Genomic DNA, 118,462 nt, shown 5'->3' on the forward strand with positions numbered 1-118,462 from the left:
TTCTGACTGAACATACGCTTGTATACTTGCAATGGCGGTACATAACAAAACAAAGCAAAATTAGTAAAGTTGGCTTTGTTTGAGGTCGTTTCATGTATCTTTATCTTCAAGCAAACTTGAATCCTTGATTCTGATTGGTCGATCCATGGCAACAACAGTCTGATATTATACTGTATGGCATGGTCTATATCGCACCCTGCGTATTGCGCCATTCCAAGTTACTAGCGACATTCCAACTGCTAAAAAGCTTCGCGTCAAGCATGCTAGTTCCATCTGAACTGTGCGTCAAGTTTGCTTGAAGATAAATTCGTTATCGCACTCGCGCTCGTGAAACATGGATAATGTAGTGCGTCTGTGTCCCACATACCACTTGGCCTTCAGCCTTGGCCAAGTTTGCGCAAGGACTATAGTAGACCAATGGTTAACTAACGTTTGCCCGAACTCTGTCTAGTCAACGGTGGTTGACTACGCTAGTCGACTATTTGGAACCAGCCTACTGGGGTTGGTTGCATCGCTGGTAACCAATAGCCGCGCGCATTCATAACGCTAGCAGAGAGCCAGGATCCAGAAGTTTTGCGATGACATTTTGACCAGCGTTTGACTAGAGACGTTCGCATGTTGCTATCAGTGCGCAGGCGTAAGGTACGTCACAAATCAACCACTAGTCGACTAATAATGGTCCTTGCCCGAACTTGGCCCTTGTGGTATGTGGGACACAGACGCACTACTTTATTCCGTGTTCTACTCGCTTTCGCACGATAACTTATAGTGTACATAATGGGCAGAAACCCATTCATTGGTGCTACAGGGTAATCCTATACAATAGCACTGCCCAGCTCACAAGTAACAGTTAGTCGGTGAGGTACACGATGGACTACGGACTGGCCCTCTATCGAACAAAATTGTCCATGTTTTACAAAGCCATAATTTATGGCTTTGGCTAGTATATGGGTTACAGTTTGTACAAGTTGTTTCAAGTGTCGTCCTCTGCCACACATTTCTCAACGAGTTCCTTCAGGTTAGGGTTCTCCATGGCTGCGGCTATCCTCTCCTTGTCGTTGATTTGTTTATTAACTACAGAAAAAAAGTGAAATTGCGTTAAAGCCAGAGTCCATCATTTACAGCTATCCAAAAAGTAACTGGCGTAATTATTGTTGAAAAACATACTTGGTTGAACGATAGTAAGTGGATTAAACTCCCTGTGAAATTATTCTTTCTGGCAAGCTGTCATTTTGAAGAAATCAACAAAAGCAGGCCTTTCCAACGGTGCTTCTTAGCACCGTAGGAAATTCAAATTAGTTGTTATTCGGCGAAGCGCGCGCAAGCATTGGCACGACGCACATGCACGCGCAGTTGCTATAATTCGTCGGATCAGTGCGCGACATCGCGTAGCTGCAATTGGCTCAGTGAGAACGTGTCTCGGATGATGAATTCAGGCCCAATTCAAAACATGATTTAGCAACTTTTGATTTGAAATCGAGATCCTAGAATGTTGTTTTTCTCGAAATATACAGCTAAAGCTGAGCTGAAACTTCATCAGGTTAGTTGTTCAGCACCCTTCTTTAGATCTTGAGCACTTTTGTTGCTTCAAATGAACAAAATGCACAAATTACAAATGATGGACTCTACCTTTAACCAAATTTTCTTACACGTAAAAGGAGCAGGCTTGATTCCAGTTGAAATATGGAGTGAAATAATATTTTCACATTGTTATTCATATTCTTTTTTTAAAGTGAAGATACAACATTTGCAAACTTACAAAAACGAAATGATCACATTATCACAAAATACTTAACTGGACTATTAGGGAACGACAGTCAAAAGCATCCTGTAAAATCGTAGCTCCTGGTGTGCTGACATTTTGTATTTTATATAACTTGTATTTTTCCAACGCTGGTCGGCCGACCAGTGCTGGAGAAAACTGGCTTTTTTACAAAAACTGCTTCTAATTTTTCAAATTTAGTTATTTCGCATTTTCTTTGCAATTGATCACACAACTGTGAAGGAGTACAAAGCCTGCTAGACTGATTCTCTGACCTTACAATTCCCCAAAGTCTATAAATTGCTCTGTTTCATCGTAAGTGGGGTCAGGGAACCAGACTACAAGAACATGATTGGTTTTCTTGGATTTTCAAGCATCTACAAACCCAAAACATGAAACAAGTCAGTTCAACAATATTTGCTGTAACATACTAATCCTCCAAATCCATTTATTTCTGAAAATTGCAGCAAAAGCAAATGTTGTACATTCCTTTTTAAGAATTTTTAAAGGTCCAAATTTTTTGAGCAATTAAAATAAACATTATTCTTTGATGAGCTATAAATGATAAAAATAATGGCCTGTTGATTTCACAAAATACTTGTACTTACTTTCATTTTCTGTCGCATGTGTTCCCTTGGTGATAAAAATGTCAACCTGATGCAAGAGAAAGACAAAAATGGAGGTGACCATTCTTAAAGCTATAGTCCATCATTTGCAGCTATCCAAAAAGTAACTGACGTAATTATTGTTGAAAAACGTACTTGGTAGAAAGATAGTAAGGGGACTAAACTCCCTGTGAAATTGTTCTTTCTGGCAAGCTGTCATTTTGAAGAAATCAACGAAAGAAGGCCTTTCCAACGATGCGTCCTTAGACGCACCGTTGGAAATTTCCGTTAGCAGTTCGTTTTTTTTATTCGGTGAAGTGCGCGCAAGCGTTGACACGACGCACACATGCGCGCGGTAGCTATAATTCGTCAGACCGGTGCACGACATAGCGTAGCAGCAATCGGCTCAGTGAGAACGTGTCTCGGACGCTGAATTCAGGTCCAATTCAACACATGATTCAGCAACTTTTGATTTGAAATCGAGATCCTAGAGTGCTGTTTTCTCGGAATATACAGCTGAAGCTGAGCTGAAACTTCATCAGGTTAGTTGTTCAGCACCCTTCTTTAGATCTTGAGCACGTTTGTTGCCTCAAATGAACAAAATGCACAAATTACAAATGATGGACTATACCTTTCATCTTTTTGATCATGTTGATCAAGTAAAGAACAGACGATCCCCACCCCACCCCCAAAAGGAGAATCTTTTGGACTGAAATCTTTGAAAAAACTGAAGACCTTTTTACAGTATTATTATAAAACATTACCTTTTGTTTCTGTGGAAGACTCCGATCCAGTTTTACCCTAATACACAAACCTGAAACAAAGGATAAACCATGAAAGAATTCAATAGTAGATGAATAGGGGTTTTTGAAATTAACTATATACAAGGCATTTGCAAACAGATAAGAAATACTGAGAAACTTTTTAAGGTTATACAACATTTGCTTTTGCTGTAATTTTCAGAAATGGATGGATTTGGGGTTAGTATTTTCTAGCAAATATTGTTACACTGACCTGTTTAATGTTTTGTGAAAAACTGCTGTACTTGTAGTCTGGTTCTCTGACCCTACCTCAGGCAAAACAAGGCAATTTATAGACGCCGGGGAATTGACAGGTCAGGGAACCAGACTAGCTGGCTTGCACCTGTTCACGGATGTGTAACCGATTGCAAACAAAATGTGGACTAACTAAATTTGGTAAACTGGGGACAGTATTTTTTCCAACGATGGTTGGCAGACCATCGTTGGAAATTGATACAAAGTTTCCACTAAGTTTCTTGAAAATGACAGCACACCAGGTGCCATGATTTCACAGGATGCGTGAGACTATTATTCACTAACAGTCAAGTAAGGTATATCATAATAATTTGATAGTTTTGTTTTGTGATGTTTGTATGTTACCTAAGTTAACCTAACAATGTATATAAACTGTTTACAAAATATTTACCAGCAGAAAAGAAACAGCAGCAGAAGACATTCCAAAACAGAAAAGACGAAGTCTCAGATTGTGTCTAAGGCCAAAAAAAAAAATACTCGGTCTCTGGTCAGCGCGCGCGTCGATTTTAATCATGCGTGTCAACCTTTTTTTTCTTCAAATTAACACAGAAGCTACAACCCTCTATTGCTGCGCCTCCTCAAATTTTTGTACCAAGGAGCACCAAGGAATGTTCGCTCGTACCCCTGCCCTGCAAACAGGACGCTGGTAAGGGCTGACAGCATTTGAGCTCTCGTTGGATAGATTTACGTGACCTGTGACGTAGAACGCGTCACACAAACTAGCTTCCGGTGCCCATCATGCGTAGCGCGCGCTAGCTGCATGCGAAGGTCAATCTGTACTTCCTTCACAAGATTCTGTGAAACTCATCAGCCCTTACCAGCGCCCTGTTTGCAGGGCAGGGGGTACGAGCAAACAAGGAATGGGGAAATTGCACCGAGGCAAATGATAAAGGGCACCAAGTCAAATTATGGAGGACACCAATGTATAATGAGGACACAAAAAAGCAAAATAGTACCCACCTTGTCTGTACAATACAAGCTTGAAACCCCCCCCCAAAAAAAAAACGCGTCGCCGCATCAATTCCGGAACTTCGGTCTGACCAGAGACCGACTTTTTTTTTTTTGGCCTAACACATAACTGTTCCAATCTTTATAAGCAGGTATAAAATAGGATGAAATTCAAACTACATAATCTCTTACTTGACATGGACAGTGCTGAGCCTGTTACAAATTGATGGGCCTGCTAGAAAAATTAAACTGAAACCGAAGTTAGTTTGTTATCAAATGTGGCTTACCGATCAACGTTGCAAGTGAACAATGCGGGACCGTTGGCTTGAACTCTACACGGATGATGTACCTATCGGACTGACCCTTGACTGGGTGAACTTTGACCCCTTCCTCAAAGACGACCTCCAGTTCTTCCAAGGTGTTGGGTTTCTCTGGGTCTCGGATGTCCTTGATCAAATCTGACGACAAAAAGAAGACGATAAGTGATATACGGATAGGGATATTGGGTTCATTGGAAAGGACATTAAAGCTATAGTCCATCATTTGCAGCTATCCGAAAAAGTAACTGGCGTATTATTGTTGAAAAACATACTGGTTGAAAGATAGTAAGGGGACTAAACTCGCTGTGAAATTAATCTTTCTGGCAAGCTATCATTTTGAAGTAATCAACAAAAGAAGGCCTTTCCAACGGTGCGTCTTAAGACACACCACAGTGCAACAGTATGTCTTAAGACGCACCTCACTCCTCCAAAATCCTCCTGGCGGTTTTGGAGGATTCTAGAGGATTGAGGATGAGTGGTGATTGAATCAAATGAGGATTCTGGAGGATTGAGGATGAATGGTGATTGAAGCACATGAGGTTTTTGGAGGATTGAGGATGAATGGTGATTGAAGCACAAGAGGAGTTTGGAGGATTGAGGATGAATGCATTTTGAGGCAGGACTGTCTGATGATTTTGAAGGATTTGGCGTGGGTTATCCTTCATTTAAACACGAGTGCAAAATTTTGGGATGAGGAGGATTTTGGAGGATTTTGGAGGATTGAGGATGAATGCATTTAGAGGCAGGACTGTCTGACAATTTTTAAAAATTTAGGCGGAGTTGCAAAATTTTGGAGGATTTTGGAGGATTGAGGATGGTTGTAAGCAACAAGGGCCTAGGGGGTTAGGGTCTTTACAACGATGTATGAAATATGGGAATCGGACAAAATCTGATGGAGGTACAGTATTTCAATTCCCAATTTTTGGGCCTCGGAAAGTAAAACATCTGTCCTTAAAATTTCCCCAAAAGAAGTACACATTAAAAGAAGTTAACCAGTTTTTCAACCCCCCCCCTTTTTCCCCATGCCATTCTGCTTTTTTGTTTTTTAATTCATACGTTTGCAATATTTCTTGCAAATTATGTTGTCAATTTATTATCTTTTCATTTGTTTCCAACAAAATTGTACATAAAGCTAGCTTGAGAAACTCCAGCTCCAATGCTTATCAGGAATTTGACATGTAGCGCTGAAGGTCAATGCACGTTGTTGCCAGCGGTCTCAAAATTGCAGAGGCCGTGAAATTTGGCCTAAACACAGCTGCCGATATCATCAAATTTTGTTTATATTTTAGTCAGTTTTGTTCTGTTTTAAGTCGATCCTTTAATTCGTGAATCATTCAATGTCAAATTCCCGATGAGCAAAGGAGTTGGAGTTTCTCTAGCTTGAGTAATGGATACGCACTGAACGTGCGCAGTTACTGTTTTTTTTTAATTAGACATTTTCCGGTGACAAATTTTAGTCTGGTTCCATGCCAACATTATCGTCGTACCTTCGTATTCACATTATGGGAATCAGACCATTTCACAAATTTGGGACTTTATTTCCCTTTAAAAAAAATCCTCCAGAGCCACAAATCTGAAAAAGAAAATGTAATACTCAGCAATAAAATGTTTGAGACATATTAAAATAATAAAAGAAGAATATTCTTATTTTTGGGGGATGAGAAAAATAAACTTTAAAATGTGGTGCGGTCGGAATCGAACGCGAGTTATCCCGCTTACTAGAGCCTTTGCTTAACCATTACACCAAACGTGCTACACAACTTTTGGTGGGAATTTAATACATCTTATAATTCAGCCCTATTTTAAAGAGTACAGCGCCCTCTGTTGATATGGATTACCATCGGCAAACCTTTAGTAATCGTTAGTTTGCCGTCATTACCTCCGGCAAAATATCCACTATCTTAAAAAAATCCTCCAGAGCCACAAATCTGAAAAAGAAAATGTAATAGGGCCTAGTACTCAGCAATAAAATGTTTGAGACATGTTAAAATAATAAAAGAAGAATATTCTTATTTTTGGGGGATGGGGAAAAAAAAACCCTTGTCGCCAGCAGGGATCGAACTTGGGTCTTCCCGCTCATGAGATCCGTTATTTATCCACTAGACCACAGGTGCTACACAACCGTTGGTGGTAATTTAATATATCTTATAATTCAACCCTATCTTAGAGAGTACAGCGCCCTCTGTTGATAGGGATTGCCGCCGGCAAACCTTTAGTAAACGTTAGCTTGCCGGGATTACCGCCGGCAATATATCCACTGTCTAATTTTTCTAACTCGGCCTTATACCATAGATGTCCGCAGCTACGTCCTCCAAATTTTCGCCCTCTTCATCATCCGGCCCTCGGCTAGTGCCTGGCTCCGCCTCCCCACTCTGCTGAGTCTGCTCACTGTCAGCTTCTGATGATGGGCCATTAGTCGCTGACGACATCATGAACAGCTGAAACAACCCTAGAAACGTCAGAAACATCGGGGCAGAATCATCTAGTTCTTGCGAATCTTGGATCTGTAAAATCAGAAATGACAAGTAAAATTATCACTGCCACTGCCTAAGTCAATCAGCCTGACAGAGCATTCTTAAGAAAGAAGGGAGAACACTCAAATAAGTTAACATTAATTTCTCATATTTAGAAAATTAGTACGAAGATAACACCCCCCCCCCCCCCGGCATCTTGCTATCCCCGCCCATCTTCCTGTCAATATTCTATCATGTCGCATTGTCGGTGCAATGTGTTTCGGTTTCAACTTTAGTTCACATTTAAACTCTTCATTTGTAATATCACAATGCACATTATAACTTCGAAACTTATGGCAGACCTTTATCACATCATATGACATTATATGATCAACTTATAACTCCCAGTAATGAAGTAGAAATCGTCGGGAAATCGACTGTTTTCGCTTACCTTCCGTCGCAAAACGAACCAATGTGATGTGTATTGTGTGATGTCTCTACTGCACCTATGGAGGGCGCTCTTCACAAACACCGTTAACTTTTAGAACAATGCGCGTTTACAGTGAGTGTTGGCCCGGGTGTTTTTTGTGGTGGCCGCTGACTTGAGAAGTCGTCTTCTTGTCAAATTTTTTTGTGCATGGAGGAGGTGATTTAATGTTGATCTTGTACTTGTAGGAATCTGTGTATAAGAAAATTTGAATGAGGGTTAGTTATACCCATGGACGTCTAATTCTACCGGGTGTGTGTGTTGGAAATCGGCATGGTCGGTCGGCATGGAGCCCGGGGAGGGGGGGGGGGGGGGGGGGGGGGGGTGCGAAGGGGGGGGGGGGGGGTTTGCAGGAGTCATGGACATGGGCGGGGGAGTTTTGTGGGGGGGTGGGTGGTGCAAGTTTAATACCCTGATCGCCCCGCACAGAACATTTTCAGATTCAATGTCCATGTATCGTCCGTGTACATGTTCCTAGTTATCGAGGCATTAAGTTTTCGAGGTTTGACCTCGTAGGCCTAGCGACACACTCCCACAGGCCACAGATTCGTACCACACAACCAGTTCATTTTTTGTGTGTGCAGTAAGTGTTCCACCGCCAGCCCAAAAAATTGGAAACTGAAGACTATGTCGGTGTTTTTCTCTTGCTTGAAATGAATCCTTACACCCTTGAAAACCGGTACATCAAGGAATGACCAGGATATTTTACAATTTTATCATGCTTATGTTGTGCCTAGTAGTAGTAACAAGCAGAGATCTACATGTAGGCTATTTGGAGGATTATTATTCTTTCAGTTAGGAAGAGATTATTGATGTTAATATTACACATGCACTGCAGTATCTAAATCTAACTTTCATTATATTTGACAGTTGATTTCAGAATGAGTTGGAGACGACCACACCATGTTGTCCGTTTGCTTCGTGGACCTATGTGTTTCAGTAAACCAACATTTGCCCGGAGTAGAACGCTATCGGCTTTACACACGAGAAAAAGCTGGTTTTGCAGTGATACACAACACTTGGTAGTTGCGACCAGCGACTGCAGGCTTACAAGCAGTAAACTTGCTGATTCACGGCGTGAAGAACAATTTCAGCCCGGGTTATTTCACGTCGACATTTCTTCCTTTAGAACCGATGAGCAAGGGGACAACCGAAACAACGCAAACTCTAATAGTGAACAATTCAGGAAGCGTTCTTATATCAATTACGGGACACACTTAGATCCAGTCGTCTTCCGACAATTGGGAGAAGGATGGGTGCTGGGGGACGACGGAGCCAGGAAGGAGGTATTCCATCCGAAACTGACGCCCAGACTTTTTTACAGGGAGGCTGATGAATACAGCGACACTGCTGTTATCTCCCCACAAGTTGCAAGGGAAGAAATCGGTTCCGAAAGCCGGTCAAAGCAAGTTGGAATCTTCTTGGAACAGTTTAAGCTTGAAACTGGAATCGGCGAGCTAGACTTGCGACAACTCTTAGAAACTTTCCTCCAGTGTAGCGATGAGTTTCTCTTAGGATTAGCGAGCGACACCAGATTCATTGAGTTCACTGAGTTTCTCAGCCAGCGCTGTCCTCAACTTCCCACCGACGAATTTGTGAAAGTTCTGGTGCTATTTGCAAGGGTTCAAGTTCGGGCCAAGATTTCGGCCGTCCCGATATTTTTGTCAGAATGCGAGAGCCGATTCGCAAATTGGGACGTCCCGACCTCCTTGTTGGTTTGCGACGCGTGGAGGCTTATCGGTCTCAAAGTCAAATCGTTAAATACCAATATTTTCAGTCAGATTGAGCCAAGGGCGGACCAACTGACCAAACACCAAGTCGTCCAGTTGATGTATTTGATCGGAGAAAACCGATTTTGCCAGGAAAGCTTACGTGACAATCTCCAAGATCTCGTCCTGAAGCACTTGGACTCGTTCACTTTGACGGAGCTTGGGACTGTCTGCCAAGGTTTCTTCAAATCCAAGACTAACTTGAAACCCTCGGTTGTCAGTGCTCTGGCTATGAAGATACAATCTCAGCCGGTGGATTGCATTCACAGTTTTTATCTTGTTGGCATGTTAAAGGTAGGCGTCCTCAATGTATTGTAAAGTAGTTGAGGACATCACGAGTCCATCACAAGTCCAGTCACAAGTATCAGGAGATGAACAGTTACAAAGGAATGCCTTTGTAACAAACATTCCCAAATCCTCCAAAATTCTCTTTGCGAAATGAAGGATTTTGCAGGATTGAGGCTATATGGCCAAAACGTGTTGCTGATTTTGAAGGATGCTCTATGGCCAGATTACACTTGAAATCCTCCGCACTGCTCCAGGATGTCACTGGCTCTGCCTCACTATTGACAGTGATTAATGGAGGATTGAGGCAGTGGTCACCCCTCCAAGGACCACATTCAAGAAATAACGGATAATTTTGGAGGATTGAGGTTGTATGCTGTTTTAACATTTTGTAGGATTGAGGTTGCATCCTTGCAAAAATGCCTAGGGAATTAGGGTTTCTAGCTTGTGATTGACTTGGAACTGAGTCTTGTAGTGGATTTGTGATTGACTTGTGATTGACTTGTGATTGACTTGTGATGGACTTGTGATGGACTTGTGATGGACTTGTGATGACTTGTGATGACTTGTGATGACTTGTGATGGACTTGTGATGACTTGTGATGGACTTGTGATGACTTGTGATGGACTTGTGATGGACTTGTGATGGACTTGTGATGACTTGTGATGACTTGTGATGAACTTGTGATGAACTTGTGATGACTTGTGATGGACTTGTAATGACTTGTGATGACTTGTGACTGACTTGTGATGACTTGTGATGACTTGTGATGACTTGTGATGACTTGTGATGACTTGTGATGACTTGTGATGAACTTGTGATGACATGTGATGACTTGTGATGACTTGTGATGACTTGTGATGGCTTGTGATGACTTGTGATGACTTGTGATGACTTGTGATGACTTGTGATGGCTTGTGATGGACTTGTGATGACTTGTGATGGCTTGTGATGACTTGTGATGGACTTGTGATGACTTGTGATGACTTGTGATGAACTTGTGATGAACTTGTGATGACTTGTGATGGACTTGTAATGACTTGTGATGACTTGTGACTGACTTGTGATGACTTGTGATGACTTGTGATGACTTGTGATGACTTGTGATGACTTGTGATGGATTTGTGACTGACTTGTCAATGACTTGTGATGGACTTGTGATGGATTTGTGATTGACTTGTGATTGACTTGTGATGGACTTGTGATGGACTTGTGATGGATTTGTGGTGGATTTGTGATGACTTATGATGTCTTGTGATGACTTGTGATGACTTGTGATGGATTCGTGACTGACTTGTGATTGACTTGTGATGGACTTGTGATGGACTTGTGACTGACTTGTGATGACTTGTGATGACTTGTGATGACTTGTGATGACTTGTGATGGATTTGTGACTGACTTGTCAATGACTTGTGATGGACTTGTGATGGACTTGTGATGACTTGTGATGACTTGTGATGCACTTGTAATGACTTGTGATGACTTGTGATAACTTGTGATGACTTGTGATGACTTGTGATGACTTGTGATGGCTTGTGATGACGTGTGATGACGTGTGATGACTTGTGATGACTTGTGATGACTTGTGATGACTTGTGATGACTTGTGATGACTTGTGATGACTTGTGATGAACTTGTGATGACATGTGATGACTTGTGATGACTTGTGATGACTTGTGATGGCTTGTGATGACTTGTGATGACTTGTGATGACTTGTGATGACTTGTGATGGCTTGTGATGGACTTGTGATGACTTGTGATGGCTTGTGATGACTTGTGATGACGTGTGATGACTTGTGATGACTTGTGATGACTTGTGACGGATTTGTGACTGACTTGTGATTGACTTGTGATGACTTCTGATGACCAGTGATTACATGTGATGACTTGTGATGACTTGTAATGACTTGTGATAACTTGTGATGACTTGTGATGACTTCTGATGACTTGTGATTGACTTGTGACGACTTGTGATTGATTTGTGATTGACTTGTGATTGACTTGTGATTGATTTGTGATGACTTGTGATCGACTTGTGATGACTTGATTTCTGTGTACCTTCTTCTTTCAAGGTCTTCCGCCAAGCCTACTTTGGTCACAGAGACCTTTTCAACCACGTCGCAGACTCCGTCAGCCCGCACCTCCACACCTACCCCATCACCTCCATCATGCACATACTCCTAACCTACGCCACACTGCACATCCACAACGATGCCCTGTTGGGGGCGGGGTCACACGCCCTCCTCAAGCGATCCCACGAGTGCCGATGCAAAGACCTCTCCAAATTCCTCTGGTCCTTCGCCACCCTCAACTACCACCCCGAGAACTCGGAGAAGTTCTTCAAGACGATGATTGGTCGGCTGGTAGAGCTCCTGGATGAGTTTGAAGACTTCCCGGTGTTTCTCGTCTCTGGGCTTCTGTCGTTGGCTTACCTCAACATTTATCCAGCCGAGCTGCTGAATTTAGTCTTCAGTCGGAGGTTTTTACTGAAGATAGATGGTTAGAACACAAACAATTCAACGTTAGGGTTCCCCGGCTGTTTCAAGTGGGAACAACGCAAGTTCCCAATTAGAACAGGCGATGTTCCCCGGTGGAACATTTCAAACGTTCAGACTTTCGAGAAGTTCCCTTACAACTGAGAATATTTCTGTTCCCCTGAGTAGGGTAAAGTGGCTTGCCACAGGACACAACATATGACCAGGAGACGGGATATTTCTACTCCCCATGGATGGGATGCCAGTCCATCGCAGGTTACTCCCCAGCTAATGCTGGTACCCATTTATACTCCTGGGTGGAGAGGGGCAAGTTGGGGTAAAGTGGCTTTCCCAAGGACACAACATATGGCCAGGAGACTGAATATTTCTATTCCCCCTGGATGGGATGCTAGTCCATCGCAGGCTACTCCCCAGCTAATGCCGGTACCCATTTATGCTCCTGGGTGGAGAGAGGCAAGTTGGGGTAAAGTGGCTTTCCCAAGGACACAACATATGGCCAGGAGACTGAATATTTCTACTCCCCCTGGATGGGATGCTAGTCCATCGCAGGCTACTCCCCAGCTAATGCCGGTACCCATTTATGCTCCTGGGTGGAGAGAGGCAAGTTGGGGTAAAGTGGCTTTCCCAAGGACACAACATATGGCCAGGAGACTGAATATTTCTACTCCCCCTGGATGGGATGCTAGTCCATCACAGGTTACTCCCAGCTAATGTCGGTACCCATTTATACTCCTGGGTGGAGAGAGGCAAGTCGGGGTAAAGTGGCTTTCCCAAGGACACAACATATGGCCAGGAGACTGAATATTTCTATTCCCCCTGGATGGGATGCTAGTCCATCGCAGGTTACTCCCCAGCTAATGCTGGTACCCATTTATACTCCTGGGTGGAGAAAGGCAAGTGGGGTAAAGTGGCTTGTCCAAGGACACAACATATGGCTAGGATGCCAGTCCATCACAGGTTACTCCCCAGCTAATGCCAGTACCCATTTATACTCCTGGGTGGAGAAAGGCAAGTGGGGTGAAGTGGCTTGCCCAAGGACACAACATATGACCAGCAGCTGGATTCGAACCCTGACCCTCTGATCGTGAGTCACGAAACCCTAACCACTAGGCCAAGTTTTAATGATTTGTTTTTGTTTCCCATATAGAGTATGCCGAGCAGTCCAACATTGATCCGATGAGGGACATGTTCTTGTTGCATTGCGCGGTCACAATTGAATGCCCGGATTACCATGGCAACCAACTCGGAAAGGTATAAAGGTCAAAGGTTAACCCAACCCCTTGAGCACTTTTACTAGAAAGTATCCTGAATCCGCCAAAATCCACCGATTGTTTCATGCACAAAAATGTTGGTGTTGGTGACTGCTCAGTATGCAGGTATCCTGAATCCATCAAAATCCTTCAGTGCCACTAGGCTTACAATCCTCAATCCATCAAAATCCCTGGTTTTCAATATGGAGGTATCCTCAATCCATCAAAATCCTGCAGTACTGCTAGGCTTACAATCCTGAATCCATCAAAATCCCCCTGTTTTCAATGTGGAGGTATCCTGAATCCGCCGAAATACTCCAAAACAGGGTATGGATTTTGATGGATTCAGGTACTCTAGGGTAAAGAATAACACTGCAAAGTTCACGTCATATACCACTTTTCAGTAATTGAGGTATGTAGGCATACGCTCAGATCTACCCATAACTTTTGCAACTTCAAGCTAAAAGTAAATGCATGGCCAAAAAAACTCCCAAATTTCTAGCAATGTTGACAGACGTGAACTAACCCACTTTTCATCTTTGTATTTTGTTAGAATTTTTTCTTGAGAAAACCGTTCTCCCCGAGAATGTTTGGCAGCCTTCCCTACGAGTTGTCGCGGCGCCCTCTGTTGGGACAGGTGGCCTCGTCCGTTGCGTCAGTCCTCGGCGGGGAGAAATACATCAAACTTGGCTTCACTCTGCCGCACATGAAAACCGCCGGTAAATGAACAACTTTCCGATTTCATTTTATAACCATTGTTCCTGAAAAGCGTAACCCCTTGTACATATTGACTATTCTATGTTTGCCATAGTTGCCAGAAATCTTATAAAAAAATCAATATTTTTGTGTTTCTGCTTCTCCATAGATATTGAAATTCGTTTGGATCCTCATAACAGTCCAATCCCAATCAGTGATCTCAGGAGTTCTTCAACGTCGTCTTCGCAGTTTTTGAGGGACAAAGTTGTGCATCTTGACCCTTCCCTGATAACCAACTTATCTGGAAAAAACGACGGGAGGTTAGCAAACCCCACTGGAAATAGAACAGCATCCAGTGACCCCACTGGAAACACAACAGCATCCAGTTACCTCAATGGAAACAGAACTGCATCCAGTAACCCCACTGGAAATAGAACTGCATCCAGCAACCCCACTGTAAATAAAACTGCATCGAGTAACATTGGAAATAGAACTGCATCCAGTGACCCCACTGGAAACAGAACTGCATCCCATAACCCCACTGGAAATAGAACTGCATCCGATAACCCCACTGGAAATAAAACTGCATCCAGTAACCCCACTGGAAATAAAAATGCCTCCAGTTACCCCACGGGAAATAGAATTGCATCTAGCAACCCCGCTGGAGATAGAACTGCATCTAGCACTTCCACTGGGACAAGAATAGCAGATGAACCAGAAACTACTGGAGAAGCACGTATGGTTGAAAGTAGACACTTGAATGCCAGAGAACCGCAAACGCCGTCGGACAAGACACTGGCAGTTGACAAGTTGGTGTTCGACAGAGCGGCTTTGTTCGCTCGGAAGAACGCCGCGTCTGGTTGGTCGTCAAGATTCGATGTCCCGGAGCCTTTATGTACAGCACACCTAGGAGGAAACAGGTCTGTCATACTTAACCAAGTTGACAAATTCTCTACAAAAATTCTTGTTTTGAAATTGAAGAAAGTCCAAGTGGGATATTTTGTTCAGGAATTAAAAAAAGAGTAGTAGACAAATTCTGTCTACAAGAATTTTTAAATAAAAAACCTAATTGCACTGCGTGTACTATATACTACACATTACTTTCTTTATTGCTTAGAATAGCTAAAGTAATCTTAAATTTCAACTTTGTTTTACAGATCTTATTTTAACAGTGTTTTTCGCTTGGAAAAAAAATTATGCATGAATTTTGTATACGGTATTGCTCAATATAAAATTCTTTGCGATTTTCATATTACACACAGGATAGCTGTATTAGTCTGGTCCCGTAATCACTTCCACTTCAATGGCAAGAAGTTACTGGGTCTCCATTCTATGAAGAGGCGGCAACTTCAGAAGCTGGGGTACAAGACAGTCGAAGTAAGTACAACAATTGGCGCGAGTCTCAAAAGTGATATTTCATGTTGTACAGAGATTTTGCGTATCCAGTATTTCCTCAAATTCCAGAATTTTGAAATGTATGTTATGCAAGTACCTTCAGTGTATGTTATTGACGGTTATGTTTCAAAATGATTTTCAAAATGATATTTAACCAGTTCGCGCCGGAGGCTGAAAAGTTGTTCGAAAGTCAGATCGGATGACTGAAAAAAAAACAGACAAAGACAGAGGCCGGAAAATATCTGTTGGCAAGCCACCGACCGAGGCCGGAAATATGACTCTGTAGCCCCAGGCTGATGGCTTTGACCCGCCTGGCATTGTGGTCGAGTGAATATTAAACCTGTGCCTCAGTCCGTTCTTGTCAAAATAAACCCGGCCTCAACTGGTTAAAGGGAAAATACAACATTTGCAAACATCAAAAATAAAACTACCAAATCATTTTGAAATACCTTGCTGGGCTGTTAGTGAATGACAGTGTAAAGCATCCTGTAAAATCGTGGCACCTAGTATATACTGTCATTTTCAAGAAAAGTGGTATTTTTGTATCAATTTCCAACGCTGATCGGCCGATCAGCGTTGGAAAAAACTGGCTTTTTTTCAAATACTGGCCCCAGTTGACCATCGCACTTGTTTGCAATCGATTACACACCTATGGACGGGTACAAGCCAGCTAGACTGGTTCCCTTACCTTACAATTCCCCAATATATGTAAACTGCTCTGTTTCTTCTTAAATGGAGTCAGGGAACCAGACTACAGGAAAATGATTGTTTTTCTTGGTTTTTATAGCATTTTTGAACCCAAAACCTCAAAAAAGTCAGTGTAACTATATTTGCTATATATTTCCAACCCCCCAATTCCATCCATTTCTGAAAATCACAGCAAAAGCAAATGATGTATATTCCCTTTAAGGAAATAAAGATTATTAAAGTAAAAAAAATTATTTGGTGATAGAATATTTGAAAAATGTGGGGATTTATACAAATCTAAATATTAAAGGTATAGTCCATCATTTGTAATTTGGGAGTTATGTTCGTTTGGAGCAACAAAAGTGCTCAAAATCTAAAGAAGGGTGCTGAACAACTAACCTGATGAAGGTTTAGTTCATCGAATGCTGTATACTCTGAGAAAAACAATATTCTAGGATCTCAATTTGAAATCAAAATTTGCAGAGTCATGTTTTGAATTGCGCCCGAATTCAGTGTCCGGGACACGTCGTCATTCAGCCGATTGCAGCTACGTGATGTCACGCACATGGGCGTCGCGAGGGGGGGGGGGCCAAGGGGGGGCACTTGCCCCCCCCCCTGGAAAAACAAAAAACAAAAAAACAAAAAAAAGGAAGAAGAAAAGAAACAAAAAGAAAAGAAAAAGAGGCGCGAAGAAATCCTGGCGACGCCCATGGTCACGCACTTGACAGACAAATTATAGCAACTGCGCGTGCATGTCGTGTCAATGCTTGCGCACGCTTCGTCGAATTAATAAACAAACTACTAACGGAAATTTCCAAGAATGTGCCTTCAGACGCATCGTTGGAAATGGCCTTCTTTCGTTGTTTTCTTCAAAACGACAGCTTGCCAGAAAGAATAACTTCACAGGGAGTTTAGTGCCATTACTATCTTTAAACCAAGTAAACTTTTCAACAGTAATTTGGTCAGTTACTTTTTGGACAGGTGCAAATGATGGACTGTACCTTTAACGCCCATACTTTTGCTGGACACAGAGAGCTATGTTTGGTTTTCCTTTATTTTAACTCTATATTGAAATCATTTTTTCTTGCATTTATTTTTAGATTCCTTTCTTCGAATGGGACCAATTGACTGGATCGGAGGAAAGAGAGAACTACATTAGACTGAAGCTTTTCCCCGACAATTAGGACAACAAACTTTTTGAAATTAAAAAAAGATGTCACACACAAGTATATCAGTTCACTCACTTTACATATCAGAATTTTAATAAATTTTAATAAATGCCCCATTTATGATAAATTATTTAAAACTGGTCAACTTATAATGACCTTTCCACATTGAAAGAAATATAGTTTGTTCGCCTTTGCATTGTAACATGACAACCCTTTCGTCTTTGGTGCAGTCTCCGTTCGAATCTTTATGTGTTCATCCTTTTACGAGGATGTTGAAAAATTTGTTGAAATTTGACATTTTCTTAAGTATGGAAATTGTATTCTCAGGATGACTCTTGAGCCATCTCGTGATAATATTCTCAGCTGGATGGCAGTTGGTGCAATCATTTTCACACTGAGTTTTCAAAAAATATAAAATACTTTATACATAATGAATAAACAAACTTTATGATATTTCATAATAAAAGTTTTAATTTAAACAAAAATGGATATTTGAGCCTGGCTTAGCCCAATAAAACAAACATTATAAACGGAAGGTTTTATGCAATCATTTTGTTTACATAAGTAAATGTATAAGTTTCAGTTTATAGTTGCAGTTTAAAATTATTTATACAATTTATAAAATTATTTATACAAAAATCCTGGAGGGTACAAAACTCGGAACAAGTTTTTTAATTAAAAAAAATTGATTTATCCACAACCAATCCTTTAGCCAGTTTTAAATGTACTTGTGTAACACGACCAAGCACATATTTATTCCCATTCATAAATACCTTTTTCAGTCAAAAGTAAAAAACTGACAAAACTCCCATGATTTTGTTCAACAATTGAACTTCACGTTTTGTGAAACCCCCTCTGGCCATGTCCATGGTATGTGCCTCGCACACGTAGTGCTAAAATGTCCTTATATGGAGATTAGCGCGTGAACAGTGCATACTGCGTGCAGTGGCGCAGAACACAGCTGTGTTTTACCGGCACCGAGTTCAAAACCACCCATGTGACGGGCTCTCAACCAATAGGAAAGGCTAAACTGTCATGGGTATTTTTGCATGAAATTTTTTTTATTAAGGAGCCCAAAATGAGATTTAAATATCAGATATTGGCTATTTCAAATAAAACTTTTAAAAATTGGAAGTCAAAGCCTCATTTTGTTATATCAAATTGGCTTTTATTTTAGTAAGTCACAATAATATACCAACTCATATTAGGCCAAAAAAAAAATAAGTCTGTCTCTGGTCAGCGGGCGCGTCGATTTTAATCATGCGCGTCGATCTTTTTTTTTTCCAAAATGTTCCGCGGTAGCTCCAACAGCGCCCTCTATTTCCGCACCTCATTTTTTTTTACCAAAGAGCACCAAGTAATGGGAAATTGCACCAAGGCAAATGATCGAAAGCACCAAGGCAAATTATGGAGGACACTAATGTACATGTTCAATTCCGGAACTTTGGTCTGACCAGAGACCGAATATTTTTTTTTTTGGCCTTACATCAATTTTTTCAACCATATTCAGCACGAACACTTTAAAAAAAGAGATACATGAAAAATGGTCTTAAACAAAAATTAAATTATTTGACTTCATGTCCTTTAGAAAAAAATTTCTGTCCACGTTTGTTTCACATGATTGCACATCGCTTGCTTCCTTTCTTGCCTTTCCATCTCATACTTCGCCTGATTCTTGATCCCGTCTGGTTGTTGAGCTGGGCGGAGCCAGCAGCTGCAAGGGAACCAATCAGAACACACCGCATTAGGAATACTGAATAAATTACAGATATGCAAATGAACCATGGAACATTAAAGACTGAATGGACAATATCATTGGTGTACGATATTCAGTTGCCTAATTTGTTTTCCAAATTGACCATTAGAAACAAATTGCATACAGGTACATACAGTCATGTTTTACTATACTCTCGAGGACAATGCTTTGTGTTTCCCTTTGTTCCTGTAATATAACACTCTCCCATAGCACATAACCGTACGATAGAGGACCGTTTTCAACAAAGGACCTAACTCCCTGGCGGCACCAGGCCCACATGAGTTGCGCTCAAGGGTAGTACGCACGCACTCTGGGCTTCTTCAACAATAGGGCTATCAAAATGTGTGCGCACGTTGTCTTTAAGAACGCATGCAAGCATGGCACTTCTACTTTTGTTCAGTGAATTTCACAATACCTTAAAATATAATATTATATAGCACTATATAAGCACCACACATCATTATGAAACGATTATGATTGCGGTCACATGACTGCAGTCACATGACTACACAACCTCCAATCACATGACATTACCTGGTGTGGAGAAAGACGTGCCAAAACGTGTCCAGCAGTCCTCTTCTAGTGAGTAGGTGTAGACGGGCTGTCCGTGGTCCAACTCGGGGTCCCACCATGGTTCTTGCACATACCTAGGGCCCTGAATGATTGAAATACAGCACATGCGGCAATGAAAAATCAGTTCAAGTGCAACTTTTTGCACAACTAATGTATATTGTCTAGAAATCTTTAGTGGTGGGATTAATATCTGCTGTGGTCTAATTGTTATGGTGTTCGACTCGTGTGCCGTGGTACATGGGTTCGAATCCTGACCGTGGGAACATGGTGCTTGTGCTCTTGAGCAAGGCACTTTACCACTATTGCTCCGTCCTTCGGATGGGACGTAAAGCCGTAGGTCCCCAGTGTTGTGTGATGCACGTTAAAGAATCCAGTAACACCCTTCGCTAACAGAAGGGGTTTGCCCCGGTGTTTCTGGCAGTGGCTGCAATATGCACCACAGCACCTTGTAGGTGCTACATAATGGGTCTCACATTTCTCATAAACTTCATTTACCTGTCTTTAAAAATAGACATAATTTCCAGCGCCTTGTGTACCTCATTGTTGGTAGATACGTGCGCTATATAAGACTCCGGTATTATTATTAACTCTTGATAAAGTGCATGCTGAATGTAAGTGAACAATTTTCTTGCATGTATAGCGACGGCCATTTTTGGAAGAATATCGGGGGCGAACTGGTCAAAATGCAAATTCAACTATGTGACTGGTGTATGGTCATCTGCTATCCAGTCTTTATACTTGGGATAAGGCAAAAAAAATAAAGTCTCCGGTTTTTGGTATGGAGCTTGCACAAAAAGTGGTGTGGCGACGCGTTTTTTTTTTTTTTTTTACTTTTTTTCTTTTCTTCAAATGTCGGCTGATGACTGCAAATGGTGCCCGACTAAACTTACTGCAAATATATGGGAGTCCAGAGAGGCCACATAAAGCTTATTCTCAATCGTAACCCCATCAAAAAACACGTTAAAAGTGTGCAGCAGCAGGATTCCAGTCAAACCAGTGAGTTTGGCGGTTTTGAGACATCATCTTTCATTGAAAAAAAACCTTTTTCATGGCCACGACGACGCGTGCGCATACCAGAAACCGGAGACTTTTTTTGGCCTAAGTAGCACGAATGGTCCACAATTGACGAGAAACCTTCAAGCTACTCACATCATCCTCTTTGTTTTCCTCTGTGTCGTCTTCGCTTTTCTCCATTGCCGATTTCGTTGGGTTTTCCTCCAGCTGCGTGAACATGTCTGTCAGTTCCTCGGTCATCCTGCCTTCCTGTTTCACCTCCTCAGCATACTGCTGGAGTTGCTCCTCCCCTGCTTCACGATAACAAACTGTGCGGGAGAGAAAACGATAAACATCCAAATAAAAAATTCTGCCAAGACATTTCAGTACTGATAGGCCATCAGCTTCGGTTCCAAAATTGGGCCACCGGTATCAAATGATCGAAACGAGCAATGCTCAGTGATTTTTGGCAAGGTACATGTATGCACATCTAGAGTTGGAAAATGTGTGATAGCTTTGCAGTGTGAGCGGTGCCAGTTTTTTGGGGTGTTATCAATTTTAAGTTGTTTTTTTTCTAAATGGCCTGTGCACAAGGCAATGCCCTCCGACGAAACAACCCAACAATCTTGAGTAACTTACCAGCGAGGAACATGTCCGTCAGATAGTTGAAATGTTGGAACTTGATGTAAGCTCCGTTTGACCTTGCAGCCATTTCCTTGTAGAAGTACTTGTCAGAGCCGTAGTTCGTAACTTGGACTCCGTAGATCTTCACATGCGAACAAAAAAAGAAAAGAATACAAATTGGATCTTATTCGGGATATTTGTAAGTGTGGTATGGTTCTACAAAAGGGGGCATTATCTTGTCTGAAAAGTCTCCAAATGTGATGCGATCAAGCTACATGAGTCGTTTGTCGGGAATTTTCATTTGGAGATACAGGCCAAAATAGGGCCACTTCATCACATAACTTCATCACATCTCTTAGTGTTCCGACTTCCATAATTTTTTAACTAAAGATGGTATCAGCATATGATTTTCACAGCAGTAACACTAAGATTGTGCTCTTTTCAAATCTGTTACAAAAAAATGTTGACCGGGGTCGACAAACGACTCATTAAGCTTGATCGCATCACAAATTTTCTCAAATTCCCAGAAAATGTCCCCCCCCCCTTCCCGGCAACATGTTCCCAATATACTTGTTACAAGGGTGGCAGCACCTACCCCCCTCCCCCCCCCCCCCCCCGCCCCCTTTCTAACCATTTTTGCTTCCAAAAACATATTGGGCGACTTGTTCTGAAATAAGTTATCCGTTCCCCTCCCGGACCCAAACCTGGATAAATCAGTTTTTTAAAATTTCAATCAAACCTCTAAGTTTTAAATGAACATACCTTGACGTCCATTTTGCAGAGTTTGTCCAGCTCTTCGTGCCAATTAATCCGCTGGTCTGTGTGGCTGACGGCGTGGGGTTTAACATCTCCGATGATGACGAGTGCCTTCGCCGCGTCTTCACTCCACGACAGTTCCTGGGCCTTATGCAACACCCACTCATAGCACTGGAAAACAGAAACGACAAAGAAACAATCACACGTTTTTGTTACCGATCATGTTTTTGAGTTGTGAAGACAAAGAGCATTAGGCCGGTTCAAGCGCCATGTAAATGAAATTATGTAAAGGGAATTATACATCCAACACTTGTGGTGAAAACAACGCACTGAATAATTATGAATTACATGTGTAACCTGGAATATTCAAGTTGAAATTTCAATGAAGATACAGTCCACTGAGAGCTTGTCTCCTTTAAAACTGCATCACAAGTCCGCCATTTTGTTTTACATTTTAAAAACTGACAAAAACTGAGATCTGATAAGTCTTTGCTGAATATCAGACGACTATTTACTGTACAAGTACGTACAACAGTCACCGTGTTGTTCTATACATACATCTAGGATGCGTCGCACTCACGACGTGTCTTGTGAAATGGATCGCAGGACGCGTTGCAGCTGCGACGCGTCGTAGGGATACGACGTGTCGCAGCACTAATATGCGTCATGAAATTGGGTGCTGCTGTTACAAACTTGCAATTCATGTTAACTGTTGCGTCCAGTACCAACTGCATTTGATGAGAACACTGACTCGCAAATGAAGGGTCACGGGTTCGAATCCACTGGCTGAACTTACTGCATAAGGGCCCTCGCCCCCGGTCCGCGGGACGTTGTTGATGTAACCTAGCAGGTCGTCCGTGTTGGAGGTCAGGTCGATAGAGCGAATCACGTAGATGTTCTGATCGCAGTAGTCGCCGTGCGACATGATGCCGATCCGTATGCTTGGAATATCCCTCAGCAGGCGGGAAACAGTGGTATCAAGCTTATTTCTCACCTAAGAAGTAGACAAAAATTCTAATTATTTACAGTTATCAATAATTTAGTATGTGTATGAAATTGGTTAACCCTCGGAGCAGCTTTTAAAAAAAAATCACACAGTGGATCCACGTGGAGACTTTTATCACCACATGTGTTTATAGGTCAATAACCCTGGCATGCCTGTACATGCACAAAATATAGGTCATTCACATGGCCAGGGATTGTTTACAACCTGTTTGAGCTCTGGGCGGCAGGAGGGGCTGACACAAAGAGATCGGCAGCACTTACGGGTTGGCCACTAGATCTCCAATTACTGCACAAAGGCATTAGGTGCCATCTTGGCTTCTGTCTTTCAACACTCCTTACTCTAGAGTGGCTAGGGTCTTGCCATTGGGAGTCTACAGGCTTGTGGTGTATAGTAGGGGTGAGGATTATATGGAAACTTGGCCTAATTGGCCCATTGAAAAAAATGTATGCCCATAATTGGAAAATGTGGACTATTATTAAACTACGTTCTCGCTGCTCGGCACAAGCAACCATTTTCTTACTATTTTCTGACACATCAATTCATCTTGTATAGTTTTGCGAGACTGACCAACCTGACCTGACCTGACTGTCACCTGGTTGTTGGCTGGTGAACAGAGCCGGGCAGTGCTATTGTATAGGATTACCCCATAATGGGCTAAATCTGGCCCACTGTGTATGTGTACACCACAGTCAGTCTGACTCAGTCAGTCAGGTACTTTGTCTCAGCAATGAAGTTAGAAATATAGCGTTTCTCTCAAAAAATGTAGTAGTCAAAACAACATTTTTTTTCTGAGGAAAATCAGGTTTTTTTTGTTTCGTGTAAAAAATTACCATGAGATGATAGAGTGTTTCTTTACCCTTGAAAGGATTTTTTGTTCTGTGTGATTAGGACCTTTTGCTTAAAAATTATACGGCAAAGCTTGTAAAGACGGTCAAAATCTGTTTGAGTTAACTCCTCAGATCATCTGGTATCTAATGAAAGCATTCTCACACCATGTTGTTGAATGCCTTTCATTAGATACCGGATAATCCGAAAAATGGCCCAACTTGGAATTCAAGTCCTTTCATTTTATGTATCTTTGGACCGGGGTATCAAAATGAGATGGGATAAAGACCATTGTGTAGAGTATTTACTACATCTTCAGACTCTATAGATAAGTTTAACAAAAACAGAGTGCTAGTATTCCAGCCCTGCCGTGGCCATGCGTGTTGTGCCCTTGAGCAAGGTGCTTTACCTCAATTACTCCTCTCAACCCAGGTGTGAAATGGGTACCGGCATTATTCAATGCTGGGAAGGTAACAGACTCGCTGTGGAGGTGTGGCGATCCCCCCACAGCAGCATTTCATGGACTCGAGTCTGGCCCAATCGCTTCGAAAGAGAGAGGGGCACTCCGATCCTGTGAACACAGGTTCGTCCCCTTTACCTTTACTAGTTAGGTCTTATGCCCAGTTCAAACAAGAGAACCCCAGTCAGAAAGATTATGTAGTATTTTGCCATACAGGATGAAACACGGACAAAATCCATCACGATTTCACATGGTTATATACCCTACCTCACTAAGAGATCCATACATGCTACCAGTTGTGTCGAAGGAGAAGACGACTTCAACTTTACGGTTCTTGTCCAAACCATCGGCAAAATTGGCCAGCAACTCCTTCAAAAATAAACACAAAAAAATCGGGTTATTTTGTACCAAAGTAATTATTATCATTTATTTGTATAATGTACATCCCAATTACACTTTTCCTACATATTCTGAGCTGGTTGGTGTTACATGTTGTGCTTTTTAAAATTCTTTTTTTTTTTCTGACAAAATTTCAACTACTTCGGGCATATGCGTCAACTTCCAGAAAAACAAATTAGGTTTTGCCCTTCAACGACATTCAAACACCGTATACTCAGTGTGTCACCTCCCGAGTGAAAGTTTGAAAAAATCACTTGGGTGGGACTCGAACCCACGACCTCCTGCTTTCTAGTGCAGATGTCTTACCACTTGACAACCGAGCTAACGGGATTTATATCACCACGACGCAATATTCCATCTTATGATAACTTCCAGAAAAGGCACGTATTTTTTGGTTGCTTTTGTGCATAAAAAGATCCGCCCTTCAAGCAAATTGGTTCCTGGTCCCTACAGCATTGATCCTCATAGGAGTCTGGAACCAGTCTAGCCTACATTGTAAGACAACTGAATTTATTGTAAGGCAACAAATAATTCAATCTTGTATTTTTGTAGGGCCCCTGTTTTGTTTCGATCAAATTAGAATCAAGAATTTTTTTATTACTAAAAATGACATTGTCAACCTAAAACAGACTTTTCTCTATGTAATGCCACCTTTTTGGTAATTTTTGAACAGTTTCTTGGGGTAAAAATGATGATTTTCCTACGCGGTTTACAGGCCTGTTGGTGCCGTGCAGCATGACGTGCGTGCTCACGATACATTGCGCGGCGATCGCCATCTTTATTTTCGTGTTGCGTTTTGTAGTTGTCATCGTCATTTTACCCCCAAAGTTCCCTCAAAAATTCAAAACCCTGCCCTTTATCTATGACATACCTGTATGTTATAAGAGGTTGTGGAATGCTGGTGTGATGAAATAAAAACGACTATTGTTTCTGTCATGAAATGAGTACAAAGGTTACTTTTGAGAGCTATTTTTCAGGTCCTGTTTCGACCCGAACGTGCAATTTGTGTAAAAGTCGTCGTTGCGGGCAGCAAACAAAACACACTAAATCGTGACGTAATAAACAGGACTCGTTTATGCTACTCTGCATCGGGAGTCCTGTTTATTACGTCACGATTTACTGTGTTTTGTTTGCTGCCCACAACGACGACTTTTACACAAATTGCACGTTCGGGTCGAAACAGGCTTGACAGGACTTGAAAAACAGCTCTCAAAAGTACCTTTTGTACTCTTCTTATGACAGAAACAATAGTCGTTTTTATTTCATCACACCTTAGGCTACATATACCCGAAAAATGACAGAAATGTCTTCGAGCATTCCACAACCTCTTTAATGTCGCCAACTAGTTTGGTAGGTCAAATAATTTAAAGTGGATTTTGATCCCTTATAGAAACCGGGCCCGTAGATACACGATCGCCAAACTTTGTGAAAAAAAAAGTGTTCAATGTTTCATTCAAGAGTGAATAACATAAGCGTTGCTCGACAAATGTCAATTTAAAAATTACACTATTTCCGGTTTGAAACTCAAACAAATAGGACATCATAAACAAGTTCTTACATCGAGAGTTGCTTGATCCAACTCTTCTTCGACAACTTCTTCCTCGTTGTAGGTTGCTGCAGCAGCTTGCTCCACGAGCTCCAACACCCCTTCATCTTCGATCCCAAGGTCCTCAGCGAGAGTTCTATCTCCGGACAAGAACTTGCCTTTCAGCTGCAAAAAAAAAAAATATTTGAAAGTCATCGTCATACATTTTTATTTCTAGTTTGCAGTATAATTCAGGTACCAGTACAGTTTAGGCCGGCTAGACTCACAACAGACTGAGACCTTAACCCTAAAGGGGCCGGGTTATTTTGACCATCTCTCAGCCGGGTGGGGGGGGGGCGGATTCCGTCCCCCCCCTAAGATCTCGGCCATCGAGTGACGAAAAATTTTGAAACTCGGCACATGCATAGAGCAACTCTTCCTAAACATACCCAAGAAATTTCATGACTATAGGTCAAAGGGTTTTGGAATTATGGCTAATTAATTATTCATATGTACGAATGGCAATTCTGCTCTGTGTACACGACGTATATGCGAAAATTCAGTTTTCACGGCGCATAGCGCCGGAAAATTTTTCGCTACGCGGCAACCAGTGGTCCGATTTTTTATGTTTTTGGTATCAAAAGATGCGCAAAGCTCGAAGCTAAAAAGTCATAACAGCTCGGGTCGCGGAAAAAATTTTTTTAGAGGCTATCACGGAAAATGTTGAGGGTTAAGTTCTCAAAACGATGCAAAAGAAGATCAGGCCAAATTTACTCACTCTTTAGCCAGTAAACGTCTCTAAAACTTTCATTGGGCAAAGAAAAGGTCCTCAGTATTTCACCAACCAAGTTTGAAGAATCAAATCAATTTTTAAAGGGAACTTTTCTTCAATATTTGGCAGTGGCTTGTACATGAGAGGGAAGTCAAGTGATTTCAAAATGAGGCTAAAGACTAGACTGGTACATGTCCATCCATGGTCCAACTGTTTGACAAGACTGAATTCTTCATTCATTGTCATTAGTCTGGTACCTGACTATGGAGAAATGTGTAGAAATAGTGACCTAGTACCCGACATCCTAGATATTTCTTTTGGCACAGTCAGCTGACAGTTGAGTGACGCAGTACTGAAGAGTTGTTGGACGGGTTGTTTCATGTGCCAGTCTAGTTTCTTGTATTGCATGTTTTCAGTACCTTAACTTTTGGGACTCTAATGTTGAGAGTCCCAAATATTTGGACGAGACTCACTATAGGGACAAACATGTGGTTCTTGTCAGAGGGCTGGGGTTTGGCTAAGACTTTTAGGGTAGTTTGACCCAGGCTAAAGGGGCTCTCACCACTTTATTTGGCTGTGTTTGATTGAGGAACTCATGAAATAAGAATTCTTATTTCCTGACAATGTCAGAGTATTAAAATATAATAACTTAGCTGTCACACATAATTAAGCACAATCAAAGACGAAAGGGGAAAATTTAGAAATAGTGAAATTTGTAGAAAAAAAATTAAAATTTGCAGAAATTGGGAGACTTGATTTCAACTCCGCTCACATTTTCACATTTTAAATGTATCAGGAAATGGCTATAATTTCATTGCAGTATTTGAAAACTGACTTACTTTCAGTTTGTAGATTTTGCTGTCGGTTGGTCCCTGCTTGTTTTGCTTGTCTTTGATTCTTGCGATGATTTCGGACAGCGTGGTGATGTTTTGGATCGTGAGGGGAATCGTCTCACCGGTGGGGCATTTGATGAGGATCGTCAGAGACTTTGTTTGTATGATCTGCAGGAGAAAAAAAAAGAAATAAATCCTTCAGAATGTCACTTTAAGACTTTTGCCTGAACTCAGCAAGTTCAAATATGCATGGAGTGGAATTTTGTTTGGGGGGGGGGGATGGTGGCATGCCCCCCCCCCCCCCCCCCCCCCCCCCCCCCCCCCCCGAAAGAGTCACCCCACCAAAAAAAAAGGCGGTTTCAAATATTTGGGTTTTTTTGAATGCCACTTATTGTCAGTCCACCTATTGTATTTAAAAAATTTCATTCTAAAATATTCATCAATTATTTGTCAAAACACCTGAACACAGAAGGTTAAAAATAAGTAGAATTACAAATGTAGGCCAAGTTTCTCTAAAGTCCCTTTCACTTCCTTTTTCCCGCCCGCCTCCATTTTCCCCCTTTTTTTCTCTCTTCAATTTATACATTTGCAATACATTTTGCACATAATTGTCAATATATTGTCTTTTTATTTGTTTCCAATGAATTTGTAGCTGGCATGTAGAAAGGACTACGGCTTCTTAGGACACAATTTTGTAGATCAGCAAAAGAGTCGAGAAAAATAGAAGAATCCATCTACCATCTTGGAAAATCCGCCATCTTTTGGGGGACAAAAAGAAGACGAAAAAAACGCCGGCTTCCTTCATTTTTTCCGACCTTATTTTCTTCCGCTGGTTTTGTTTAACTTCTAACAATGAAGGATCTTTTATGTTGGATTCCTTAGTGACCCACACTAAGGATGTGACTTTGCGTTTAAATTTGTTAACGTTTAGAAAAAAATTTAAGAACCGTTTTTCAACGTTTTAAACGTTTAGCCATTCACAAAGGCTAATGCATGTTCATTATGTTTGCAGACCAGCGTCATTGACATGATAAAAAAGCAGTGGTAGTCATTGAAAAAGTAAAAACTTAACCGTGTGCCCCAAATGTAATCAAGTTAAGTAATAAAGTACTTTGAAGGTTTTGTAAATTAAAAAGGTGCTATGCAGGTTTAAAGGGAATATACATCATTTGCTTTTGCTGTAATTTTCAGAAATGGATGGAATTGGGGGGTTGGAAATATATAAGAAATATAGTTACACTGACTTTTTTGAGGTTTTGAGTTCGAAAATGCTATAAAACCAAGAAAAACAATCATTTTCCTGTAGCCTGGTTCCCTGACTCCATATAAGAAGAAACAGAGCAGTTTAAATACATTGGGGAATTGTTAGGTCAGGGAACCAGTCTAGCTGGCTTGTACCCGTTCATAGGTGTGTAATCGATTGCAAACAAGTGCGATGGTCAATTGGGGCCAGTATTTGAAAAAAAACCAGTTTTTTCCAACGCTGATCGGCTGATCAGCATTGGAAATTGATACAAAAATAGCACTTTTCTTGAAAATGACAGTATACCAGGTGCCATGATTTTACAGGATGCTTTACACTGTCATTCACTAACAGTCCAGCAAGGTATTTCAAAATGATTTGGTAGTTTTATTTTTTGATGTTTGCAAATGTTGTATTTTCCCTTTAAATCAAAGGAAGACTGGGTGAACATACAGGGTAGGTCCCTTCTTTATAATTCGGGTTTTCGTTTAAACATTTTTTGAAAATTTGTAAATGAATTTAGAATTGTTTTTGTTTAAATGTTTAAACGTCACATCCGTTAACACACACATCCAAGTTTGAGTTCAAAACCTTTCAAGGCCTGGGCCCAATTTTCCGGCGCTGCTTAACAGTTAGCAGAAAAGTTGTGTTTAGCATAGCAGAAAATTTGCTAACCTTAAGCACTATTTCACGGCGTGGACGTGCTAACGGTCGCGCGTGCATGGAGATTTCTATTGTTACGTCACTAAGTTAAGCAAATTTTTCCTCTGAAGTAAGCGTGCCTTTTGCTGTGCTTATGCTTACAGTCTCCGTGAAATAGACGAAGGCTCTGTTAGCAGAAAATCGTGTGCTTAGCAGCGCCGTGAAATTGGGCCCTGATGGCCTTCGCCCTTGTTACTGGACTTCCTCTTCAACTTCCTGTGAAGCATGCGTAAATCTACAGGATATCCTTGCTGACAAACTATAGGAAATGAACTACGTGTACGTGCGATTTGACACAAATCTGAGTCACTGCACACACGAACACCATGTCCAAACTCTTGTCGATATTTTCTGAATTTAAATATCTTAAATAAAAAAGGACAGAATGTTGCAACATGACGCCACTTTTTTCCTTACATCTAGACAAAAGTCAGTCATTGTAAAAAATATTGCAAATGAAAAGACATGAATCTGGGACAGAGAAACATTTCCAATTTTGTTAGAAAATACTTTCTTGACTCTCCATCATGTCCACAGACTTTGTACGCAACAGCTGAGGTAGCACTGGATACTACACTCTTTCCAATGAAAAGACCAAAATATATACGGGAAAATTATAGGCCTATAAATATAATAAAATGAATAAATCAAGGGGCCTAACACTAAATGTAACAGTTTTAGCATTTTCAGGATATTTTGGTAGCGTTTGTTTCCATTTGACACCAGTGCAACAAATAAACATATCGTCAAAAACTGAAAAATGACAGTCTTCAGACTAGTAGTATTAGAAAACACAATTACAAACATTTTTTTTTATAACTTAAAACTCTTTAGAAGTTGCACTTAAAGTTTAATATTTCTGACAAATAAATGAAATGATGCTCGGGAAAGAATGTTGCATCCTAACACGACATTATTTTGTAAAAATGTTGTCCGACCAGCGTTGGAAATAGATACAAAAATAGCACTTTTCGTGAAACTGACAGCACACCAATGCCATGATTTGACAGGATGCTTTGGACTGTCGTACCAGTGTCTATCAAATATCAAATCATAGTCCAGTAGTACTACAGGTAACTTCGTGATAATTTGGAAGCCTAGTTTTGTTTTTGGATGTTTGCAAATATTCCCTTGAAAATTGAAAACCGTGGAGACATAGACCAACAATTATCAGATTAGTAACAAAATATGTATAACTTAATCTTCCTCTTTCATGTCTTTATCCAACATGTTTACAATAAAAAAAAACCTCAATCATAAGGCAAAATAAAAAAAAAAACATGTTTAGCGTCCTGCCTCTTTGACAAAAAGGAAAGAGGAGGCCCTTTTTTTTTTTTTTTTTTTTCTTCAAAATGGCCGCCCGACACATTTTTCAAGACAACGCGGCCGGGCTATTTTTCAAGATGGTTACCAGCTTTTTCCAAAATGGCCGCCACTTGGACTCATTGACTATTTCCACAGCTTTATACACGGTATAAAAGTCTAAAAATACGATTTCTTTCGTCAGAGATCGTTAAAATTTATCAATTTTTGTCTTTTAAAAAAAAAAAAAAAAAAAAAAAAAAAAGGAGGCGGCCTCTAAAAAGGAAGCGGGCGGGGACGCTAAACATGTTTTTTTTTTTTACTTCGCCTAAAATAGTCATGAATGCATACCAAGTAATAAAGTTAAGTTTCTGACATATTACTCAAATGAAATTCGCCAATCAACAGACTTACGTCAGCTTTTAGAATAGTCTCCGGTCGAACTCCGAGATAGTCCATGGTGTGATCTTTGTTGAGCACCTTGCCCGTGTATTTCAGCCGTAAACAGCTCGCAGACACCCCTTCCTCCGTCGCGACCTTCTCGCACACGGCTCGTACCGTCTCGTAGGCCGACACGGGCATGTGGAAAACACGACCCGAAGTCAACTTAATGTACACATCGAGCAACATTTTTGTAGCCTCAAGTTACGCCAAAGGTGTTAGTGATGTTTTCGAACTGGTTGCACTTCCAGATTCTGAAGGGAAGCGGCCAAAATCCGTGTTTTTGTAGACGGATGTGTTGGAAGTGTTGCTCCATTTTGGGAACCTCCAGTTTTAAAGTGGAAGCCCTGTGCTATATTTAGCAGCCAATCAGAAACGTCGATAGGATAGATGATGTCATTCCCAAAATAGACATACACCTCAAACTGTTGTTGTGGGTGGGGCTACTTCGTGATGTTGTGACGATTTTGAGGGTTAAAATTGACCAACGAAGTATTTATTTTCTCTACTTTATCAGTAGTGATAAATAAAAATAATTAAATAGCACTTCCTCCATGATTCAACGTGCAATTAAATTGCCAGCCCGATCCCCGCCCCCGCCCCACCCCCCAAAAAAACAAATTCGGCCACCAAAATATACAGCACTAGGGTATTTTTTCTCTCTGGGTTGTTTAATATCACTAAATTTTAATATCTACGTTTTCCAATTCTGTTTCGACATAATTTTTCGACTTCTTATAAGTTTTGACAGTAATGCATGGTCACCTAGTCTGACATTTAAACCCGCTGGAAAAAGAATGGCACTCTTGCGACCGCACTTGCCAAATATCATCGATAGAGGGCGCAAGTTAGGGAAAATGGACGCCGACACGAGATGAAGCCCGCGGTCTGATCGCCTACTTTCAGCTACATTTCACGACGAATCGCTCGCAATTTCATGATTTTTACCGCCATGGAGGAAGCAAAGAAATCAAAACTGTTCATCGCTTCAGCCATTGAGCTGAGAGATGACCTTGAGGAGGTATTATTTTCGATATTGGTCTCGTGTTGGTCAAGCATGATAATGGGCAATTCGGTCGCCATAAACTTTGTGTATGCTGGCATCAGGCTGTTGAGTTTTGTGTTGTTACCCATTTATAAACAGCTGCGCGCTGCGCGGCCTGTGTGGTGAATTTTGCGAGCAACTTTTTTTTTACATTTTGCGAAAACAAAAGGTTAAACCAGGAAACAAGTTTGTAATTTTAGAGTATGATATTGATATGGATACAAATTTTAATGACTAAAATTATTTGGCTATTTCCTAGCCCATTTTGGCATGTTTGGGAAATTTCGGTTTGACCCTTTTTTGTTGTTGTTGAGGGAGATTGGTTTGTTTATTTTCTTTGGTTTATTCTTGAGAATTGGTTGAGCCCTACCTTTCAGAACAAGATTTTGGTTGCTGTTTTCACTATCACATCATTTAAATTATAATATTAATACTATTAAATCGTCATGACTGTAATTGTAAACCTAAGAAAAAGCTGTCAAATTTTATCTTGTTAAAAGTGCCAGATCTGTGAACATGGTGAAAGTTTGCTTTTTAAATTTTAATTGGGGGGGGGGGTGGGGTGGGGACTAGTACTTGTAATAGGTGTGTAGGTTGACTTTATTTGTCCAAAATATTTTTAAAAGAATGACATTCAGTTTTTAAGGAGCCTGGGAAAGTAAAACCTGCTCAGGCCAAATTAAAAAAAAATCTTGTCCAGCCTTTAAAAAAAAGGAGGCAGGCGCTTTTTTTCCTTCCTCTTTTTTTCCCCCAGATTTTTTCCAAGATGGCGGATGGATTCTTCCATTTTTTTTTACTCTTGTGCCGATACAAAATTGTGTCCAAAGGAGCCGTAACCCTTTCTACATTAGCATCTATTTTGTCAGAAACAATAAGAAGACACTTTGTTGGCAATATATTAAAATGTATTGCAAATGTACAAATTAAAAAATAAATATAAAGGAGGCGGTTGTGAAAGTAGAAGTGGGCGGGGACAAGAAATTGGTTAATTTTTTTCTACATTTCCTTAAATGTTTTAGTGGATGATTTTACTATCATTTACTAGAATTGATTTAATGAGTTTACATATGTATTCCCCCTTGTTTTCTGTTTCGTGTTTTTTTTTTAGAAAATGGAGAAAGGTTACGAGTTTGTTACCAAGGTGATGGGAAGCTCATCTGAGAGGGAGGCTCACGATTCCTTAAATGCGGTGGTGAGTACGAACAAAAATCCATCCAATAATTCAACCTAGGCTTTATTTTTTTTCTCACTGAGACAAAAAGTTGGTAGAAAACTTAAGTTAAAATTTGACTTGAGAGCTAACATGATCGCTTATACTCAGAATTGCATTTTTGAATCGTGGAAGTTTTGCAAGTTTTATATTCTGCTAGCTGCTGGCTTCAAATGAAACGAAAGCTGGATGCCTTTGACACAAAGGCCCTCTGCCGTATCAAAGGTATTAATTGGCAGGATTTTGTGAGTAACAGAGATCTCCGTCTTCTCACCAATCAACCTCCGGTCTCGTATCTCATCTTCGCTTCACGTCTTCGGCTGTTTGTGCATGTTGCTCGAACCGATCAACGGATGGAGCCTGCCCTTCTGCTGAAGGAGCATGCCCTTAACTGGCCCCATCCAAGAGGTCGCCCCATTTGCGTTGGACGGACAACTTAGAGGAAGACCTTAGGGCACTGGGGCTGAATCTGTCAGCCGGTTGGAGACTTGCCCAGAACCGGCTGGACTGGAAACTGCATTGTCGAGACGCTACGCTCTTCCCGAGCATGCGGAATTGATGATGATGATGATGGCTTAAAATGCCAATTGTGGAGTTTAGGACACCTCAGTCTTTTCATTCTTATAAAGATTTTGTCGCTCCAAAATGGCATTTACAACCTCAGGCAAAACGTGTATTTTAAAAAAATTCTGAACGGTCTTTTGGGAGAAAACGCGACTTCTTTAACCTGATATTCCAGTTGCGACCGTGCGTATCGACATACTCATGATACACACACGGCTGTCGCCATGTTTGTTTTCAGTGTTCTCCTTTGTCGCCATCGTCGTTTTTGCCTCTTAATTTCCCTCGAAAATCAAAACCCTGCCCTCCTTCCACAAAATTAATCTTTCAGTTAGGCCAAGTAAACAAAAACAGTTGATTGTCCCCACCCGCATCCTATTTTTTATTTGTTATTTTTTTTCCTCACCTCCTTGTATTTCGCTTGACTAAAATACATAGAACATGTTTAACATGAGTATTTTGACTCTACTTACTATTAGGATAGCTAATTAAAAGCTGGCGGTAATTTTGAACTGAAGTTGGCACCATTTTTAATTAATACTTGGCGGCCATCTTGGAAACAAAATAAAAAAAAAAAAAACCAAAAGGCCCTCATCCTCCTCATTTTGCAAAAACCCGGGAGATCAACTGGTTTTTTTTTTACTTGGCCTTATTCAACATGGTTCATTGTCATATAGGTAAGTCCCAAAAGTTAAAGAGTAGATTTTCGGTCTCTTGTTTTAATGGGGTTGTAACTCCACAATCTCCCTTAAAACAGGAGATTTTTTTGGGGGGGTTACTATTAGTATTTTGTTTCTGGATGCCTGTTTTAATTCTCTGTCACAGAGTCGGTCTCATAATTGTAAACCTAAAAGTGTTTTGGTTTAAAAAAATTTACATTATTTTTTCGTCAACAGGTTTGTAAAGGGATGAAAGAACACGAAGATATCACATTAGGACTCCTGTACAGTATCTTGACTAGCCCGACCACTGCTCCAAAGGTAGAAACAGATTCTTATTTGTATTTATTTATTTTTTATTTAAATCCATCGTTATCCCTACCCTTCCCAAATCTTTCAAAATCCTCTTTGCAAAATGGAGGATTTTGCAGGATTGAGGCTATATGGCAAAAACGTGTGGCAGATTTTGGAGGATGCACTGTGTCAAGGTCTTGGGCCGGGCCTTGTGTTGTTTATGCTCAGCCGTGCATGAATATTTAGGCCTAGATTATACCTGAAATCCTCCGCACTGCTCCAGGATGTCACTGGCTCTGCCTTAACATATTGACAGTGATTGCTGGAGGATTTTGCAGGATTGAGGCAGTGGTCACCCCACCATGGACCGCACTCAAGAAATAACGGGGGATTTTGCAGGATTGAGGTTGCATCCTAGCAAAAATGTCCAGGGAGTTAGGGTTAAATTTGGTTCCTTTTTGATATCATAATGTTGTAATGTCGAGACTTAGCATGCAGTGCCTATACATTTTATTTCAAGTAATTGCAAAAACCTCGTTGCCTTTTTTACATGGAGGCAGTTGGAGGATTTTACAAGATTGAGGTTGCATCCTAGCAAAAATGCCTAGGGAGTTAGAGTTAAATTTTGTTCCTTTTTACCATCATAATGTTGTAATGTCGAGACTTACATGCAGTGCCTATAAATTTTATTTTAATGAATTGCCAAAACCTTGTATTAAACCATTTGTTTTCATCTTTTCTGTTGTAGACTTATCGAGACTTGGCACTTATATCCAGAGATGGGTTGTCCGTTGCTTGGACCAAACTGAATCAGATCGTCGTCGATAAATACACAAAGCTTCAAGATGGCGTCCGGACGCAGGTAGGCAAACTATGTTTCTCTATTCAGTCGCAACCATCATAAGTCCATCCCAAGTCCATCCCAAGTCCATCCCAAGTCCATCACAAGTCCAACACAAGCCCATCACAAGTCCATCACAAGCCTATCACAAGTCCATTCCAAGTCCATCACAAGCCCATCACAAGCCCATCAGAAGCCCATCCAAAGTCCATCCCAAGTCCATCATCAGAAATCCATTACAAGCCCGTCACAAGTCCAATCACAAGCCCGTCACAAGTCCATCACAAGTCCATCACAAGTCCATCACAAGCCCATCACAAGCCCATCACAAGCCCATCACAAGTCCATCACAAGCCCATCACATGTCCATCACAAATCCATCACAAGCCCATCACAAGTCCATCACAAGCCCATCACAAGCCCATCACAAACCCATCACAAGCCCATCACAAATCCACCAAAGCCCATCACAAGTCCACCAAACCCCATCACAAGTCCATCACAAGTCCATCACAAGCCCATCACAAGCCCATCACAAGCCAATCACAAACCCATCACAAGTCCATCACAAGTCCATCACAAGCCCATCCCAAGTCCATCACAAGCCCATCACAAGTCCATCACAAGCCCATCACAAGCCCATCACAAGTCCATCACAAGCCCATCACAAGCCCATCACAAGTCCACACAGTTAAAAAATACAGCAAAACACTCCATATTGATCTGTGCTCGTAAATTTTAACTGGCGCACTCTGCATGCAACTTTTGAACGGTGCTGCACACAGTTGCAGCTGGCAGGTTCGAATATCCAAATATTCAGTCAAACACAGTACGAGTAATCGCATACAAAATTATTAGAAAATAACAGCCCTACAATTATTATATTTGACAATTCCAAATTGCAATATTCGGCTAAATATATTTGTCCTATTTTGGTTCATTGATCGATCTGTTCTTTGATTTGATTGGTCGCAGCTTGTATGGGTAACCAAGGAGATGGTGAAGAATTCAGTCACAGGTGTGGTCAACGTCTGCTCCTCGCTAATAAAACAGATCGCTGGTAAGGTTCTATCCGTAACTTTGGCGGAAGTTTTCCTTTTTGGCCTACCCCATGTGATAACGTTAGCCGATGTACTTTCGTTGAGATTAAAGGGAAAATACAACATTTGCAAACATCAAAAAATAAAACTATTAAATCATTTTGAAATACCTTGCTGGACTGTTAGTGAATGACAGTGTAAAGCATCCTGTAAAATCATGGCACCTGGTATACTGTCATTTTCAAGAAAAGTGGTATTTTTGTATCAATTTCCAACGCTGATCGGCCGATCAGCGTTGGAAAAAACTGGCTTTTTTTCAAATACTGGCCCCAATTGACCATCGCACTTGTTTGCAATCGATTACAAACCTATGAACGGGTACGAGCCAGCTAGACTGGTTCCCTGACCTTACAATTCCCCAATGTATGTAAACTGCTCTGTTTCTTCTTATATGGAGTCAGGGAACCAGACTAAAGGAAAACGATTGTTTTTCTTGGTTTTTATAGCATTTTCGAACCCAAAACCTCAAAAAAGTCAGTGTAACTATATTTGCTATATATTTCCAACCCCCCAATTCCATCAATTTCTGAAAATTACAGCAAAAGCAAATGATGTATATTCCCTTTAACCCTACTAGTGGAAAGTCAATATTCAGAGCAATGTGTAAAACCCTTTAAAACCTTGCAGGCCAGTTTCAGTTAAGGAGAATACACAAGAAAGTGTGGATTCGTAAGTCCGAGTGAATTCGTAAATTAGGAATCCACACTTGCGAGTGTATTCTCCGACTTAAACCATTGCGTCAAAAGAAGTATTGTCATTAACAGTCCAGTGAGTGGAGATGAAAAGATTTGCATATCTCGTGTCGAGTCGTGGCCATTAGGCCAAAAAAAAAATAAGTCGGTCTCTGGTCAGCGCGCGCGTCGATTTTCATCATGCGCATCGATCTTTTTTTTTCTTCAAAACGTTCCGCGGTAGCTCCAACAGCGCCCTCTATTTCTGCACCTCCTCAATTTTTTTTACCAAAGAGCACCAAGGAATGGGAAATTGCACCAAGGCAAATGATCGAAAGCACCAAGGCAAATTATGGAGGACACCAATGTACATGAGGACACCAAAAAAGCAAAATAGTACCCACCTTGTCTGTACAATCCAAGCTTGAAGAAAAAAAAGAAAAAAGCAAAAAAAAGAAAAAAAAGCCACGTGGCCGCGTCAATTCCGGAACTTTGGTCTGACCAGAGACCGAATATTTTTTTTTTGGCCTTAGGGTGATTTACAAGGGAGTTTTTCGAGGCTCTTATATGTAATGAAGCATTGTGGCGTGTTTAGCATGTGTATCGCCACACCCGTACAACCAAGTCATTTTGTGTGTAGGCTCCTTACGTCAACATGGATAGTTCAGACGACGATTTCTTTCTGAATCAAAGTAGTTTTTGCAGTGACGGCGGAGAATCTGACAGTGAAGATGCATTGGTCATTTCGGAAGGAAAGTTTTGATGCGGACGGTCCTATTAATGCTCATTATGGAGAACAATGGTCCGACGTGTTCAAAGTGTGGATTCGTAATTCCGAATCCACACTTTACTAAAGATTCGTCGTTCCGAATCCACACTTTGTGACCAGTGTAACAGATTCGTAGTTCCAAATCCACACTTTTAACAATAGTGTGACGTCATAGCAGTGGTTTAAAGAGGTTGTGGAATGCTCGAAGACATTTCCGTCATTTTTCGGGTATATGTAGCCTAAGGTGTGATGAAATAAAAACGACTATTGTTTCTGTCATGAAATGAGTACAAAAGGTACTTTTGAGAGCTGTTTTTCAAGTCCTGTCATGCCTGTTTCGACCCGAACGTGCAATTTGTGTAAAAGTCGTCATTGCGGGCAGCAAACAAAACACAGTAAATCGTGACGTAATAAACAGGACTCCCGATGCAGAGTAGCATAAACGAGTCCTGTTTATTACGTCACGATTTACTGTGTTTTGTTTGCTGCCCGCAACGATGACTTTTACACAAATTGCACGTTCGGGTCGAAACAGGACTTGAAAAATAGCTCTCAAAAGTACCCTTTGTACTCATTTCATGACAGAAACAATAGTCGTTTTTATTTCATCACACCTTAGGCTACATATACCCAAAAAATGACGGAAATGTTTTCGAGCATTCCACAACCTCTTTAAGAGTTTAGTTCGGAACTGCAATGAAATGTTTTGAATGCGCGCTGCATATATTAGGCCAAACAGGTGTTACGCAACCAATACCTGATTCCCTAGGCGTTGTTCCTGACGGGTTCGTGGGTGATATTGGTTGGTCGTGATAACGCCCTCTCGCGGCGGCAGGTTATTGCGTATCAAACCGTAACAGCGTCTAAGGCCAAAAAAAAAAGTCTCCGGTTTCTGGTATGGAGCTTGCCCAAAAAGTGGTGCGGCGACGCGGCCTTTTTTTTTTTTTTACCTGTTTTTTTTGCTTCAAATGTCGGCTGATGACTGCAAATGGTGCCCGACTAAACTTAGTGCAAATATTATGGGAGACCAGAGAGGCCACATAAAGCTTATTCTCGATCATAACCCCATCTAAAAACACGTTAAAATTGTGCAGCAGCAGGATTCCAGTCAAACCAGTGAGTTTGGCTGGTTTGAGACATCATCTTACATTGAAAAAAAAACTTTTTCATTTTGCCGACGCGCATGGCTACGGCGACGCGCGCGCATACCAGAAACCAGAGATTTTTTTTTTTGGCCTAATCCCTTGACTAAGGAATTTGAAGTGTGGGTGCCATTGTCTATGGGCAAAAGTGGTTTTGCAAAACTTGAAAGGGGGGGGGGGGGGGGGGTGAAGTGCAGAAGACTAGAAATAAAATAGCGTACAGTACCCCTAAACTGATGGTCTAGAAATTACGCTATTTTATTGTTCTTAAGTACTTTTCTCATGTAACACAATTTAATAATCTTTCCCACAGGCGGTGACATCCATCCAAAGAACGTCTGGCTTGCTGAAGCTATGCTGGATCTTTTCACAGAAAACAAGTAAGCTCCACTTTTTACAAAGAAATCTACAAGTATTTCTTCATTTGTCTGAATGGCCTCTTCAAATTTTGTTTTGATAATTTATTTGTATGTGAGCTGGCTGAGTAAGCATAGTTTCCAAACATTGTTTTCAGTCAGAAACAGAAATTTGCAATGTTTCCAAGGTAAAGATTTTAAACTCGCAGTCAGTAATTACAAAGCCAGCGGGAAAAAAATACTGTTGTTATATTTTACTTTAAAGGGAAAATACAACATTTGCAAACATCAAAAAATAAAACTACCAAATCATTTTGAAATACCTTGCTGGACTGTTAGTGAATGACAGTGTAAAGCATCCTGTAAAATTATGGCACCTGGTATACTGCCATTTTCAAGAAAAGTGGTATTTCTGTATCAATTTCCAACGCTGATCGGCCGACCAGCGTTGGAAAAAACTGGCTTTTTTTCAAATACTGGCCCCAGTTGACCATCGCACTTGTTTGCAATCGATTACACACCTATGAACGGGTACAAGCCAGCTAGACTGGTTCCCTGACCTTACAATTCCCCAATGTATGTAAACTGCTCTGTTTCTTCTTAAATGGAGTCAGGGAACCAGACTACAGGAAAATGATTGTTTTTCGTGGTTTTTATAGCATTTTCGAACCCAAAACCCCATAAAAGTCAGTGAAACTATATTTGCTATATATTTCCAATCCCCCAATTCCATCCATTTCTGAAAATTACAGCAAAAGCAAATGATGTATATTCCCTTTAAATTCTGACAAAAAGGAATTTTTTCCTGTATTGTTTTTCCTGTTCCAGTTTTCAGCTTTTCAGTGACAAAATTGTGGTTTTCTTCTTCAAAAATTATTGATCCTCTTCGTTTGTTTGTTTTTTGGGTTTTTTTTTATATAATTTTTTTTCTTTTTGGTGACAGAGCGTGGTTGGACAAGTACCCGGTCTTAATGGCCATGGTCTTGTACACATATCTACGGGTCATTGAGGACCACAGCTCACAAATGCTGGCTAGCCTGCGTCAGAGAGAGGTGGATTTCTGCATCGGACTGCTTAGGTCAAAGGTCAGCATCATGAATAATAAATACATCTGAGAGAGGGCGCTGTTTATTTTGAGATTAGATAAAACCAAATTTACCATAACTTTAGTAAAAACTAAGATGTTGGAGATTTTGGATTCTAGATGCTCTGTGGTGCGATCTGAGGCAATTTCTGACCACTTTAACCAATGTTTTTTTTGAGGAAAAGATGGTGGTGTACTCATTGCCTGCCTTTATTGCGATGTCACATAAAAAAAAAAAATTGGTTTCGTTTTGGGGGGGGGGGGGGGCCATGGCCCCCTTTGGCCCCCCCCCCCCTGGATCCGCCCTTGATTACAATCAGGCTAACTGCTTATTACAATCCGGCTAACTGCTTATTACAATCAGGCTAACTGCTTATTACAATCAGGCTAACTGCTTATTACAATCAGGCTAACTGTTTATTACAATCAATAGAACAAGTTACATGAATATCCATGATGAATTGTGATGAAAAATGAGATATGTAAATTATTTTGGAAAGAACTAAAGATTTTTTTTTATTTTTAATGTCACCATAGTTTATGGAATGCTGCAGAATAGGCCGTGACTTGTTAAGATTACTCCAGAACGTCGCTAGGATACCAGAATTTGAGAAACTCTGGAAGGACATGATCCACAGGCCGCAGTCGTTAAATCCACAGTTCACAGGTGAGGTCCATAACCAAAAATTATGATATTTTCAATTTCATTGTCAAAAACTACAGTCATTTTTTTTTATTTCAGTCCATAATTTTGCTCTTAAAGGGGCACTGCGTCCTGAAATCCCCGAAAATGTCATGTTTTGGATTGTTTACTTATCCTATTTCAAACATCTGGTTGAAAGGAAACCAACCTTATTTATGTCTTACCGTTCCCGAGAAAAGATGAAAAAAAAACCTGACTGTTTACATCAGGCCCGACGGAGTATGATACGTAAATCCTGTCATTTTAATTCAATGTACAATATACGTTGTGTGTCTAGTATTACACATGTACACAGCACTGTGCTCACGAACAGCATTGACCAATCACAAATGCACAAAATGTGGTTTCTTACACGTCCGCAAAAGGCGAACCCTTACGGCTGGAATCACAACTAGCACGAACAGCCCGACTTTTTGGGGTTGCAAAAATGGCCCCCAAAAGTCGTTCTCGCACAAATAACACAAGAATACTACAAAAGCACCTAGTTTTTAAAGGATAGTTGTGTGGATGTTTATATCCTACTTTTAAATGTGCTTCCTGATTAACATCATTTCATTCAGAATGCGTTTCGTAGCCCAATTGGGCGTATTCAGGACGTAGTGTCCCTTTAAGGGTCATTCCGTGTCGAATCAACACGATTTTTTCACCCAACCCTCACGGATCGAAAATCATGGTTTTTTTTACCAAAAATAATCCCGCTGTCAAGTTGTTAAGCAAGACCTTTCTCTAAAGGCAAAGAAAGGTCTCGCTTAAGACGAAAACTTTAGGCCAGCACGTTGAATTCATTTTCTGGTTATATTTTGGTCTCATATTTTCAGGAGTGGCTCAGCTTATGAGCCAGAGAACGTCTCCCAAATACCTGGCCTGCCGACTCACGCCAGAGATGGAGAAGAAGATTATATTCCTCACGTCCAAGGTACGTAGACTGTAAAATCTCTTCCCCAAATCAGCTCAGGTTTTCCCGGTAAATTTCCTAAAATGTTCATTCACTTGTGAAAATCGGTCATACATTTTCGTCTGATTTTGAGAAACGCTCTGAACTCCCGTTTCATTTTCGCTACCATTTCAGTTCAATCAATTAAGTGATTGAGCAGCACATTTCATTTATGTTAATTCCGATTCGTTAATACAAGACCTCTTTTTCGCTTTTAGAGGGCGATTTCAAACATTGACCATTCTATTCACTTTTAGTTTAATATTCTGTGACATAATCTGCTTCTTTGAATGAGAAAAACGTACTTTTGTTTGCACATTCACGAAATTGTATTCCAGAACTCTGCGCGAAAATGTATGCTTGCGTAAATGAATGCACAGGTAACGTTTTTGGCCGTCTGTTTCTTAAAATTGAATGTACGGGCAATGAAAACGATTGAACTTTCGTTGAATTGAAATGGGATTAAAGACGTGCATTCATATTCAGACAAAAGTGAATGACCAATTTTCAGAAGTGAATGAACATTTCAAGAAAATGGCCTGGAAAACCTGTAATATATGCATCGTACGTCTGAGATAAAATGTTAAGTTATGTACCCTACCCTTCTGTCAGATTGACAGAAGGCCCTGACAAAAAAAAGTCAAAATCTAATATTTTACATTTTTCAAGCTCTTGCAGGAGCTTCTATAGTCACTTGGTGGTCGGTCGGTCTGTCCCCAGAAAATTGACCAAAAGAAGCCCCTAAGTTTTCCACTAAATATAACTACCAAATTTTATTTTTTAAACACAAGCAAACAAAAAAAAGTAAATACAGGTTTTCCTGGCCAATTTCTTGAAATGTTCATTCACTTCCAAAAGTCAGTCATTTTTGTCTGAATTTGAAGGCACACCTTTAATCCCATCTCAATTCAACGAAAGTTCAGTCGTTTTCATTGTCCGTGCATTCGGTTTTGAGAAACAGACGGCCAATTACGTTACCTGTGCATTCATTTACGCAAGCATACCTTTTCTAAATTGATTTCAGGTACAGCTAATTTGATTGATGGTTAATGGAAAAGAAAGCCCTAATTGTATCTGGTGCTGATGGCATTAAACTAAAAGTGAAATAGAATGGTGAACGTTTGAAATCGCCCTCTAGTAGCGTTCATTTACGCAAGCATACCTTTTCTAAATTGATTTCAGGTACAGCTAATTTGATTGATGGTTAATGAAAAAGAAAGCCCTAATTGTATCTGGTGCTGATGGCATTAAACTAAAAGTGAAATAGAATGGTGAACGTTTGAAATCGCCCTCTAGTAGCGAAAAAGAAGTCTTGTAAACGAATCTGAATGGACATAAACGAAAGGTGCTGCTCAATCACTTAATTGATTGAACTGAAATGGAATTGAATGCTCTGGTAGCGAAAATGAAACGCGTGTTCAGAGCGATTCTCAAATTCAGACGGAAATGAATGACCGATTTTCAGCAGTGAATGAACATTTTAGGAAATTGGCCGGGAAAACCTGTACTTAAACAAAATGTTTTTGTAACAATTGGGAAAGATTTTACGAACATTTGTAAATGGAGGCAAAAGATGTGCAGTAAGTTATAGTCACATGGTTTTTATCACAAATCGCTATATATAAATCTAAAGTATGGTGTTTCATGTGTGCCATCGACATCGCATTTTTGGGCATCGCTTTTTTTCAGCTCTGGCAGGGATTTTTTTGGATAGATTTTATGTAAGACTTTCATGCAAAACGGCCAGAGCTTATTGTGCACTCGCACTCGTTTTCCGCCATTTTTGTTTTAAAGGTTCGGTTTGGTCAACAGAAGAGATATCAAGATTGGTTCCAGAAGCAAGTAAGTTGTTTAATAAGTTTTAAAAAAGAAGTTATCCGTAAGACGGAATTTGTGTCGGGGTGATGTAAATCAATATTAGGTTTTGACTTTCACAGACGTATAAACACTGTATACTCAGTGTGTTACCTCCTAAGTGAAAGTTGGAAAAAATCACTCGGGTGGGACTCGAACCCACGACCTCCTGCTTTCTAGTGCAGACGTCTTACCACTCGACCACCAAGCTTGCCAGGATTGGTTGGCTGGTTCGAATCTGATGTAGCATCGGGTACCGCATTAAATATTTATAAGATGGAATTTGTGTCAGGGTGATGTAAATTCAATATTTGGTTTTGACTTTCACCGACGTATAAACACTGTATACTCAGTGAAGGGCAAAACCTTATATGGAATTAAAAAAAACCAAAAAAACAAAAAAAAAAACTTGTAACTTTTAACAAATGAGAATTACAATTCGTCCTGGAAGAACGTCCTGGAAGAAAAACATGCAGGTTTATAAATTATAGAAACGATGCATGGATGTCTGCACGTGTAAATGATTGGTTGCGGTTCGATTTCTGCTAAAGTATGTTTGAAGGTTTCTAGCAAGGTTTCCAGAAAATTTCTGAAATGCAGTGATCCATTTTACATAGTAATTACCAAATTTCAGTTATTTTTCTTTCAATTTTTTCTCTTCATTTTTTTTGCGTTCAGTTTCTCTCGACGCCGGAGAGCCAGTCGTTACGCTGCGATCTGATTCGCTACATCTGCTGCACGGTCCACCCGTCCAATGAGGTGCTGTGCTCGGAAATCATCCAACGCTGGGCTGTGATTGGCTGGCTGCTCACCACATGCTCAGTAAGCATCTTGAGGTTTTCATAATACATTCGTGTGTGTCTGGTAACTTGACTTGTGTGGAGAATGTGTACTAATGAAGGCTTGGTACTAGATTTCCTTGTGACACACTTTATTGTACAAGGGAATAAATGTGTGCTTGGCGGGTTTTAAACAAGTACGTTTAAAACAAGCTAGGAGCCTTCGGCTTATATATAATATTTATTCCCATTCATAAATACCTTTCAGTCACAAAGTCAAAACAAGTCATAAATCCTCAAATTTCCAACGATTTTGTTCAACAATTTTACTTCATGTTTTGTGAAACACCACTCTGGCCATGTCTATGATATGTGCCTCGTGCGCGTAGTACTAAAAATCTCCTTATATGGAGATTGGCGTGTGCGTGGTGCGTACTGTATGATGTGGTGCAGAATGCAGCGGTGTTTTACCGGCGGTTTAAAACCACACACGTGACGGGCACTTGACCAAAAGGAATGGGTAAACTATCTCAGGTCTTTATGAATACATTTTAAAACGCTAGTGTTAAAATTTCCATTAAGTGTTATGAATGCCGTGAACGAACTATAGAGGACGCTTCCTGACCACTTTATGCACTCCGTGAAGGAACAATAGGGGGCGCTTCCTGACCACTTTATGCACTCTGTGAAGGAACAATAGAGGACGCTTTCTGACCACTTTATGCACTCCGTGAAGGAACAATAGAGGGCGCTTCCTGACCACTTTATGCACTCCGTGAAGGAACAATGAGGGAGCTTCCTGACCACTTTTGAGAGTCGGGGGGGGGGGGGGGGGGGAGGGGGAGGGAGGGGGAACACAACGTTTGTGTGTACTGGTTTGTGCATATACAGCGCGAAGTGCACACGACAAATGTTATCCTAAATGTGCATGATCATCTAACGTCTTCATGTGAGCGTCAGATGCGGTCAGCAATACGTTTGAATGTCTCTCCCAGTGGTCTCCCCAACTCTCCCTTTCTTACCGTTGAGGGGGTACTTGTGCACGGAAGTTATTTTGGACCAGATTGAGAGTCTTGTCCGTATTTCTTTTTTCTAGTCCAATGCTGCAGCATCATGTGCCAAGCTAGCTCTGTTTTATGATTGGCTACTCTTCAATCCAACGAGAGGCAACATCATGGATATCGGTGAGTGTACAGTATTCAAAAACAGTATAGACTCTTTTTTTTTTGTCGCCTAGACGAAGTTTTTGAGACACTAATACAGTCCTAAATTCTGTATGGGGTCATTCCGTGTCGAATCACCCAAAGGGTTAAACCCTCAAATTTGCTCATGTTTAGGCTGAAAAAGGTGAAAATTTTAAGTTTTTGTGCCATAGGACAAACGGTTTTTCGCGCTTCCGTCCGCAATTGTTTGGCAATTTTGGTCAAAATGGGCCTGGCCACCAATTTTCAAATCACCATATCTCCATAACCTTTCGGCCAAATTTGTTGATCTTGGTTGCTTTGGAAAGGTAACATCATAAGGAATCCAAATTTACCATTATTTTTCATGTCCGAGTAATTTGAAGTATGATGACCTTTTGACCTTTACTTTGAACTTGAATTTGACCTTGTGGATCATGGGACCTTAAGACGAACTTTGATGAAAAGTATACCTATGTTTTCTACGAAATATCCAAAAATTTGGGGTATAATAATTTTTGTTTGGTTTCTAGCTCATGTCAAAGTTGGCATATGTTTTGCAAAATGTGATATCGCCACCTCACCAAAACAGTGACGATAGGAATTCTAGCAAATGAATAGTGGCACGATGTGTTGTGAATCCCTTCTGTTAATGGTGGTTCTCATTCTTGTCTCTTCGTTTCAGAGCCAGCTATTCTTGTCATGCATCATTCTATGCGATCGCATCCTGCCATCACGGCAACTCTACTGGACTTCCTCTGCAGAGTAAGTCAATCACGCTCGGAAATATCATCAGGAAAAAGGACAATGAAAAACGGACAATGAAAAACGTTAATTAACTCCCTTGGCATTTTACAGTGGGGTGCTGTGGTCCAATGGTTGGGGTGTTCGACTCGTGTGCCGTGGTACATGGGTTCCAAGGCCGTGGGAACATGATGCTTGTGCTCTTGAGCAAGGCGCTTTACCATTATTGCTTCGTCCTTCGGATTGGACGTAAAGCCGTAGGTCCCGTGTGTTGTGTACTGCACGTTAAACAACCCAGAGCCAGTGACATCCTGGAGCAGTGTGGCGGATTTTAAGTATATTAAACACAGGCCGATATATTTATGCACGGCTGAGCATAAACAACACAAGGTCCGGCCCAAGACCTTGACACAGTGCATCCCTCGAAATCAACCATACTGTTTTGCCATGTAGCCTCTATCCTGCAAAATCCTCCTGCAAAATCCTCCATTTTGCAAAGAGGATTTTGGAGGATTTGGGATGGTTAGGGTTAATATCTGGACGATGGTTGTTTTTGTTTTGCAGATAATTCCCAATCTTCATCCACCGTTGGAGCAGCAGATCAAGCAAGGCGTCATGTCCGCCCTCAGATTCCTCCTGGAGAAGAGAGTCTTACCGTAAGTCCATCACAAGCCCATCACAAGTCCATCACAAGTCCATCACTAGTCCATCACAAGACAATCACAAGTCCATCAAAATCCATAAACAAGTCCATCACAAGTCCATCACAAGTCCATACACAAGTCCATCACAAGTCCATCACAAGTCCATCACAAGTCCATCACAAGTCCATCACAAGTCCATCACAAATCCATCACAAGTCATCACAAGTCCATCACAAGCCCATCACAAGCCCATCACAAGTCCATTACAAGTCCATCACAAGTCCATCACAAGTCATCACAAGTCCATCACTAGTCAATCACAAGTCCATCACAAGTCACCACAAGCCCATCACAAGCCCATCACAAGTCCATCACAAGTTCATCACAAGTCCATCACAAGTCCATCACAAGTCCATCACAAGTCCATAAACAAGTCCATCACAAGTCCATCACAAGTCCATCACAAGTCCATCACAAGTTCATCACAAGTCCATCACAAGTCCATCACAAGTCCATCACAAGTCCATCACAAGTCCATCACAAGTCCATCACAAGTCCATCACAAGTCCATCACAAGTCCATCACAAGTCCATCACAAGTCCATCACAAGTCCATCACAAGTCCATCACCTGTCAATCTCGAGTCATTACAAGTCCGTTACAAGTCCATCACAAGTCATAACAAGTCATCACAAGTCATCACAAGTCATCACAAGTCCATCACAAGTCCATCACAAGTCCATCACAAGTCCATCACAAGTCCATCACAAGTCCATCACCTGTCAATCTCGAGTCATTACAAGTCCATTACAAGTCCATTACAAGTCCATCACAAGTCATCACAAGTCCATCACAAGTCCATCACAAGTCCATCACAAGTCCATCACAAGTCCATCACAAGTCCATCACAAGTCCATCACAAGTCCATCACAAGTCCATCACAAGTCCATCACAAGTCCATCACAAGTCCATCACAAGTCCATCACAAGTCCATCACAAGTCCATCACAAGTCATCACAAGTCCTCACAAGTCCATCACAAATCCATCACAAGTCATGTCCCGAATGCTGATTTTGGGATTGTGTCACTAGAGGGCGCAATTCAAAATATGAATCGGCCAATTTTGGATTGGAGTCGAGATCCAGAATATTGTGTTTATGTTTGTTCTGTTTTCTTGGAATATACAGCATTCACAGAGCTAAAACTTCATCAGGTTCGTTATATTAAAGGATCTGTCTTTAGATTTTGGGCAGTTTTGTTGGTTCAAACAAAATAAATGCACAAATTGCAAATAATCTACTCTACCTTTAACTGCCTATTGAAACAAGCCCATGGTTCGTATTCTCCAGCATTTTGCACTTTTTGACAATTTCCACAAAAATGTGACGCCACTAATGTCATTTTTTTCCCCATGATTTTTAGGTCCCTTGCTCAACTTTTTGACAACCCTAAACTAGATCGGGAGCTGAGGGCGATGACGAGAGACATGTTTGCTGAGTTCTGTACGACGACGCCCACCACACCCACCGCCCCTGCCACGCCCATGTTAGCACTTCCGCCCGAAGGTATTTGGATAAAGTCTCCGGTTCAAGATTAAGATCATATCGTGGGGTTTTTTTTGGGGGGGGGGTGGTCTAGAGCTAGTGTTTTTGTGTTTTCTATGTTCATGTATACACTAGATGTCGTGGAGTGCCATTGGTTGTTGTCTGGAGCGTTGAACTCAAGATCTTTGGGTATTTCTGCAGGTTGTGGGTTCGAGTCCAGCCTGCGGCTATGGTGCGTGTGCCCTTGGGCAAGGCACTTTGTCACTCATTGCTTCTCCCCACCCACGAGTAAATGGGTACCTGTGAGTGCAGAGATGGTTATTGTGGTTGATTTTCGCTGCTTTGCGCCGAAATGGCAGCATTGAGCTGTATGCTCCCCAGGGAGTTGAGATGGTCTTTGGAATGGTTCATTGGCCCAATGAGCAGGGTAATAATGATGTAGCGCCTTGAGCACCAATACTGGTGGATACGTGCGCTTTATAAATACACACCGTTATTACTTATTTAAGCAAGGTTGTTTTGTTTTTAAATTTATGGACTTGTATTTTGTATTAATTTTTTTTTTTTAATTAGATGGAAAGACGGAACCAGAGTCAGCCAACAACGATCATGGCCCGATACAGAGATTACCGTCGGAAGATGCAACATTCAGCGACGAAGAGGAGGAAGATAGATGTAAGTACAAGCATCCCAAATAAATTTATGTTCTTATTGGGAATATACCTCGCATACATTTTGTTTTTTAGGCAAACATTATGTATTACAATGGAACGTCGCTATACCGAACACCGCTATACTGAACATTCGGCTATACTGAGCAACATCCTTGGCTCCCGATTTAAGTGTACAAAACATTCCAAACATTGTTGTTGAAAAATGTCAACAGAAGAGCGACAAGTGGCTATTATTTCCCCAAGGAATAGAGGGGGAAGCTACCCATTGCTGTAGGTAGATGTACATTGTAGTAAGCTCAAACACTGTGTAATTACATGAGTCAATAGTCGGCACGTGTTCGCAGTCGTCTTTCAGTAACTACCAGGGCATGCAGGGTGAAGTTATGAAGGACGCTATTTATTGAAAAGCGAGTACCGTAGCACCAGCAGCTTAAAATCGCTATACTGAGTGATTGCTATTATGAACAATTTCTGTGGATCCCGCGATGTTTGTTATAGCAGCGTTCCACTGTACTTGTAGTACCTTCAGCACAAAATAAGTCTGAGGTCTTACAGCCATTTTTTTTGAGATACAGCCCATAATATATTGAACAGGGAAAAATTTTACATGTAGATGCAGGCATTTGAAGCTAGAACAATGAATATATCTCACATTTAACCCTTACTCTCTGAGGGTAGTTTACTGCATGTCAGTTGGTTATGCCAATGCCCTCCAGCTGCAGTTTATTGGCAGATAGTTTGTCTTAACAGTGAAGGCTCCAATTGGCAGGAGTTGGAGGCCCTGGAGGGTGCCTGATACTGACCAGCTGGGGGCACTCACTTTGTTATCAGAGGACTCTCATTGTTCTCTGTGGCATGTATTGGAGTGCCTGTCCAGTTACCCTTGAAATGACATGGCAGATATTGGAGGGCCATGCAAAAAACATAGGAGATTTTCTTGAGGCACATATTGGCACATATTGGCATGCGTTGGAGGGTCTAGTAGGGTAAGGGTTATTGAAGTTAATTTCCCTAAGGAATTCAATTGGGAAACTGTAACAACAAGTTTCTCGAATTGTTTTAATTTTCCGAGGCCCGAGAGTTGGGAACCAAAAATACCTATAACTCCATCAGATTTTGTCTGATTCCCATATTCTTCACATCATTAGAAAGCTTACTCAATGTTCTTTTCAATGAACCCAAAATCCCAGTTTTCAAACATTGGTCCGAGCGCAGGAGGGCCACAATTTTCCATTGATTAGTCTGTGTTGTCGTTCCGAAGACTGCAATAATTTATCTTTTGGCGTTGTGGCACGTGTTTCAGTTGTCCAACTCTTCACGTACTTCATTCAAATCTTTGGACCGACAGTCTGAAATGACTATAGCTCCATGCGCAGACAACAGAGGGCGCTTTTACCACTGTTACAGTAGACGGAACACACTGTGTGCGCGTGTACTGGTGTTTATGGTGTAAATTGAGGACACACACGTGCAACATCATCGATGAATCGAGGACAGGAACCAAATCGAGGACAACCTTGATTAGAAAACGTGTACAAAACCAATGAGAGCTGTTGCAAAAAGTTAGAGTAAAAACAGAGGAAAAGGGAAGAGGAACAATAGAAAATCCTTGTTAACACCATTAAAAACAAACCTGCTAGTTCGCACACAGTTTACTATTATTATTATTAATCATTTCTGGTAATGAAACCAAGGATTCCTCAAAAGCGCCCTAGGCACTGTAGCTCACAAGCCTAAAGAAACCTGTGGAGAGAAGACAATGAGAAGAAATTACAGCTTTAGAGGTGGGAGGAAAAGCCCAGAGGAATATTCTGGGGAAAACCCACGGAATCAGGCAGGGACTGAAAACCCAATCCACATATTGGCCCAGGCGGGATTCGAACCCGGGTCACAGCGGTGGAAGGCGAGGAAAGAACCACCACGCCAACCTGACTCCCCAACGCCAACCTGACTCCCCAAATTGACCTGAGATACCGCAAAGTATGCCCGACTACTTGTTTTCTGAACGTGCACAAAACCATAGCATCTTTCGAAACCATCGGACGTCGTTGGCGATGCATTCAAACGTCCCTGTCTCCCCAACTCTCCCTTTCTTACCGTTGAGGGCGTACTTATTCACGATAGCCATGTTCTCTCCTTGTAGCCTTGAGGCAACGAAATCAAGACTCTGCCGTCTTCAGACCCATCAAGCAAGAAGAGGAGGTAGACCTAGACATGTACCTGGATCAACTAGACGGTGAAATCAAGGAGATGTGCTCCATCTTACAGAGCCAGAGGTCAGAGTTCATCCTCATATTCAAACGAACATAAGGCCAAAAAAAAAAATAAGTCGGTCTCTGGTCAGCGCGCGCGTCGATTTTAATCATGCGCGTCGATCTTTTTTTTTTCTCCAAAATGTTCCGCGGTAGCTCCAACAGCGCCCTCTATTGCCGCACCTCCTCAATTTGTTTTACCAAAGAGCACCAAGGAATGGGAAATTGCACCAAGGCAAATGATCGAGAGCACCAAGGCAAATTATGGAGGACACCAATGTACATGAGGACACCAAAAAAGCAAAATAGTACCCCACCTTGTCTGTACAATCCAAGCTTGAAAAAAAAAAAAAAAAATTCCGGAACTTTGGTCTGACCAGAGACCGAATATTTTTTTGGGGGGCCTAATATCAACAACCATGTTTCCATGGGTACAATCTTGCTGCTCCATGTTGTTTCCCATAATGCCTTGCGTGATTTTAACCCCTGGATTTGTCTAATATAAATTAAGATTGCAGTGGATGAATATGGCGCGCACGCCATCTTTAATATGTTGAAAGTTGTGTTTTTGAAGAATCAATCCTTTCAAACATAAAGTTTTTTAGTAAGGATTTTATTAAATGTACGTAGTACCTCTTTCATCCCTTTACAACCGAAGATACAGGATTTTTAGGGGTGAAAAACGAGGCTGCCATTATCCATATCATACAGGCATCGCGCAGCTTGAAGAGAAAAAAGATTTTTTTTTACGTGACGTGACGTGCAAAGTTCGCGAGCGCATTAGGGGCGTGCAGTCTCCAAAATGCGCGCGCAGTACGCTCTGAAGAGCAAGTCGGTGTCGTTTATGTGTTCATCAGGCCAGGGGTTAGTGAAGGAACGCGAACGTGCCCATGGAGTCGAGGCGGATATATCAAGGCATATGGGTCATTCCATATGGGTTGGGACAAAGTGCATTTAACATCCATATATGTGACCTGTTCTGTCAAAAGCAGACGCTTCTGGGCAGAGGTTGAAATGAAGATAAGGCCAAAAAACGCTGTGGGGCGATTTTTTTCGATTCTCAAATGTTTGCATATTTGTAATCCTGAACATGTCTAAAATATACTATAAACGTTTGAAACCCTAATTTGAGCTCTAAATATAGTATTTTTGATGATTTGTTAAGGCGTATCAGTTAAAGATATTACTGTTTTGTGACGTTCGTGGCCATTTTCTCCGTTTTCTACTTTTCGACACAATGAACTTCAAAATAGCATAACTCTGCCCAGGAATGACTGGTTTCAAAAATTGAACCACCTATTAAAAGGAAACAGAACATATTTTAACAATATGCAAAAATCTCATTTTTGACCTTATGCCCAGAAGAGTCTGATTTTGACAGAACAGGTCACATATTTGGTGATATTATTAACAGTATCAATGCATTCTAAACAATTGCTCAAAATAATATTTTTCTTACGGTGTTTCAATACTTGAGTTTGAAATTTGGTGCTGTTGTCCAATGGTAATACAGTGTTCGACTCGTGTGCCGTGGTACATGGGTTCGAATCCTTACCATGGGAACATGGTGCTTGTGCTCTTGAGCAAGGCACTTTACCATCATTGCTTCGTCCTTATTCGGATGGGAGGTAAAGCCGTATATCCTACAAATTTTGTTCTGAAAAAAATTAGAATTTTTAATCACAGTTTTGTAGAGATAAATTCTGGTAATTCATGTTCTCAGTAATTTTTGAATTGTCTTTACAATACAGGGATTCAGATATTGAGACCCAATGTGAGACGATGGAGAACCTGTGTAGCGTTATATTAGAAATGGTAAGTGCCAATCATATCAGGCGAAATCTCGTCCCAAGGTGACCTTTGCTAATCTGACCTTTGGCATACGACCCAAGGCATTTAGAGAAATCTGTCTTTTTTTTAATGTTCCAACAAGAATGCCTTTCGCTAATTTGTGTCTCGCCTGAACTTTGTTCAAGAAAGAGATTATGCATCACTATGTCTGTACATAATGTACAAATGTATGTAGTATGTTTGTTCTATTTTGGTTAAACTTTCGTAAAATTGGTCTCATTTAAAAAGTTCAAGTCCAATTGGAACCCAACTCGGGTCATAGACACAACATGCTAACCTTCATATGATAACATGCCAAGGTCAAAGGTCATCTGAGGTCAAGTTGTAAAATAGGCTGAAAATGTCAAATTGGTCTCATTTGAAAAGTTGGAGTCCAATTGGAACCAAACTTGAATCATAGATGCAACATAGCAACCTTCATATGCTTATGATGTCAAAGGTCACACATCAAGGTCAAAGGTCATCTGAGGTCAAGTTGTAAAATAGGCTGAAAATGTTAAATGGGTTTCATTTGAAAAGTTCAAGTCCAATTGGAACCAAACTTGAATCATAGATGCAACATGGGAACCTTCATATGATAATGATGTCAAAGGTCACATACCAAGGTCAAAGGTCATCTGAGATCAAGTTGTAAAATAGGCTGAAATGTAAAATTGGTCTCATTTGAAAAGTTGAAGTCCAATTGGAACCAAACTTGGGTCATAGCTGCAACATGGAAACCTTCATATGATAATGATGTCAAAGGTCACTACCAAGGTTAAAGGTCATCTGAGGTCAAGTTGTAAAATAGACTGAACATGTAAAACACATGCAACTGACTTGTAACTAGAAGTAAGACAAGCTATATTTGTAGAATTAAGATGTGTTTCCCCAGCATTGGAATTGCCTGGTAAACGACAGGGTTAGTCTAAAAGAAAAAGAAACCCAAATTGCAACTCCTATTTTTAAAAGAAATTCTGCATGTAGTGGGTTCAAGATTTAGGATATGAAAGCCCAATTAATAAGCATTCTTTTATTACAAGAATCATTCAGAACATCAGAACACCCTAATTACCATGATAACTGGCACTTATAACAGTTTTTTAACTGCATCCAATGTTAAAAAAGCATGCTTTATAATGTCAAAAGTTTTTAGGTTAAAGAGTTTATATTCTTGCCCTGCCTTCTACTTGGCTACCCCAGAGATTTATGGGAATATTTTGATGTCATTTTCAGGATACGACATGGTTTCATATCGCTGAAATATCACTAACCAATAATGTGATCCGTGGACAAGGTTAAAAAAATGGTGTTTGTGTTCAAAATTCCTTAACTGGAAAAGTACAGGGGCGATTTAAATGATTCTTTCACTAAAAGAAAGCTTAATAATTGGGCTTTGATATCCTAGATCTGGAATGCGCTACCTGCAGAACTTCTTTTAAAAAAAATAGAGGGTTTCCTTTTTTTTTACTCACACTGTATTTCTGAACTAATCCTGATGGATTGCGTTTTGTTGTTGTATTTCAGGATGATTTTGACAGCGACATAGCGGGGCCTTTAGCCACGTTCCTCTGTAGTTTGTACAAACGTGACATCACGGGTGAAACATTGCCGGATGAAATCACAGATGAGTAAGTTGTACTTGGGGGGGGGAGGGGGGCTAATCATCCTTACTTGCAGCAGAACCTGTAAATCATATTCAATTCAGCCCTTAGCTGCAAGTCATGATTGATTCAATAAACCATTTAATGAATGAGTGAATGAAAAGCAGAATTGCGAAGGACGCGGAGCTACAACATGGTTGAGCCGATCGAAAGGTGCCTTAGTCACTGCCGGTCCGAAAGAAACAATTGGGCTAGCAGTAGCAGTCGGGCTACTCGAAAGCCAGGATTGCTGCGGTTACGGGCTGGTTATTGTGTGTAGTCTGATCACAGTGGCAGCGTGCGCACAGTATCCAAACGTTGGGCAGAAATGACTCACGTAAAAAGTTTCATAATCTTTTTTACACTTGTTTCAACGGTGGTTTCTTTTGGATTGGCCGAACAAAACTTGAGGGGGGTATTCATGTACATTCTCTTGACTTCAAAATAAGCGGGGATTCCAGTTATCTGACTTTGATCTCGTGGTGCGATTTGTGGCAATTTCTGACCACTTTGACCAATCTTTTTTGGAGGAAAAGATGGTGGTGTATGCAGTGCCTGCCTTTAAAGCGACGTCACTAAAAAAAAAAAATTTGATTCGCCCTTGTTTCTACTGTAGTTTTCTGTAGTTTTAACACTTTCATTTTTGCCAGATCTTTGTTACGAAAAGTCTTCTTTTTTTTATCTCTACAGAACAATGGAAGATTCACTTGGTAAACCCATCTGTGTAATATTCAGGCAAGTACAGATGACAATTTTCGGTCATTGAACCGTTCGCTGTCAATTTTGTTCGCCACTTTTTTAATGCAAATAATCCCAACACAGGTAATTAAATTCAACGAAAGTATTTTCTGATGAAAGCAGAGGGCGTGGAACTGAAGGTGTTTTTTTTAAGAATTGGATTAAGTTTTGCAGATTTCATAATGCCGGATGTATTTTGTCTGGTCTTGCGGTGGGTGGCCACATTATCGGTCCCAATTAAAGACAGGGGTGTAATTGACGGCGCGAGACAGCTGACAGGAATGATCCGATTATTGAGAGGGTCGGGACGCGAAGAGGATTTGACGCCTTAAAATGAGACATGGAAGGAGGAGGGGAGGGAAGGGGGTTGGAAAAAGGAAACAATTGATTTGAAGTCACATTTTGGTGTCTATTGTGGTTTTCTGTTTTGAACATGATACAGGAAATGTTAGGAAGTGCAAGTTTATTTTCTTCAATTTCTAAAAACAAAGGACTGTTATAAGATTTGAGGCTTTGCATGGTGGAGTATCGGTATCGTTTCGGTTTGCGGTAACACCATGTGGTAAATAACTACTGCTTAGAAGATATTTAGTTCTGAAAAGAACTTGTCCTGCTTTTTATCAACTTTCCCTAAGTAGTTTTTGTTCTGATAAGAACAGTCCTGCTTTAAGTTCTAAACCAAAAAGACAAGTTCTTTTGGAACTTAAAGCAGGACTGTTCTTATCAGAACAAAAACTACTTAGCAAAAGTTGATAATAAGCAGGACAAGTTCTTTTCAGAACTAAATATCTTCTAAGCAGTAGTTATTACCACATGGTGTTACCGCAAACCGAAATGATACCAAAGGACTGTTGTAGAGCGATGTGGTCCAATGGTTACGGTGTTTAACTCATGTGCCGTGGTACGTGGGTTCGAACCTTGACAGGGAACATGGTGCTAGTGTTCTTGGGCAAGACACTTGACCACAATTGCCTTTTTTCACCCACGAGTATATATTCACCATCGCCGAGCATATCTCTGTGGTGGCTAAGATGCTGTACTTGTAGTCAGGTGGTCCATGGTACGAGTCCCACCTATTCACCGCTCGCCATGTTGTTCTTTCGACAGGAATCTGAGCGCAGACGCTGAGCAGGATTCGTGTCCGTTACAGCTCCTAACGTTAGTCTGCATGATGTACGAGAAACAAATCCAGATCGGCTATAACCTACTCTATTTCTTACATGCAAGGTAATTATTTATTCTCTAGAATTTTTGTTTTTGCTAGTCAAGAAACGGTAATCCTGTGCTTAGGCGGTATTAAACCCTATGTCTAAGACTGGTTGGAGTCTGGAATGCTGATAATTACCCGAGACGAATATTCCCATTTATAAATACCATTTCGGTCAAAATATCAAAACTTTTCAGTCCAAAAGTCAAAAAAAGTCAAAATAAAAAAAAAAATCAATGATGTTCAACAATTTTACTGTTTTGTTTTTTTGAAACACCCCTCTATATAATGGAGTGTCCAGCTCGCGAAGAAGAGGTAAACAACTCCTTTTATGGAGATTGGCGCGTGCGTCGTGCGTACTGCATGATGTCGCGCAGAATGCGCCTGGGGCATTGCGTTGTGAATTTAGGACTATGCAATACTGACTCACTGGTAGTATTGCGCATGCCTACGTGAGGATTGTGAACGTTCAACCAATAAAACGGTAAAGGCACTGGATTTCATATGAGTCCAAATTTCATGTGACGCTGGAAAAGTGTTTAAGACCAGCTGGCCATGTCTTTATCATCCGTTTAAGACCGACAACGTGATGGGTTGTCGACCAATAGGAATGGGTAAACTGTCTTATTTATGAATGGGCATTAAAAACCTGTCAATGAATTAGATACATTTTTTTCGTAACACCAGCAGCAGCAAACAGGGAGAAAGGCGGCTACATATGTACGAAGAAGTCTGCAGAAACACCGGCATCGGTGACCTCACGTCCTGTCTAGTCCGAGACTTCAAGGTAAGATTACTCAAGCATTTAACCCTGACCTCAGTGACACACTACGAAGTGCAGCAGCATCGTGGTCTGTGGGTAATTCTGCAGGTTGTGGGTTCGAGTCCAGCCTGGGGTTATGGTGCATGTGCCCTTGGGCAAGGCACTTTGTCACTCATTGCCTCTCCCCACCTAGGAGTAAATGGGTACCTGTGAGTGCAGAGATGGTTGTTGTGATTGATTTTAGCTGCTTTGCGCCGAAATGGCAGCATCGAGCTGTATACTCCCCAGGGAGCCGAGATGGTCTTTGGAATGTTTCATCGGCCCAATGAGCAGGGTATTAATGATGTAGCGCCTTGAACACCAATACTGGTGGATACGTGCCACCGGCGGCGGAATGATTTTGAAAGTGGGGGGGCCAGTTGCGATCCAGGGTAATTTGGTTGGAGGACTACTGCGAGCGCGCAGTGCGAAGCCCTTACGGCGTGGGGTTCGGGGCCCGCTTAAGGGCCCCGAAAATTTTTTGATTCCAGATGCTTTGCGGTGCAATCTGAGGCGATGCCTGGTCACTTTCCCCTGTTTTTTTTAGCAGAAGTTTTAGAATTATAAGAAGAATTTTTTTTCCAAATACATTACTCCTGCTCTTATAAACTACTGCGAGCGCGCAGTGCGAAGCCCCTACGGTGTAGGGTCCGGGGCCCGCTTAAGGGCCCCGGAAAAATTTTGATTCCAGATGCTCTATGGTGCAATCTGAGGCGATGCTTGGTCACTTTCCCCTGATTTTTTTTGAACAGAAGTATTTATAAGAAGAAAGTTTGTTTTGTTTCAAATACATACTCCTGCTCTTGTAAAGTTTCTTCTGTTTTCAAATTTAGAACATGTATTTAATGTATAAATTGTTCCAAGATTGATGCTTTCTGATGTTTAACATTTTGAACAGTTCCTAAATGTCTTTATCAAAAGTTAAAATTTAGTATTAAGTGCGAGAACAAATTGCATTCATTTCATATGCATGTTACTATTCATTTAATTCAAGTTTGAATTCAGCGTAATTTAACCAATCTAAGACTAAAACAGGGAGTAATTAGCCTACATGTACATTGCACTCAACCCTCTGCCCAGTACCATTTAGGGACGGGGTTCCTGTACCCTACAGTTGCAAGCAGTGGATAATTGACAATTAACTCTATGCAGCTAGAGTAGTACACAAGATTTTCTTTTGTTGGTGTTTGGCCGAGTGTACATAACCAGACTACTATGTATGGTTGTATTTTTTTTTTGTGACCCGATAAAAGTTGGGGGGGGGGGCCATGCCCCCCCAGTGGAAAAAGTGGGGGGGGGGGCCAATGACCCCCCTGGCCCCCCTGTTCCGCTGCCGGTGATACGTGCGCTTTATAAATACTCATATTATTATTATTTAAGTTGGTTTATCACACTCATAGGGAAAACATACGCATATATGGCTCATTTTATAAATTTGGGGTCCACTTTTTTTTCTGTCCCTGTTACATCTGACGTATGTGATTTTATAATTCTGATGCACTCCTTAATGCAGTCGTCCTCCAAGAGTGATTATGAATAGCCAACTACCTACCCAACAAAAAAAAAATATGTGAAGTCATTCTTAATGATACATGAATGGCAAACAACAAAGTATTGACAGGAACAAATTGTCGCATTTTGGACGCAAAATTTTCTGGATGACCACCCATATCACATCTTAAAAAAAATAATGTTCAATTGTGTCTTTTTTGACAAACAGGCTTGTGCTGAAGAAGATGTTAGATTGATGTGTTATCTTGTTTCCCCGGTCTACACAATGGTAAGTCTTGTCAGACCCCTCCCCCCCCCCCCCCCACCCCAAGCCCCGGAAACAATCAAACTCTCTAACAGCGGATTTAGTGTCTGATAACGGCCAGCGTGTTGATAACCAATTGATCTGTGATGTACAGGCCAACTTAGTTTTAGTATCCACGCGGGGACAAAAATGGGCACTACATGTTCGTTGTAGTTGGCCAATCAGGCGACAGGAAAGCTGCATCATCAAGCACATAGCAACCAATCAGATTTCAGAATCACAGAAGATGTTGCCTCCCCTCATATACACGTGTGATATAAGGACAGGTCCCCAGTCTACCCAAAGCCATATATTCCCTTCGGTGAAACAAAAATTTGAATTTTCTCAGTAAAATCTAGAATTGAAGTGAATGCTGTAAAAGACAGCAAGATTATTTAGTCTGTTTCTTGCATTCTTACATTTCTTCCAAATTTTGACATTGAAGTTTTTGATCCTTTTTCTTTTTCTTCTTGTCAGTTTTGTGATGCAACTACGGAGAGTACCGATTTACTACACACGATAGTTTCATGCGTGGACTCGGCTCAGGTAATTAGTCTCCTGCAATTACTTGTCCGATGTAGACTTAGAAATTCTGACTTTCTTGTTTCCACATCTCAAAATCTACCTTTGTTTGAAATAGACTCATTTGGCAAACAACATGAGCTGGAAGCACGCTTAAATGCATGTCGGATGCGCTCTTCAAGTTGTGGCTAGCACGTGTTTAGTGCGCACATAGTTGCATGGGTGGCCAGTGCGTAAAGCACTTGCCTCTTGCCACTGTGGCCCGGGTTCGATTCCCTGCTCAGACGATATGTGAGTAGAGTTGTGCGTTGGTTCTCTCCTGTGCCACGAGGGTTTTTCTCCGGGCCCTCCGGTTTTTCTCCCTCCAGAAAAATCAAACACTTTCGATCTCAGGCTGTGCTCCGTGGTCAGACATGGGTCGCATGGCGGCTGCTTAAGACGCCTTTACATGCCTTTGTCCCGACCACGTTGTAGCCGCGTCCTTCGCAATTCAGCTTCTCAGCTGCGAGTGATTAGCCCCAAATCATTATTGTACCACTGCGCGAATACCAGCTGCGTACAAACGTGGTTCCGTTTCAGTGACGGCTGCTGCTTGAGGTCCCCAAATGAGTCTATAACTTTATTTAATTCTCTCGGTTCTTAAAAGTTCTGTTGTTTTTATTCTACCTTGATTACTTTGGATCTTGAGTTTTGTCTTGACCTTTTTCTTCTCATCGCAGTTGCAAGATCTGATCTGTGATGTCATGCAAGGCAACCTCATGATGTTCAAGAAGGAAAACATCGCAAAAGTCTTAGGTAAAACAAAATCTGAAAAAAAATCTGCTTGTTTCGAGTTGGTATACTTTCATTCTTTTTGTAACCTTTGCTCACACAGAAAATTCAGAAAATCCAACAGATTTGTTACTGACATCACAAACTGGCACCTGGTGGCCCCTGAGTTTATTTCTAGAGGGGGCAAAGCACATTTTCCCCTGAAATCCCTGTACTTTTCCAGCATATTCTCGATTTATCATTTTTCAAGGGTGGGCAGGGACATTTGCCCCTCCCACCCCATTAAATTAACAGCAATATGACTTTTTTGTATTCCTTTTTTTCCTCATTTTTTTTTCTTCTGCTTTTCCAAGGGCGGGAGCAATCCCCCCGCCCCCCCCCTTGCCCCCTCCTCCCCCCCTCGCGATGCCCATTGTACCATTAGCAACGAGTCATTTTGGTTTTCATGAAGTGACATAGAAGTCAAGAGTCGTTTCTTTTGTTTTCACAAACTGAAACTGTCGTAATTATTGGTTTTCCAATTAACTAAGCATCTGTTAAAGTCAAGATTGCATTTCACAAGTTAAAGGTATAGTCCATCATTTGTAATTTGTGCATTTTGTTCATTTGAAGCAACAAATGTGCTCAAAATCTAAAGAAGGGTGCTGAACAACTAACCTGATGAAGTTTCAGCTCAGCTTCAGCTGTATATTTTGAGAAAAACAACATTCTAGGATCTCGATTTCAAATCAAAAGTTGCTGAATCATGTTTTGAATTGGGCCATGAATTCAGCATCCGAGACACGTTCTCACTGAGCCGATTGCAGCTACGCGATGTCGCGCACCGATCCGAAGAATTATAGCAACCGCGTGTGCGTTTGCGTCGTGTCAACGCTTGCACGCACTTCGCCGAATAAAAAAAACGAACTAACGGAAATTTCCAACGGTGCTTCTTAAGACGCACTGTTGGAAAGGCCTTCTTTCGTTGATTTCTTCAAACTGACAGCTTGCCAGAAAGAATAATTTCACAGGGAGTTTAGTCCCCTTACTATCTTTCAACCAAGTATGTTTCTCAACAATAATTACGCCAGTTACTTTGGGGATAGCTGCAAATGATGGACTCTGGCTTTAACAGGTTTTTACGTTAAATGATCCTATTTCCCACAAGTACATGGATGGAGTGAACTCATTTTTTTATTTAATTTTCAGAAGCGACGTTAGAGTGGGAAACGTTTGAGCAGTACTGTGTGTGGCAGATTCTCCTAGCGCACGATCTTGACGTGGATCAATTCGTGGCGGTCATTCCAAAACTCACATACAAAGGTTTGTTTTAAATTTTTCTGTCTTAATCCTTATAGGCCCAGTGAGGGCCCTCGAGCTGAGGTAATAATATCGTACCGCGCCATGACATCCTGATTTGCAAATAGGGGGCCTAATTAAGGGACAAAGAAGCGACGAAGAAGCGACCAGAAACTGGAAAGCGCCCAGAAAGCAACCAGTACAAAACCAAAATGGCACTTCTTACACAGCTAAATCAAAGTGATCCTTACTCAACAGACCGTGAAGGCAAATATCAGTTCAGTTTGTGGCCTCAAACAACTAGAGTTCTCCCAAAATGAAGTGATTTCTTACAATAATTCTTCACAAACTATTAACAAGTGACATGTCTCGTTTCACTTCCGTCCGTTGCCTGGTTACTGAAAACAGCGCCCTCCATCGGCACTTGCAAAAATGTAAACAAACGTTCATTCATAAATTTTTCTGTCCAAAACAGCGGCCATCACCCAACCCGGTCAATACCACGCAGTGAAGACCAGGTCATCACGCTGTTATTCCCCTAATTAATATAAAAGTGATTTCTTAATAATAATGGGCATTGCACATTTGCCTCAATTTGTTATGGGAATCTTATTAGGGCAGTGATATATTTCTTCTTGTCCATTAAATTGAATTTTGAGTATTTTCAATACGCTACAATATAGAAATTATGATTTTTTATTCTACAGAACACCCTGAAGCCATGGCGAGCTTACTTCTCATGTTGAAACTAGAAAGGTCAGTGAAGATTTCTTGAAAAATAAAAGCATTTGTAGCTGTCTACCACAGCAGCAATTTTTCAGCAAAGAATTTTGACTCAGGGCTTCAGAAGTTGTCTAGCTACCAGAAACTTGCTACGAATTTGGGACACATTCAAATCGTTGGAAGGGTCCTGTAAGGCAACCTTGTCCCCAGTGCTTCTATATTTTCAACCTTGTTTCCAATAGTAAGCCCTGGATAGGAAACTTTCTTCCTGTATCCTGATTCGATACCGTGCATATACCTTATATCGTGCACTTGATGTTGTTTTTCCAATGTGCATTACATGTTTTCATGATCATTGCAATAATAACGTCCACGCCTGCTCAAAAATACTCCTTTCCTTTCCAATTTGCTCATATTAATATGAAATGTGATACTGCATATTGGCGGGATAAGATTGTACCATTTTAACTTTGAAAACAATCGTGTTTTTGTAACTCACGGCACAACAAATTGATGTGGGTTTTACCCCAGATACTGCATGTAGAAACAAACGCTGATGTAACGCACATGCAGGCACTAGCCTATTCCTCATTTGCATACGTGTTCAAAATGTTTGCACATGCAAATGATCCAATACCAGGGTGAGAGAGCAGGTAGTGGTGGGTGCGTACTGATTGACACCCTGGGGACGAGGTTGCTTAATCAAGGTTTTAGGGTGTGGCTGTCGAGACTGGGTGTGGCATATCGGGCGGGGCATAATGGGCAGGCTCCGATCTTTGTCCCGTGGGCATATTTGAGTCTAATTGAGCCATCGATCATCTACCTCATATTGCGTCTCACGTCATGTCACACACAACTTTTGTCCGTCGTTATGATGTAAAGCAGTTCTTCGTCTTTTGTGCATGCTTAATGTATGAATGATTTTTTTTCAGAAAAAAAGTGCTCAAATTTGTGTTCAAAGGGAACATACAACATTTGCAAACATCAAAATACAAAACTACCAGATTATTATGAAATACCTTACTGGACGAATCCTGTAAAATCGTGGCATCTGGTGTGTTGTCATATTCAAGAAAAGTGGTATTTTTGTATTAACTTCAACGCTGGTCGGCCGACCAGCGTTGGAAAAAACTGGCTTTTTTCAAATACTGCCCCCAGTATACCATATTTAGTTAGTCAGCATTTTGTTTTTCATCGATTACATACCTACATGTACAAACGGGTACAAGCTAGCTAGACTGGTTCCCTGACCTTACAATTCCCCGACGTCTATCAATTGCTCCGTTCATCATAAGTGGGGTCAGGGAACCAGACCACAGAAACATTATTGTTTTCTTGGTTTTTCTACGAACACAAAACTTCCAAGAAGTCAGTGTTACAATATTTCCTTTGCAATAATAACTCCCAAAATCCATTCATTTTTGAAAATTACAGCAAAAGCAAATGTTGTATAATTACCTTTAAAAAAGTGGCAAGAAGTGTTGATGAAATACCAGAAACAAATTAATTTTCCCCTTCCCTTTATGTTGACAACCCTAAAATATACAGTATGTGTTAGGAGGGTAGTATAAAGAGAACTAATGACAACATACAATCTTATTTTTCTGTATCGAGGTTAAATTTCTCGACAAAAATTGTGGTTTTGTTATGTTTTTATTTCTACATTCAACATGTGGAAATGGTCCTTGCACATTGAAATCTAATCAAATTTATCGTCCTAAAAGCTGATTTTGGATAAGAGTTTCAATTTTGGGTGTAATTAGTTTAATCTTGGGTATCGGCCTTTTCTGATGTAATAGTGATATAGTGTTGTTGCTCAGTTATGTCCGAGAGTGAGTTAGAAAAACTTTACAGCCTCAGAATTTAGAAACTTCTGCTTATTATAATGCAAACAACATTTTTATGCCCCGCGGCGAAGCCGAAGGGGCATACTGTTTCCGCCTCGTCCTTCCGTGGGTGGGTGGGTGGGTGTGTGGGTGTGTGTGTGGGTGGGTGGGTGTGTGTGTCCGGACAAATCTTGTCAGCGCGATAACTTGAGAAATACTTAACATATGAACTTCAAATTTGGTTTGTGGATTGTTCTTGGTAATCCTAAGAAGCCTTTTGCATTTGGGGCCAAAAGGCCAAAGGTCAAGTTCACAGTTGCTAAAACAATAGAAATCTTGTCAGCGCGATAACTTGAGAAATACTTAACATATGAACTTCAAATTTGGTTTGTGGATTGTTCTTGGTAATCCTAAGAAGCCTTTTGCATTTGGTGCCAAAAGGCCAAAGGTCAAGTTCACAGTGGCTAAAACAATAGAAATCTTGTCAGCGCGATAACTTGAGAAATACTTAACATATGAACTTCAAATTTGGTTGTGGATTGTTCTTGGTAATCCTAAGAAGCCTTTTGCATTTGGGGCCAAAAGGCCAAAGGTCAAGTTCACAGTGGCTAAAACAATAGAAATCATGTCAGCGCGATAACTTGAGAAATACTTTACATGTGAACTTCAAATTTGGTTTGTGGATTGTTTTTGGCAATCCTAAGAAGCCTTTTGCATTTGGGGCCAAAAGGCCTAAGGTCAAGTTCACAGTGGCTAAAACAATAGAAATCTTGTCAGCGCGATAACTTGAGAAATAATTAACATGTGAACTTCAAATTTGGTTTGTGGATTGTTCTTGGCAATCCTAAGAAGCCTATTGCATTTGGGGCCAAAAGGTCAAGGGTCAAGTTCACAGTGGCTAAAACAATAGAAATCTTGTCAGCGCGATAACTTGAGAAATACTTTACATGTGAACTTCAAATTTGGTTTGTGGATTGTTCTTGGTAATCCTAAGAAGCCTATTGAATTTGGGGCCAAAAGGTCAAGGGTCAAGTTCACAGTGGCTAAAACAATAGAAATCATGTATTTATTCTGAGATTATAGGGATTAGGGATTAATTCATATAAAACCTACAGAAGACACTAATGCTGTCAATGAATGTTCTATGTGACCAAGGTACATGTAAGTTGATGTTAAAAGAGTGGTGTTATGTCATGGGAACTGTCACCGTTGCGGGGCATTTGTGTTTGTAAACACACCTGACTTGTTGTTAATGTGACAAATCAATAAACAAGTGCGAGTGCACAATAAGCTCTGGCTGTCTTACATGAAAGTCTTGCGTGAAAGTCTTGCAGAAAATCTATCAAAATGATCCCTGCCAGAGTTTAAAAATACGACGCCTAAAAATGTGACGCCGATGGCACATATGAAACACCATACTTTAGATGTTTACCTAGATTTATAGCGATTTGTGATAAATACCACGTGACTATAACATTACTTCGCGTATTTTGCCTCCATTTACAAACTTTTCATAAACATCTTTCCGAATTGTTACAGTTTTTGTTAATTATTGAATTGATTTTTTTTCTTTGTTTTTTAAATTAAATTTGGTAGTTATATTTTGTGGGAAACTTATGGGGCTTATTTTGGTCAATTTTCGGAGAACAGACATAATATGCAAAATATATGCGCATCGATCAAAACAAAATCACTATTCCGAAAACCTTCGGCAAGAGTGCATTTTATGACCACGGCATGGCATTTGGTCAATTAGTCAATTATTTTTGGTCAATTTTCGGGGACAGACAGACAGACAGACCGACCGACCACCAAGTGACATATAGAAGCTCCTGCCAGAGCTTAAAGAGGTTGTGGAATGCTCGAAGACATTTCCGTCATTTTTCGGGTATATGTAGCCTATGGTGTGATGAAATAAAAACGACTATTGTGTCTGTCATGAAATGAGTACAAAAGGTACTTTTAAGAGCTGATTTTCAGGTCCTGTTTCGACCCGAACGTGCAATTTGTGTAAAAGTCGTCGTTGGGGGCAGCAAACAAAACATAGTAAATCGTGACGTAATAAACAGGACTCCCGATGCAGCGTAGTATAAACGAGTCCTGTTTATTACGTCACGATTTTTCTCATTTTACAAAGAACCCGACGACTGTTGATTTCAATTATGCGCTCGCCGACCAACAAATTACTCGATGAATTTCAGTTTTATAAACATATAAACGCACATTACAAAAGAATGGGACTTTGTCATTATGATATATATGGGTCTAGTCTACAATAAAAAAATTAAAAAATGACTTTCAGCATTCCACAACCTCTTAAAAAAATTGAAGCCTCAAAAGTAAATTAGAAAGCGCCCTCTGGCTGAAATCATCTCTTTTTTATGAGCGTGCAAAAATCAAAACAACAAAGATTCTGGTATGACACTAGCAAGCAATTGGAAGTTCAAGTCAGGGCACCAACCGACGCAAGATGTTAATTCCCTGCTGGTGCAGCCCCGGGGGTGGGGGGATGGGGGGGGGGGAACGTGACATACACCATCGTGTTCTTAACACCTCAGTCGCGAGTCCGAAACCAGACCACCTGTGCGAACTCTCTGGGGCTCGTTAGAACCCGATTTGAACCATGACCCACGTGTACAGAATAAATTTGATAGCCGTTTCCTGTACTTCAAGATTTATTGGTCGCGTTGAGGTGGAACAGATTATCAGAGGGAGGTGGGGGAATTCCTTGCCTCATTAGAATCAAGACAAAACAGTGATCGTGCGATTATCGTGACAAAGGGATTTTATAGAAAGCTTAAGGTAGTGGATAATTTTGATAGTAGGGTTCATCGAGGTCAGGCAAGGGCGGATCCAGAACACAATTATTTGGGGGGGGGGGCAAAACAAGATGGTCCCCATAAAGTGGGGAAAAAAATGTTTGGATTCTAGATGCTTTGTTGTGCGATCTGAGGCAATTTCTGACCACTTTAACCAAATTATTTTGATGAAAAGATGGTGGTGTACACAGTGACTACCGGTACCTTTATTGCGACGTCACTTAAAAAAAAAGGGTTCGTTTTGGGGAAGGGGGGGGGGGGCATGGCCATAGGTCCGACGCCTCATAAGTCCGACACCTCATCGCTCCGATGCCTCATAGCTCCGACGTCTCGTTAGTCCGACAAATTAAACGCCTCGTTTTTCCGACGTCGGACTTATGAGGCGTCGGACTTATGAGGCGGAATAAATGAATTTTATGCCTCATAAGTCCGACGCCTCATAAGTCCGAAATTTCGGACTTATGAGGCGTCGGACCTATGAGGCGTCGGACTTATGATACGGTCCCTGTTTGAGCACTCACTGGACGAATTTTGTTTGAACCGGGTCATGCATTGATCATTGCAGTATTTATACCCACAGTGCCTTGCAAGCCTGTATTTCCTTCGCAGAGTTTTGTGAGCGATTTGAAACCACCAGTGGCATTGGATGGGTGGTTGGAACGCGCTAAATCCAAAAACAGTTACTGTATTTGTGTACAACTTTTAAAACTTTACCAATCATTTTAGAAACTTTCCCAATGCCTTGAAACTCGCAGAACTTTGTAAATCGATATAATATTTGTTTTGTAATTGTGACTGACTCCCCCCTCCCCCCCCCCCCCCCCCCCCCCCCCCGGAAAAAAAAATGAAAACAATTGACATAGAATTGTTTCTTTGGTAAAACACAATCCAGAAAAAAGTACCAACGTCTGTGATCTGCCTCGAAAACTAATCAGGTCATTCATTCTGTCTCTGTTGTTTGTCAAAAGATGAAAACCGTTTTCCTATTAAAAAAATATTTGACAATATCATTTGTGGTTTGGCCGATCGGATGAGAAATATTTCCTCCGCATTTGTTTGACCTTTTAAAGTATCCGCACGGGGGCTTACAAAGGACAAAAGTTGGGTCAAACGGGCCCCAAAATTTTAGAATAACTTGTTGTTCCCCTCGTTTTTGTCCAAGGTAGCACATGAATGCCCTCTGTCTGCTGGCCCCTTTTCCTTCCCCAGAACTAACTTGTCACAGGGCTTACAAAGGGCAAAAGTTGGGGTCAAACGGACCCCAAAATTTTAGAATAACTTGTTGTTCCCCTCGTTTTTGTCCAAGGTGGCACATGCCCTCCGTCTGTTGGCCCCTTTTCCTTCCACAGGACTAACTTATCCCACATCACGCTTCCTCTGTTTGTAATAAAATGGAGGAAGTCGATATAATTTCATTAATGAGAAACGTGAACCTGTGACGAGCGACCTTTTTTCCCGCCTGGCGTCTTGCGTTTGTCAGTTTAGTTAACTGTGTTGGTATATCTCAGCTGTTGAAGATTGAATTTACCCCAAGAAAAGTATTCCGGACTCTGTCTGTTACAAGAAGAAGGGGGAAAAACCCTGAAATACTCAGCAGTCTCTTCGAGATCGTCTGTCATGTCTGTGCTGTTCCATTGTAATCGGTCAAAGGGGCATTAAAGGGAATATACATCATTTGCTTTTGCTGTTATTTTCAGAAATGGATGGAATTGGTGGGTTGGAAATATATAGCAAATATAGTTACACTGACTTTTTTAAGGTTTTGGGCTCGAAAATGCTATAAAAACCAAGAAAAACAATCATTTTCCTGTAGTCTGGTTCCCTGACTCCATTTAAGAAGAAACAGAGCAGTTTACATATATTGGGGAATTGTAAGGTCAGGGAACCAGTCTAGCTGGCTTGTACCCGTTCATAGGTGTGTAATCGATTGCAAACAAGTACGATGGTCAACTGGGGCCAGTAGTTGAAAAAAAGCCAGTTTTTTCCAACGCTGGTCGGCCGATCAGCATTGGAAATTGATACAAAAATACCACTTTTCTTGAAAATGACAGTATACCAGGTGCCATGATTTTTCAGGATGCTTTACACTGTCATTCACTAACAGTCCAGCAAGGTATTTCAAAATGATTTGGTAGTTTTATTTTTTGATATTTGCAAATGTTGTATTTTCCCTTTAAGGCCTGAAATTCCCAAAAGTTTAATGTTTTGGACGGTTTATTTATCCTATTTCAAAGCTCTGAGTGAAATGACACTAACCTACGTCTTACCCTTGCTGTTGAAAACTCCTGAGCTGAGAGACCATTGACCTAAAATATCTGCTTCATTTGAAGCATTATTTTATTCTTAGTGTGTAGGATATATTGAATAGTCATTCAATATTTAAAAATTGAACTTTGGGGTGGGTGGGTGAGTCAAAACAATTGTTAAAAAATTCCAAATTTTTAAACATTGACTATTCTGAATCGCCCCTTACATATAACCAAGTTTCATTTGCAACCATCTCCCGTTGAAGATCGATTCTTGTTTGTTTTTTTTTGTTTTTATTAATAATTGCTAGATCTGGCTATTAGAATAACATGCAGGCATGCAACTTTTCCTCGGATCAGCTGATTTCCTTTTTTCTCACTTCAAACTTATGCCATTACAAATTGAAAAACACTGTACAAAGTCTTGTAAAGATTGGAGTTTCCTCTTTTTGTTTGTTACTTCTAAGTTGCATGCCTGAACGTGACATCCACCACATTGTTTACTGTTAGAAAGTTCTTTTTCTGCTCAATCTATTGATATTAAATCCTCACAGCCTGCTTTTTTTTACCTTACCAGTTCACACTTTGTCAGATCAGCACCCGATTTCACGAAGTGCTGCGACGCGTCGCAACTCAAGTTACGACGTGTAACACGTCGCAACTCTCGACGCGTCGTATCTTCCATTTCACTAAAGTGGCGATGTGTTGAACGCGTCGTAAGTTCCTTGACAACGGCTTAAAACACGTCGCAAGTTACGACGTGTCTAGTGGACATCGCAAAATAAGAAGAGTAATTCTAAGCCAGTTTTATGCCACAAACATTACATTAACGAGATTATAATACCGAGGCAATGTGTGTAAAGTTGTAAGTAGAAAATTCATTGAATAATTATGAATTAGACCGGAATATTTAGAGTTGAAATTTCAAAGTAGCTATACAGTCCAATGAGAGCTTGTTTTCCTTCAAAATTGCATCGCACGGCCGCCATTTTGTTTTAAGTTTTAACAAATTTTGAGCTGAGATCCGACGACTGTTTGTTGAATATCAGACGACTATTTACTGTACGCTTACTAAAGACATAAAACAGTCACCGAGTTATGCTATAATACACCTACGAAATGGATCGCAGGACGCGTCGCGGCGACGCATCGTAGAGATACGACGCGTCGCATCGCTGCGATGCATCGTAAGTTACGAAGAGTTTCGTGAAATCGGGTGCAGCTCACATATTTTATAGATGCAAGTGAACGTTACGAATTGAGTTAACTTATTGAGCTAGAACCTTTCACAGCTTGGTCCTATTCGGACACACTCACAGTGTCTAGTTCTGCATATCACATGATATATCACATGACATACATGTATTCACATGGCATATCACATGACATTGGCGCTAGGATCTTGGCACTGCATTACGCCACAAGCTGTTGCAAGGGTCAAGAACAGCAAACTGCACTTTTTGACTACTTTTGCGACCTTAATGTGATGGCCGGTACAACTTTCGAGCAAAAGCAAACGCAAGACATCATGACAGGTTTTAATGCTGCAAATTCGCAAGAGTGGAACACAGTTCAACTCTGGTGAAGGAAAGATTTCCACATACGAAGTTCACTAATTTTCCTCTGTATTGACTAACAAGCCCACAGATAGCAATTTCATGTCATCAAAGTCAATTTGAGCAGTGAGAAAATAACAAGAATTTTCTTAGAAAACACTTAGAATTTTTCAGTCCAATCTCATAGGGTTTGTACACAGGGTGTTGAGTGAACTTCGTATATGGAAATCTTTCCCTGGTGAATTTTACAGCAAATGTCTCGTGACGTTTTATTCGCATTCCATGAACAAACTCAATAATTCCATGGACAAAGTTTAAGAGATCTGCTGTTCGTTTGTCTTCTCTTCAGAATATCCCTTGATCTGTTGAAACCGTTGATGTTGCGGCCGTGTAAAGACGGCGATAGGTTCGTGTCCTCCATCCTGAGCTACTGGGCCGTTCAGGATGAGCAGCATCTCGCCGACTTCATCAAGACGTTACTAGTCCGAGCTACAACCTCTGCCAAGAGATTACGACAAAGGTGAAGATTTGTCGTCTTTGTGTTCCTTAAAACGGGAGCTGATGACACACAGCTGAGTTGCAAAATCAAACAAAGATGCAGCTTCAATTTTGCGGGTTTTTTTGGTGGTTTTGTTTAATACGGCATGTCCCAATAAACATTGTGCGTGAAGAAGTCGCTGATTTGCTCAAAAGGTGGCCATACTAGCTTATCAAATGTTATATTATTTTAAAGCCTATGGTCTTGTTTATAAGTGGTGAAAATATCAAGAAAATCCATCAATGCAAACCAGAGATATCGTTGATTTTGTACGGCTATTTTATTTTCCTCCTGCACAATTAGAATCCTGTAGTTAAGCATGTTAACAAAGAACATCAAAAGGGTCTGTACAACATTGACGCTCGAGTAATTTGCAATTAGAGCAGTTATCACATGCTTTTGAATAATCTTCTTCGATGAACAATCAAATAAACACCCTCTAGCTATGCTGTTTCTTCTTTTATTTATTTACAAATGAAATATTTTTACATAAAGGCCATGCAATATTTCAAACACTGCGTAACACATATCAAACCCAATAATGTACCAGCAAATTTATACCAAGTGTGGAAATTACATTATGCATGTCCAAAAATACATAGCCTTACCAAATCAAAGATATCTCTGGTTTGCATCATTGGATTTTCTTGATTTTTTCACCAATTAAAAACAAGACCATAGGCTTGAAAATGCTATGAAATTTGATTAGCTAGCCTGACCAATATTGAGAAAATCAGCGATTTCTTCATGCACAATGTTTATTGGGACACGCTGTATAGTCGCGTTTGCTGTATCTTCTGATGGGTCAATTTGTGGTAAAAAGTCAACTTTGCAATGGACAATAAAGCCCTTTTCACACTGGAGCCTCTCAACCCAGGTTGAACTCAACCCTGGGTGAACCCAGTGCTGCCCCGGGTAGAGTGTTTGATTTTTCAACCCTGCATTCAACCCCGCATAGTTTCACACTTGTTTCGTGCAAAAGAAGCATACCTCAGTAACTGCTGTTTTGAACTCTGGCGAGAGTTTCAACCCGGGGTAAAAATCTCAACCCTGGTGTGGAGCAGGGTTGAGTTCAACCCGGGGCAAAATCAACCTCAGGGTTGACGCAGGGTTGAACATTTTGAAGTGTGAAATGCTGCATGCTTTCAACCCCGCGTCAACCCTGAGATTTGTCTAGTCTGAATAGGCCTTAAGAAAAAAACGTTTTTTGGGGGGCAAATTTTGTTTCCAATTCACTTCATCTGTTTGATTTCAGACAAACAAGCAAGCCCTCCAACATCCCTTCACCTGACCAGATTCTTGGACACCTAGAAGCGCTGCGGCAGACATCCGCCATTAGACAATCCATGTGTGAGTCATTATTATTGATTATGCTAATAAATATGCCAATTAAAAAAAAAATGAATTAACCCTTTCCTTACCATGGGCGACTTTTGTCGACAAGAACTAACCCCCTGCTGATTCCCATGGGCGACTTTAGTCGACCAGGAAACCACACGCAGAACACCCTCAACACAGATATATTTACTACTTTTCAGAAAGGCAGTATGTTGATATGTTTGGCCGCCCATACATCAACCATATACCAGCTGAAAGAGTGTTTTCGGATTGTTCTTATGGTGTAGTTTATTCACAGTGTTACCATTACAAAAAATTGAGAAAAGTGCTTCAGAAGTATCCACGCACAATTTGAGGTATGGAGTGCCATTTGGTCATGTGGTGAAATGGCTTGCAGTTTGATAAATGGAACCAGATGAACAAAAAGGCATAACTTTCCTATATTTGCACATATTTGCACAAGGAACAAACTTTACACACAACACCTACGATTCTAACCACTCTTTGGCAGAGAAAATCTGGGTTGAAAAAAGGGAGTTTTCCACTTGTGGTCATTTTGTTCACGCTCTAGTGATATCCGCATGACTGAGCAAACAATTTCGTTCTGGGGAGAGCCAAGTCAATAAACAATGTGGTAATGAAAGGGTTAACCCTAACTTCCTAGGCCTTTTTGCTAGGATGTAGCCTCAATCCTGCAAAATTCTCCAATTGGCACCATGGAAAAATAGCATATAGCCTCAATCCTGCAAATTCCTCCATTATTTCTTGAATATGGTCCATGGAGGGGTGACCACTGCCTGAATCCTGCAAAATCCTGCGGCAGTGACTGTCAATATGTTGAGGCTCGGGCAGTGACATCCTGGAGCAGTACGGAGGATTTCAAGCATATTCCAGGCCTAATTTGTGCATGGCTGGGCAAAAACAACACAAGGTCCGGCCCAAGACCTTGACAAAGTGCATCCTACGAAATCATTAACGCACTTTTACCATGTAACCTCAATCCTCAAAATTCCTCCACTTTGGCAAAGAGGGTTTTGAAGGATTCAGGGCGGTTAGGGTTAAACCTATTACAACTACATGTACATGTACAGTGTGAAACAACATCGCTAACAGGCTTTACGTAAGTGAATTCAATGAACACAGACAATTTTGACTTGTGACATCAAGCAAATAGGTTTGCTGATTACGATAGGGGCGAAAAACCACCAAAAAGCCCTTTTGGGCGACAACAAGGGGAAATCCTATCCAGCTCCTTATTAATATGGCAACCAAGTTTGTTAACTCCGTAGATCAGTACAGATTTAGATTTGTATAATCAGTGAAGACAGCAAAACAATACTTATTTGCAGAAATATTACTGACTGAACGTTTTACGTTGTTCAGATTTAAATGAGGTTAGAGAAGTCATGGTTCTCAACTGTGCATGCAGATTATTTCATATGATTGTACCGGTTACAGCAAAGCTTGAGGCATAATGTTCTTTTTCACTAAGTGAATCTTCATTCATAAATACCTCAGACAGTTTAGCTATTCCTATTGGTCGAGAGCCCGTCACGTGGCCGGTCTTAAACGGATGATAAAGACATGGCTGGCTGGTCTTAAACACTTTTCCAGTGTCACAATAACATGTGGACTCCTAAAAATCCAGTGCCTCTTATCGTTTCATTGGTTGAACGTTCACAATCCTCACGTAGGCATGCGCAACACTACCAGGGAGTCAGAATTGTATAGTTCTAAATTCAAAACGCAACGCGCCAGGTGCGTTCTGCGCGACATCGCGCAGAACATGATACGCGCGCGTCAATCTCCATAAAAGGGTTGTTTACATCTTACTCGCCAGCTGAACACTCCATTATTTTGCAAGAGGGATGTTTCAAAAAGCATAAAGTGAATTTGTTGAACAAAATCGGGATGTTTTGAACGAATTATATGATTTTTTCTTACCGAAAAGGTATTTATGAATGGGAATAAATATGTGCTCCGTCGGTATTTATCACTCTGTTTAAGACCACTTAGAGTCTGGGTGCTGATAATTACCCTCGCCTCCGGCTCGGGTAATTATTAGCACCCAGACTCTAAGTGGTCTTAAACAGAGTGATAAAAACCTCCAGAGCACACATTTATTCCCTTAGTGCCATGTCAGTGGATTGCCTCTTTTCATGAATTTGATTATATTGATTTACTTTCTTCGTCCAGTTTTCAGTCAGGAAGCCGTGTTACTCGGACTACAGACAATACAGAGCGCATGCACGGACGCCCAGAAAATGAAGTAAGTCACTCAACATAGGAAAGAGTTGCAGGACACCAGGGCAAATGTTAGTGTCCATAATGGTCTAGTTTCCTATACTGCTAGTCCATTAATGTGCAGATTACAGACAAGCACCTGTCTATTTTCTTTCAGGGTACCAGGGAAATACAATTGAGTAGATTTTTGAATGAGGCTTAACTTGTGCCAACAGTGAACCATTGAAACATCCCCGAGTGTTAGATGAATATTTGGACACCGTTTTTAATCTGGCTCCATGTTGTGTCCATGTCAGTCTAGTTTGCTGTACTGTTTTACTCATTAATGTACAAATGCAAACAGGTGCCTGCCTTTTTTTCTCCATGCCCAATTTTTTTGCCCTCATACATAATTAGTTCATTCATATTAGACTTTTTTTCAAATACTGCCCCCAATTTACCAAAATTAGTTAGTCCACATTTAGTTTACAATTGGTTACACATCCGTGAGCGGGTGCAATTCCCTGACATCTATAAATAGCTTTCTTTCGTCTGAAGAAGGGTCAGGGAACCAGACTACAAGAACAGCATTTTTTTCTTGGTTTTTCCAGCGTCTATGATCACAAAACTTTAAATAGGTCAGTGTTACAATATTTGCTATAAAATCCAAACCCCTCAGTTTCTGAAAATCACGGCAAAAGCAAATGTTGTATATTACCTTAAATGCTGCCAAGATTTAAGTGGCTAAAGTTAGAGCAACACTCGTTGCTTTGGAGGCCGCAAACCTGTAAATATCAGAAACATCTGTTCCTAGACCGGCGCCTACAAACATCGGGAGTCATCAATCATTCACTGCCGTTCCGTCACGGAAGACAAATTGCTAGAGTACGTGCTACATTGTGCGCCGATGCTTCACAACGAAATAAAAATAGGCGAGGTTTTTTTTTTTTTTGGTCATTAGCGCTGGGTGGGCAGAACACAACACTTATATCCTTCCCTTTTCTCCACCTCTTTTCAGATTTAGCGATCTGTTTGGGCTGATAGAGGATCTAGACGATATGACATCGCGGACGACACGGAGCAGAGTCACGCGGCGGTCACCAGGGTCATCGAGCCCTAAGAACCGGAAGGCACCGCAGAATGACGTGGAATCATCCTCAGAATCAGATCAGGTCAGGATTTTTTTGTTTTAATAACTCGGTGAATTTTTCTACTAGGATCGTATTCATTAGAACATAAAAATATCTGCTGAAACTTTGCAGACGTGCTTGCTGTTTTGGCATAGTTATTTCCGCAGCAGTTGTGTGGTTGTAAAAAAAAATGTGCACAATCCTGGTAATTTATTATGAAAAAGTGGAAATTTGGTTCTAGATTTTTACAGGCTTGTAGAGAAAAATGATTTTGTTCATAACAAAGTAGCTGGCTATTCAATCTGAATCCACAGAAATTGTTTGGAATAGGGATCGTTCGGAATAGCAATTTTAAGCTGCCGGTGCTCCGGTACTCACTTTTGAATAAATAGCGCCCTTCATAACTTCACCCTGCACGCCCTGGTAGTTATTAAAAGACGACTTTGAACACGTGCCGACTTTTGAATAATGAAATTACACAGTTTTTGAGCTTACTACCTACAGCAGTGGGTGGCTTTCCCCTTCTATTCCTTGGTGAAATAACAGCAACTTGTCGCTCTTCTGTTGACATTTTCAGCACCAATGTTCAGTAAATTTTGTAATCAAAAGTCGGGAGCCAAGCACAATGTTCAGTATTGCGGTGTTCGTTATGGCGGTGTTCAGTATCCGCTCCAATCACAAGAACCCCCTCACCGGCAAAGAAAGTACAGTTGGGGGTGACCGACCGACGCCATCTTACCTGACTGCAGTTTTGCTGCGACGCGCGGCTGTACCACTGCGTGTACATACATGTGGTACAAATCCCCTGGTGCACGTGCGTCACACACAAGGAACGTTGCTCGTCAACCAGCTAATTCCCGCCCATGGGATGTTGTTGCTAGGTACAAGGGCGCCCTCTTCCGTTGGCATATGGAGCCCATAGCGACGTTCCACTGTACCATAATTTTTTCTAATTTCTTCAGGGTGGGTAGATATTTAGGAAACAAAGTGAATAAACAAACAAACATGTAAACAACAACAGAAAGGAGTAAATACAAGAAGTTTAGTAAATATTGAAGTCGATCTTGGCAAGTTAACCTCACCTAACCCATTGTTTCACTAAACTCTTGAAAAAAAAAAACTAGTTCTTGTCAAACCAACGAGTTAAACGCATAACAGCCGGCAACACTTGACGAGACATTAGTCAATATATACATCGGTGCGTCGTCCCTTAGGAAAGACGCTTAGGGAAATCAAAGATGTCAGTTCTGATAAACCTGATTTCTTTCTATTCTTCTTGATTTTTTTTTTCTTGTGGTTTCTTGTTCCCAGGACGACGATATCTCAAGCAGCAAACCTAAACCAGCGAAGAAGAGGAAAAAGTCCAACGCCCTAGGGGGATCTGACAGTGATTGAGATGCAACAAGCCCGACGTCATCACAAAAGATTATTTTTTTAATGCGGATTTATCGACAACAGATGACATAAGTCACCGCGACGTACTCCGGAAAGAATTCCCCAAAAGAAAAAACACGACCGTTCCCCAAAAGGAAAAGACAAACTGTTCGCAGACTCGTTTCTGATCTGTCAGACAGAATGAAGATGGAAAGTTTTACGGCAATTGTTCCCGACATCCTCTGTCAACCGTCAATAAATCTTTTGTCGAAAGTTTAGAGCGTCTCTCTTCGGCTCTGCGGATGTCTCATTCGTGAATTTCTTGTTACCTAATTTCCTGCTTTCGTTTTTTTTTTTTCAAAGTGACCACCCATGATTTTTCTTTCTCAACTTTTTTGTTTGGAGTAATGACATATTCCAAACAATTAAATGAATTTGAAATCATTTTAGAATTTAACAGGATTTTCCAGTCTACATCAGTAAAACCATTTTTTTGTTTTGTCGGTTCTTTTCCCCATCAATACGAATATATTCCTCTTTCTCGTATCAGGATCAGTGAAATGTAACATGACGGTTACACTTCTTCCAAATGTTCATACTAAAAAGAAAGTGACTACAATTTTATACTGAAAAAAAAAAGGATTTTATCGTCAATTTTGGAAGATGCCTTTTTTTAGGCAGTATTGTCAACTTTTTGGAGGACTAAAATAATAGGCTTGTTCTACCTTCTTGGAATTGGGTAGAACTTATGGTCATTTTGTATACATAAATAAAATGAATTTTGTACATTGTGTATAAATGTATATTTGTCGGTTAAGGAAAGAAAACTTCATGTGTTTATGCAATGGGAGACATTCTCCTATGTACAGTGTACATCTTTCGCCACAGTTGGTGTTGACATGAATAAGTTGTTACAAAAAAAAATCATACCTTTTTTGGTGAGAATTTGAACTTTCTTAAACCCGAACCTCCTGGGTCGTTTTGCTTGGAAACTTTTCTAAAACCTTCCAAAATTTAACAAACGTGGCAGTTTTTGTGCGCTTAAACAAAATTGGTATCAAAATCAGATAAGGAAGGGTTGGGTTTAAGAACTTTAAAAAAAAAGTTGACCATGAACTACTTTTTAATGAAAACGGAAATAAAACTTTTCATCTTAACCCAGAATTTTTGATTCTATATGTATTAGGTTTTAATCTTGGCTGTGATTTCGTATTTACTTTATTGGGGGAGAAATTGTTTTATGTCCTTATAGGGAATATACAACATTTGCAAACATCAAAAGCAAAACTTTCAAATTATTGCGAAATACCTTACTGGACTGTTAGTGATTGACAGTCTAAAGCATCCTGTGAAATCATGGCACCTGGTGTGCTGTCACTTTAAAGAAAAGTAGTATTTTTGTATCAATTTCCAACGATGGTCGGCTGACCGGCGTTGGAAAAAATGGCTTTTTTTTTTCAAATAGTGCCCCAGTTTAGCATATTTAGTTAGTTCGCATTTGTTTGCAATCGATTACCCAAGTATGACTGGTTCCCTGACCTTACAATTCCCCATCGTCAATAAATTGCTCCATTACATCTTAAGTGGGCCAGGGAACCAGACTACAGGAACATGATTGTTTTTCTTGGTTTTTCCAGCATCTACGAACACAAAACTTCTAACAAGTCAGTGTAACAATATTTGCTATAAGATACCAACCCCCCAAATCCACCAATTTCTGAAAATTACAGCAAATAGCAAATGTGGTATATTCCCTTTAAAATGTTTCATTTAGAAAACAATCTTAGATATTTGAATGCTTGTTTCAACCGTGGATCACGTTCCTAATTTGCATGACAAAGACCTGTGCTTTTTAACTTGCCCCGTTCAACTAGAATGATGAATGAAGTACCCATTCGTCAATGTGTTCACAATGTTGCCGTTCCCATAGAGACGTGTCTTTCAAGACAGTCTTAACTACATCTATGTGACAGGATGTATGAATTCATGTTGTCTGAATGTTCCAATTTTTTACCATAATATGTGACTTGAGACCGAAACATTTCCTACACAATCATGACAATGTCATTAAATGCCGGTTCGTTCTAACGCGCATGTAATCGGGCAATGAAAACAACTTCGACCAATCATGGCGTCAGAATTCGCTAGTCACCGCGGCGTGACTCATGAGGACTCACGACCAATCAAAAAGCTCGTTGTAAGGCTTTAACAGGTATGGTTATGTATCGAGTTTCGTGGATGGTCACCAGTTTGCTATATGTAATCGGGCAGTGAAAATCTTCGACCAATCAGGCCTTGGAATTCGCTAGTCACCGCGTGACTTACGACAACTGACTCACGACCAATCAAAAAGCTCGTTTCAAGGCCTTAACAGGTATCGGCTATGTTTCGAGTTTTGTGAATGGCCACAAGTCGGGGACAGGAAATTCTGGGGTGACTTTTTGATTGTTTTGCTGCATGCGTTGAGTTTGGTTGGTAAGTTTCCTTGCAGATTTTCCCGCAAATAAGTGTAAAGAGGTTATTGATATGTAGGCCAAAAGAGGGTTTTTTTCATGCATGTTCTTTTTGTATTCTTGTGCCGTTCCTGTTTCAGTTTTGGAGTCGAATGTTTCGAACGTAAACAAATATTTTGTATTGGAAAGGAGGCTTCCGAATCGGAGTCAGGCTAGGACTGGTACTAGTCCGCTCTGATATTTGTTTTCGAATTTGATCGCGGGTTACCAGCGGCCCATATCAGCACCTCGCCAACAAGCCAAATTAACGGGACTTCCTTGAGACGAGGCTACGGGACCGTCTGGCCCGCTATCTGGAGCGACAGAGCAAGTGACGCTGGGCGTTAACGACTAGTCTCGTATCGAGGGCACTGATAGTGCCACCGGCTAAGAAGGCCACTCCCTGAAACCCAGGGACGCGAACGGGAGGGTGCGCCCTTCGAGATTACGTGTAGCCCGTGGTATCGTGAACGGCAGTGACACATCATGCATGCGATGATGCAGTGATCAAGGCGAAACTTACAAAGAAATACAAAGTTGTGCCAATACTCAACTGCATTATATATTTGCCGATGAAATATCGTCTCTGTGTGAAGTTAAGGTCTTTAAAGCATATTCTGTCTATTGTCTGAACATCTGGAAATCCAAAGGCATCTTGAACAAGCAATGTTTTCTTTGGAACACTTTTTTACAAAAATTACTGAAACAGTGTAAAGTAGTGTAGCCTATGATACTCTATTTTAAACCTCAATTTTACCTCACATATTCAATTGGGTGATGTGGTCCAATGGTTACGGTGTTCGACTCGTGTGTCGTGGTACATGGGTTCGAATCCTGACCGTGGGAACATGGTGCTTGTGCTCTTGAGCAAGGCACTTTACCATTATTGCTTCGTCTTTTTCTTCGGATGGGACGTTAAGCCGAAGGTCCCGTGTGTTGTGTAATGCACGTTAAAGAACTCAGAAACACATCGCTAAGAGAAGGGGTTTGCCCCGGTGTTTCTGGTAGTGGCTGCAATATGCGCCGCAGCACCTTGTAAACCCTTATAAGGTGCTACATAATGGGTCTCATATTTCTCATAGACTTCATAATTTCCAGCGCCTTGAGTACCTTTTGGTAGATAACGTGCGCTATATAAGACTCCTCCGGTATTAATTTTGCTTTTTTTCTTCCAAAAAAACCCTTCGACTTGGTACGATTGTGATCAAAACGCCTCACACTTTTTACTTTTCTGCCGCATCATGTTCAAAACCCAGACAGCGGCTGTTCACGATTTCAGTCACCAGATCCCGCCACCTGTTGTCCATTAATTGCCCGTAAATGGCCGTCGAGCGCACCCCGCCCATTTCTTGCTCCTGAGCCTGTCGGCGGGTTCAAGTTTGGTCAAATAAATTGGTGCTGATATGGCGGGGGTTACACCGGGCATCATTCAGCGGGGGTCTTTAGTGGGCGGGACGGGCCACATCCCCCTTAATCTATCGTCTTGAAGACGGTCGTCTTGTCCTACTTGACTAAGTTACAGCTCCGTGATTATGTCCATAACTACTACCGAGTAAAAAGAATGGAGCAAAATTCGGAATTAATATACAGGATGACCCCCAAAAAATGCATCTCTGAAACATTTGCCTTTTTTTCAAACTTGATCTGTGATTTGTTATGTTTTGGATATCAGATTAAAGCTGAGAGCTTTTTCTTTCAAATACTGAAAAAAAAACACATTAAAACAGTACATTGGGTTGATGACAAAATGCCTATTACAATGTATGTAACACAACTCATTTTTTTCTCCATTCCAATGGCATTTCCATTTTACACTGTACCTATTTGTGCATGAAATGCATTTTGCGCATTGTGTCCTAATCCATTTCCCTCAATATGCCCTTGTTTTCGATTGTCCATCTGTTTCTGTGAAGTCTGCACAAATTGTGTCTTCCTCTACAAGAAAGATTGTGTTCTACCCTGAACGCTTCTGCCTCCAATTCCTCCCCATACTCTCTCACGTCTTAATTCCGGTTCTCCTTTTTAATGTTTTGCTAGCCCATGCGTTCGGTGCCCCCCCCCCCCACTCTGTCTGTCTTTAATAACCTCCCTCACCCCACCCCGCTTCCCCACCCTGCCTTCAGTCGCTAGTCTGTCCTCCCAATGACTTCCCCCCAATTGCCGTTCCATTCACTGATCGGATGTCGCTAACTGATGAATTAATCCCCAGATTAAGGCTGAGCTGGCTGGACGGCCGTAGATTTTCTGCCACGAGGGAGCGGCGCGTGGCGGTGCCTCACCCCGCCGCGTTTGGCTGCGACCGCCCCGTTGGCTTCCTAACAAATTTGCCCTTGGAAATTTTATCAGTGAGAAATTGGCGGAATCTTAACTAAGTGATAATGTGCATGCATAATGCTTACAATAGGCCTATATCCGCATTTCAGGCAGTGTAATTTGTTTTAAGAAAATTTCAGTTTCTATTCAAAGAGTTCTACTACGGTGCGATTTTTTTTAAATTTAATTTGTCAGAAATAACCGTTATTCTTTACAAGTTTACACACTTTTACACTTTAAATTCTCCTGCTTTGAAACTTATTGGTTGCTTGACAAAGTTGCTTATAAAACAAGGCTTGCTCAACAACTTTATACAAAGGGTGCATGGAAGAACGATTCTATACCGTTTGTAGGCATTTCAAACTACATTTTTACTTTTTTTCAGGATAAGAAAGGCATATGCATTGTGTGTGCAAAGGCATACGTGTTTCTGCGGTTTTTCCTCAGTAAAGCCAATATAGCTTATAAGTTGATGCCATATCAGGGCGTTCCCCCTCCCTAGTCACCCGATGACTCGGTCATCCAGCGGCCCACCAGGCCAGTCTCTCTACCGTCCCGAGCCTCCCAACACGGCATTGTGCTAACGTCATTCCCCGCTCGACAAAACGGACCGGAAGACCGGGGGCTTTTGTGTTCCAATCCCAATACTTCGTCTCAAATCGAGTGTGACAGTCAACTTTTGTCTGATTTGTCATCCAGATAACACTGATTGCTTTTGTTTTAAGCCCGGTGGCCCTCAGGGTAATCTAGATCCAGGGATACGTGTGGATGACACACCGGAAGCTGTCTGTATCTCTCATTGTTTTTTCAAGACGTTGTCGAGATGGATCTTGGTGACTGGACTGGTGATGAGGAGCCCTGGCGCGGCGGGGTGTGGCCTAGCTTGGCACGGCAAGACATATGACACGGGTGACTGAGATTTTATTTTCTGGAGGGTTTATCTCCGGAAAGCCTTCCAAAAAGAAGGGTGTGTCAAGTTCAGAGGTTCCAGCTGTTGTCTGCTGAGCTTGGTCAGTCTTGGTCGAGTTTATTCACAATTCGCAAGAAGAGAGTATATGTGTCATTATATTAAAACAAAATACGGGACCGTCTTGGGATCGATCGGTCGGCCAGAAAACTAAAACGATGCAAAGTGCGTACATCATTCATGCAAGCATTACATTGACTGTGTGGGATTCCGAACAAAAGATGTCCACATAAACCAGGTAGCAGCGACGCTGTGTGGACTTGCCCGCGTCCACACAGTGTTTCCCCCTCTCTGAAAAAAAAAACAGGTTGAGAGGCATTTTGGGGTTAGGTTTATCCGTGGCAAAACGAAGAGAAACACTAAAGGGAATCATAGAAAAAATTGGGTTGAAAGAGTTTTCCCAGTGTGAGTGAAATGAGTTTTTTACACAGGTTTTTCTTAACTACACGAAAACAAAGAATGTCCACACTAGGTATGTAACGTAAACGTGAGTTTACAAGGGCGTCAATCGCTTCTCAAAGGTTGGGGGCACCTTGATCAGAACTAACTGCGAGCGTGAAGCCTAATGGCGTATGGTTTGGATTCTAGACGCTCTGTTGTGCAATCTGAGGCAATTTCTGACCACTTTAACATTTTTTTTGTAGCAGAAGATCATCAATTAAACATCATTTTCGAGTTTGGAGTCATTGACTCAGCTATTCTGAGCTATAGAATGAAATTAATGTAGGCTACAATTTTTTATTCGGGGACCAAAAAGGTGTGTGTGAGGGGGGGGGGGCGGCAAACGATGGTATCTGAACAAAATACTCAAGCCATCTTTGACAAGGTGCAGTTGACTTACATCAGGCCTACATATGCACTACGCAGCGCATTTTATCGCAGCCCAAAAGGTTAAAACCTCTTGGCTGTGATAAATGGCAGCCATTGCATATTAAACAGCAAGGGTTTAATACGAAAACAAGACTGCGTCTTGACCTCGAGATTCTGACCATTCAGCGTACCTGATAACACCGTAGCGCGTCGCGCGCGTCAATCATTTGCATACGCGCAACGCGTGCGTGTTAAAAAAAGACGCGTGATTGGTCACTGAATTTAATGACAGGTGCATATGAGAGATCAGACAGGCTGCTTTTGTATTTTGTGACTTCGGACAAGTCTTGTAAGAGTTAACAGCATTTCTAACTTACGGACAATGGAGACTCGTTGGGTAAGTAGATAAAGAAATATCTGTGAAGTTCGTTTTATTTATGGACAAGTCTTCCACTTCGACATGGTTCCCTTCATAACCAAGAATTTCCAAACGTGAGTTGAGGAGTTTGGAACTCATACTAGTGCTCCGCTCGATAAAACGTGCTTTGCGAAATAATGCTTTAGGAAAAGGTTGTGTCCGGAAATTTGGCACAAGATAAGGCGGCGGCGAATTTGTATAATCCCACAATTTAATATGAATCCCAAGTAGGCCTATTAAACAGTTACAACTTTATTTGGACGATATCAACAATATAGCGTGTTAATTGTAAGCAATTGAACTGTTGAACCGAGGGATAGTGTTTGCCATAAATTTTAATGGTGTTTATGCTTACACCTAGACCCGTAAACGTGGCTTTAGTATATTCATAGCCACGCTCCGTTCACTGAACATTCGACAAGTTTGAAATCCCGGTTGGAGACGTAGACCTTCCAAATACAGTCCCGAAATTTAACGAGCACTGTTTGTTCAGTACTTAATTAAGAGTTTATCCAAGAACTTCCAGTGGCATATAAGATCTACCCTTCCAAAGAAATTTCGGGACTGCGAATGAAAGTCTTCATCTGGGATTTTGAACATGTCGAAAGTACAGAGATATGAACGGATCGTGGCTATGTATAAAGGGCGAGTCAACAAAAACCGAAACCCAAATGTCGGGACCATTTTGTTTTAGTGAAGTTCTGCATGCTATGCAGCACTTTCAAAATCTAGGATATGAAAGCCCAATTTATAATGTACTTTTCAAGTTAAGGAATTTTGACCACAAACACCGTTTTGAAGTTTTGTCCACGGATCACAAAAAGGTAAGTGTTCTTTCAGTAAAACGAAAACAATTCACATGTGAATTGTTTTCGTTGGGCTTTCGTATCCTAGATTTTGAAAGTGCAACAGGCAAAACGTCATTTAAAAATTATTCAAATATTGGTCCCGACATTTGGGTTTCGGGGTTTTTTTTTTACTCGCCCTGTACTACTTCTATGGAAGTGCGCATCGATTGGTTGTTTTCTCGCCGTCTGTTCGTCCGTGGCTCTTCTTACTTGTACAAAAATAGCTCCTTCAACTTCACAAGCAAAAACAGAACAAGCAAGTCACATGACAACTGAAATTCACGGAAACAAAAAACCAAAGGTCCAGACGGATCATATCCATTATCTTCGAGATCTGAATTTAATTTTCCAATCCCATTCTAAAATAATATCAGCATACAAAATTTCATTAAAGGAACTTTTTTTCAGGATAAAAAATGGTTCTTCATTAAATTACACATTTCTTGACCAAATTGTGTTTGGGTTGTTCGCAAAAACTTCCTGTATATTACAAACTGGATATAATTTAAATTTGATTGGGGAACACTAACGAAATTAACACTGTATATAAGTGCATCAAACAAGAATTAAAACTTCCAAATTTTAAGATAAAAACAGAACTTGAAAATTATCTTAACTATAAACAGCAATTGTATTAACAATTCTTACTTTTTGGTATTATTCACATTATGTACAGTTTCATTTATACACATATAACACATTATTTGACAGAAAATATTTTAATATACAGTTGTTTTGTTTTTCTGTACAAAATACAAAAAAAAATGACAAAGTTCACACACTTTGTATAATTAAATAATAAAATAATGTGCACTGTACAATCCTTTAAATCGGAGATAGATGGTAGTGGCTGTCATGTTGATTCTTTACATTTTGGCCTTCAAATACGCAAAGAAATGGCAGATAGATTTTAAAAATGCTCGCATTTGTTAAAATAAGTATTGATTATTATAAAGTTCATCAAATAAAAACTGTTTGGGGGAGATCGATTTGTAAAAAAGGGGAAACCCCAATAAAAAGAAATGGCTTTTTCCACATTTCACATTATTATAAGAAAACATTCTCAATTTTCAACTTAACTTTATATTTGAATGTGAAAGACATATGAATGGATACAGTTAGATTTCAGCCCACAAATGTCTACTTTTCATTCTATGAGATTTATGAGAGCTCTTTTTAATAAATAGTTTGTTTTCAATCTGGGAAGAGTTATAATTAAAGTGGGAGGCAAAGGCAGTTTTGGTTTTTCATTGAGATGTTAAAAGATTTGTCCGGCAATTTTTATTCAGGTAACCACTACAGAATCATTTTCAAAATGTTGGTATAAACAGGTTTTTTTCACCAAATGTTTTTTTAAACCAACTTTCACTCAAACATCATCCCACATTATCACCGGGGAAACAATTTCTCCAATAAATTAGTGTATTTTGGCACTAAAAAAAAATTCCTAGAAAACAAATAATTTATGCATTTTAAAACGAAATATCAGAATTTCACTGCAGCATTAAACAAATTTAAATCCATTCACAATTTGTTTTTAAACATTTTTAGAAATCTAAACGCAGATTTTGATGGTGTACAATTGTTACAACTGTAGCACTATGTATGCAGCATGAATGCCTTATGTTTGTTTTGTGACGATTTCAAACTTAAAATTGTTAAAAAGATTCCTTGAAATAGACTTCCTGAAACTTTTTTGAACTGCAAAGAATCATAAGAAGCAATGGACATTAAAGTTCTGTGGCCATTTAGTTCAATTCCTATTTTTGTGACTATTGAAAAATTAGTCTGGTAACTGTGACAAGCAGATGTGGTTCATATGCATTTGTGCAGAAGCTTCTGGGGACAAGACCAAGATGGCAGCAACAAATAACTTTCTTGATTATCTGAATATTGTTGGCAGGGTTCTTAGAATAAATAATTCTGTTCCAAATAAACTTTACCCTATAATTGCAATGCTTGCGCAATCAATGTTCCTGCATCTGACTCAATTTTTTTTGAAAAACTCTACGCGCTGTGCAAAGATAAATATCGGGTAAACAAACGCTGATACTTATTTTAGCATTTCAACTGAATTTTGTGAACAGAGTGTTAACAATTGGCAAATCAAGTGCAAATACATCTTAAGTGCAAAATGTGCAAACAGTTCCGTTGGAGTTACCATAACTAGTGAAGCAGTGTGACATGTCCACATACAAAAAAGAGGGGGCCGAAACTAATATCTCAAATTCTGACTATCATAAAAGACGAGGACAGACTCAATGTCGGCCAAGTTTGGTGCGGTGGTTCAGCTAAGTTGCTACGTTCAGTCTATGTAGTTCAGACGTTTGCACGGTGCAAGAACTGCTTTTGTTCACTGTATCTGGCAAGTTCACGGAGGTGATTTTGGAACTTGTATCTCGCGCGTTCCCAACTCGGGTAGGACACACGATCAGCACATCATGTCCTTGGTTTAAGAACTGCCTCCAACTACACGTTACAAAACGGAACTGCAGATTGACGGTGTAGTGCGATAGCTAGCTGCTTGTAGAGCTAATGGCGGAAGATAGGGTCGCTTCGGGTGGAACCCACGAACTGGCAAATTTCTGGCCTAGTGATCTCGCTGTTCAAGAGAACTCACATTGTTTGAAAGTCTCAGGGCAAGATTCACCAACTGTCCGCAATTTGTTCTCAGGGACGGTGGACTCATAACGTGGTGTTGCTCTTTTTCCTGAAGACCTTTCGGACGAGATTCTGCAGCTTGATAGACTTGTCCTTCTTCTTAAACCTCTTCTCCAGGGCGAGAATGTCGTTCTTCTCCTTCATTCGAATCTCTCGGACCAACGTGTAGAAGACGTCGTCCACAAAATGCCGCAAGGCTGCGGAGGTCTCGAAAAACGGGCAGCTGAATTCCCGGGCTAAGGCCTGGCCTTCCTCTGTCGTGACCTAGAATAAAGATACCAAGGAACATTCATTGAATATTCAGATATGCAAAGTAAGTAAAATTTGAATATATCAATATAGAATACATCTAATTGACTTTGTCAGGCTCTGAAAAGTGACTTTTATCTGTAAGCCAGCTACACAAAACACATAAGCTTGCTTTAAAAGCTAAATTCTGTTAAAAAAAGGACTTGTAAAACAGTGTTGCCCCCTTTTCAATACCCAAAGGTGCTCTCTGCAATAGGAACCTAGCTGTGGTTATCTGATTCTGCGTGGGTGTGCTTTTAGGGACACATGTGAGCGGATTTTCAATTATATAAATGTCCAAAATTAGCACATGTGCCTTCAGGACACAGTTTTCATTCTGTGAATTTTGGAGAAAGCTTTTCGAGAGTCTTAAAAGGTCGCTCTTTTTCTCTGCTTTGTTTCATATTCGGAGGGGATGTAAGTGGTTAAATGACTCATGACTTGAATTCCACCGAACCGTGCCAGTAAGTGGTCTCCGCAAATAACACTAATGCATGTTCCTTGAATGAAAGGTGACATCTGTCGAGTGCATGTTCGTGCCGATTTGCTGGTTGCGCATCTTGGGTCCACGAAAAAAAAAATTCCCGCGTCCATGCACGACCTAGATCAAAACGGGATGCGCTGTCACTCACCGCGCGTTTGTGCTCCAAGTCGTACTTGTTGCCGACCAGAACGACGGGCACCTCATCGGTGTTCCGCACGCGCTCGATGACTTTCTTGAACTCCGACGCTTCCAGGAAACTGCGGCGGTCGGTGATGGAGTAGCAGATGATGAAACCCTCGCCGCCTCGCATGTACTGGTCTCGCATGGCTGTAAACTCCGCCTGCGAAAAGAGAACAAGTTTGACGGGCGGTTAATGGATGACTGAGGCGTGACTGGAATGACAAAACAATGGTTTTGAACACGTGCGGCTAGGGCAAGGCCGTATGACTGATGAGAAGGCGGAGCCGATAGCCTCGGGCCCAGGATACAGGGGAGGAAGGGCATTGGCCAAACTCTGACAGAAATGCAGTTGACTTTAACGCTTTTGTTCCAATCTGGGCACGCATGTGGCATGCTCTCGTTTAAAACCAATCTGTCACATATTGGTCCGTCGATAAAACAATGGGCCACTGCTCTCTGGTGAGCATGAGTAACGAGCTGTGGTCTTGAGAGAGCAAGACAATGTCTTGGTTTGCATGAGATGGTTGAAGATAGCGGTTAAACCTGTGACCATACGGGTTGAGACTTGAGAGGGTTTTCTGCTCTTCTTGGGTTGGGGGATACTCGGACCAATCTCGGAGAAACGAGGGATCAAATGTAAAGGTTACACAAAATCAACACGTGCTTCTATCCCCGAAGTCGCATTCAACCCCGACCGGTTTGCCACGCATGAGCGGGGTCATAAGGTCACTAAGTTTAGACCCCTCTCCCGAGGGTGGCAGGGAATCACCAAACATCCCTTCTCCTGCCAATGACGTCGTGTGAGTCACTCACCACCCAGGGGGAACAACCCTCCCCAGGGGTGGTGGGGTTTGCGTCCCCACCCCTTTATCGCCTCAAACCAAACCAAAAAATAAAAGAATTAATTGGTAAATCCCTGGGTTTAACGAGACTGAAATTGGATAAGCTCATAAGCTCGCCAATAAATTTCTTTCTATCGTGGAGTCCGACGGCACAGACTGGGCGTACATTTTGTCTTTTTTGGGGGGGGGGGGGAAGCTGGTATTCAGTACGGGGTAGCTTTTATCAAAAATGGAGTTTGAGAAAAATTGGGCAATGCAAAATGTGGAATGCGTACTGTGCTAAATTGATGTTTTCTCTTACTATAATGTCATTTTATATATCTTTATGTATCATTATGTACATTTTGTACAACTGTTTACTATACAGTGTACATGTACATAACCTTTACAGTAAAACTTCAGGAGGCTTACATTTTTAAAAGTGATTCTTTAAAAATCCTAAAATCAGGAAACATCCTGACCAAAACCATCCTGACAAATCTCGTTCGTGAAGAAGATGAAATTCAACACAAAACTGCCTCTAGAGACAAAAATGCCTTAACACAATTAATTTTTATTTTTAGCCGTCACACGAGGTTTCAAACTGTGTTGTCATCCAGGTTTTAGGTACGATTTATATTTATGAATCAGACATTGTAATCAATGACACGCCCAGTACGTGGCAAGAACCTCAATGTTCCTAATCCTTCTATAGGTTGGTTTATCACCCTGCCCTGCCAAACCACAAAAGACATCAATTAATTTGAGTGAGTAGTGAAAGGTGAATAAGTGACACCTTGATTGCGTCGGTTGTTCAACGGAAATGAATGGAAATGCTCCCTGCCCCACTACATGTAGGTCTGCTGTCGTACTGGAGTATGCGGTACAATTTTGATGTTATGTACTGTAATACAAGGTGTACAAATGTTTAACGACCCCAAAATCAGGTAAACTCAAGCACCTACAGCATCGTACATGTACCAGTAACTATGCATTATTTCATGGATTCAGGGCAATACTTTCCTGGCACCTTCACCATGTTCACTATCACATGAGGGTTGGTGTTCTACAGCCTACAGGTACCAGTCCAAATTACAACTGGTTAACTGTGAAGAGTTGGATATTTGCGTTATGCAAGAATTTTGTGGCAAAACTCTCCAAGAAGTTTGGTTGTTCAACTTCTGGAGATACACTTTTTGTGTGTGTGCCAGTTCACCCTTTCAATCTTTGTATTCCCATTCTAGAATTGGGTTACATTTTACGAACTTTCCGATTTGTTCACGCCCATTCAAATCTCCATATTCATGAGCGTAACGGTGATATCATCTTTAGGCAGAAGCCCAAGCGTCACTAAGAATTGAATTTTGTAATACAGTGGAACGTCGCTATACCGAACACTGCTACACCGAACATTCGGCTTTACCGAACGTTGTCCTTGGCTCCCGATTTTTGTGTACAAAACCGACCGAACATTGTTGTTGAAAACCGTCAACAGAAGAGCGACAAGTGGCTATTATTTCCCCAAGGCATCAAAGGGGAAAGCCACACATCGATGTAGGTCGTAAGCTTGAAACTGTGTTATTACATAATTCAATAGTCGGCACGTGTTCGAAGTTGTCTTTCAGTAACTACCAGGGTGTGCAGGGTGAAGTTATGAAGGGCGCCAGTTATTGAAAAGTCAGTACCGGAGCACCGGCAGCTTACAATCGCTATACCGAACGATCGCTATATTACAAACATTTTCTGTGGATCCCACGATGTTCGTTATAGCGGCGTTCCACTGTAGTCACAAGAATGTTTAAAAATAAATTCTGTACAGTAGTAGCCAATCTCAAACTTACTTATAGCTGAAAACAGTGTCGTGTACTTCAGTTAAGAAAGTCAAGGTCTTTGTCATAAACATGTACATGTTACTGTATTGTTTTTATACAGACTTCTAAAGTCCTGTGAATCACTAATTACTTCCACAGGTGTAACCATCAAAGTGGACTTAGAAACGGTTAACCTATTAGAAGCGTTGAATCACCTGTGTGCAGTACACAAGCGTTGCGTGTGCAGGCAATCAACGTAAAGCGGGGACGATAAAGACAAGCGTGCCAAGTTTGGGTGGAGTTTAGTTGCCACGGAAAGGATGTGAAATCACCTGTGGAAATGGACTGATTGCTTAAGGAATTAGGAAAGGCCTGCCTACACTTGTTCATCTTGGGGAAGGGCGGGCCTGGCAAGGAAGGGGGGAGTTGTAACATGCATGCTTGATCATAAACAAACGTAGACCTAAATGTTCAGATATAAATCCCTGTTTACTTGACAGGTCTAGCAAGCAGAACTGAGAGCATGACCAAATTGCCAAACTTTACACAGACATTTTTTTAATGTTGACTTAAACTAGCTGTTAAATGTTTTCTGTGCATTGGTGCTGCAAAACAAACCAAAAAACTGCTGTTTTTTTCACGTGCAGTTCACGGATTACGTCGTTTACAGAACCCATAGGGCACAGGGAGTGCCCAAGTGCTGGTTCTGTTGTGAGACAGGAAGTCATCAGCTGGTTTCATGTAACTGATGTAGTATTTGAGAAACAGGTTTGTTGTCAGCGACTGTAAGGCTCAAACCAGTGTCAGTACTGACACAAAATTCCTCTTTTTTTTTTTTTAAATGACACCATACTCGAGGCTTAACGATTCCAAAAGATGTTTCATACTATTATTCCCTTAGAATCAAGTACGCTATTTCTTACAAATTTTGGCAGTTTCGTTTTTGAGCATTTCAAAAGATCCTACATGTACATAGGATCGGTTGAAACGTTCAAAACCGAAACTGCCAATTTTTGCATTTAAAGTGTCATTTTCTGGTGGTTTTTGGTTGTTTTTGTTTTGTTTTGTTTAGTCCTGCTTTGTATCACAATCATTAGGTAGAAATAATTATGTCGTTTCCTGCCATCTTCATTTCACCAGGTTTTCCCGTGTTTCATTTTAGGGCGTTGAAGCCTCTTCGCGTCGCTGCCCTCTGAATAATCGGATCATTCCTGTCAGCTGTTTCGCACCGTCAATTACACCCCTGTCTTTAATTGGGACCGACACTGGGGCCACCCACCGCAAGACCAGACAAAATACATCCGGCATCACGACGATTGGTAAATTTAATCAAGAGCTTGTTGAAAAGTCACTTTCATTTCCCCCTCCTCCCTATTACACATCTCTTAAAGAGTCGAAAATCTCGCTACAAATCCTTTCAAGGTGTAAACAGGCCGCCACCCTTTTTCTGTTTTTGTTTTTTGAGGGTGCCACTCTTTTCAACTTTTGTAACGAGTTTTGTAAACAAGATAGCAAGTTTAGCCAAACTCTTTATCTGAATGTTATACCGAATCTGCACATACGTTGCTCACAGAACACTTTTAATGGGGACTTTTGGGGGGAATTCCTGCCCCCGAATCAAAAAGTTGTTTTTTTTAAACTATTTTCCCATGTTTGCTAATATTGCTAGCATCGTGACTGTGGGCGTGATCCCTGGCTACATGTACCGGTATACACGTTTATGTGTGTTTTTTTGTTTTTGTTTTTTGTTTTCCGCTTAAAATTTGAATATCAAACACGAAAACTGTTTGGTCCGTAAAGTCAGGAAGTCGTACATTTTGTATTTAATTTTAAAGTATGGTAGGCCCCCCACCCCCCAAAAAGTTCTGCTTCCGATTACATGGCATTTGAAAATAGAGTACCGGTAGGTACATGTAGGTAGGAAATTCTTTTTTTGCGGGGGGGGGGGGCAATTTCTTTTGTGTTGATCATATGTAAATGTGTAGTTGAGGGTAAAAGGTAGTAATTTATGGGTTTGGGGTTTTTCCCCCCTCTTTTTTATCCAAAAGAAAAATTAGAGTCAAGGCTGTCAAAATAGGGTAGGTAGGGTAACCGGAAGCAGAACTAATATTTTTTTTGGCCTAACTTACAATAAGTAATACAATGTATTTGTAGAACATTGCCTATCAGTTGACAAATCAGTTTATACCGTACGATACAACTGCTGATAACTTGTTTGCGAAATCCTATGAACTTCTATAATCTTCACAATAACACCTTTTTCCACCCCAGGGGAATCTAACCACATCCCCACGTACATCCCGTCAGATTCCCCTCAAACACTGACCCACATATCGCCCTTAAAAAAAAAAAAAATCTTCAACCATATTACAATCGTTCCTTGCGAAATAACAAACTTTGTTATTGCAGTTTGCTCATCAGATTCACAAGGGCGTAGCCACACAAATATTCACTTTGGCCACCTTGTGAGAAAAATTAAAACCCAGACCGCATTGTACTGTATGTGTTCCTGTTATTCAGGGAACTTTCACCGTTTGCGCACCACTTGTTATCGTATTCAATTGGAAAGATAGTCCGTCGATAGTTCGCTACACCCAGATCGACTCTCACAAACTTTCTTTCTGTTATTCGCCTAATGTTGGGCCAGGTTTTCCAGTTTTTTACACAGGAGTTAATTGACAAAATGTTCAATTCAATTTAACTTCTTTTACAATCGGGCAAAAAACCTGTGTGACCGCTTTTCAGGCGGGGCTCCCAACCAACATAGTAGGACTCTACCATTATTTGACAAGGGGATAAGTTTTGAAATTGTTGGAAACTGTAGGGCACTTGAAAATTTTGCTCAACTGTAACAGATTCTCAGGAAAGCCCACCCGTTAAACGAAGGGAACATTTACAGAACTGTAGCCCCCCCCCCTACTTAAAAACTCCAATCTACATGCACATGTGTACATGTAGAGCTCAAACAAAATGAGTAACGCATCACAACATCAACTCTATCCCTACCCTCACCTAAAGCTACAAAATACTAGTACTAAAAGTAAACTGTACTTATGTACTTCAGCATTCAATGTAGTTTTAGTGATCACAGCACTCGTAGTATTTTCCAGCATTTGGGTACCTGCATAAAATGTACATAATTTTTGTACTACTCTAAATGAACGCTTACAAATGTACATGTAGTATTAACTTGTTGACACCAAAGCCTTGCTGGCTCGGAAACGTGCATGTTCTTTAACAGACTACGGACAGAAGGCAGTATTGTAGCCAAGGTATGTGTCATGAATCACAAGTCCATCACAAGTCCATCACAAGTCAAACACAAGTCATCACAAGTCAAACACAAGTCATCACAAGTCATCACAAGCCATCACAAGTCATCACAAGTCATCACAAGTCATCACAAGTCAAACACAAGTCAATCCCAAGTCATCCCAAATCATCACAAGTTAATCACAAGTCATCACAAGTTAATCACAAGTCATCACAAGTCCATCACAAGTCATCACAATTCATCACAAGTCATCACAAGTCAATCACAAGTCAATCACAAGTCAATCACAAGTCAATCACAAGTCACCACAAGTCATCACAAGTCATCACAAGTCATCACAAGTCAATCACAAGTCCATCACAAGTCCATCACAAGTCAATCACACGTCTGTCACAAGTCCTCCTAAGTCAAGTCACAAGCTTTTCAAATAATGGTGACAAAGGCATTCTTTTGTCATTGTTCATCCCCTGTTACTTGTGACTGGACTTGTGATCCATCACAGGTTTCCCACTGATTGAAGGGGTGTGGCGGGGGAGGGGCTTAGAGAAAGGGGGTGGAATGATTCGGTACTCACTTGTCCCGCTGTATCCAGTATGTCCAACAACCCAACCTCTCCATCAATCACAGCTTGCTGCTGATATGCATCCTCTGCAGACAGGAAAAATATCAAGAGAAAAATACCGATTTATCATAAAACCCTGCTAACTCTTTGGCTTTCAGGTTAATTCAAAGAATCTGCTGAAGCTTAGAATTTCGTTAAGCATAGAATGAACTTGCTTAGCCAAGCAAGGTTAGCAAAATGTATATTATTTGCTATGACTGGTCTTCTTTAGAGTTTGTTTTGCAACCGATATTTTACTGCTTTGCAAATCCTTGCAATTTCGGCTCTGTTTTTTACTTGCGTTTTGATGACAAATGTGTTTGTCGTTTAAATAATTTCTATTATAAACGCACTGACAATGAGCTACCCTTAGTAGTATTTGAAGTGTAACAAAAAATACAGGCTTTAGGGATCGACCTTAGCGGTAGTCTGATAGCCAAATGCGAGTAAAAACAGCGGCAAACTAGTCAAAACCGTCCTCTACATTTGTAAGTACAGTAGTCCGCCTGGCGAAATACATGTAAGGCATGCAACTTTTCCACGCTGCGTTTTTTGTTAAAAGCGGGTCTCAGCGAAAAATGTAATACTGATGCGCGCATTCGGATTGTTTCATGACGTTGCACCGCTGAATCTTGTGCCGAGATCTCCAGCATGTCCAGTGTAGAAATTAAAGGAAGAACATGGCCTGGCACTGCGTTTTGTATCCATAAAAGTACCCCAAAAAGTACAGGACACAGTCTCTGTACGTATACATGTATGCACATTGTTGTTTATGACATTCTGGTGCAAAAAAAAAGAGGAACAATTCCATTGCCCACAGACTAGATAAGAGTCTGGTTCACTAGTCCGGCTGGCTAGTGAAAAAAAAATCAAAGGTGAACCTATGTACTTTTACTCAGTATCTACTTTAATGTAGATCTATATTGTTTGTGAAATTTGCAGCAATATGTGTATTTTGATAATACTGCACAAAATAAGTGGATCTGTTGTTTTCCCTCGTTAAAAAAGCACATTGATTGAACTGAAACTCTCATTCTCGGAAAATCTCCAGGAGACAAATATTTTGCCAAATTTTTAATAAAACAACTAAACTGGTTGGCACCGTAACTTGGTTGTTTTTCCCCTAGGCACTATGTATGTTGATGACATTTCAAGTGAACTATTTATAGCAAAGAATGCATCCCAAAATGTCAGCGGTGTTTTTCTGTTTTCCCTCATTTCACAAGAATTTCACAAGATAGATGGCTGAGGAGTAGCGATAACAAGGATGCGAGCAACATCCTTGAGGGTTTCTCATCATAACATCTGCATGATCAAACAAAACAACTGACGTACGATGTGCGAGGAGCGTGTATTGATTGTATCACAGTACTAGGGAGGTAAGTACGAACTTAATGGGCAATGCACACACGTACAGGTGTGTATGTAACCGAAACGAGGACAATCACGGCCGACATCAAACTGAAACGAAGACAATTAATGACCTAAATGATTAGTGACTAGATACCGAGATAAGAACTCAAAAACCCCACTCTCAACGAAGATCTTGTCATGAGGGGATAAAAAAGGAGCGATGACGTCCGTTAAGAAGACGGGTTGACGTCAGAGTGCCTTTAAGTGACTAGATTGACGAACGGTGAAGATGTAACGCGAGAGACAATGATACACTCAAGGAGGTCCTCCTGTTTCTCGCCGAGATGGAAGAGCGATGTGGTCATTTTGGTAAAAACCCTGGGGGGACAGAGAGAGATGCGGGGATGTCGATAACGGAGTAAGATTGTTGGCACATGCAGAGCAACATCAAAACATGATAAATCTTAACTTTCACAGCCTCGGGTGCGTTTAGTTTTAGATATTTTGCTTTTGTTGACACCATTTTCCCCCGAATCACTTTAGGCATTATTCTAAGCACATCTTTTAACTTGGGATTGTACTGGCAACCAGCCAAGTAGGGCATCTAAAAAGAAGCAAAAAAAACCCCACCTTCTGAGCAGAATCTTGGCGGAATTTTCAGTTAGAGCTTTTAAGATGGTTTCCCCCTGGAAAACTGACTTATTCCCTAGGTGTTTGATACATTCATGAGGACGGGAGCACTAGCGACTAACTGACAAAAATGACTCAAGTCATATTCTAATTGATTCAAGTTCTACAATCTCAAAAGATGAAGTCTGTCATCGACTGGCTCCCCACAACCCTTCATTTCTCCCTCAACATCCGTCTCCCTGTTATTCTTAAAAGTTCCTGTTCCCGTAATCGCGGTCCACCCCTCCAGGACTTTCGACTAAGAACTCGTTCTGACAAACCGCGTCTGTTTCTCCCTTCTTTGTGTTCCTCACGCTCACGGCTTTCCCCTTGCCAGACTGACCGCGCCACGTGCGTGACGTCAACGGAAGGGCGCGCCGCTTTAGCGCATTTTCGCATCAACTTGGGGCGGATATCCGCAACTCGGGGCCACCATAGGCAGTCCATCACTCTTCCCTGATGTATCCTGACTCAATAGGGGAACTTTGTCAGGAACCTCTACCCCCTAACCCCCCCCCCCCCCCCTTTTCCAGCGCTCATACTTTGCAAGGTGAACAAAAAATATTTAAAAATGCTCTTAGGACGTCTAGCTAAGTGAGCTGCATGCTATTTTTAATACAGCCTCAAATTCTCCGTGCACTAAACGTGCCAAGGGGGACACTACCGCTATTTCATGTATCACATTACCATCAAAAAAATTATGACTAAATTTAATCACCATGATACATTTCCAACCCAGCTTGTCTTTAAAACGAGCAACAATCAAAGACACAAATTTCAGTTTATTGAGCGTAAACTGATTTCAAAATGATTCCTTTGAAAGCGAAAGTAAAACAAAAATTGAAACAAATCAGCTCATTTGTGAGCATTCTCCAGCAAATAGTCACTAGAGTTTTATCCTCGACAAGGAAGGAGTTTTTTTTTTATATGCTGACGGCCCAGACAGTACAAGCAGCAAAGTACCATCATGGGGGAAGGGGGGAGGGGGTAGGGGATGGGTGACACAGAATACCCCAGGGGTAGTAACTGTTCCTCTGATTCATTCTGCGGTTCCTTCTCCCCCCAGATCCTCTGGATAAACTAGGATACAGGATACGTCCCCTGCTCCAGAAATACCCAAAAAAGTTCCCCATTTAAATGTTTTCCTCAAAACCAAAATAAATGTTCAAACAGAAACTATTCCCAAATCTCCAAATAACTTATTTTCAAATCAATTTTGGATGACGGAATATCCTTGTGGTAAAAAAAAATCAACGAATGAAAATAAATTCTTTGTAATTTATTGGATGATCAGAAATAAATTCTTTGCGGATATTAAATAAAGCATGACAGATAGCAGGACATTTTTACTGAAAATCCTGACAAGTCAAATGCCTTTAGCCATTAAAAATATACTCAGGGAACCGCCATTCATTATTTAATCCATCTCTAATTGAAATACGAATGCAGCAATGTCGAATTTCTAAAATTCCTGTGCAGGTAGTCACAGTGTAGTTATCAATGCATTACCTTACAACACCTACACATTGAAGGACGATTGAAAGGTTTTAAATAACCGATTCAGCGCATATGCATAATGGCAGTTTATCTGCAAGGGACAAAGAACCTCAGAACACCTACATGAACAGGTACAACTGCAATCAATAGACGAATGGGATATATTAAGGGGGAGATTCAATGCAAGGCTAACTGGTTATAATTTTTTCTTTCTTTGTGGTTTTTGTGTGGATTTGTCATAGTTTTTAAAGACTTTTGTACGAGTTCTTGCAGCCACGAGTTGACTCATATTTTATCATTCCAAAAATTGTGGGCTTCCCTGTTGTAATTACTCACCCATCTCTTAAAGGGAATATACATCATTTGCTTTTGCTGTAATTTTCAGAAATGGATGGAATTGGGGGGTTGGAAATATAAAGCAAATATAGTTACACTGACTTTTTGGAGGTTTTGGGTTCGAAAATGCTATAAAAACCAAGAAAAACGATCATTTTCCTGTAGTCTGGTTCCCTGACTCCATATAAGAAGAAACAGAGCAGTTTACATACATTGGGGAATTGTAAGGTCAGGGAACCAGTCTAGCTGGCTCGTACCCGTTCATAGATTTGTAATCGATTGCAAACAAGTGCAATGGTCAATTGGGGCCAGTATTTGAAAAAAAAGCCAGTTGTTTCCAACGCTGATCGGCCGATCAGCGTTGGAAATTGATACAAAAATACCACTTTTCTTGAAAATGACAGTATACCAGGTGCCATAATTTTACAGGATGCTTTAGACTGTCATTTACCAACATCCTATTAAGGTATTTCGTAAAAACTTGGTAATTTTATTTTTCGATGTTTGCAAATGTTGTATATTCCCTTTAACATTTGTAGTGTAGAATGACATAGTTGAAAAGAATTTAAATTTGTTGTTTTGTAATTTTTGGTTAATTTTTTTTTTAAATTGATTTTTTTTGCGAAAAAATCTTTTAAATGTGATTCTGTTTACAAAAGCTGCCTTTCAAAAGATAAAAAACAAAACAAAACAAACATGCTGATTTATTTAAATCAGTGCATCAAGTTTTATTTATCTCATAATTTCCAATTTTTGGACAAGTACCGGTAGATGACGTCAGTGATTCAAAGTCAGTGCATTTAGCCGTTTAGTACACTAGCTTTCAGGCGCAATACCAGTTGACGTTAATTATTCTGATGGTTCAGCAACTGGTTACCCGCAATCAGCAACCCCTTTTTTCGTTTCAACAAGTAGATGACGTCAATGATTAACAAACACAAGTAATCCCCTGTCAATTATTCCACCCGATCCGTCACTCTGCCGTGAACTATGTGCATATAATTGCATGCCTAAGTGACCACACTGTCTTACAGGACCCTAATTACCCCATGCTTAATTTGCAATCACTCCCCATTTTTTTCTGTCAACCAGTAGATGACGTCAAGTCGTCAACTGCTATCTACCGCAGTGTAGGGTCTCGGGGCTTTTTAACGCCAGGCGTCGGATATGACGTGGGTTAGTTTTTCAGCTTACCTATCGTGGGATCATGATACTCGAGAAAACTGTGCGTCACAAACTGTAGCGTCAAAGCTGTGGGAGAGACAAGAAAACAGGAACAAATAAAAAAAGGTGGAAAATAGCAAGCTAAATGGTCTGTGGCTTTCAACATCTTTTTGTTATAAATAACTGCCGGTCCACTAACAAAATATTTGTTCATTCGACTTTTAAAAATGTAATTTATCAACAGTGCTTGAAATGTCAGCCACAAGATGGTTCGACAGTGACCGTTAAGCATTTTGTGTGTGATGAAATGTCAAATTATAAAATCCCGACAATAGCAGTCATGAAACCTCTCCCTCCAATGAAGAAAACTGCGGCTTGAAAAATAAACGTCAAATATACATGTAGGAAACGATCAAGCAGAAAAATATGGCAAATTCGGAGGATTTATCACTTTTTGACAGAAAAATAAAATCTAAGAGGTTTTTTTAAAATCTTCTGTTGCCTTTTGAATTTTGATCAAGTTTTCTTTGTCACTTATAAACTGTATACATATAATATCAGATCAGTTTTGATATGTACAGCTCTCTAAATTTACGATCGCGGACATTAATCAAACAAAGACTAGAATACACACAACCAAAATCCACAGAAATAATTATCTCCCTTTGGTAGAATACACATCGGGCTGTAACCGAAACAAAGCACCATTGTTGAGACAGCACATTAGCTGTGCAGCCCCATTGTGTAGGGATGATTGGATTCTATAAATAGCCTTGACCCGACCTCCTCCCAGGTCTGTAGAAATGCTGGCTGGACTGTTGAGTACATGTACAATGTACATTTTTATGATGCAGGGTTTGACGCTACTTGTGCACATAACATGCATGGAATATATGCACAGAATGTACATGTACATGTACACGTGTACATTTAGATGTACAGCAAAGCCTGTAACACAATAAGAGCCATGTTGCTTTCAACAAAAAGCTGGGGGTTTTTTGGGCTATAAATTAACTTAGTCAAACATATTATGAATTAGTAGGCTAACATTACAAATTTATTGCGCAAACATGCATTTTGTACACTACACAGTAACTTGAGTAATTCCACTTAGTAAGGAATTAAAGAGAAGCAAAAGACGCACAGTAAATTAAAAACAAAATGTTTACACGTCTGCGTTTAGCAAGATCGAAAAACCCATGTCTTCACTTTAAATAAAAATCTCTTCAAGTTCAACAACATGTACTATGTGCAATTTTTTTTTTTTAGTAACACTTAAATTGCTTAAATGTACAACATTCCCACACAGACAACCACAGAGCAAGGAACCAAACTACATTTGTATATTTCTTTTTTATGTATGCACATGGTAAATTTTTCAAGCATATTTAATATTTCAAACAGTCAATTATTTAGGTTACTTTTAATATACATTGTACATGACATTGACAAGTTATAGAGTTGGTGTAGGGTGTTTTTTGTTTTGTGGTTTTATTTTTTTGTGAACTAGGAATTCATAGAACAATAAAAGGAAGTGGGCAAAAGCTGAACTTCCTATTATATGAATACTACATGTAAATTCCAAGCTCGAATAAGGGAGAAAAAAAATTGTCCACACAGTATTCAGGTGAGCTAAATTGCAAACATACCGGTACATGTACCGAACATTCATGAACATTACGCTCACATGGAAAATAGTCAATAAACTTGTACAACAGAACCCTGGACACAAACCAAAACACCAAAATAATTAATGATCGGCGATGACGCACAGCCACTTCGCGTTGCCGTGGTTACCACAGAGCGCGTGCACGTAAATCAAATTTGTGAGAGGACGCATACCCCCCGGGAATGAGACAGCAAATTCTCGCAGGTGAGAAACGGCACGTTGACACTGAAAAAAAAAAAAACCCGCAAAAAAACAAGCCCTTTGTTTTGACCATTTGCCCAGGGGACGGGAAACGTCTTGACAACAAAATGGACAAAAACAACCAAAACGACTTGAGCACTTGTACACGTATGCACATGGACATACATTGTAGGTGTACGATTTTATGCATGCCAAAAACTGGTCAAGTTCATGTTTTTCTACAAATGTACGGAGGAAAAAAATGCGAAGCCAAGTATGTGGAAGTAAATGTGCGAAGAAAAAAATCAGCAATAACTACTCACGTTTACATGTTACACACGAATGTTATAAATGTTTTTAATCTGTAAAATATACATTTTTTGTTGTTTACAATTGGTCACGTACATACTGATATTTGAATGGTGAATGATTTCTCTTTTTTTTTTTTAAGTAATGAAGCATGCATGTAATGCATGGCTCAATTTTTGGTAAACAATTTGCAATCTGATGTTATCCGCAGTTAAAATGTAGGCAGCATATATTTGAAGAAGAAAAAAAAATATTAAATTTCTTGAAACAAATATTCTTATAGAAAGTTCAGGGGTATCAGGTAACGTTCTACATATTTGGCCTACGTGTCAGTCCAGATGTATTTTATGCAGTAAATGTAACGAACAAAGGCCCATTGTAGTGTGCAAATCATCCATTAAATCCAACAATGCCTACCAGCTGAACCGATACCCCCACCGTGTTGCTGCGCACAGGTAAACATGGGTGGAGCTCGGAACACAAACAAAGAGACCGGTACGTGCTGCACGGTGACTGATCAATAACAGGCATCCCCCTAACATGTAGGTTTTATATTCACGTTCCCGTTCTAGATTTGGTGTTGAAATTAGGGAGGGCTGCTTTCACGGTACGGGGACAAAGGGTCTCGTTGTAGCAACTCCCTCTGTAAATACCCAGTATTGAACTGGGGGCTGCACCCTTTGAAATGTGCAATTTATGTATTTATTTTTTCACCTTGCTGTGCCTGGTAACAGCAAGAGGCATTCTAGTACATGCATTGTTTGTGTTGTTACTTCTCTGCTGATAAAAATGCTGTACAACCTTTTCTTTTTTTAGTTACAGCAACGTTTTACAAGGAAAACTATATTATATGTAAATGTACACATATACATGAGAGAACCCTACTTATTTTTCTGTGCAAAAAGTAAACTTGTAGCAATGTGAAGAAAAGTACATTTAAAGGTAGCGTAGCATTTGTCATTTGTGCATTATTTCGTCTGAAGCAACAAAAGTGCTCAAAATCTAAAGACTGGTTCTGAACAACTAACCTGATGAATTTTCAGCTCTGTGAATGCTGTACATTCCGAGAAAACAATATTCTAGGATCTTGATTTCAATTCAAAAGTTACCGAGTCATGTTTTGAACTGGGCCCGAAATCAGCGTCCGGGACGCGTTCTCATTCAGCTGATTGCAGCTACACGATGTCACGCACTGAACCGATGAATTATAGCAACCGCGTGCGTGTGCATCGTGTCAACGCTTACACGTACCCATTCACGGCTTCGCCAAATTAAGAACGAACTACTAACAAAAATTTCCAAAAGATAAATGCATCTTTGGAGACGACCATCATTTATTGTTTTCTTCAAAATGACAGCATGCCAGAAAAAAATAATTTCACAGGGACTTTAGTGTCATTACCAAATATTCTTTTCAACAATAATTTCGTCAGTTACTTTTTGGATAGCTGCAACTTTACTCTACTTTTAAACACAACTAGTACACATACTGTGCACATGGAAAAATGTATGCACTTCTGAACGGTTGGCGATCGCTTTGTTCTTTTGCAGACTTGAAGTTATTCCACAAGGTATACAAGTATGCCCAGCATACCAGTAGCAGTGTCATGCAGCACAGAACCACAAAGCAACCCACCAACAAAAGGACCCAGGTAGGCCACTAATCTGCTAAACCAGCTCCACCCAATGCACTTCAAAAGACAGATTTAATCAATGATTGTGGGTCAACATACATGTACACCACTGACCCAAACGGTAACAGAAATCTTTCAGATTTTTAATTGGAATTCATATTCAATCACACGTCAACAATAAGATCTGTTATTGTGTGGTTGATTGTTTGCCCAGTGTGGTTTGTTGATTGTGTTGAGAAATATGATTCAAATCAAACGCCTGTGTCATCCGCAGTACATGTGTGTGCGGTGTAGCTGCATTCGGAGTAAACACGTAAACATGCGTGGGTAGTTTCTGTGTTCAGGTCGGTCACTTGAGTTTTTCTGCTGCGAGGAAGTTTGCCCGGTCATTGGCTTTGGATTGGAAATGCTGCTCACAGAACGCAGACCGGTAGACGGAACGGTGGATGTGTAGATTAACGTAAACAGCACCAGATCCGCTGTCATACAGCACAGGGGAAGTTAGCCAATTGGACATCGGGAAGTGTTACGCATGATGCATGGCTAAATAAAATTATGTAAAAAAAGTTATGTTTACATGTACACCGTACATGTACATGCACTGTTGAGTGTTAAAGTATACAATGGGTACAAATTAATGCTGGTCTACCTCACATGTCGACTGTTTTCAAGCGTACAAATTATCCAAACTGTACTGTTGCAATCTGTTTTAAGGTACATGGGAGATAAATCTAATCCCTAAAGATTATCGGATTATTCTATGCATACTTTATGTACAGGACACTCAAGGACAATACGGGCGATTCCCAATAGTGCGCCTCCAAGAGTTTGCAACGCGTTGGCCAATCACAATGCGCAAAATCTGTCGACCCAATGCGCGTTTGGAAAAGGTCGACTGATTTCGTGCATTGTGATTGGCCAACGCGTTGCAAACTCTTGGAGGCGCACTATTGGGAATCGCCCGTATTCGGCACTGTGTTCATGTATCAATTATCCAACTGTTCAGGGATTATGCTTAATTCTTGAACAGAGGTGAAATTTTACAAGGTTGTTTACCAAAGGTCATAACTTTTCCAGTTCACGAAAAGGGTAATTTAAACGCATATCCTGTATTCCAAGATCCGTTCGTGGTAACCTGGTCTCTAGATATGGTCGACAATCGTCCATATTATTTGCATACAATATCCTACCGGTGATGTTATACTTAAGCATTCTTCCATGTACTTGACTGTTCTGTGTAACCTTGGCCTCTCTATAGTATACCCTAACACAGTAGGAAAGCTGGCTAGACAGTGTTTATACAACCAATAATTGTTTCACTTTTCCCCCCAATGGATTTGTATTGTACCTGCTGGGTTTCCTTATAGAGGGATTTCACTTGACATGTAGTTCATGTCTTGGAGATTGAATGCATTTCTCAAGCAGGAGTTTTTACATGAACTGCATGTATATTACACATACAACCAATATTAATTTTTTTTCTCCCAAACTTGAATTTTCAAACAGTTTCTGATGAAGCTAAATGTCAGTTTCTATTGTGCAATTGAAAAAATAATGCATGCCAACTCCAATAACTTCAAATTTCAACTGTACAGAAAAAAGCAACTAATTTTGTTTCTTTTTTGGTTTTTCTAATTTTTATTAAAAAAACACCTCAATATTTGAAGCACATTATGTACTGTGATTGAGTAAGATTTAATAATTGAACAAGTCTGCAAACCTGGCAGAATTTGGAGTGCAAAAATCCAGGGCTGTCTTATCCTAAGGAATTTGGTGAAGAACTTTTTTTTATCAGTTTAACAGCCATATTTGGCTATTGAAATCCATGTACGTTGAACAGTCCAAAAGTCAAAAACCCACTCAGAATACCAGTAGTACGAAAAATCCTGCACTTTGTCCACGCTTTTGCGTCATTTACATGGAACACGACCGGGGCATTCTGTTTGCACGTGACAGGGTTTGGAATTTGCTAACTGTCAAAAATCAAACAAAACAGGGCCGGACCTCGATGACACATTTTTGGGCTCGCTGATTCAGGTCGTATTTATGCAACGCCTGTGATCAAAGTGAATTCAACCGAGGCGACAGAGCTGTTGCATTGCTGCCATGTTTGGGGTGCGTGTTTCTGTTGCCCTCTTGTCACACCTCCAACATGGCAGCTGAACGCAAACTATCCGACCGTCAATCTTTAGAATAGAACCGCGGCACTACGGCACTAGCAATATGAAGTTATGAGCTGAATGAACATCATGGTGAAAGTTTGTAAATTTTTCAAAAGTGAACGTTATTTTCAAACAGGCCTAGTGCTAGTCCTACCTAGGACAAAGTCACAATGAAACAAAAGCTATAAAATTGAAAAGAATGTTGCAACCTGACGCCACTTTTGTCTTCATATCATCTCAACAAAGGTCAGCCATTGCAAAATGTTGAAAAGATACGAATCTAATTTAAAACTGAGAAACATACGTTTGTTAGAAAATACTTCAAAAATGTTCTTGACTCTCCAGTTTTGTAAAAAACAAACGAAGTGGCGTCTGGATGCTTGGCCTACATTCTTTCCATTAAAGATATTCAAACGAATCTTCTAATAACGGAAAACTAAAAATCAGACAGCATAGCCCTAGGCCAACTTGATAATTTTCCAAAGTAATGTTAGACTCCAAATTCAATTTTCAAGAAAAGCAATACATTTTGCCGGTTAGCAATTTTGTTTGACCTAAAAAAATTCAACCCATTCCCTCATAAAAAAAGAGATGACAACTCAACCACAGAACTTAGATTTGCATAAAATCGGGTATATCACTGAGGAACTAGGAAAACACTGTTATAAAAACTACACAATCTCGAACAGTTCTGATAATGACAGTGTGTGAAAAATGTTAGCAAACGAGGAATAAAAAGCAGACGACATTTTTCAACTGCATGCAACACCAACACTGCTGCAACAACACAGACAGAACAACAAAAACTTACCACTTTTGCCCACGCCGCCTTGGCCCAACAAAACAATCTTATAAACCCTCATTCCGGACTTCGTCATGACGGCACCCTCCATAGACGACTGAGAATCCCGATCTAGCTCTCTGGAGTTTCGACCCGAGGACAAAACCCTTCTGAATTCGGCTGGAGAATCACTCATTTTCCAAGTCTTTTTAACCTAAACTCATGTCATCGCATCAACAACACACAATGCAGTGCAGCGAGGGGTCCTACTGCGCATGCGTGGTCATGGGGGCGCGCGCGTACGCGGTGACTGATGCTTAAAATAAACCGCACGCGTGGCTACTTAGGCTAAAAAAGCACCACACCCAAAAAAGTTTGGCTTGAAAAACGGAAACGCCCATTCCCGTAATTGTTTTTATAGCGACAGTGAGTTCATCGCGAATTATTGAGCGATTACGGATTAGCGTCAATGATCACATCAGAAAAGATGACAAGTTGTGGGCAGTTGTATATTGTGAGTAACTTATTGCAACAATTAAAAAAGGTGTAGGCCCCTATTACACATCGCCCGTTGTCGTGTATAGGTCTACATTTCAACACAAAACCCTTTGTTTGTATGGATCTTGTTATCTATGCCATTGTTTAAAAGCAAATTACAATTTTTGTGTTTTGTTTGTTTGTTTGTTTGTTGGGTTTGTTTGTATGTTTGCATGAACACTCTTTCGAAAAAGACTTTGGAGAAAAACGTGCCCAGCAACTTTTTTTGGGGGGGGGGGTGATAAATGAATTTGGGCAGATAATTCCATGGGCAGGGTCGTGTAATTAAAAAAAAAATTATCGATTTGTTCAAGCCCTAGACTGTTTCCGTGATCAATTAGGGGATATTCGTTCCTCATATTCTAAGAATGAAAATAGCTGAATGAGTCTTGTTTTGTCGGGAGTCAATAATTAATTAACATGGTTATGAAACAGCCGTAGGCGAGATATCTTGCACAGACCCCTAAGGGTCACAGCTGGCCCCTCACGTGACCCGTTTCGAACAAATCAAATTATTGAGGGTTTTTTTTCCATTGGGACAATAATTTGTCCATCATGATCTCTTACAAAATGACGGAAATTCCTGACAAGACGCCCAGGCAGAACGAGACAACATGGGAAGGCGCCTAACTTCCCCTTGAACATCGATTCATAACTTGAACAAAATTCGAATTAGACGACAGGGTAGGCCCTAGATACAGAAATAAACTGCCGGTATAGTTTTTATGGAACGTAATATCGAAAGGCAGTCTCGTGTAGCATACAGCTGTAGGTTAAAGGGATATGTAATGTAATTTTTTTTTAATGCAGGCTCCCTGCAAACGCACGCACCTTTGTGTCCCATTTAACCTTATTGGGCTCGTGGTCTGCGAGTAATTCTGCAGGTTGTGGGTTCGAGTCCAGCCTGGGGTTGTGGTGCGTGTGCCCTTGGGCAAGGCACTTTGTCACTCATTGCTTCTCCCCACCCAGGAGTAAATGCGTACCTGCGAGGGCAGAGATGGTTATTGTGGTTGATTTTAGCGGCTTGTGCCGAAATGGCAGCATTGAGCTGTATACTCCCCAGGGAGCTGAGATTGCACTTGGAATTATCCATTGGCCTAATGATCAGGGGTAATAATAATGTAAAACGCTTTGATTGGAGTTAAACGCGCTACATAAGTACCCGTTGTTATTATTTATTATTATTATTGTTATTATTATTATATTCCTAGGGAGACACCAGTCATTAGGGAGACACATAACTGTCTCCCTAATGGCACAGCCCCCCTTTAGAGGCAAAATTTTGCCGTCGCAACTAGGTTATATTTGTTGCTCGTGGTCTAATTAGTAAACACACCGAAATTCGTGGATAAAGGACAAGGGAATATTGGGTTAGGGCACATTGAAGTTTGAAAGTCTCCCTAATGACCCATTGCCGGTAATGAGACACGTTATCGTAATTTCTTCGCACGATGGGAGACATCGGTCATTAGGGAGACATATTCATGTCTCCCTAATGCCACAGCCCCCCTTTAGAGGCACAATAAAATTAGGTTATATTTGTTGCTCGTGGTCTAATTATATAGTAAACATACCGAAATTCGTGGAAAAAGGACAAAGGAATATTGGGTTAGGGCCCATAGGAAAACTTGTGTGCGCAAGTCTATGTGGATGTCTCTTAAATGTCCAATCCAGGGTAATCACTATTACTATTATTATTATATATAATGAGATAAAAAAAATACAAGTGAGTATGTTGGCTTCAAATCATTTTGAATTAGCTAAGACCATTATGCTCCAGGTACCTCGGTGCGTTGACATAAAGGAATTTGGGGCATGAAAACTGCTGATCACCTGTCTACCAGAAGAACAATACAAATTTTCATTAATTTGGGCTTCTTTTAAAACATTTCCAACAGATCGTGGGTGCGTGTAGGAGGCTGATTCAGTCATACATTAGAACAGTTGCTATGTCCCCAGACCCAGTTCATGATCGTAGGGGGGGGGGGGGGGGGATTAAAGAAGCCAACTCGTATCAATGACTCACTCAATCAGGACCATCACGAACACCCATCGTCTGCCGAGGAAGGGGTGCATAATGGGGCCAGGGGGTCGTGAAAGGGAGGGGGAGGGGGTAATCGGGCTCAAGCATCGGGGAGGGGTGATATTATGTCTGGGGCAAGTCTGCCCTTGATGAAATGGGCGATATTGACTGACCAAACATTCTGAGAGTGAGTCAATGTCGGACCGTCTCTGGATATGCACACTCCTTGCTTTTAGGTTAGAGATAATTCAATGAGTTGCAATCATCGTGTTTTCAGTTCTTTTTTTTTCAACATTTACTTTGTGATTGCATACAATTATTTCTATTTTATATCAAAGAGCTAATCCTTTGAGAGTATGAAAACCAGTTGAAAAAGTTTGTTTTATCAATTAAAGTTGAAAGCTTTTAGCGTTTAATAGTTTAAAGGGACGTTGCAATGTCATTGTTTTAATTTAATTCTTGAAAATGCACCTTTGTGTCATGTTTTCAATTTTCGTTTTGCCATTTTAAAGTATACTTTGACTCCTTTTTTGTTTTTATGCTAATGCAAATTTCCATATTCATGAGCAGATTAGTGTGATGTCATTTCAGGCAGAAACATTAATGTTACAGCTCAGTTTCAGCAACAACAGTTGCCAGAAGTTAAGATATTTCGCTGTCATAGATTTTCTTTTCTTTGGTGATTCGTTGTTGTGTCAGTACATGGCAGTTAAAGCCAGTCAGCAAACTTTCCTCACAATTATCTTCAATCAGCACATTTTTCAGTTCACAAGTTGAACAGAAAAGCCCCAAACTGAACAGTGTCTTCCTGAAATGACACCACAGCAAAAGCGCCATTAGTTGTCCAGAAAAGCATGGACAATTTTAAAAGAAGTGCACTGTTTGATACAACTAACCAAAAAGGGATGTCAGATATTTTTCATACATTTATGTTCCTAAGAAAAATTCACTTCATGAACCCTTCGAATGATTACATCGTCTGCAATTTAAAATTCGCCAGGCCACAATGAATTCATCGTTTTATCAGAAGTTTTATTGATAGAATAATACTGTGTTCCTTATATGCATAGTTTATATACTATTTTAGTCAATTCCGTCCATCCACAATATGAAGAGTATTCTAAACCAAACGAACAAGTCTATGGAATATCCGCTTACAGACAAGCGTCTATGATAATTCGCGCAGATTCGGCGATTAATTATGCAAAACAACTCGTCTTGAAATCTAGATTCTGACCATTCAGCGGGCGCCTTCTTATTCCGCAACCCGTTATATCAAAAACTTGGCAGCCAAAGTTGACCAATCAACAGCTAAATAGTCCACATTTCTGATCGAAATGACGTCACGGCTACAGAAGTCGACTCCGATTGGCTGACGCGCAGGGTCGCATAAAATGCGCATGCTTAGATACATCAGACGTTGGATATGGAGAGGGGGCTCCGTACTTCAATTTAAAAAAAAAATGCACAAATAATCTTTTTAAAAAAAGGATGAAAAACTGAATCGAAAATAAGGATGAGCATTTCGTGTTTTTTTCTTGTCAAGCATAGTGTACCTCACTATAAAAACTAAAAACGAATCAAATTGCATCATTTTCAACCACTCATCCCTGCTATACAAACAAAAAAGTCTGCTAGCAGTGGCCTCTTGATCTTCACCATACTAGTTATGCGTGAAAAAAACATTGAGGGCGCTCTTCCTTTTTTGCGGTGTGATAAAAAAAAATGCTGTACAGACCATGCACAGACTTTCTCTAGCTCTCCACACATAAAAAGCGCCCTTTTCAAAACAAAGACGGACACAGACAGCATTAGAACCTAAAATTGTTTGCAGAACAAAGGTAAGACACGACTGATTTAAATTCTAAAAGTTTCCATCCGATATTTGCCATACTCTTCAAGATACCTTTATCACAATATATAGAGGGCGATATACATTTATTTACGTTCAGCGAAATTTAATCGTGCAATCATCTGCATGAACTTCTGTTTTTGTTTTTTTTTGGTGCTAAATCTTTCTCCGAATTGATAAATTTTACAATAATTGATTTTCATTTTTTTACAGGAGAGAAAGCTGGTTCTCTGAATCAGAAAACAAAAATAATTGTATCGACAGTTTCTCGAGAGAAAAAAAAAACTGTGGTGGTGGACCGATTCTCGCTGTTCCAGAAGTTGAAGAACGCCCCCAATCGACTCGTCACGTCTAATTAGACTGATCGAACGCGAGGCAGCGCCGATTCCCAGTAGACCGCCGCAGTGCATGCTCTTACACGAAATTGCATTAGGAGGACCCATCCACCGGTTGATGCGTGTGGATTCAGGATATACGCTGAGATGTGTGCTCCGCTGCATCATTGACGCAAAGCCAGACAGAGAACAAGAAATTCTCCGTGTAGACACTGCATAATAATCGCATCACCAAAAAACCTGATTGTGGCAAAGACAATTTCTACAATCTCGATAATTATGTGAGATTTTTGATGCAGGAGCAAAGAGGACTGATCTGCGTGAAAGAAAAACATCAGATGAGGAGGAAAATTGTCTCGGAGATGCTGATTGTGAACTGACAGCTGGAACAGGGAGGGTTGGTTTTTAGGTTGAATATCGCAGCTCGCGAGTGTGGGCGGTCGACGCTACCGCGTGGCGAGCAACATGGGCATGGGCGACAAAGAAGGATTCGGGGGTGACGATGCTGGACAGAAATATCAACGTGAGTATTGTCTGGCATTAATCCTGTATTGTTCTGTTTTGGTTTTGGTTATAAATTGGCGCCTGTGGGTGTATTGCAGAAATGACCTTGCACAAGAGAAAAAAATGAATTCATATAGTGGGCGGAATGTATAACTACATTTTATTTACAAAAAACCCATCATTTTCTGATCGAAATGCATGTTTAGATGCATAATTAACAACATCACAAAACATTTTTAAGAAAAGAAAAACGGAAGGTTTGAAAGGACAAAATTCCGAAATAAAAGCACCTTAAAAAAATCACGTCAGTTTTCAAGCAAATTATAAAAACAAAAATCTTGTTCTCAGTTTCCACAATTCTGATAGGGGGCGGGGCAAATTATTGAAGCAGTGGTCGACGCAGCAATATATAAGCTGTTGTTTTTCATTAAAATATGATTGTAGACAAGCAAGTCCTATTTACCAGGCTTCGAAATTTAAATCATTTTTTGTAGATAGTTCGTTCTGGAATAATACTTTTATAAGAAATGATCTTGATTTTGGCAAACGTCAAAAGAAATCGATATTTGATACAAAAACAAATGTTTTTTTTAAGTAAACCTACAATGAAGAAGGCATGCAAATCGGACAAACCCTTTTTAAATTTTTTTTAAAATAAAATTTAGAGGTGGATGAGTTTTCTAATGAATCGTGTACCTGTCGGCGGCGCAGAGTTTCACTGAATTGGGAAAGGAAAACGGAAAAATTGGAGAAAAAAATCGTTTACTCTTCGAATGTAATGCTACGTGACTTGTGCTATGGTGCGTTGAATACTGGCCTCGAACGTGCACGCTGTTTAAGAATTCAAGATTATAAAAGCTTTTTGCGCGTATAACTTTCCAAAAGTGCCCTTTTCCCACCAATTTTGGAAACTTAAACACGGCATATTTACATTTGAATCATCACTCCCGGTTGAATACCAATTGAATTTAAAATTCAAATTTAGTTTGAAGATTTTTTTCCGCGAGCGGCAAATCTGTTGCAGATCGTCAAAACTCAAAATTGAAAGAATTCTGCGCGCGCAAACTTTGAAATGATGCTTGTCACTGCTCATGCGTGCGCACGTCACATCAATTTTTAAATTCGATTCATAAATCAATTACATATAAATTATGATCGACTCCAATTCCTAAAGCAGAAATGTGGGTCTCATGCCTCATGACTCATCCATAATCATTTCTCTTTGTCCTCCGTTGTTTATAATGTTCCCAGTCGTTCCTGGCAAACAATTGAGGAAAAAAATGACAGATTTGGGTACGATGGTCAAAAGAGAATACCGTTTAGTGGGCCTGGTACGTTCTTTAACTAGAACCACACACCACTCGGGAACAGACAACATTACGGTTCCGTGTGAATAGCCAACATTGACAAAATAAGACACATTCATTATAAATCATAGCCGGAAATTATGACTTTGTCATGGATATCGTGCCAAATGTGATTAATATTGTGGGAAGTCATCGCACTTACGATGGAAGTCTTCGCTTTGTGATATTAATTTCTATCTAGTATTACGCATGGTTTGTGGTCGTTGTCAACCATGGCATGGCAGACTATGATTATGAATTTCGTAATGCGTGTAGATCATAACGTCACATTGAGATTCGAGCTATCAGTAATTGCAGTATACGTATTACATCACTGCCCATGGTTTAGCAGAAGCAACTCCGCAACGACCACCCGGACACTGAGCAAATTAATTGCGATGAGTCAACGAATGCGATATTAAAATCACTGCCAAAATCACTGCGTGCGCTCTGCCAACAATTTCCCCGATGAAAATTTAATTCGAAAGAACAACACCAACACACGAAAATTGAAGCCTTTTGTTGACGGCTTTTGGGTGAAATGGTGGAGTGATTTGATTAAGTTGTTGTGTGTCTTTCGGATTTTGTGAATACCTTTGCCCGGGCGGGGAGGAAATTAAATCCGCTTGGCGTCGCTACGTGCAAAATTACAACGCGGATGTAAAAGATAATTCAATCGTTGATTTCGTGGGACGGAGTTCGTTGCCTTTTAGAGTTTTCGTAGGTACGCCGGACCGAGGGCAAAGGTCGACGAGTCTGCGCAGTAGGAGGCGTATCAATGGCGGTTGCTATGCGACGTTCGAGGTTGCGTAATAGAGCATTTTTTTTCTAATCTGAAGACAAACTTCTTTGGTTTATCAAATTAAAAAAGGAAAAAAAAACACGACCTTTGAAATTGAACTCAGAAAAACTGTATAACAACTCAATGCACTGTTTATTAGCTCCGCAAAGGAGGTTATGTTTTCATTGGATTTGGTTAGTTTGTTAGTTGGTTGCCTTTGGTTAGTTAGTTTGTTTGTTGGTTGGTTGGTTTGTCTGTTAACAAGATAACTCAAAAAGTTATGGACGGATTTGCATGAAAATCTTTTTAGGGGTGTTCCTTGGTATACAAGTACAAATCAATTAGATTTTGGAAGTGATTCGGATCTGGGTCTGGATCCAGGATATTTTTTTAAGGGTTCGTCACCATTCAATATGCGAGTATTTGTTTTGGGTGTACTGACAATATGGCGGGAAATTGTTTAACCCGGTGGAGATTTGCGACCTCTGAGTTCTTTCTAGTAGGCCTATAATCGTGTTTAGCTTTCACAATTTTGCAACGCCTTGTAATTTAACACGAAATTTGCAAAGTAGCAAAGTCAACAAAGCCAGATATTTTTTTTTTTATGAAAATGGAGAAGACGCTTTTAAATTGACTAGGATGCCTAAAGTTAACTTTTGCCGCAGTTTCCCGCTCAAACTTCTGTAATATTCGGCGAGTAACTCTGTACGCTCCTTCCATCTTGAATTTTTTTTGCATCCTATCATTAACTCAGCCTGAAACACGCAACCCAACGAATTCAATTTCCGGCGTTCACATTTAACATTTTGGCTGATTATTTCGGCCGAGCCGCTCTTTCAATGAGATTCATCACTCGACAAGAATTGCTTTAAGATTTCATGTTGATCATGCATCGCGTTCATGTAAATCGATGTGAATTATGCGCGTTGATGCGTCCTGCTACGCGCATACACAATGAAGCCATGTATGTTCAAAGAAGAACGGTTTTTATGTTCACATGCCCGCGAATGGAATTCGTAGTTCTTAAACGGTACAGAGTGAGTAAAAAAAAAACCGAAACCCAAATGGCAGGACCAATTTTGAATGACGTTTTGCCTGTAGCACTTTCAAAATCTAGGATATGAAAGCCCAGTCATTAAGCTTTCTTTTAGTACAAGAATCATTCAAATCACCCATGTACTTGTCAAGTTAAGGAATTTTGAACACAAACACCGTCTGTCAACGGATAACACAAACAAAGTGTTCTTTCAGCAAAACGAAAACAATTCTCATGGGGATGCATGTGAATTGTTTTCGTTTTGCTGAAAGAACACTTCCTTTTTGTGTGATCCGTGGACAGAACTTTAAAACGGTGTTTGTGTTCAAAATTCCGTAACTTGGAAAGTGCATAAGTGATTTGAATGATTCTAGCACTAAAAAAAAGCTCATTGATTTGGCTTTCATATCCTAGATTTTGAAAGTGCTCCAGATAAAACTTCATTCAAAAATTGGTCTTGCCATTTGGTTTTTTTTTTACTCACCCTGTATGATAAATTTTCTCGTTTCACAATTTGTTGGTTGACTTATCACTTGAGTATGACTTCAAAAATACCAGTTTATTCCTAAATATTTGATTTTAGTTTGTTTTCCACAATGGTTTGTAAATTAAGTGTGACTCTATCGACTATATGGATTGACCTTAACGCTGTGTTAACTTTGCAATGTTTTTGTACGGATTGAACAAGTGCATGAATCTTTCAACTCTAATCAATTACGTGCCAATAGGTTAACGTCGTTCTACCGTGAGTACTTTTTTTTTTTTTAAACTAATCCATACATCTCACTTTAATGTTCAAACAACACCAGTGACTTTCCATGCTAGCTGAAGTTTCTGGTGTGTTTGGCAGTTCCTCTTACACCATACTAACGGGGTCCTCTAACCCAGCACCGTGCAAACACTAGTCCAGCTTCCCGGGCCAACGATCAATTTTCCCCGGTCGATCGCTCCGACGACAGGTGTCAGCCGGCGCGAAAAGCCCGGACATTTTCCAGGCAATTTTTATTTACTCCTTTTTTTCCCATCAAATTGTTCACGGTTCGCGTATGACGCTCGCTTAATATTCACGGTTTCAAATCAAAGATAGAATACATTTTTTTTTCTTTTAAAGTTATGTAGTACTTTTTGTTATTTATAGGGATTGATTTTTGGGGGCGAATGTGTCGCAAGTGACGTACGAAGTTCTTAGATGGTCCTGCCGACCTTGGAATCTCGGCGCGGGAGGGTGATAAGTTGTTTCTGAAACCGTGAATTAATCGGGGGAAAAGCTGACGGGGCGAGAGGATTTATTGCAATTAAATTTCGATTTCGCGGAGCTTGGGATGAAGGAATTAATTT

At 40.5% G+C, this 118,462-nt stretch overlaps 5 protein-coding genes across 6 annotated transcripts; 2 read left to right on the forward strand and 3 right to left on the reverse strand.

Annotated features, from left to right (window-relative positions):
- Positions 1 to 876: 876 nt before the first annotated feature.
- Positions 877 to 7,658, reverse strand: LOC119737603 (cytosolic iron-sulfur assembly component 2A-like). The gene is made up of 6 exons (XM_038212065.1): positions 7,595 to 7,658; positions 6,978 to 7,194; positions 4,658 to 4,828; positions 3,132 to 3,181; positions 2,371 to 2,416; positions 877 to 1,074 (listed from the first exon to the last, which is right to left on the reverse strand). The coding sequence occupies exons 2-6, from the start codon at positions 7,156 to 7,158 to the stop codon at positions 974 to 976; spliced, it is 549 nt and encodes a 182-aa protein (XP_038067993.1). The 5' UTR covers positions 7,159 to 7,194; positions 7,595 to 7,658; the 3' UTR covers positions 877 to 973.
- Positions 7,659 to 7,680: 22 nt separating this feature from the next.
- On the forward strand, positions 7,681 to 18,519 carry LOC119737594 (FAST kinase domain-containing protein 5, mitochondrial-like). The gene is made up of 8 exons (XM_038212053.1): positions 7,681 to 7,789; positions 8,501 to 9,693; positions 11,760 to 12,186; positions 13,330 to 13,433; positions 13,986 to 14,151; positions 14,298 to 15,048; positions 15,391 to 15,505; positions 17,311 to 18,519. The coding sequence occupies exons 2-8, from the start codon at positions 8,512 to 8,514 to the stop codon at positions 17,392 to 17,394; spliced, it is 2,829 nt and encodes a 942-aa protein (XP_038067981.1). The 5' UTR covers positions 7,681 to 7,789; positions 8,501 to 8,511; the 3' UTR covers positions 17,395 to 18,519.
- A 327-nt stretch (positions 18,520 to 18,846) lies between these two features.
- LOC119737613 lies at positions 18,847 to 31,924 on the reverse strand. The gene is made up of 10 exons (XM_038212076.1): positions 31,563 to 31,924; positions 27,908 to 28,069; positions 26,330 to 26,482; positions 24,640 to 24,741; positions 22,878 to 23,075; positions 22,088 to 22,252; positions 21,341 to 21,467; positions 20,858 to 21,030; positions 19,670 to 19,790; positions 18,847 to 19,093 (listed from the first exon to the last, which is right to left on the reverse strand). Exons 1-10 carry the CDS (start codon positions 31,776 to 31,778, stop codon positions 18,993 to 18,995), a joined length of 1,518 nt encoding a protein of 505 aa, XP_038068004.1. The 5' UTR covers positions 31,779 to 31,924; the 3' UTR covers positions 18,847 to 18,992.
- Positions 31,925 to 32,442: 518 nt separating this feature from the next.
- Positions 32,443 to 80,152, forward strand: LOC119737621 (integrator complex subunit 3-like). Of its 2 annotated transcripts, none has more exons than XM_038212089.1 (32): positions 32,443 to 32,610; positions 33,743 to 33,826; positions 35,302 to 35,385; positions 36,107 to 36,220; positions 37,175 to 37,259; positions 40,195 to 40,261; positions 41,181 to 41,322; positions 41,859 to 41,988; positions 42,843 to 42,940; positions 44,753 to 44,800; positions 45,491 to 45,634; positions 46,688 to 46,775; positions 47,458 to 47,537; positions 48,081 to 48,172; positions 49,582 to 49,724; positions 50,277 to 50,378; positions 52,521 to 52,653; positions 54,381 to 54,444; positions 55,987 to 56,090; positions 56,793 to 56,837; positions 57,948 to 58,067; positions 58,735 to 58,834; positions 60,570 to 60,629; positions 61,122 to 61,190; positions 61,886 to 61,961; positions 63,126 to 63,239; positions 63,923 to 63,971; positions 72,735 to 72,905; positions 74,179 to 74,273; positions 76,458 to 76,530; positions 77,503 to 77,656; positions 78,926 to 80,152. In XM_038212089.1, the coding sequence occupies exons 1-32, from the start codon at positions 32,527 to 32,529 to the stop codon at positions 79,007 to 79,009; spliced, it is 3,096 nt and encodes a 1,031-aa protein (XP_038068017.1). In that variant the 5' UTR covers positions 32,443 to 32,526; the 3' UTR covers positions 79,010 to 80,152. The 2 variants fall into 2 exon arrangements, with proteins under 2 accessions (XP_038068017.1, XP_038068024.1); XM_038212096.1 differs by having other exon boundaries at positions 58,738 to 58,834.
- Positions 80,153 to 87,153: 7,001 nt separating this feature from the next.
- LOC119737635 (GTP-binding protein Rit1-like) lies at positions 87,154 to 108,979 on the reverse strand. Its single transcript, XM_038212107.1, has 5 exons — positions 108,741 to 108,979; positions 102,006 to 102,062; positions 96,930 to 97,003; positions 90,418 to 90,609; positions 87,154 to 89,761 (listed from the first exon to the last, which is right to left on the reverse strand). The coding sequence occupies exons 1-5, from the start codon at positions 108,904 to 108,906 to the stop codon at positions 89,522 to 89,524; spliced, it is 729 nt and encodes a 242-aa protein (XP_038068035.1). The 5' UTR covers positions 108,907 to 108,979; the 3' UTR covers positions 87,154 to 89,521.
- Positions 108,980 to 118,462: the final 9,483 nt, after the last annotated feature.

Source organism: Patiria miniata, unplaced genomic scaffold (assembly GCF_015706575.1).
Source record: "Patiria miniata isolate m_02_andy unplaced genomic scaffold, ASM1570657v1 HiC_scaffold_10, whole genome shotgun sequence".
In the NCBI taxonomy this organism is placed as follows: domain Eukaryota; kingdom Metazoa; phylum Echinodermata; class Asteroidea; order Valvatida; family Asterinidae; genus Patiria; species Patiria miniata.

Excerpts from the sequence above, each read along its gene's own strand:
- LOC119737603 (XM_038212065.1), bottom strand. The coding sequence starts at position 7,158 with ATGTTTCTGACGTTTCTAGGGTTGTTTCAGCTGTTCATGATGTCGTCA. Across the intron at positions 3,182-4,657 it reads TTCACTTGCAACGTTGATCG|GTTTGTGTATTAGGGTAAAA; the intron begins GTAAGCCACATT and ends CCTTTGTTTCAG. Across the intron at positions 2,417-3,131 it reads GTCTTCCACAGAAACAAAAG|GTTGACATTTTTATCACCAA; the intron begins GTAATGTTTTAT and ends CTCTTGCATCAG.
- LOC119737594 (XM_038212053.1), top strand. The coding sequence starts at position 8,512 with ATGAGTTGGAGACGACCACACCATGTTGTCCGTTTGCTTCGTGGACCT. Across the intron at positions 12,187-13,329 it reads GTTTTTACTGAAGATAGATG|AGTATGCCGAGCAGTCCAAC; the intron begins GTTAGAACACAA and ends TTTCCCATATAG. Across the intron at positions 14,152-14,297 it reads GCCGCACATGAAAACCGCCG|ATATTGAAATTCGTTTGGAT; the intron begins GTAAATGAACAA and ends GCTTCTCCATAG.
- LOC119737613 (XM_038212076.1), bottom strand. The coding sequence starts at position 31,778 with ATGTTGCTCGATGTGTACATTAAGTTGACTTCGGGTCGTGTTTTCCAC. Across the intron at positions 24,742-26,329 it reads TGGATCAAGCAACTCTCGAT|GAGTTGCTGGCCAATTTTGC; the intron begins GTAAGAACTTGT and ends TTATTTTTGAAG. Across the intron at positions 19,791-20,857 it reads AGGAAAACAAAGAGGATGAT|GGCCCTAGGTATGTGCAAGA; the intron begins GTGAGTAGCTTG and ends TCAATCATTCAG.
- LOC119737621 (XM_038212089.1), top strand. The coding sequence starts at position 32,527 with ATGATTTTTACCGCCATGGAGGAAGCAAAGAAATCAAAACTGTTCATC. Across the intron at positions 48,173-49,581 it reads CTGGAGAAGAGAGTCTTACC|GTCCCTTGCTCAACTTTTTG; the intron begins GTAAGTCCATCA and ends CATGATTTTTAG. Across the intron at positions 74,274-76,457 it reads CGCCATTAGACAATCCATGT|TTTTCAGTCAGGAAGCCGTG; the intron begins GTGAGTCATTAT and ends TTCTTCGTCCAG.
- LOC119737635 (XM_038212107.1), bottom strand. The coding sequence starts at position 108,906 with ATGAGTGATTCTCCAGCCGAATTCAGAAGGGTTTTGTCCTCGGGTCGA. Across the intron at positions 90,610-96,929 it reads TACTGGATACAGCGGGACAA|GCGGAGTTTACAGCCATGCG; the intron begins GTGAGTACCGAA and ends CTCTTTTCGCAG. Across the intron at positions 89,762-90,417 it reads ACTTGGAGCACAAACGCGCG|GTCACGACAGAGGAAGGCCA; the intron begins GTGAGTGACAGC and ends TCTTTATTCTAG.